The following is a 128,037-nucleotide window of genomic DNA, read 5'->3' as shown; positions in this document are numbered from 1 at the left end:
CTGTCTGTAATCCACAAAACATTGGTATGTTCTGGCATACAGTAAAACTAACGGTAAGGCCAGGACATGTTTACGTTTATGGTAATGCAGTTTGAAAAGTATACTTTGAGAACATGGTATGTTACAAAAATATTGCTGCCAACTTGGTGGAGGCCTTTGCCTTTTTTAAATGACACTTTATGAAGAGTATTGTGGTAAGTTTCATAGACAACATTCTGTTCTCTTTACAAAGTTTTCTTTATCTCATCAGAGAGATTTACTGAGGATCATAAACTGCAAAAAGACTAAAATGCAAGAAAATCTCTCACAGTTAATTGCAACAAAACTGTCTGAGTCCCATGAGACTAGAAGGCAATCTGTGTTTTAAGAAAAATAAGAAATTATGAGGAATCTGAAGCATGCTGTGCTATTTCAGTTGAGCACAGGACAGCTGGAAAGAACAAATACGTGAAGGAAGCGTCTGTCTGATACTTGCCCTCTATTCTAATGTGCTCCTTCTTTGCTTTCTTCAGCCCTTCTTCAGCTACACAAGAGAACAATTTCCAAAAACCATAAAAGAGAACAGAAACACGGGCATTTAATTGTCTTATAAATTGAATTATGATTTATGGCAGGTTTTACATTTCACAAGTAAGACATTATGCAAATTCTCAGCAGATCCTTTCATTTAAAAGCCTGCATGAAATATTTTTGGTAGCTTCCTACTTGATTTTATTTCTGAAATAGACAAACTGAACACGTGTACCTGTGTCTCAAAGAGCAGACAGTACATGCTTAATTATGTTCAAAAATCTAATCTCTGAATTATGGAATGCATCATAATTCATTTCTACATTAGCAGAAGTGTGCTTTAAAAGTGATGGAGCATCCCTTACCATATGCTTTATGGTTCTTGCATTTGCGTTAACAAAGAAGGAACAACCATCTTGAATATTTTAATAGCTGGATGTACAGCCACAGATAATTTCACATTCTTATCAATCCATCCAGATCACCTCCAATATAATCTTAATTATTTTACTGTATCTGATAACATATAAAAATTAAAATGTATTAGTATATTTATGTTAAAAACAGTTGCCAATATATAACAACTAATCAGACTGAAGATCCACTTGGCCAAGCACTTTGTTTCTGGAAGTGTCCACTAACTCTGCAATGCTTCAGAAAAGAGGGTAAAGACAAGGCAAACACTGAGTTATACTTCCCTCTGCTGTACTCTTGCAGCTTCCAGCAAATTGCAACTAAGGGAATTCATGCAGTAGGAGGTTTCATCTGCATAATTAAAACCTCTCTTAGCATTAGCCCAGTGTTCTGAATTAATTGTAAAATGTCACATCAATTAATTTCTGTCCAGCTGGACTAGATCATGTATTGATCCCCTCAAACAGGAGGCTGAGTGTCAGGATTTTAAACAGCACATTGATGGAGTTGGCACACAGATTCCTGTTTTGTAGCTGCATCTTTTGGGGTAGGAGATAATGGTACAGTGCAAATAGCGCCGCAAGGCACACTGGGATGAATGCTTGTAAGAAAAAGACTGTGGAATAGTAATGCCTAAAGTGTGGGGTTTGAATTGGACAAAATGGTAGGGAAATCTATCACAAAATATCCTAGGTCCAGAGACGGAAATGCATTTTACTGTGTTCATCTCATCTAAATTCACTATACCTGAGTGTTTCACATCCACAAAGTTCTGTTGAGGATAAGGCTCCTGGAAAATATTAAACAAAAGCATTTAGGTGGAAGCTGGAAAATAAGCATCTTCCTTTTCCCACTCATCTTCCTCCAAGTGAAAAAAAGAAGAAAAAGTAGTTACTGTTTCACAATTCAGTCAACATACTGCAAAATGCAGTATTATGAGGGCTAGGATGATACTTTGGGCTTTTCCTGTTTGGCTAGTGAACTAATCCACACTTCTGGAAAAGCCACTTACTACTGCTCCAGAGCAACATTTTTCCCCGAGTGGCATTCAGTCCAGGGCAGCGTGCTCACAACAAGCCTAGAAATAAAGGACCTGCAAAGCTTTGTTGGTGGGATGTAAGCAGGACATTGGTTTTTTTGTATCGCCTCTTTCATGATGTATTTTATCCTGTCCATTGGTGTGAGCAGAAGGACAGATAAAGAGAGACCGGAAGCGTGGATTCGTGACTGATTCTTCAGAGTCTGAGCTATCATTTCATAATGTGACGTTTACAGGTTTTGTCAGGGATTTCCCATTCTAAGCACGTTGTGCTTCACCTCAACTTAAAATCTATCAGAGTATTGAACAGTGATGGAAGGCAAAATCAGAGAACAGGGTTTTTGAGGAATGCCCTTAGTGCATTGGAGCTATAGAGGACCACAGGGATTATGCTAATTCCCAAACCCCAGCAGGGAGGATATTAAGCTATGCATCTGTATCTGTCTGGACAAGGCTACACATTTTCCTCCATGCTACAATTACATTGCCAGCATCTGTGGCGGTGACTGTGAATGATGGAGACAGACCAGAGCAGTGAGCAAGTGCAGGAGGGAGCTGTGTGAAATGTGGTTAGCCAGAGCCTAAGTAATAAAATGAGATCACAGGAAAGTACTGCCCCCAGCACTTCCTGGAATGGTGCTGGACACAGCTGATCTTTGTCTATATTTGACTTTAATCATATTTGACATCAGTCTAATGTTTCCTCTGTTGCTTCTGTTGCCTGAAACAGATGATTTCCGTAGAGAACAGTGGGACTTCCTAATTGTGATCAGTCTGCCCAAAAGCTGCTGAATGTTACACAGGCATGTAGGTAGATTCACCTTTTGAATGGTCAAGGCCCAGTAGTGAGAAGTGCATGCACAGTTTTGACATTGTCCAGTGCCAAAATGAGGATTGGATAAGCGCTACATCCCCCTATTTACCCTCAGCTACCTCACTGATTTTAGCATCTTCTAACGGCCTGAGGAAATCAAGCCTTTGAGAATCTCATCCTGAAGTGAAAGATAGTCATAAAAATAGGACTGAGTACTCTGCATTTTCCCAATGAAGATCATTCTCCTCTTGTCATTCCCAATGAACATATTCTTTGCTATGTGTTTGGGGGATTTGTGGTACCTCTCACTGCCTTACTCTAGGAGCACAGGTGACCAAATAGTATCAATGTGTCCAGAAGACTGGCAAAATACATCTTTTCTTGCAATATTTTTCATGGAAAACTATTGACACAGTATTTTCATACTATCATGACTAATATCAAATGCTGTTCTCAGACATTATTCGAATTGTTTAAAAAAAAGAATGAACTTCTATTAATACCATATGGGATCAGATTAGCCCTGCTGCTAAAATATTCATGAAGAAGGTAACTCCTTCCATCTTCTACTGCTCAAAGCAGTAGCAAAATAGACACAAGCTGTGTGATTACCAGTTTGTGGGTGATAGAATTCAAGGTCATGTTGAATTACTAATCATCTAACCATCACTTGGCAACACACAGCCACGAATGCAAAGCCCACTCCACTGGGTTGTGTTACAACAAAATACTGATAATGGGGAAGAAAAATCATTTCTTAAAATACCAGTTATTTTGCTGGAGTTCACACTATATTTATCCCATAATTTTAAGGGCAGATTAACACTAACTTTTCTGGGTTTCGGTATTGTGTGTTCAGAATCAAAACTGCCACAGCCAAATGAAGGTTTAAGTACCCACAATTAAATGGCATGATTCAATGTTTTCACATTCTTATGTGTGATCCTGTGGGGCACATCTGAGGATTAAAATAGAGAAGAACTCAGTGGTAACTGCTCATTTATTCCTGTCTTCACCACCAGGCAGAAGAAATAATACTCAGTAAATTCACGGCTTTTTGTCACCACCAGATCATGTGTGGTTTCACCAGTATCATCTTGTTTGTGCAAAGGAGCATGGGAGCATGTTCTCCAGCAGCCTGGGCTTTCTGCTGATACTTTGGGCTGTTAAAATCCGAAGTATGAGCTGCCTAAGATAAATGAACTCTAAGTTTCTATTCTACCAGGATTTGGAAGTTAGACATGCGCCTCTTGCTAGCAAGGGGCGACCATTTATAGGGATGGTTTGAATGAACTTCTGTACCATACAGTCCCACATAGAACTGCCCTGGTTTTATCACTTCTCAGGCACATATGCATGCAAAAGAGAGTAAGAATTTGAGTTCCAATTAACAGATAATATCAAGTACTTGACCTGATGCCACACACACCCTACAGTTCTAGTCTTTTCCAAAAGTGGTTTCCCTTTAAAAAACATATCTCTAGTCAGTCTTGATTATGAAGAGAGAGAAGTGTTAGCTTTTGTATTCATTAAATTGCCTGAATAAGCCCTAAAATAGAGGTCGCTGACATTACTTGAATGGAACATTTTTTCCCAGAATCTACAGTTTCATCAAAGTGTTCCTTTGGAACATGCATTTTTTTTGCCAGAAAAGATTTTAGAAGAAAGCTGGAAGCATTATTTACTTACTAATTTTATTTCAGTCATATCAAAACCGTTAATTTCAACCAGAGAAAAAAAGATGGTTTTATCTACCATCTTTATGTATCTGGCTTAGCCTTTTGTAATGTATTTTTACAATACTTCGGTATAAAAGTTGAAATAGGATAAATTGCAAAAGTCAATATAAAATACTTCTATTAAATGAAGCAAGTCGCCACAGCTTTCTGGATTTGAATGCATTGTTGCCATATCAGCTCCCCCCAGTAGATAGGGGCTTTAAAGTGGTAATGAAGAAAGTCTCTGAGATGCTAGAATTCCTTAAGAAATATCAATTTTATTTTATGATCAGCTTTTTTTAAGGTATATTGTGGCTATATTTCCAAATACCTGTGCTTAGCATCGATAATGTATTGTTGACAATACTGACGTTTTTAATTACTGCCATTAGGTTTCAGAGTAAACAATTACATTGCTGTTATATTCAACAAGTCTACCTGCCTGCTGTGCTTATCCTGTGGTCCCGAGTGCCTCCAACTCTGTCTAGTTGCAAAAAAACCCCTACAGACATACCTAAGACAACAGCCAAATAGTCTGCAGAAGTTCTCAATATAAAAACCTGCAAGATAATAAAATAGCATTAAAAAACCCGTAAAATTAAAATAAATGCAAGTGCAGTATACATACTACGTTATTCATCTGCATTCAGTAAGAGTCTCAGTTTTAAATATATATTATGCTCCTACATAATTTCCTTTTTACCAGACCAGATTGTGAAAGAACATCTAAATTCTTCTGCAAAATTTATGTTTCATTTTGCTGCGGAGCACAAAGAGCTTTAATGCACAACACACAAATTGTCGTGTTCTTGTCTGGGGAACAGTCTTGAAACTATTAGTCAGTTTGCCAGCATAAGGAACATAACACGGAATCTGTGAGATGCATATGGTAACAACTAAGTCTTATGACCAATCTGTTTTTTATAACAGTTTGTGAATACCTTTAAAGTAAATTAGGTCTATTAATCTATCTCTGATTTTGAATGGGGGTTTTATCTCATGTCAGTTGTTTCTTTGCAGTATTGATGTTTTGTGCTTTAAACGTATGTGCTGTGATTAGAATACCAGAGCGGATGGGGATCATTAAAATAACGTTTATCATCTTAAACTGTTATTGTTGGTTTTGGAACGTATCTAGTCTTTTTAATGTGTTCTCCTTAAAGAGAAACAAATGATTTCATTTTCCTGGGAAGTCAAATCTGCTATTGAGAAAGCCTTGCTTTAAAGCTGCCTGTACTGTCTGCTTAGTTCTCCTAATGTTTGGGGTTTTCTTAATTCTTATTTTATTTATTTTCTGTTATTCTTTACTCTAATTTTATTTTGCCAGTGTCCATCTCCGGGAAGTCAGACAAGACTGACACATGGCGTACTGCAGGGAAATTTGCACCTTGTCAGAAAGGCCTAGTCCCCGAAGAAAAATTGTTTGTCTAAAAGTGCACAGCACAGCTTTCATCTGCTCTAATTAATTAAAGCATAAATGTCATTGTTCTAAGGTTCTTTAAATTAGGTTTATTAAGCTATATGCCACATTTTGGAATGCAATTAATTTGTGCTTAAGCTTCCCATTCCCTTTAATGTCACAGGGGATGCAACTGATACAATGTTATTTAATATTTTAACAGAAGTTAAAGTAGCTGAGATTAGGCAAGTTTGTTTTAAGATAAAAAATAAATAGAACTCAGTGAATCAACTTTTTTCTGGCAAGGGTAATTTCTTCTGCTTGTTATATTCCTTCTGTGTATAACTTAAATTTCAAAATCCCACTCCCTAACATCAAGGATTTATACATAGTTCACCCAGCTTATGGACAAGATCATTTTTATCTGTAACTATATGAACAATAACGTTCACACAAGAGTCATGGGAGGTTATTTGAATTATAAATAGTTCACACAGCTGTAAATGAATGCCCAAATTCTCATTGTGCAGGTTGGACTGTACATTAATCTATCAGCTGAGTCACTAGAATCAAGGTTATTACTTTGAACACAAGATTTAACTGTCTAAGTAGAAGAACCAGGTCCCAGAACATCTCTTGAATTTGTCTTTTTAAGGGGCTGACTAAGAAGACTTCATAGGCGAGTTTTACAGCAGGTTAATGCAAGTGTTTGCAGGATTTCATGTGCCATGAAATGTTTTCATTAAAAATAAAAAGTAAGGACAAAAGCTCTAGCATTACAGGTTGGGGTATGGCTCCCCGTAGTTCACACTCACCTACAGACTGCAGCAGGATGGAAACGGAGTTAAGAGCCAGAAGTGTGACACTCCAAGTCCCTCACTCATGTGAATGAGTAGATCTGCAGGATGAGTTCCTTTGGACCTCCAGGAGTTCAGAGAAAACCAAATTATCCCACAAATAATGTGATATCAGTTTCTTACTGTCAACATGGTGCTCGATTACTTGCAAAGCTCTAAATCAAAAGAGGAAGCTACGAACAGGCAAGATAGATATGCAACCAATGCACTGTGTGTAAACCCTGCCCTTCAAGCTTGCTTTTATTGAAAAAGAGTTTATAATGATGAGGACTTCACATTTCATTTCCTGAAGTATCTTCTCTGTCTAATGTTAGTATTAAATGAAATTCTGCAGTTCTTGCATAATGAGCAAGTGCTAATTAATGTGAGTGATTTAAAGGAGTATGCAGATGCAAGACCTTCTCATTGCAAGGAATGAGTATTAATGAATGGTAAAATGAGACTGAGGAACTGAATATAATTTAAATCACCAAGAGAGCAACTCTCCATAGTGTACAAGCCTTGTGCTGTATGAGCCACAGGAAAAAGCACCACTTAAAAGCTTTTTAAGACTGAACAAAACGTTTTAAAAAGCACAGTGTTACTTAGCTATTAAGATCTCTTGCTTATTTCCTTCAATAATTTTGCATCTCTGTTCCCACACTGTTAACACACACAATATATTTGGCTGGTGACTGTGTGGCATTGTGATATTCTATTAGAGACATTTTGCTTGCTTTGTTTCCATTAAGGACATTGCTTGCAGCTAAGAAGACATTTGGGCTTGAAAGTCTGACTCATACAAATAACCCTTAGTTCCACAAAGAGTCCAAATCACAGAGGCAGAAGCAGCAGAGAGGGATGGAGTGAGTTGCCCATCTTACCATGAAGGAACAGCATGGCTGTTAATGTAGGTGCAGTGCTTAGAATAATTATTTTTTTTCTGAGTCTGCTCCAATGATGAGTAAAAGATAGATGTAAGGTCAAAAATAAGATAAAGATTAGTTTATTGGCAATAATAATTATTCAGTAGATTCGGTCCATGAATCCAGTTTCCCTAAGAAGGCATTATTTACTACCATCTAGATAAATAAGAAGTTTCACTTTGTATCTACAGAAGAGCTCAAAACCACTTCATACAAGGGAAACCGTCATTTAGATGGAAATAAAAGCAAATGCACCCTTGGTGTAAAGGATGAATACAAAGAAAATATGTAGATACAAGGAAAATAAAATCTAAAATGCGAAGGTAAATACAGTCGCAGTGCAAAGATTTCAGAATAATCACCAATTCGTATTTGTAATGAAAAAGAGCTTAGGATCCACAACACTAAATTCTCACATTGGTTCTGTCATCTACGGTGTGCTTCTTAGAGACAAATAACAGCATGTTAGTAAGGCCTTGCTAAACCACTGATCCCTAAGTATGAGGAATGCAGAGACAGTAGTATTGTTTTATCAGTGTCTTATCTGCCAAAAATAAGAAACAACATCTATCCAGACATGAATTTGGCTTTAACACAGAACAGCACAAAGTCAAAAAGTATTTCTTTCAGTCCAGTGGAATTACATCTGACCAGCCTTTCCAGAAACGCCTTTTAAAAATCCCCTAATAAACTCAGTGGGTTATGAAGTAATGTCAGATAGCAAACACAGAATAGCAAGAATAATAATAGATGTTTTAGAGGTTATTTACTTATGAAACAAGATCACTTTGGAATATGTGCTGGAAGAAGAAAATGCATGGATACATAGAGAGACACTGTGTTTCTATCCCATGGATCACAGTAGAACAATTTGGGAGAGAGACAGGGAACCAGATTGTCAAAATCGTGCAAATGGATGAAAATAATTTCTTACTGTGAAGTACCTTCTTTAAAAATGGAGTCAGAAGAGCAAACACATTTTTACCTTGATACTCAGTGAGTGTTATTAGTATTAGATAGCTGTACGTAAAAAGATATTTCACAGTTTTACTGATGTTAGGGCAGCCTTCCCTCTATCCAGCAGTAAAATTAAAATGAAGAAATTTTTGTTTCATACATATCAAGGTGCTATGTTTAGTGAGGTACTGTCAATAAAACATAAATGTAGACCCTCCTGGTCCTACTCATGTACCGTCTTCTGATAAGAGATGATATATTGTTCCTGTTGTCAAATAGAAAATGATATTTATAAATGGACTGAGAGTCTTAAATACCTCCAGCAAGCCGTTATGAAGTTCTTGATAACCCATCCTATCTATTTAAACATATCACCATTAATTTATCTATTCAAGTAATTATTTAGTCCTTCTCTCTGTCTCCCATGTTCTATATCACTTTTCAACAAGTCACAGATGTGAAAAAAAAAAAAGGTGATTTAACCCCTATGCATGTCTTCCTGCCCTTAGTCCAGCTATAAATGAAATCAGTGTCTGTGGGAAGGCTCCAAATTACATCAGTCAGAGATGCTGAGTGCTTTTGATCATTAAAAATGTTTCATTTTTTATTTCTAATGATTTTTTTCCCAAGGAATAAGGTTTTGTTGTTGGCGAGTTCGAACGATTCATTACATTCGAAAACCAAACACAATGCTTATTTCTGTTATGCTGAAGAAGAGTAGAAAAAAGCAAGAGAATTCATGGGAAAGGGTCAAGATGAAGCCAAAGCAAAAATGCATCAGAAATCCTGAAAATCACTATTGATGGAACACAATGAACATCTCTGAAACCAGATGTGCTGCTCCCAGTTTCCACACCCCTGAGCTGACATCCACTGGTTCTGCAGAAGACGTTGTTCCCATCTTTGTACCCCTACACAAACATCTCTGAATGCAGCACATTTCTTTTTTTTAACGGCCAGGCCCAGAAGTCGTCATGGGGAAAGGTCACTGGGGGCTATGGCTGGTTCAGGGCATTTGAGTATTAAAATACTGTTCTCACAACTGACTCTCCAGTCCTACCCTCGCATTGAACATACCTGGCAGGGTGTCAGAGAAGGCTCTCTTAGCACTGTGCAGAGCCAGATTAATGTCACCTTTTATTTTTTTCAATCACCCTCAAGACTCTCTTTTTCCAAGTCCACATCTTTCTTCCAGTGAGGATGCTGTCGAGTAATGAATCAGAGCTGTAGATCTGTGATAGCTGAAGACCTCGCCTTCCCATGGGTTTCATGAGGCTGTCAATGCCTCCTCTGTGATGGCAGTTTCTTGGGAGCAGTCCTGAGCCTTTCTTTTCCCTGCCTTGGGCTGAGAACATGGTCGGCCCTTAGCCAAGATGCAGAGTTGCTTAGGTGGATGTTAGTTTTGAAGAGGAACAAGGATAATACACCACTCTGGAAACTCTGATGCACAGTATCTCTGATAGACTTTATAATCCTCTGCTGTATGAGCTAGTGTAGTTTTGTCTTCAATGGAAACATGAAGCTGGTTCCCTGCAAAGATGAAACAAAAATGAGCTGTTGTATCACTGAATACTCCATGCTAACATTAATCTGTGGGTTGACCTGGACATCCAAGACACAGACTGGGGCAGATGCATGCCTGTAACACAACTGGCATACATTTGTGTTATTGAGGAGAGAGGGAATGGACTTAGCTAAACCGTAAGGGTCTGTTAGCAACTGCTCAGCCAACTGAATTATTGTTGAGGTCCACTGGGAGAATTTTAAGCTCCATAAAAATACAATATCTATTCCAATACCCACCAAACATTCTACCCAAAATGGTGATCATTCACCACAGCTTCAAAGCGTATTTAGGGCTTTGCGTTCCAACTGCACGTACTCCAACGTGGGAATCACAATCAAATGATCTCTGTTCTGCTGTGGGCTATGGTGTTTATACTGCAAAGAGATTTCCTCTCAGAACACGTAGTGTTTTCCTGAAGATTTGAACAAGATATTCCAAATTCAAAAGCAATAATTCAGTACTTAAGTGAATGCCACTTGGATGAGCTGTTATTATTTTGTAGCAAATATTTTGCAGCATGTGGCAGCCAACTCATTGAGACATGAAGATAATGACAATCCTTGCTCCATGGAGCCTGCAGCTCAACTGCTGAGCCATAGCAGATAGACAAGACAAATCTGTAGGATGGGGTGGGGGGCAGGAACAATGGGATTCCAAAAAATCCCAGCCAGGGAATCAGCTTCCAAAATAGTTATTAAGGTTTTCAAGGCTTCAAAGATAAAAGAGTCATTCCAAACATAAGCTCCCATCCCACACAGACAATGCTTGTACTTACATGCTGTTGTCTCAAGGAGCTTTTTTTTCAGTAGAAAACCTTGAATATAGTTGCTGGGAGTTGAATTAGCAGATGGGATGTTGAGAGTGCTGCATGTGGAAGATCACAATTAATTTACTGAAGGGCTGTGTATGGCTTGTCTGAGCCTGTATAGCTTAGGATCAGCATTAAAGGCAAAAGGGAAGAGAAAAGATGGAAAAAAGGAAGGGAAATGGAAATATGTCCACAATCATAGAATCATAGAATAGTTAGCATGTTCAAACACAAAGCTTTTCTTAGGAGTTCAACATAAAGGGATTTACTTTCCAGACAGTTTCAATGCCGTATATTATTTTACTTAGTGTTTAAGCAAACCTTTAAGATTTTAATTTTTCCACCAGCCAACAATGGACAGAAACACCAGCAATTACTGCAGCTCAGCCAACACACAGTAGCTTGATGAACATTACTTGATAAACATAGGCAGTAACACTTTACAGATCCTTATGAGTAAAGCTGACATGAAATTTCTCCACTGCATAGAAAGAACGGTCTGGCTAATTCAGGGAAATACGAGCACAAAAAGGGCTGAATTCCAAACTACGAGCAAATTTCAGCTCCAAAATCCAATTTTAGAGTCTGCTCTCTTCCTTGTCCACTGAATAACCAAACCCCATCAAAAGCCTGGATACCAGTGCAAATCCTGATGGCAATCAGATATTTCTAGTTATCATATGCCCAGGTGCACAAGGATTTACTTCCACCTGCTGCTGAAATAAGCACTGTGCAGGCATAAGTTGCAGCTCATGTTTTCCCAGTCTGTTCAGTTATCTCCACCTTCGGGCTCAGCTGCATTCCCCTTCTTTTTCAGACTCTTCCTTGTCATTCTCAGGCAGCTGCTCACAACCCACTTCTTAGCTTCTTGTTCCAACAAAGACCTTTTAAGATTCATATTCTTTTTGATCTCTGGGCTCTCAGACTTGCAGGCCAGCTGCGTAACTGCCTGAGGCCTGGAAAATAGCATTTTCCCAACTGATTATTGAGTTATTGTTATTTTAACTCCCTTGAAGTTGTTTACCCCAGGTATCATGTCTCAATCACTGTTTTGTTGCCCATTGGTTTCCATCTTTCCCCAGACTGAACAGTTTTCTTGAACTTAACTCTATAAATAATCTCCACATGCACAGGCTGAAGCATATAAACTTGTCATGAAAGCAGTATACTTAATTCCCCTGGTTCTCCAAACCACAATTGTTAAGATCAGCTATCTAGAATGTTATACTAACAATTCCCAGATTTACAGGTTAGATCATTGGTGGAAAAGGCTTCTGTGCTGCAGGGGCTCTGATTCTTGAGTTTGCTTTCCTCTGTAGGTCTTCCTAGCTTTCTGCTATTCACATGAGTGGAGGGGTGAGGGAGTAAGCAAGTCATCGCCTGAGGTATTGTATTAGTAGGTATCTTCCATCAAAAAATCCTAGCAACCAGAGCTTTCATGCTTTGTAAATTCAATAGCTAACATTTTCCCTTTGTCTAGCATTTTCTAGTTTTACAACACTTCTGTTTCCTTACCTTTCTTTCCCCTCCCTCCAACTTATAGTATTTTCATAATGCTGCTTTTTATAAACCATTTTATACCAAGAATTTTTTCCAATATAACCTGGCATTTCTTACTTTTGGGGATTTCATTTTAAAAGCTGGAGGGAGCAGAATACAAGAGAATACTTCTAGCAGAAAATGGAAGATATTTTTCAAGACTTCTTAGAATATCCTATTTGGGAGTAGAGCAATGCACTGAAGACAGGAAACACTACATCTTACTACTTTGCCTAATTCTCTACTTCTGCTACTTACAATTAAAATGAAATACACTTAAAACCTAAGGAGACAAGCATAAATACCCAGAAGAGAAAAAATAATTGCAAATCCATTTCCAGTTTTCTGGGGAAATGTGCCTTAAATCAGCAAGTATGTCAGATTTAGCAGCTGACGTACTAACAGCTAAATTATATGATGAACACCTCTGACATGGTGCTGCAAAAAGCTGCATGGGAACAAGAGAGGAGATAGGGTTGCAACAACTGCTGTCATTAACTCTGCCCTGTTCAGGGCCACATAACGCTATACCAAAATCTCTTACAATCTTGAATATGCCTGTATCCCCAGTCACAGCTAACAAGGTGACACACTACAACAGATAAAGTGAGAGAAAGCCTTCCTGAAGTAGCCTGGATCCATCCTGAGTTAACTTCTCCTACTAACACTTGGTGCTCTCCTCACATGTAGTGCAAGGCTGAACAGTTTTTCCTAATTCAGCATTGAGGTGGAATTTCAACAGCTGGAATTTTGTGGCGCTTTGTAGGAAACTGCTGGAGTCACTGCGAAATCCACCCAGACAAAACATCCAACCGCTGTATAAAATGGAGTATCTCATTGGAGAATTAGGAAATGTTCCTTTGCAATGCAGGAAAACTATTCAACATGCTGGTATTTATAAATAGCCACATGTTGCAGTCATGAGCTTCTGAAGAACACATTCTTTCCAGAAAGAATGTCAGTGTTAATCCACTGAAGAGCGAGTGGGTGAGTGTGAGAGACGGTGCGAACGTGCAAGCACACTGGTGTAGTGTGGCTGGCAGGAGCTGGGGTAGGAGGAATCAAGCACGGCTCTCAGCCAGCTGCCAGGGCTTGCTCCCCTCATGCCTCCTCTGAAGTCCAGCTGCTGGGCCCTCGAACTCCTGGCACTGGTAGAGTTGAAAGTCTTGTGCATTTGATGAACTGCACTATTACAAGAGAGCTAGATGAGAACTGTAGCACATAAGGAACAGCTTCAGGACCATACTTGTGCACTGACACTATGGCAAGGAAAAGTCCTTTTCCAGCCTTTGAAGGCTTTCTGTTGAGCCACTTTTGGGGTAGGATGTGGAAACAGATTTTGGGATGCCCTGGAGGAAAAGTCTGTCCTGTATCTTCAGATTCTCCTGGACAATGAGACTGATTAGGTGGGATTCATTCCCTTTTCTCTGGCATGTGATGAAAAAAATCCATCAGTGTGGTATGAGTAGCAGAAAAAAGAGAAAGAAGTTGTTATTATATATGTATAAGGTTTCTCAGAAAAGGTTAGAACAAGCTTTGAATTGTTTATTAGCTGAATAGTGATTAAGAAAGTCTGCAAAGGGATTCCCACAAAGGTTTCCATCAGTCACATTGGGATGGTTACTCTGGTGCAAACAGACTCACACACTACTGAGCTAGGACTCAGATTTATTTAATTTTCATTATACTAAAATATCTAGCAGCACTAAATAAATAGCAAACCTCACTTATATTTTCAAATGTGAAAGGAATTTGAGGTCACTAAAAAAATTAAAAGCTCAAACTCCTAAAAACCATTATATTACAGTAGCAAGGCTGAGGTCTAGATGGAATCTTTTTCTGGTCTTTCAATTTGTGGAAGAGACTTAAAAACTATTTTAGTAAGGGACAGATAATCCTAATATGAACAAAAATTAAAAGGAATCAGTTCAGTACTGGACCATTCACAAACACTTGGTCATAAAACAACAAACAACTCATCATTTTTATGTTCTTCTTCTCTAGGGAACTGAGCTTTTTGTTTGCTGTAATGAACTGTTATAATTGAGCTCAACTTTACTGGAGTAGAGCTCTTTTCTTAAACAGCTGAGAAATTGAGATTTATTTTGATTAAAAAAGTTGCTTGCAGCAGAATAAATGTTCATGTGATATAAGCAGGTCCTTCTATGTATGTAAAAAAATTATATTCTCTTACTTTTATATTTTATTTTTCTAGGAAAGGCATTTATTTTTCATTGCTAATATATGCTCAAGATCAGATGGCAGGTATTATAATGAAGTGTTCTTCGTTTACAGGAAAAAATTGTGTTCATGATTTTTTAATACTGTTTGACAGCTTCATCATAAAGAAATGGAGGTCTCAACTGGAATTGTTATTCGTCATATGCCTCAGGCCTGAGGTTCATTTATTTTGTCACCAAGCTGAGCTGGTTGTATTGGAACTAGTAACTGAAACTTTTCCTGCATCTTTTCTATGAGAGTGCAATGAATGAAATCCTAATGCACTGGTTGTATCTCTCAGAAAACTCATTACCTGAATGCAGGCTTCCCCTCCATTGCTAATTTTTAAGGCTGTAATGCTTATAAGGAGCAAAAAATAGTAGGTACATCAAGATATAAGGATATCCTTGATATCCTGCATCTGCAGCTCTGATTAGAGCTGATCATTTGTGCAAAATCAAACACTGACGTACAGAACAGACTAACATATAATAGGTAGAAGAGTGAAATAAAAATCCTATTCACGCAGCTTCATCTCAGGTCCTTATTGAGGTTTGTGTTGTGGCTAGATAACAAGCCCACAGATGCAATTTAAATAGCATCTTACCAAGCACATCAGCTAGAAAACCTCAGAGATAATAGTTCTTGTCTAATTTGGGCTTGGCATGCTGTTTTAAAGCACTCTCTGGAAATCACAGAACATAAGCCTAGGAAATTATTTTGTCTAACGAAAAAAGTTGGGAGCATGTAAATGCTGCCTTTCATATGGCCAAAAAATGCTCAACAGAGGAAAAGAACTGTGACAGAAAAAGAGAGACATGTCCTCCCCAAAGCCCATTGCCTATCACCTCAATAACTAAAGGCAGTTTCTTGCTTCTCTGCACTTCCAAAGGAGCATCAGCTCCACTGAAGTGAACTACAAAACAAGCAGTAATTTTGGGATTTGTGATTTCTCCACTTGGATCCTAGGTATGCTTTTTACATCAGCAAAAGATATCTGGGGACTTGAGAGCTTGTTATCATTTATACAGTGGTTTGATTCTAAGCACAAATCAAAACCTCAGGAGGGAATTGAGTGCAAGTGGGACTTTCTTCTGCCTTGTGCTAAAGGCCAGATGTACAAAGCCGTGACATTTTCCCACTGAACAATTCTTTTTTGAAGGTAAGTTTGAATGGAGGCAGAAGAACATTTTCCCACAGACGTCAATTTACAGGACTAATTTCATATTTTCACCACTATTTAAGCAATAGGAGGCTGTCTTTGTACAAAGGAGAATCATAACTTCTCAGACATTCCCAATCTTTTCTTAACTCATATTTTTCTCTCTTGCTTCATGCTAAGCTATAGAGAGCAGCAGTTAGACTCAGGGTTTTTTTGGAATTGCCTTTGGACCATTTTTCAACCCAACATGCCTATATATTTTCCCTTTGGCAATGGGGCATACTGGAAGGTTTATGTTCTTTTAAGGTAGTTTTCATGCAGCTCTCTGAACTACAGCAAGATGCTTTCTTCTTGCACAGAAACCTCAAAGCACCCATGGTAGGAAGACATGATTTCCTCTCTAGAAAAAAACAACCTTCCATTTGGCATGATGAACCATTTTTTGTTCCAAGTCCATATTTTCATTTTGGTTCTCCCAGTCATAAATGTCTTGTGATACTGAGTAACAACAACATCATCTGAAAATTATGCATGGATGAATGAGATCGTTCATAGCTGTTATTCCTCATCTATCACTTACACATTCCACATATGATGCATTTTTTACCTGCAAACTGTTCCAAGGGATACATGCCATGCATAGTGGTAAATATTTAAAGGGAACCTGGTGTAATGTATGACCCTATTACGCACAGGTCTTATGATCATCCTGTAATAACCTGGTTTTGGTTAGAGCTTGTTTCCATCTTTTAAGAGAGTTTAACTTACTATAATTATTTCTTGATTTGTTTCCTGGACGTCTTAATTTACAAGTTTTTAGTTGTTGCTTAATACAAAGCCTGAAAAGCAGACTCACACCCAACTATTAACAACTTGAATCATCCAGACGTTAGCTAATAAGCTAAAATTCATATGTTGAAACAAATTCTAATAGTGTAGGTCTGCCCATCTGAAACAAACAGAAGAATCTTTCCCATCAATGTTACTTCAAGGTCACCACCCTCCCAGAGTAGGAACCACAGTCATTTGACTCAGTTCCACTGAGAGACTGAGCACATCAACTTCTGTAACACAACAAGATCCATCTGCTTCCATGAAGGCTCATTAGCTCCCTGCTCAGTGTTCCCAACCCCATCATACAAGAACTTTGAAGACAGGAAGCAACCCAGTTCTCTCCTGGAGAAACACTGGGCTGCAAAGATCACTTGCAGGTGTTATTCTTTAGCATTTGATGGTAGATTCTTTAAAGAACTGCTTGCACAAGACTCCCATTATCCATGTCAGACAGCCTCAGGGAGAATTATGGACCCTCAGAACTGAATCCCTCTCTCATTCCAGCTCCTCTAGATTAAGTCAGATGAATATTAATAGGACAGCATGGGCACTGCACTTGCCTTTCTGTTTGTAGAAGCTGGCTGCGTAAAAGACCCATTTTACTAAATCCTTCATTTGCAGCCAGATTGCTTTCTCTGCTATTGCACTTCTTTTGACCCAGCCTTTTGAATGTTTGACTTCAGCTCTGAAGAGAATAACAATAAAGATGCACAGATAATGAGCTCATCAGATCATACGTTTTCCCAAAGACACGGGAGAAAGAGAAGAAAATATCCTCAGAGGAGCTCATTCAAATTTTGTTCTCTTTGAGGCTTTCGGGAACTGTCTACATAAAAATAATTTGTTTTATTCCTCTGAATTTTCAACACCAAAGGAATTTTGATAGGTGGAATCAACTCTGTTCAAATATGAGAGGAACTTCATTATCTCTGACTGTTGTGAAATAAATAACTGTCACAGAACAGCACTAACAGACCAGTCATTCACAACTCTGATACATGCCATGACCTGTATCAGAACTGTGAATTCCCAGCCTCTACCCTGGCACAGTATGTTATAGCTGGAGCTTGTTCACAGCTTCCAGGTCTCACTTTTCCTCTTTTCTTCAGTGTACCCAAGAGGCAGGTAAACCACTTTCTTCTGAAATGTCACAGCACTCTCCTCGGTTGCTGTTCAGGACTCTCAGTAGTCCTGTCTCTTGCCACAATCACCTCAAGTTCTCATCCCCATGTTAGCAAAATCAAAACTGCACCACTGCAACTATCCTTCAGCCTATGATTATCTCATCAAGTCAAAACCACCTCCAAAAGAAACACATAAGACTTCAGAATTTAGTATCAGTTCCCCCAAAAAATCCAGTGGCAAGATCCAAATGCAAAATGTGTTTGGAGAAAAGACATTCTCTGATCTCATGGACAATCAGGGCTGTCTGCATACTTTTCAGTTCACATCATCTCCTTTCCTCAGTAACACTCTGCTCTTCTTTCCCTCATGCCGAAATATAAAACCATAGCTTCCCACAGCTCCACAGCACATCCTCTCAGAGCACATCTTTGCCAAACTGGTGGATTTCTAGGGCTGTGCCTGCCTTTTCATCACCTGGGAAGAGCTTAGTGTGTTTTTGGGGCATAGGGACAAGTAGTTTTGTAAAATAATCTCGAATATTCTATTAGACCCAGTTCAAGTTCCATGATTCCACTTTCAGTTTTACTGGGGACATACCTAGATTTTCCTATGTGACATCTTTGACCTGAGAGAGAACAATCATATAGAAAAGGTAAGGGAAGTAAAGTTGAACTCATGGCTTCAACTGGAAAACATTAGGGATGAAAAGTTGTGGATTAAATAACTCATTTGTAGCGAGTCAGTAAGAGTAACAGCACTGACAGTAACAGAAGAAGAAAAGCTGTAACGGAGTATAGAAGAGTGTGCAACCTGCTAATTTAAAGGAAAAATATAAGGCAATTAAGATATTGATCCCAAAGCGAATTACCCCATGAAATTAGAAAACATATTTCTAATTTCATGTGAGATAATTTTCTGACTAAATACTCAGTTCCTTTTGCTCGTCATCTCCAAAAGCTGTAATATCTCAAATGGCATAGGACGAAGTCAGTTTAAGAAAGATTTAGGAATGTCCTCCCAGAGGGCACAGGCATGATTCCTGTGCATTCACTTTTACAGTCTGCCTATGTAGGCATATTCAGGAAAAAACACCTGAAAACAGTAAATATGTGTATTTAAAGCAGGTTTATGTTGTGTTCATCATTCAGTTTAGGTTTAATTATTCTGGAATAAGAGCATAAAGATTATCATCTCTGTAGGTATGAATGGGTGTCCAGCTCATACATTAAACACAGTTTAACTTTGGTAAGTTCCATTCAGCATGTACACAAATCTGATCTCACACATCAAACAAAGTATTACTGTCCTAACCCTTAATGTGCAAACAACTGATTTCTATAATCACTTTTCTTCTAGGACACAATATCAGGCAGATTTTCCACTAATTGTTATCATGAGATGACGTGTAGTGAGGAAGTCCTTTTTACAGTGCTCAATTTCTGTGGGTTGCAGTGAGCAGCTGACCACAAAGCCAGCTGAAAGATGAAGAAGCAGGAGAGTATTTCAAATTTGCACTATATAATTTATTTAAATAACTAAGGAAAAAGGATGTTCTTTTGCCCAACTCTTTGGAAGGAGGCGCAGAACATCCTTGGCTTTTTGTAACCTGAAGCTACACTCTGAATTCTCTGAAGGCTCCAGGTGACTTGAGCAGGCCTTGCTCAGTCTTTTCCTCCCAATTTTTCTATTCCCTACCTGAAATAGAAGCAGCAAGGTGATCTTCCTGCAAGCACTGGCCTCCAGCTCAGCTGTCCCTTGGGCAGGTTATGCTCTTTATCTAGCTGTACAATAGCTACCACAAGTTATCCCTGGCTATTGCTGGGGCTCTTAAATGCAGCCACAATAAACCTGTCCTGTATTGTAACACCACGTAACTCAATAAAAGCATATCCAGGCTGCTCCCAAATTCTTTTAAGCTTATGGAGTCTGTTCTTGACACAACTATATTGCTACTATATAAATCCTTATATATTTATGACAAACAAATAAATAAATTTACAATAAACAAATTCATACGTGAACTATTTTACTTTTCTCACAGACGAACACTCTGCGCTATATGTCTCTCTTCAAAATTACACATCCAGAGTCAATTATCAGCCCTTTATGTTTTCCTAACAGGAAGGTTAAAATTCAGTTCTCTTTTATTGCAGTTTGCAAATATAATATACTTTCCAGCTGGCTTGGAAAAGCTCTTTAGTTGAATCACCTTGTGCAACACTGCTGCTTAGTCACTGGTACCTCCCTACGCAACAACAAACTGTCAACTCCACACTTCCAGGGTATTTATTGGTCTGTTCCTTAAATGTGATAGTTATTTTACAACATATTTATTTTCCATTGAAATGACTGCATAGAGAGTTTGGGGTTCAAGGTTTTTTTGAGTGAGGAGTGCAAGTGTGCTTTTTAAATTTAAAATGCCTCCTAAAGGCTTGGAATCAATGCTACCATCCTTTGTGCCTATCCCCGGTAAATCAGTTGCTCAGTTCTTTTTGTTTTCAGGTTTAAAATACTCTTACTAGCAGAAAGTAAAGTGATGTGTTAGCATAGCAGAGTTTGCTGTGTTATTGAACTGAGGCAAGGAGCCCAGAAAACTAGAGGAAAATGATCCACTGAAATCTATAATCCTTCCCTCTGCCCTCACCACAACAGCTCCAGAACATGAGATTATTATGCTTGCTAGAATAACTACTTATCCGCCCATAGCCAGGGCTGGGGTCTACTTGAATTTTAAAAAGGTCCACACCTAATTACTGTGCTGACTCAATTATTTTTGTCCAACTCATACTTCAAAGAAATCCATTATAGCTTATCCCCCAACCAAGGAGAGTAAATGGACTTACTGGAAAGATCAATATACTCCAAATGGGTGAGAGAAGAATAAAAAGGAGAATTTGAGTGCCTTTCTATAGGGTCCTATAAAAGCTGAGATCCTTCAGCATGAGTTGTTTCTGCCACCAATGCTGCAGCTCCCAGATCCAGCCAGATTTTCCTGCTTTCCTTGCAATAGGACTGTCACCTGGCAATCCTGGTTACACATCTGCATCATTTTGCCTGATTTTCACTGGATACTCCTTGGGCCAGGGACTATGTCTGTTCTGCATTTTGAAAGTTGACGCACACCTCATACATAATTTCTATATACAACAAACTTAAAATTCAAGGCACCTTTGTTGGTTCTTATATTCTATGACTCAACAAATTTGTTACCTTGAGGTGCTAAACACAGCTGTGAGCGCAAGAGAGAGATAAAAAAAAAGGACAGCTTTTCTCTTACAGGAGTGTTTTCTCGTTTCATAGAAACCCACTGACGCTGACACCAAGATATCATAAACTGGTTTCCCCTCCCCTCTGAGATGTATTTCCATGCAAGTGCAAACCAGCACGTTTTCAGCAACATCTGTCAGCCAGTCTGAGTATCTTTGGCATTTTCACAGGCAAAAATCACAGCACTGAAAATGATAGGTACAGTACCAGTGGTGCTGAGGGGCATCATAGAAAGCTGCATTGATATGGAAATTCCAGAAAAAGCCAAAGCCCAGCTAATAAAACACTTTCCAAAGGAAGAATGTGACACTCTCTTTCTATATGCCTGTCCTTGACTGCCCTTTTTCTAAAGGATCTAATTAATATTCCTGCAATATTTATTAGGCACGTTGTTTCAGTGGCTGGGATTTCCCCGTGTTATCTGAAAGGATAATCAGCCTGTGGGAATTTCAAAGCCATTACTAAGGGGGTTAAAGCCTCCTCTTGCTGCTACCGCTGCTCTCTTGAGGTCTTAACACTCCCATCAGTGGCAGAGAAAATCTTCCTTGCCCGAGAGCTTTAGGGAGATGAGTGAACCAACACCTTACACAATGCCCAGTCTTAGGAAATCTTAATTAATGATTGCTGTGCTCTCTATTTGGGGCACCTGTGTGGAGAAAGCATCACATTTTTACCTGCAGGGCTGCAGTGTATTGGTTTTCACAAATTTACAGCACACAGTTAGGCATTATTAGCACTGGCAGGTCCCAGGAGGCCTGGGTGACAGGTAATCACAACACCAGAATGGGTCTTTCTTCCTGGAAGTTCCTTGAAGGTCAGGATTGGAATGGGCAGCAGCGCAGCTTCACGGATCTGCTCATCTGTACACCTCACTCCAGCTGGTTATAGGGAAAGCAAGTGAATTCCTCCACATCTTCCCACAGTGACAGAAAAACATGTCACCATAGTCAAAAGATTAGGATCCCTAATAAGGAATTATTTACTGTGGCTCTTGCTCTTTCTGCCTCTTTATTATTAGTGCTTGTTATTTCTAACCCTGTCAGCATGTTGTAGGACCAGTCCCCCCACCATACAGTGACAGACACTCTACAGACAATGGACAAGGGTGCCAGTCTGTCCTTCAGGATGCTCCTGCTTGGAGCACCTTAAATCTGGGTTGTTAATCCATGAAGTTTTAGGCTGCTGCTTTTTGACTGTACCCTCTGCATAAGCAGGGCTGCTACAGTATGTTTTAGAGCTGAGAAACCCCTCCCCTTCATTTGTACTTGTGAAAATTAGAAGATTAAGTTCAGTTGAAAGTGTTCCTCAACATTTAAAAATGCATTGGCTTGAATTTGTAAACTCAAGTTCTCTCTGAAACATAAAAAATAGCTTTTAGCTGCAAATTTGACTGCAAGTTACAGAATACAACAACTTGCACTACAAAAGACTGTGAGGCAGGATAAAGGCATTGCCTTTAAAATGCCATGGAAGCACAGAGGCTTTCGGCAGAACACCTTATCTGCTCTCAAAAGCTGCGACTCTTCATCCTTTCATTATGAAGACCCGAGGGATTGCTTACTTAGCATACACCAGAGGCAATGGATAGGGTGAGCAGTCACTGCAGCCAGAAAACCTCAGTACAGAGCACAGGCAATTACCCTCCACATGCAGAGACTTTGGAGCTGAACTGTGCTGAACAGAGAACCCTCCAGCTGAGAGAGCCATGTGTGCCCGGGAAGAGCAGCCACTTTTGCTCCGCTGAAAAGCAATGCAGTAAGTGACTTGGATATTGCAGCAGGCGCTGGCTCCCTGGGTTAATCCAGGAGCTGAAGCCTTGCAGCTTTTGCTGGGAGAGAGACAACCTCCAGTCTGGGAGCAGCATCAGAGCATGGGTTATTTCTGTTGTTGTTTCTAAATCAAGTGAAGGAATGGAGCCGATATGCAGTGACACTAACTGTCTCGTTTTGCATCGTGTGGCTGTGTGTGTATTGCAGGGGAGTGCTTGCTGTACGGTCCTGTGCTGAACTAGTACTGCTAGGTTTGTAGCTTTTTTCTATAGTCATATTTGACAGTGCTTAAACAGAGGTGGTGCTTAATAACTTAATGTCAGAGTACATTTGTGTGCTCGCTCTTAATTATACAACGTGCTTCCTGTGTTTGGGTGCAAACTATTTTCTGTACTATTACTCATACTGGATTTACAGGGTCTGTGCCTTTGGATAATGATAAACTGTACATTGCAACTATGTGAATGAGTGCCTTCATAATGAATAATACTTTCATGTGACTCCAGCAGATATGGCTAATTTCTAGTTTGAGGTAAATTCTTCAATGATGTGGTCTGAAATTGCAGACGCTTTTTTGTGGATAAATGTTTATAAGCTGTGCTTTACCATAGCATAGCTGTGGTTTTCTTCAGATTCAAATGTTCTCTTTCTGTACCCTGCAGTAACAGCTTTCTATTTGTACTGGGCAGGAGAGGGAAAGCATGGTTTAAAGTTTGGTTCATAAGAGGGATTTTTCCTCTTAGTCTGAAAGTGTTTGCAAAATTACAGTTTGGGCAATAATTGCAGGCCTTTGGAAGAAACTCTGTGCAGCATTTAAAGCAAATCTGACTATGCAGGTTTTGCTCTTTTAATTTAGGGACTAATATTAAGCTGTATTTCTCTGGTTTCTTGATACAGCTTTTTCAGTGACTTATGAGGCTCTGGCTTTAGAATAACTGCCTGTTTTGAGAATAACTGCCATTTTGGGCTTCAGGCATGTTTAACTCTTCAAGGCAATGCATGATAAATGTTTAAGAGAGCAGTGCATGCAAGTGCCAAAAGTTAGGGATTCTTTTCTTGCTGTTCAGTCAAATGTCAATATTAAATAGCTATCGATCTCTTGTAAAGGAGAACTAATGGGAGCAGTCTTTAATTTTCCAACTCAATGTTTTTTTAAAAGTTGGGGTTTATTTAATTACTTGCAACTATTGGGAAATGTATAGGAAGTCTTTACATAGCGAAGAAAAGATTTCCTTTTTTCCTCTATCCGTCATTTTAGTTTTGAGCAAAATTTGTGATGACACTTTATTAGAAGGGATAATTCTCAGAAATTAGACAAATGAAGTTCAGTTTCTGCTGAAAGAGTTTTTGCAGAGATGCTGCTAAAGATGTAATGTGCTAAAGATGTAATGTTTAGTCCTAGCACAGCTAATGACACTGAGAAACACCCTGGAAGTTATCGCATCTTTCCACTCATACGCAAGATGGGTGTCTTAGAGACTTTTCTCCTTCAGATTGATAGGTGCTGATAAGAGCTATTTCCTCTCACACCGCAGTCAAGAGAATTTTCTTTTTTTTGCCTTGTGACATATGGTGTTACTGAGTTGCAATCATTAAGATAATGAGAAATTAATAAGTTATAATTATTCTTCATTAACCCTACAACTTTGAAAATAGACAAATCTATGAGGAGGGTGAATCGCACCTGACTCTGAACTGCTCCCCTCTTGTCTTCTATTCCAACTTCTCCCTTTCTGTTAATGAACACTTGGTAGGTGTTCTAGTTGCTCTCATTTAAGGACCTGAACCTAAGCTCAGTGCAATTTTTCCATTAACAGGTTATGATCAGTGTGCGTGTCATCTGTCCCCAATAACTCCACCTAGATATCCAGCAAAGCCAATAATGAATTTGAAATATAGGAGGATTTATTATAAGATATCTCTGAATGAGCATTATAAACCTAGTATTGATTTACCTATCAGGAGGAAATAGCAGGGATTTCAGATATAGCTAGAATGTACTGAAAACACACAGTTTTGATGACATTATCAACAGACATTTTCAGGTAAAGTAATTCTGGTAATTTAACAAGGTACTGTTTTGAAATAATTTTCTCTGAGGAACAAAATGGGGGGAGGAAAAGAAATGCAAATAAGAGCTGATGTTGGAAAGATACTGCATTCATAACGAGACTCACAAGATGAAAAGAAAGATTAGAGCTGCGTTTATGCCTTCTTGCATTTCTGAGTCTCTAATCAAAATGTGTTTCCTGAACTGGAACCTCGGAATTATTTGCCATATATTATTGTTCATGTCAAGTTTAAAATTGAGCACATTAAGTATAAAATCCAATTTCTCAAAAGTCTAGAATAAGCATATATGTAAACAAATATTTTCACTTCTTCATCCTGCCTTTTAAGTAATCCTGGCAGGAGCCTTGCATCATAAGTCAAGTTCATTTTATTGCATTGCCATCTTAGATACAAGCAAAGGGAAGTTTACCAATTTTATCCTACATCACCAGTAATGAGTTGCAAGTCAATTTAATTAATAGTAGTTGCTCAACATTGCTAAACTACTTTAATTCACATCACTAGATCTCTACCACTTTTTCACTTGTAGAAGGACTGACATTTCCTTACAACGTGAAGTACGACTGCACCATCTTGTCATTTAAGTCCCAGAGACAAAACTTCCAGCACAAAACTGTGTGAAAGAATATAAAGCGTATGGATAAGCGTGCTCCATGATTTCAAAGCACAGTGAGAATGTGTGTCATAGTTACACCGGGAACCAGTGGTGCAGAAAATGTTATGTTAAAAGATACAACATTCAGCACATCCTCAAAGAGATAAGCTTAGCTGAATTCATATAAAAGTATTTTTGTACTGTGTTTAGTAAAGCTGTCATGTTTATAAAGAAAAATACCTTACAGCTAGTGACGTTCAAAACTTGCCACATATGTAGCCAATACTTCCTTTCTGAGTAGAAAAGAAAGGTCGTTTTCTTCCTTTCCTGTTATTCAAGGGTAGACTTTCTGATGGTGACATCTACTTAGATATGCTGCATAATAATTATTTTATTCATATGTATGAAAGCAGGTCTCTTGGAATGTTCATTATGCTTATCTGCTGTGAGCATCAAGATCGAAATTAATTGGGATTTTCAGTTATATATTAGACAATCAATTTTCAACAACAGAATGAATATGCTCTTATTTGCTATTATCACTTCTTACCAAGGGCAATTGCTTAATACTCTGTAATAGCTGCAGTTCAGAGTACATACTTTGCCACAATGACTCACTCTGCTTTCCACACTCACAAAAGCCCCAGAACCTATGTCTATAGAGCAGCAGTGCAGTAGTATTCAAGGAGGATTAAAGGACTAAGATTGAGTACTTCGAGAAGGATTAAAGGACTAAAGAATTGAGTACTACAGCCTGAGCTGTTGTTTTAAACAGGAGCAAAAATAATTCACTTGGCTTTTCCATGTGATGTTCAAAAGGTAGAGGTATGCACCAAAACCCACCCAGAATCAGAAAGATCATGCTCTCCATTTTGCAAAGCACCTTCGAAGTGCACCTGTGAGGCAGGCTGACTTTCAGAAGATGCAGAAGAACTGATGCATGATTCCTCCACCTTCTGTATCTGTTCCCTAAAACTTTAGGCAAGAATTCTGGCATCTGGCTTTTTGGAGATTAGTTGAATACATTGAACTTTAAAATAAGGCTATGAAAGTATGTATCCTAATAAACTTGATGACCAGTGACAGACTGCAAATCAAATATCTGTTTTTCACTGAAACATCTGGGGGAAACTCCAAATGCTGTATGCTCAGTTCTGAATCTTCATGAATTAGTTCATGGAATTTATAATGATCTTTTCATCTCTTTTGAACATAAATATGAAGGAAACAGCATGTGAACTGAACAAGGATTTTCTTCAACAGAGGCTGCAGAGACATATCTTTTCTCAGCATCATTTTAGTATTTAAGTTTCAAATCTATTTCGAATAGCCCTGGTGAGACTAAGGCTCTGTGGGTCCTGTCTACAGATACTCTGAATTCATAACAGCCAGCCAGAGAGATTCCTAGACAGGAAGAACATCATCTCCCCAGTGTCAGTCAGTACTTTGTTCAGAGAGAAAGATAAGGGAACGAGACAGAAGTTTGCTGAAAACACAGATGCTCACATTTCTTCTACTAGAAACAGAAAAAGGATTTATTTCTTTTTATCACAAATCACAGGTTCTCTCTTATTGCTTTGCTTATAATTTCAATCAGTGCCAGTGGCTGTAAAGAACCACATGCCTTAAGCAAACCTATATTATCCAGTAGAAAAGCCTCCCTTTTCTCTCCTTGCCCCATCTGATTGATTTCACGATTACTGGAGAATTTGCTGCATCACACACTAAGTTTGTGTTACAAACTGGTCAAAAGCAGCTGATGTCACCCATACAATTTTTGTTTCCATATTCAAATTCAAGCTCCCACTTGCTCTGTCAGCATCACCAATGTTTGTATAACTTCCTACCAAATAATATCAAATAACTGTATCACACAATCAGTTGTAGAATTGTTCTGGATTTTCACCAGCTGAGTTTAAAATTCAGCCCTCAGTCTGAGCACAATTCAGCTAGGAGGAGATAAAATAATAGATCATTTTTTTCTACCTCAATTGGCGGCATTATCTGTTGTCGCATTGAGCCTTAGCATATTGATTCCACTATAAAAATGGAGCTCCTGGTCAGTGGGGCTACTCAAGTAGTTTTGGGATCCTTGTGCTTTCTTTAGGGGGGAAATCGGGGGAAAGAACATCTCACTATCAATACATCAGAGTGTCTGAGCAGTGCTTGCTCACATTCAACGGTGATTTTTAAAAAGCCTGGTGGGAGCCATGAGCCTGAAGCTTCATCAGAGATAATGAAAAGCAGCGGGACTGAAGAGAAGAGGAAGCCTTAGCCCTCAACACAGAAGGAGCCAAGTTTTGTCAGCAAGACCTAGTCAGGAAAGCATCTCCCATTATTAGAAGTCCGAATAATGACAAATCATAACTACTCAAAGTCATAAAACTTGGATAAACCAAAGGAAAAAGAATTAACTCTAAAAATTGAATGCTTTTTGTCTTTCATTTTTGAGGATTCTTTAGGATTCATGTTTCAAAACTTGCATCTACAAGCACATGAGAGCACTTTAGAAAGAAGAATTTGAGATCCTTTCATGGTAATCTCACCAGAGTTTCAAAAGCCTCACTGCATATACTGCATATGCAAGTTTAAAAGTTAGATAATCCCTATATTTAGAAGCACAATTTTACAAAACATTGCTGCTTTTTTTTTGTTGCAGTTTTCCATGCCTGTCTTTGTGAATTACAGCCACTGGGATTGTTTCCTAGGAATAGAAACAGAAGGATTTTCTACTGTTCACATCTGCAAAACACCAGAAAACACTGTTTTCTGGATTGTATTCTGCTACTGAGCTCACTAAATCGCCACTGAAGTCTTGCAAGTTACAAAAGGCAGCCAGAAAGGAAATACTCAAGTAAAGCTGATCCAATCTTTGTTCAATTGCAAAAGTATCGAGACAGATCTGTCTCTTTTGACGTGCTGTATTTGGTCAGCACACTGAGAATGACTAGCATCATGCTCTCTTCCACCATTACAGCATTTACAGTTCTCATCTTCTTGTTCACTACAGGTATTTTCTGGAAAGAAGCAGATTCTCTGTTCAGAAAACACCTGCTGTCACTTCAGATAATTTTCCTTCTGCCAGATCTTAGCAATGAGCTCTTTTGAGAGTTGCCTGGAGAATGGGAACAGGTTGGTAATAGCAAGTAAAAAGAAAAAAACCTAATCCATAATTGCATCTGTAAAGGAGTTTTTCCCCAGCTGCCTTCTGCTTTGAGTCTTGTTCCCAAATCTGTTTAAGGCAATGAGGAAACTCCCACTGACTTTGGATCAGAACCTAAGAGACTTTTGTGAAAGGTACAGTGAGAGTATTTTTGGAATCTACAGCTACTTACATTTGCAAAAGTTACTCTGCCTGTGTGCAAAATAAGAAAAGAAGCGCAAGAGATCCTGACCTTGCAAACACTCACCTTTGTGAGCAACCCTCTCCTGTGCAAATAGGCAGCTTTTCATCTGAGGCTTTATTTGCCTAAGTCCTTGCACATACATTAAAGATTTATAATGGGACTGTTATAGACAACGAAATTATGTGCCATCCGGTTGTTCTCTAATAGCAGCTTGATTTAAATTATGTGTGGAACAAAGGAAATAATATTTTAAAAGAGGAATGAAAGCATGATGCAAGCAAAAATGAAATTTGGTTACAGATGGAATTTAAGTAGACAGAATAAATTTTCTTATGAAGAAATACTGCGCCTAGGGAGCATGTTTTGTATAGCACTCCATAGCCTGAGATTTGATTTCAAATGCCCTTTAGACATCCTTAAATCTCAAAATGTAGCCCACTGGAGAAAAACAGCAAGGGGATGGGTTTTTGGTTTTGTTTTGGGGTTTTCTTAAGCATTTTCATTCATATAATCCTCGTAACACCAAGATTTAGGTAAGGAATAATAAGTGCGTACAAGTGAAGTAGTATCTCTGAAAGAAACAAAACTAAACAATCCCAATAAATCAAGACTTGGGAAGGAAATGAAAGTAGCATCTATTCCACGGGAAAGATTCCTTAAACAGTATTTAGTACTAAAGCATATATTATCTTTAATGGAAGAGAGAAGGCAATGTGTCACCTGAATGGGTCCCAGCTGGATATACCTGTCTCTCTTTATGAAAGCAGCTGACCATTTCAGCAAGCACCTAAAGGAAGGGGCATGTTTATACACCACTTCATTTCAAGCTTACTGCACAAGACTCATACAGCAAGCAGTCACGGGAATGGCTGATATTAGTATTTGTTTCCAAAACCATCCTGTGACACCATGACTGATTACAGAAGATACTCTCTAGCTGTTAGGAAGCGTGATCCATGCAGAATACGTCACTGTGCATAAGAGCAATAGGCTGAGTAAAATACAGAGAGGGCATTTTATATGTAACTGTATACATGTACATACACAGATGCAAACCTTAGGGTTCATCTTTGGTGTTTCCACCAACTGTACATTAAAAGGGCTGCTAAGAAGGACTTGGGAACCAGCAGAGCACCACTAAATTTTTGTAGCATTTATCCACAGTGTGAAATAAATATACTGTACACTCAAAGCCTTTTTATTATTTTTTTTTTAATACTTCTTTATAGTTGTGCCACCTTCCTTCCTTGAGCTTGTAGACCTGAAGAAATAATACCTTACAAGCCCTGCCCATGGATGAGGGAAGCACAGATTAAATACAGCAGAAATTGAGCTAAAACATGCAATCTGAGTCAACAGAACAGCTTTTCTTTGGTCCCCTGCAGCTAGGATCTTGTTCTAAAAGTGACATTTTCAGGAGGTATTTAATCAAACAGTCACTTGTTCATAAGAACACACCTGAACTGGCTGCTAGGCTTCTTTTTCTTTTGACTAGTGCTGAAGTATAAATGTACTGAGCACAGAACAAACTCTTCTGTGGTGTTTCCATGGGTTTCAAATGTCTGGACTTGCTGAATGTATAGTACTTGAAACCTATCAGCCTACACATCACTTACAAATATGAAGAATCAGTCTCACCATTTATTTACAATAAAGCTACCATTGCTATCATAGCAATCTGGTGCCATCGATTCAAAATTAAAGTGTGTATGTAACACACTTCCCTCAAAAGCATTTACACATGCTCCAGTGGCTTCACTGGGCAGTTTGGTAACAGACCTCATTGAATTTTTCCTAGTTAAAACTCACAGAAGTTACAGTTTAAATGTGAAAGACTGGCTCTATAAGAGAACCACAGGAGCAATCATCCTATGCTGAGTTTTTTTTATGAAGTCTGTGATTTAGTAGTTTAATCTTATTTGGTTTTCTGAGATAGACTAAGAGCTCATAGGCAGTCTATTACTCTGTCTCAGCTGGCAAGAGGTAACTTCTATACATTGCCTCAGTTGCTTGCCTTGAAAACCTTACCATATTAGAAGTAATATTCTAATAAAAAATTTTCTACCATATCTGCAGTTTTTGCCATCTTATGTGTTATGTGATAGTGAGAACTGAAAGCCATCAACATGAACTTTGCTAGAAATAGCTCTAATGCACCTTTGAAAGCCACAGTTTCAGGTGAACGAAGTAAAGAGAAACATTTAATCTCCAGGAACCACGAGCCTTTCTAGAGCACTTCAGAGCCTTGGCCAGCTGGAAGCAAATGCTATGGGAAACTGCTGTAGAGTCCATTTGGAAGCTGACTCTAGCACAGGGGTTGAAAGAAATTAGCTTGGCATCTAAGAAGAGGTTTTGTGGAGTCAATGCTTTCTAAGCAGAGGACAGAGAGAGATTTGGCAGGGTTGGTGCATACGTTATTGACATTATATGTCACAGAGGGGTAGTCCCAGACCTAACTCTGACCAAGCTGAACGTGTAGCGCTCTTGAAGCCCACCCTTCTCAGGTGTATGACTTAAGTGATGCTGTGTGGCTTAGACCACAGGCTCTGTGTGGGTAAGTGAGTGTTAGAGACTGTCAGAAAACACACACATGCAAAAAACCCCCCATCATTTGTGCACTAACCTGTGATTTTCTTCATTCCCTACTACCCACATATCAAAGATTAAGCTTTTATGTGGATAGCTGTCAGAGAACTAGCATAGGAGTGTTGAGAAGGAAACGGTTATGCCTGCTTTAGGTTGTTCAAACTGAAACACTTGTTTAAAGGAATCATTCTGAGATAGACAGAAATCGATGACTGGTTGGCATCAAACTCAGAACATTGCCTTGGGAAACTGAAGCACACAAATGCTTTGCTGATATTTTGCACACAGTGCAGGAGAATTTTCCGGGTGATTTTCCATCTCACAGCAAAACCAATTTCGTTTTCTTACTTATATGTAGACGTTTATTTGCGTCTTAAGCAAGTATCTGAAAAACATTGTCTACGGCAGTTTTTAAAATTAATAGCAGAGAAGGAAGTAATACTGGCACTTTTAGTAGAATTTTATCTGTTGAAGTTGGTAAGAATGGGATACTCTGTATAAACAAAGCCTTGTTTCTTTATTTGCATAGGGATCAGAACCGTTGTCTTTAGCTTTCTTTTCTCCTGACAATTTGTTCCTGTAACCTCCTTATGCTCCTACATTAAAACCTTTGGATAAATTCAGAGCTGGCTTAACTGACAATGTAAGCTAGACATTAATAAACATAACAGGAGGCAATGGAGCAAATCACCCCACAAAAAAATTAAAATAATCAGCAATGGGAATCTGTACTACCTCACCTACTACTTTTTATTCCATTTTAAAAAGAACTGTCTTGCGATGCCTTCTTTCTTTCTCCATTTACATCTGCTTATACTCAGTTTGTGATATGTAGAATAGTTTACACCATGATTAGGTCTGTTCTAAGGAGATCTGTGATATTTAACAGTGGCAAGCATATGAACTGCATGACTGGAGGACAGAGAGTTGGTGCACATCAAGGGTAGTCAAATAACAAGGCAGAGATTTGAGATGAGCCAAGAGACTTTGTTTTGAAGCACGTAGGACTCCTCAAAATGGCTCAGCTGAAAGCATCTTTTCAAGTGCAAGGTGGATGGTGCTACACCACCTTAACTGAAAAATTACAGTACAGGTAATTCCAGGTAACTCCTCCTCAGGAATGGGGAGACCATTCACAACACTAGCAGATTGCTGGTTAGAGCTGGACAGAGATAACTGCAGGTAACAGCAGTGGCTTATCTGAAGCACTGATCAGGATGTTCTGGGCACTCTCAGATACTCAGGAAGGAGCAATTCCTGCCATGAGCTAACCTGTGGGCACAGGCAGCCAGCTAGCTGGTAGAGGAAGGTGTGACTACCTTAAACCACTTTCAGCTACAGGGAAAACAGAATATCAGTCACCAATTTTTCATGACAACTGGGGCAATGCAGTCCATAGAGTCCAGAGGACTATATGGGTGGGGTATTTTCACTCCAGGGAAGCCAAATATGGAATTATTTCCCAAAGACTATCAGGCAACATGAGTGCCTGATCATCTCAAAGAAGTGTTGCAGAATTGTCCTCTCTTTCTTCTTATAAGTGACATTCAGTAAAAATAATTCTCCTATTGCATTACCCACCACACCAACATAGAACCCCAAGGAAATATTCACCACCCCAAGTTCCTGTCTCAGTCAGAGTTGTGATCCTAGAGGCAGAGAAGCCCTGGGAACCTCTCAAAGGACTTTGCCATCACTGTTTCTCTAGGCAAAGACCATGAGCTATAATCAATACAGTTAGTATGGCATTTCAGATGTGTTTTTTTTCTATAAGAACCAGGCTTTGCCTCTAAACAAATAATCTTTGGGGAAAAAAAGTCTGCATTTTTCAAAAAAGATTAAAAACATTTATTATTTCATCATTTTCTGTGAACAAAATCTCTTTTTTTAGTAGATGCCAATCACTAGAGGTTCTATGTGTAAGTCTTTCAGTGTAGGACTTGTGTAAACTGAAAAATGAGCAATTTAAATTGAAAGTTTCAACACAGTTTTTGTCCCACTGATTCAGTGAGTCTCACTATAGCACAACAAAACCCTGGAGCTAGAGCAGTACCACCAAGGTGGCCTGTTCTTCAGAGAGGAAAGGGTTGTGTTAGAAGGGATTCTTCTAAAGCAGCAAATGAGAGCTGCAGCTCATCTGTTATCTCATATTCCTCACTATCCTCCCCTCTTCATTATACAGTCCAGCAAAGTGTCTCACCCATGGAATGTCTGGAAAATTCAATAAGTTTGATTGGAAAAAAGAAAGTTTCTCCACCAGCTCTAGTAAATTCACTGGGCTCCCTGAGAGAAGAGGATCTCTGCACAGCAGCAGGCGATATGATTTCCACCAGACACTAATTTTATTACACAACTGTCCAATAGCATGTTTCTGAAATACCTGAAAGTTCTACTGCATGGAGAAAGTCAGTGCTTTTTAGAGCAGTTTAAACCACAATACAGAGTAGTAACCATGAGGGGAATATAAGAATAGCTCTTCTTTCAACATTTTTTTGAGCGATTAGACTCATTTTCAACCTTTCATGTACATGATCTATTATTTAATCTCCCATCTTACTTCACAGCAGCACAATCTTTCTATTCTAAACTTTTGTTTTTCCTCCATTATTGATGCATTTCTCACTAAAATAATGGATTTTGCAAAATGCTTCTTTCTATAATAGAGAAAGCAGGAGCAGCTGCAAACAAGGCTTCAGATGGCTGTGCCAGTTCTCCCACACGCAGTGCCATATCGCTGCTGCTAGTAAGCACATTCCTCACCTTGAAAGCTAAATCAAAGGGAATTTTAAAACAAGGAATAAAATTAGAAGACCAAACATGTAGTGGAGAGAGGAAAGCTAGATGTGATGCAGAACTTACTAGGATAAGTAAAATCAGAATTAGGCTTTCTGAATCATGATCTTGATGTTCTTTCCCATATTTGTATTTTAATGAAATAAAAACCAGTAAATACTCTAACCACAGCCTTATGTCAGAGGGAAAAGGAGAGGGCGACATTCAAGTTTCTACAGTTTGGGGTCTTTTCCCATATAGCACATGGGCTAACTATTGCTTCATTTTTCCACTTGATCTCTTTGTAAGATTACCTTAATGAGTTTCCTCCCTCCATGATCTGAAGAACTGAGTACAAAGAACAAATTCTATTTATAAACTGATTTTCTGGGCATTAAAAAAAAAAAACAAAACCAAAACCAAGCCAAAACCAAAATCTATTCTTATAGTTTTTCCTGCTGTATTAGCACTTCCTTTTTTTCCCCCCAAACAGCTCTGGCTAATATAAACTCATATTTGATTACCATGTCATTCAATGAACCCATAAATAAATTGGCGTGCATAGTATAAATACGATGTAAAGTCCTTGCAAAAATACATTAGCAAGTGAGAACATGTTTGAATGAATAATAGCAACGTCTTCAAAATAGCAGAGATTATCCTTCAGATCTCTTTTTTAGATTTTCAGATCTCTGTAACTTCATGAGCAGCTACTGTTTAAAAAATCTGGGGTCATTTACTTTCAATCCTTGGCAAAAATAGGCTGCATTTGCTTGTATATACAGAACAACTACAGGGACTCTGAAAGGGTGCTGCGAAAATCACTGCTCCGTAAAGTCCTTGCTGGCTACTGTTTAGAAAGGAATGTGTGAAGGAATAAAAGCACTTTTTCACCAGATTATAAAAAAGGAGGAATAAGAAATAGTTTCCAGTTGCTAGAACTAAAAAAGGAGAGATAGTGCAAGTTCATGCAGAGGGAAAAAACCCCCAAATTCTCTGCAAAGAGGAAGGAAAGATGAGCAGAAGGTGCTCAATAAAATACTGCTACCCCAGCCACAGGAAAGATTTGTATGTAATCAACTTCTGTTTGCTGAATAGTGGTTGTCGATGGATTTCCATGCAAGCTGATGTGGTTTTCCCTGTTTGAGTAGCATGGCAATAATAAATACATTTATTATTCATTAAATGACATCAAAACACTTTAATATGCCTCAGCATTTCTGAACAATGTTTGAATCACAGCAATACAACACCCTTCTCATCTAATTTGCCATATTAACAGCTAAATGTTATAGTTTGCAGCTTAAACTTTCCGAGTGCTGGAAGCAGGGGGTAATTTTCTTCATTGTGTGTTATAGGGAAGGTATGATGGGAGAAGTGGCATTGGTGGGATGGGGGGAGCTCATCTTGCTGGGTACCAAAGCAGCAAAACACCCATGTTGTATGTGATTGATAACACTGCACACTGACCTTGTGAGCATAAGGCAAGGAATTTAGGCCACTGCTGAAAATTTTAGCCGATGGATTTTTATACAGAGCTTGAGCCCAGCCAGACCCCTGTTTTCCAGATGGTTCTCCAGCTAGTCATCTACGTTTGTGCAAAATAACCAAAAATACTTGCAAAGCCATAGAAAGTCAGAATACTACCTTTTTTAGACACTTTCTCCACCAATGAACATTTCCAGACAGAATGGAGCATCACTTAAGTATCCAGAGCCAAAATCTTAAATGGATATTCTCTTAATAAATAAAGCCTTCTATGCATTTCAGTTCTCCTATATTTTAAAATAGGATTCATAAAACTGACCAAGCTTAGAGGGCATGAAATGAGGAGAAGGATGTTTCTAAGGTAAAGGCAGATCCATAGATAGATGCTCTAGTATGCGCATGCATTGTTTTGTGTGGTTTTTTGGTTTTGGAGTTTCTTTTGTTGAGGTTTTTGTGGGTTTTTTTGCCTTTTATTAGTATACACAGGAAAAAAAATTGGAAAGGAAGGATCAAGAAGATTTACTTGTGGTTTGCTTGCTGTTTGGAAGCAAGTCTTCACATTGCTGACTGAATTGGACACCAGGTCCCAGCCTATGTTTGCATGATGGAGAGCCCTGCGTAACATTTTCCTGAGTGCCACTGCATGCCAAAGCAGATGCAAGATGATCTATGGACTTCACTGTTTATGGGGATAAATGAGGACAAACTTATGCCTAGCTCGCCATGCCGCAAATAATTCCTTGTTGTTATAAAGTTTGCACAGCACTGTTTTACCATAGGTTTATGCCAGCATAAAATCAAAATAACAGGAAGTGAGCTACTGAGGTGGAATGCATAGGGAATGGACTAAAGCACATAGTGCTATGGGAGATGACTTTGATCTACAACTGAACCATATCAGTCATGCAGAATCACCAAGTTTTATTCCCAGTTAATGTTCAGTGCTTCCAGTGAAAGGCTCAGTGATTGTATTACTGTCACCAGGTGCAGCATTTGGCAAATCATATTTACAGATAGAGTCCTGCAAAGTTTAAGGTATAAGCAAGTGAATCAGAAAGCTAAATAGTTTTTCTTAAAAGATTAGCACTTGAAGCATCTAACAGCAGTTACCAATATTGTGTCCTGTTAAATACAAAGAGAGAAATCATTCAATGATCAAAAAGCAGGCTATGATACAATAAAAGTGGAATATTCTGGCTAAGGGCTTATTGCAAGGAGTCCTCTTTTTGGTACATTAACTCTTGCTTTCACAGCAAGAAGGGCAGGCACCTAAAAACTAGCTGTTGTTTGGGGCAAATGCTACTGAAGTATTACTGAAGTAGTACTAAAGTAGTACTGAAGTAGTTACATGAGGCTGATGTTTCAGTAAGTGCTCGATAGGATTTACTATTCTGTTCTAAAATGGAAAAGTCCAATATTTGTAAATTAAATGCTCTTGAAAAGGTCTTGTGTTAGGAAGAAAAGCCTTCCAAAATAGATTTCTATTTGGTCCAACTCCACAGTTCTTTAATGTTTCTGTAAGCAGTAATTTTTTTGTCCTGAAAGACAAATACCCATTGATTTGAGTTTGTAATGACTGCTGTCTCAGGCTTGCTATATATTTGCTTAATTAATTTCTCTGACCTTCCTTCCATTTAATAGTCTGGATGACAATGTTCCATTTTACCAGCTGTGTGGACGGTAGTCTGAAGCACTTATGATGTCAAAGGCTTTGATTTTTACTAAGCAAGTAATTTACTAAGCAAGTTATTTTAAGCTTTTTTTCTTTTTTTTTTTTTAATATGTCTGGTCAGCACAGATTTATGATTTGTTTTTTCTGCTCAATCTGATAATGTTTGTCACATGGATTTCAATTAATCCGTACACATTGACCTACAGGAAGGAGATGGTCTCCGTTTCTTGAGATATGAGGAAATAATCTGAATTCCAGGGAGGATTTCAGATAAATCAATTGATTTTTAAAGTTGGGCAGTTTCTTCCTACTTTTAGTTAGCAGTGCTTCAATTTTCTGCCTTAAAATGCCCTAGTAGAGATGGAGATTGGAAAGAGAAGTACCACATCCGGTACAAAGTCTGCAGTGTACAGGGTATTCCAGGTACCATTCAGCAAATGAAGCAAATACTTAAAGCATGCATTTAAGTCTGACAGTATTAGTTGCACTTAAGTTATAAATCAAAAGTATAGGAAGAGATTGGCTCCTAAATCCTGCCTAAGAATCCTTGTTCTCATTTAAGTCTATGAGATTTAGGATCCTGAACGCAATTAGGTATCTTGTCCTTACTGCTTTACTTCTCAGGGCTGCCATAAGTACATATTTGAAGTTAGGCATTTGCTTAAACTCTTATGTCAAAATTGCATACACATAAGTGATCTAAAATTAAAATATCAGCCTGACTCTTGCATCCTTGCAAATCAAATTTGTATTGACAACACATTAACATAACACACAGCTGAGACAGGGAGCCTGGAGCTAGATGGATCGTGCGATTTAATGCTCTACAATTAAAAGACAAAGCCCAGAGATGCTGCCTTTCAAATGCGTGTGTTAAAGTTCTGCCAGGATTCTGTTGTCTGCATGTATGCCAGTAAACTGGAGCAGTTGCCATGCTACTTCATGGAAAATGATTTATTAAGTCAATGATTTATTTAGTCTGTTTAAAGAAGGTGGGATAAAACACTGGGCTGGCGTTGCCGTCATGATTATGCTATAATAATTTTCTTTTTTAATTAATATTCAGCAACCTGTACTGCAGCCAACTTCAAGACACTTCAGAAGTGCACTTCTCATTCTCTGGCTGGAGAAAAAAAACCTTTCCTTCTAAACAAGAGTAGGATGAATAATATTTTCGTTCTAGGACCCTAAAGAAAACTACTTTTCCTAGGATCTTACACACACAGGTACAGAAGAATGACTTTTGGTTTTACTGTCTCATCTTACAGGGGAGATATTAACTTATTTTTTCATTATTTCCCATCTCTAAGAAATTAAATATGAGCGTAGAAGAGATGGAGTCCCAGGCCTGAAGATCCCACAGAGCAGAAACTCAATTCCTCTCTCCATGCTTCTATAACTCAGTGCTATATTTACCAGGATACAGCCAGATATGACCACCCTCACCCTACTGACATGGGATAAAAGATTTTCCACCCATCCGTAAAAAGCTCTCCATCACTCTCCCCTTCCTTGCAGACCCCCCGCATTTTGCCAACAGCAGAACTGCCCCTGTGGTCACTCCAGACCTGCTCTGGGTTATTAATTGGAAGATTCTTAACACTTTTGACAGAGGTGAAACAACACAGACTTTTATACCAGAGATTTGGCATTGGGGCAGAGGGAAAGAAAGGAAAGAGCAGCTGGGCACAGTACCCTCCACTCAGCATGTCTGACCATTAACCTCTACCTCTTACTAGCAGTTGAACTTTATATAATCACTGGAAAAATTCTTTCAGCTCACATGGGAGACGGGAGGGTTTTGGAGCTAAAGCCCCTGGATATACTGCTATTGCCCCACTATTGAGGTCAGTGGGGCAGAGGCAGGTAACTATCAGTACCAAGTGACAGTATATAAATTGTGGAAAACCGCATTAATTCAAAGCTGACCTGGAGAAGAGAGCCATAAGTTAACTGCAAACCCATCCTGGTGCAATGGTATAACACTATGTTGTGTTAAATCCTTAACAGAAACAGTCTTCAGAAGCTATTTTAATCAATTAAGAACAGTTGGACCCTTTAGCACATGATTACCATCGTCTACTTATTATGTGCTTAAACCGCAATTATGGACAGGAAAATAACGTTCGTTTTCTATTGACCTTTTTGTACTCCAGTGAATTAAGTCTACTTCTCATCTGCGTTCAAAGTCCCAGCTGCTTCCTGACTGAAACAGGTCCTGTAGGCTTTTTATATCCAGTAGCAATGCAGCAATGCCATATGTAAGGCCAGGTTCTGTGAGGAGCTAGGATGTCTCCTGGCTCCTGAATTATCAGGCTGTTCCAAGTTCCAGTGCAGAATCATTCCCAGGATGGTGATTCATGAGGTAGCAAAGAACCTAGATCCAGTTCCCAGGCTGAGTTTCAGGGTTAGAAAAGCAATATTGCTTCTTAAGGGAAAGGAAGATTGTTTTTTAGAGTCACTTTCTACAACAACAGATCTCTGAGAGTACTGGTTATCCAACAGACTGGGGAGTAGAGTAAAATTAGTGAATGCATAGGGAAGAAATTTTCCTAAACATCTATAAATAGCAAACCATCACACTTTCACTGGAAGAAGCAAAATTTGCAGGAGGAACGAGTTACTACTGAAATGTACCCAACTTCAGTGGCAGAAATCTCTTCATACACAATTTCAACAACCAACAAACCACGTCCGATGGCAACGTACGAGAATTTCCAAAACCACAAATGCTCGTATTCCCTAAACGACATTGATGCAAGTTGCTTGCTGCCATAATTAGCTTTGTCAGAAGACCTTAAATAGACAGGAATTGAGGGGAGTCCCTGCAGCACAAACCAGAGGATACATGTACCAGAGCAGTGTGGAGTGAGGATGTCCCCAAAGTCTTAAAAGCGAATCTGCATTCCTTCCTAACCCCTGCACTTACATTGTCATTTGATGGGCAGATATGCATAGGCTAGCTACATTTCACCATTACACTGCTAATACAGTTTCAAGGTTATAAATATAAGAAACCTGGCAAATGTTTGAATTGGTATCCAATGCATCAGGTCACCAAGAAAAAAGAACAGACCCCAGTGTGGCATTCAGGAAACTATAGCATAAGCTTACGGAAGTTTTAAGTTGGGACAAAACAGCCTATTAGGACTTTAGACTTCCGTGAAAACTTGTTAATTTAAACTGTATCTTCAGTAGATGCCAAAGGAATAATTTTGACACCATTCTTGGTGCTCAAGCTTAGGTTTTTACTCTGCAACTATTATATGTACGCATTTCCTACTAAAACTGCAAATCAATAGAACTGGCCATATCAAGTACCGGATAATTGCTGGCACTTATTTTTCAAAGTCAAAACTCTGCTTGGACTTCCCTTTGAGAAAATGAAGGGTTTATTAGTTGGCAGAGAAGGGGAGGTGATACGAAGGGGAATTTGGCTTGTGAATGCAGTGTTCCAGTTAGAGCATCCTTTCTGGCAGAAAGGCTTTCTTCACAAAGTTCAGCTGGGTTTCCTGAGACTGCTTAGCTCCCAGACTTGTTTTATGGAACCCTCAGAAGATGTCAAGATGGTGCCTTCAGACATATGGACCCACACAACATTGCACGAAACGCACTGTCACCCTCATTGCATAGTCAGGAGTGAGTCAGTGTGTGGCACTTGCAAATAAAACCCAAAAAGTTGAGGAGGAGCAGGGCTAAAGCTTGTGCTTATCATATCACTGCATAATATGGGAAATGCCAAGTGTAGGCTGTCAGCCTATATGACCTGCTGATTCCATAGAGGTGTCTCAAAAGCACAAACTTTACTCAGTCTGAATATCTCTTTGGGTCTCCCCCTCCTCAAACCTGACCAACCAGATGTTCATGTGAATAAGATTGCCCTTTATTTTCCTGCTCTTGGGGGACATTTGCCAGAAAGATAATGACATTTGTCAGGCATTTGTATTTTGGTTATCACCAAAATACTGGGTTAAAGTGAAGCAATGAAAAGTTTCTAGCTGCCCGCAGTCTGCCTAGCTGAAGTCAACGCAGTTTTTATGAGGCATTTTATTATTAAAAGAATTTCTGTAGAAATCAACCTACTACCAGTCCATCATTTACAAAACTAATTTAGTTCAAGGGTGCTTGCAGTCAAGTAAATGTAAGCCCAACATTATTCTCTGCTACGGAAATGTCAAAGGGAAGTACCTAGCAATGTGCAGACCATATTTTAACAGGCACATAAAGTGCTGTTTTCTAGCTCAGTGCTGGATATCTCTCTGCTTTTGAATGGTTTGCAGTTGCAATGTTCATCCAACCCAGAAAAGATGCCCTAGGCACCTCTACCATATGAGCCCCATTATTTACTCACGATATCACTACAGGGTTGCTGACCCTGGTAACATCACATGCATCAAGCTGTTTGTGAGCCGGCTCTCCAGCCTCCTTCCTGCACTCTGTATTCTTGAGCAACCAGCTAATACATGGCTTTCCCTCTTTGAGGCTTGGTGTATTTACAAGAACTAATTTTTACAGCAATCTGAGGTTACTTTCCATCACTGCCCCCCACCCACCTCCTGAAAATTGTGGGTTCAGTTGGGGTAGTCACGTAAATGGGTAGAGATGCTTGATTAAATCTCAGTTTGCAAAGTTCAATTTCAAAAGCAGGCTTAAAGAGAAAGCACAGCACTGTCAGGCACTGACCCAGCTCACAGACTGTGGGCAGTGTTGGAGATTTCTGTTATTAAAGGAGCTTCCTCATATCTTTGCTTAATATATTACTCTTAGTTAACAATTACTTTAATCTTATTCCGAAAAATGGGAGAGGTCATATGATTTTATTTGCCTTCCTTTAGAAGTGTTAACTCAAATCTGGTAAAATTGAGATCTGTGCTTCCCCATTACAGGTGTTCGAACAATTCTGCTCTAATTGGCCAGCTTCAGGCAAAACAAGGCTCCTTGCCTTGTCCTTCCATAGAGAATCCCTGTGGCCAATGTTAGCTCCCAACGCACTAAACCTGAGCATCTCTCACACCTTTGCGTCCCAGGCTGTACACACATGGAGGTCTCATTTTCGTGTCAACACAGAATAAAAAAAAAAAACCCTCAAAAGAACATGACAGGGTTTTTTTGCAGTAAAGAGGAAGCCATTTTCCCCCAGCCACAGCAACCAGATAATTCTTTGTGTTAACCTGCAATGACAGGGGAGATGATCACAGGCTTTGTTATTCTGGTGAATCAGCTAACAGAAACTGTCAGAAGCACTGCAGAACTGATGAAAACCAGTTGCCCTTGTTCACCTTCTAAGAGAAGACCTATGCTGGACCACAATGGAGCTACCAAGGCTCTTTGTGCTACTTCACTCTCCCCCTCCTCACTCAAAACCCTGTTATAAGAAACCTGACTGTTGCTGGCACAAGAGCAGGAGTAGCTTCTGGACGCAGCACTGATGGAATAGCACCAGGCAGAACTGCAGCTGAGCAACAGAAAAGCAAGTGCTGTTTCTGAGCTGAATGTCCTGACCTTCCAGATGCTCACAGGCTCAGCTGTAGCACATTGAACCTGTGGGAGATCTGGAGTCATTCCTTACCATAACACGCAGCATCAGGAATATCTAGAAGACCTTGCAGGGAAAACAATCCAAGGGGAAGGAAAGAACACTTAGTCCAAAAAAGAAAACAAACAACAAAGCAGTTTCAGATCTGCATTTGCACATATATAAAAATTCACCTTAGAAAAGTCTAGTTCTGTAATGAGGTATGACTGCAGTCCAGTTAGTTCCTCACCTAACATAAATCTTAATACAGGAGTACACCCCACAATGCAGGAAAAATTAGTTAATCCTAATGGTATCATCATATCCTCCTCCCTGCATAGCTTTAAAGATCATTGCCTGCATGCTCCTGTACTGAGTTGTGTCTGGAGAGATTCTGCTCAAAGGCAATCTGATCTTTTCCAGGACACATGGATTTGGGGATGTAATTTCTATCTGTTAGATCTATGCTTGTCTCTGGCCCAAAGTCAAGTGTTCTGCAAGACAACTAGCCTCCCCTGCCTGCATTTGCAATTAATTAAACCTCCAAGAGCACAGACATGAAACAAACCTCTGATGGTAAACAAATACCAGGCAGGGGGCAGGCAGAGACCCACTGGGACACATCTCACCTTAGTATTCATAGGACTGAGCTGTTTGAGCTTAGTTTCCTTTCAAGCATGAAATGCTTTTGAGTAATCTCATTATTGTACTGAATTTGTAAATACAAAGAGACAGAGTTAAACTGGAAGCAAAGATCAGTGCCTGGGTTTAAAAGTATTAGAGCTATATTTTTTACAGATATAAAGAGAGATTGATGCTGGAATTGGACCAGACCTTTAATGTTTTCTTTTTTTTAATGGGGAGTTTCTAGGAGTCAGCCTGAAAGCATTAGCAGTCAAAGAAATAGGACCAAAAGAAATCAGATGCTTGGTCAGACCAGTGGTCCATTCAGCCCAGTGCTCTCTCTCTGTTAGTGTCAAGGGGAGATGCTCATTAGGGATATCGTGTAAGCCTGGCCACATTTTCCAGACCATCCTCAACATCCACAACTATTGTGTTAGGGAAGTTACAGGGAAGACCTCTGCTTAGTGCTTTCAGTGCCTATTTATACAGACCTGTTTTCCATAACTCATCCCACCCCTTTTGAGCCTGCTCGTCAGTGACTCCAGTCTTTTGTGGCAGTAAGTTTTAGTAAGTCAATACCTGCTGAATAAAGTACTTTTTTCTGTTTCAAGCTGATTTCCTACTAGTTCCATTGAAAGCCCCCACGTTTCTCTATTTTGGAACTGGATAATTTATTTTCAATTAGGAGAAAACCATTTTCCCACCCAGCTGATCTGCGATTCTGTATAGCTCAAACATACTCTTCCTCAGCCGCCTTTTTCCCCAAACTGAACAGTCCCATCTTCTTCAGACACTTGTAAAGCAACCAATCATCCATTTGATCATCTTAGTTGTTCTAAAGGCAGCTCCCTAATGGAAGTTATCTACTCCTCAGCACACTGACTTGCTTTCAAATTACAGTGAACCTAGTCCACCAGAAACCAAAATAATAAAGCTGACTAGAAGGGGAAAACCAGCATTTAGCCTTGGGACATTCAAGCACATTCAGAAGTTAGTGTGATCCCTGCAAGGGAAGAAAAGACCTTCCAAACTGCTGAGTCAGTTCAGGCAAACCCTCGTCACTCCCTGTACACTAGATTCACTTAAAAATGTTCTCTGTGGCTAATGGCGCATTAATAAGGTATTGGCTGCATAAGACTGTTGGATGCTGTGCCAGAAACAGAGTCTTTTATAAATTGAACATGTACAAAGGTTCTGGCAGTCTGATTCCCAATGACCCAATGACAAGCTACTGATCTAGCTGAAGATGTTGAGATGGAATGTAATTGCATACAATCTTTTTAATCAAGGACTACATTTCCAATACTCTGCTGCAGCCACAGAGAAAACAACATCAGGCTGTAATACATGGCTGGAATCAAAGTTCCTTTCAGTACAGCCTTAATTAAAGACTGACTCTGACTACAAGTTTTATAGAATAGTCGATGAGCTTCCAGCTGAGGAAAGGACCTTTCTTCATATGATGAAATGGCCGCATGTGTACTTGGAGCACGATTGGGAAAAAATAATGTAGAAACACAGGTAGAACTCAGGCCATGGGCTGTACTTGGCAATACCATCAATACAGACTGGGATAAGAGGGAAGGAGGGAATGAAAAAGCATTAATCACTCCCCAGAACCCACACATAAACAAAGCTATGGCCAAAGCCATCACTAGCACAGATCAGAGCTCTTTCAGGGGTGCTGCATTATAGCCCAGCTTGCAGCAGCATCCCAGGCCTTGGGTGCCTAAAGACTTCAGTCTTGGAGGTGACTCAGGGAACATGCCACAGAATGACAACCAAGGTGAGAACCATTGGGTGGCTTTTCACCACTTAGACAGTCTTCCATGTCAGGCTGTGCTGGTGGTCACTAAATTGGTATTCTGCCCACCTCATGGCACCAAAACCCATTCAGAAAATGGCCCATTGTTTTACCATCCTCAGAGAAAATTTTTGACAGCTCTTTGCCTTTGATTAAACATAACTGTATTTTACACCCACCCTACTGGCACTTCTCTGCAACTAAGATATACTCAAAGTTTACAAGTTTATATCGTCACCCCTCTATATAATCACATTATAGCCTAATGACCTGTCACAGAGGTCAAGCAAGTTTAACAGTATTTGCATTGGCTGCTCTTTGCCAACCAGCCTCCATGCCAAAAAATAGTCTTGGACGCATTTGATTTACTAGTACAGATGTAGCCTACATGTCCTGTGAAGGGCAAGAGACAGAGACCATGAACAGCTGGGGCTTAGAATCCTGACTGATCCTCACTTTTCTGAGCAATGGACCATTCATCCTTTCACTCAGCCTTGCTTGGTGACATACAGAATTTGGAGGCTGCTATATTTGTTATCTACCTGCAGAGCTGGAGACGAGAGCTCAATTATCCTTAAATTCCTATCAGGATTCTTCACTCCTGCCAGTGCTGTCATGGAAATATAATGCATGTCCTGCCTCAAGGTTTTGGTTCATTTGTAATAAAAATCATCTGGCCTCTCTCTGAAGGAAAATGCAATCCATCCCCACTGGGAGATAGTTGAAAATATAGTTTATCTGGATGCCAACTGGATCCTCATCAGAAAGAGGCTTTTGTGCAGAATTCATGTGCAGAGCTGTACAGAAGGGGGGGTTGGTCTGAAAATGGGAAGATTTTCTGTAATGTTGAATTGTTTGGCTAGTTGCACAGATTCCAGATGATGCTCCAGGCACTCAGCATCTCTGAAAATGGGCCAGTTTTCATTCTCCTGGTTCTTATAGTAGCAAGAGAAAAACTGTTCTCTTGAGAAAACAGGGAAAAACTAGTAATGATATTTCTACTTCTCCTGTTGACGAATTACAATCAAAATTAGCTAACATGTTGCAACATCTCTGCCTTTCCAGCTGGAGAGGGTGAGGAGCTGCGAGCTGCTTTGGATGTCTCACGTAGCACAAAGCACTGCTCCCTGAAACAACCCTAACCCAAGCTCATTTTGGATCACCTGGGGCCCCTAACTTTTAGTTTCAGATCTTCAATTAATTTTTTTGTCCAGTTTCTCATACTAGTGAAGAGGGATAAATCTATGTAAGTAGGGTTGGGTTTGCCAGTGTTTTTTAAGAGTCTTTCGTCCTTACCCAACAACATTTCTGGGTTTTGGGGCTGCTCCTTTTGCAGATCCATTTTTGCCCAGTGACCTGGCAATGGATGCTGAACAGTATATAACAGTATATATAACAACATGCCCTGCTTTGCAGTCAAATCCTATTCCCACACACAAGCATCTCTACATCCCATGGCCTATTCATTCACTCATCACACCTCTGATTAGGTCACCACAAAGAAACAGAGAAGTAGCACAGTAAATTACATGCATGAACACAAGCTACAAACTTTCATCCTTACTGTCCCAATAGACTAAAGCAGTTCTGAAAAGGAACAGACACGAGTAGTGCCTTTGATGGGAGCCCTACATAAAACTTGTGTTGCTTTGTTTTGAACCAAAACACACTCTGGACTTTATTTTTGCTAACATTTATTTGATCAAATCTCTCTCCCCACTAAGTTCTGAAGTGTCTGAGGAAAGTCGGATTTAAAAAGCTTATGAATTAGTTCTCAATATGGATTGATGAGTACTTGCATAGACAACACCTACATCTTTTACTATAGCAAAGATACCTGTAACTTTTTTTCTTCTCTATGCTGCTTTGCTTTTGAATTATGAAATTAATACTTTCTTGACTAGGATTTTCCTTCAATAGTGAAAAATCTAACTTTTCATCTCAAATAAGTGATTCAGAAATGAAGCAAGGCTATGTGATTTCTTCATGCCAATGTTTGTGGCAGTGCTACAGGTATAACCCAGCTATTTTGTTAAGCACTCATCCACAATACTTTTCCTCAAATGTCAAAACATTGATACAGCCTCAATCTGATCCAGGTGAGTGTAGCTTTTCAAGATGAAAAGGCAAAAGATGTGTCTCTGAGAGGTATCCTGCAAGTTAGAGGATACTGGACATCACCAACACAAAGCAGATATTGTAAAAGTAGATATGTAAAAAGGAGCTGCTGCTCCACCTCAAAGTTCATCTTTTGTTTCTGTAAAAAACACCAATAAAAAATTAAAATCTTCAGAGCAGAAGTGGAAAAAAAATATGTTTTTCAGTTTTCCTCCTTGTCAGCTTTGCTGCAGTGAAAAATTTCTACATAGCTTGGCTTATAGTTCTCCTGGCTAACAGCCAGTTTCATCTATAAAATAACTGACAGGACCAACAGTCATCTTTGTCTCCTTCCACAGGATTTAAGCAGCAGAGAGTTTAAACAGGAGATATTCCATTAGAATGAGTTCATATCATACCTATTCAGACCTTACAAGCCTTGGCTTAAAAGCCAAATCCATTTATGTTTGCCTCTCATCATGATGAAAGGGGATGCACATGCTGCCCATCATTAGCAGTGAGTGATAAGAAAAGCAGCTTCAGACCCCTTATCAAAATACCTATTGAATGAAGGATGTTCCTGCTGCAGACAGACTTTCCTTTTCAAGCCCATCTAAACTTTACACATCATGGATATTGTTCTGCATTTCCCTGACATCATCTATTAAAGAATTTCAGTACCTGATGAATCAATGTTCGCAACAGCCCCCCGGGGTGAAAGCGAGTACCGCAAGGAGGATGGGTCAAACCATGTCGCAAAATCACTTCAGCTCTCACACCCCCAGCAGAAACACATATTGGGATCCAACAAAATGTCCCTGCAGAGGAGACACGATCTCCTTTTCTCAGGGCTGAACTGGGCTATTGGCTTGCACATTGCTCAGAACCTGGACAGCTGAGAGCAGTACTAGGGAGATGCAGCAAACAAACATGAGCTTGTGTCTCAGGGAGCACTGAATGTCCGTTCTTTTTATCCCCTATAGATTGTAAAGCAGTTGATACAAAGACAACACTCCAACCTCAGTCCAGGCTTACCTGCCCTTGTTTAGCTAGTATATGTTGCTAGAGTAAGTCCTAGCACTTCCCACCCTTGTGCCCAGTAGCCAGTAACTCATAATGTCCATCTCTGATTTACCCCACCTTTTTTTACAACTGAACTACCATTTCTAGTCTCTGAAAGAGGGTACTAGATGTTCTCAGGCTCTCACTTCAGCGAAGTCTGACCCAGGATTATCCACACAAGTTAAACTTTGGGAGATTGGAGGTACTTTTCAGAATACATCTGTCTGTCAGTTTGCTCAACAGCTCCAAACAGTGACTTGCACAACCATGTAGTTTTTAATCTTTTATTAACAAGTAATACCACATGTTCCTCAAATGACTGGGAAGTGATTATTTGACTTAGGACTCTCTTAAATTATAAGCAGCCCACAGTCATTTTAAATAGTGTATGTTGCATCTTTTTCTCAATGAAGATTAATGTTATTCTTGCCATGGGGCTATGTAAGAAGGAAACATCTGTGCAACAGCAATTTTTAACACTTTCCCCAGATTGATTTATGAGTTTGTTTTCAACTTTTGGGGCACCCATAAATGATGTCTTTAGTCTTCTGAGAGAATACTGACATCCAGTAATTTGTGACTGGCTAAAAGCAAGCGTGTTGAGGGAAGATGATTTGTCTCTTGACCATAACTGAGTGGGCTAGATTGAATAAACGAATCTGCAGAAACTAAGCTGAGCAAAAAGATTTGAAGTCAATACGTAAAACAAAGAAAAAGCCATAAAACCAAAAAACAAAACAAAATACCCCCACCCCCCCCAAACCCCAAATAAACCAAAAAGCCGAAAAGTGGGTTAAAAACAAAGATTAAACCTGCCTGTGTGCTACAGGCACATAGGAGAAATCATGCCCATAGGAAGCCAGAGTTACTGAAATAAAATATTGATTTTCTGCTGAAAGAACTGTAAGTATAAAAGGACAATTAATTTTTAAATGAAGGTAACGGTCATATTATTGCTCTCTGGATATAGAAAGAAGCTCATCTATCTGTATCTGTCTGCAGCATTTGACTCGGTGTTCAGAGGCAGTGAGTTTTTAATAAAAACTAGATTGTTAAGAATATTAGAGTATGATTAGGTGTCCGGACTACTCTTTTATAGATTTGAACTTCAAAGTGAAGGTGAGTACATTTGACACACACAACACATACCCGAAGCAGCACTTCACATTCCTTCTCAGCCATTGACCTCTACTCCCTTGCCTGAGCAACACCCTGTCCTGTTGGGATTTGGGGTCATCTTTGGCTTGTTCCTCTCTCCAGCCTTCACATCCTACATCTTAAAACTCCTTTCCATACCAGCATCAGAGACTAACCAGCTCTTCAGGCATCCTGAAAGCAACTAGGCAGGTTCTTATCATCCTACAACATGAATTGCTACAAGCTCCTCTCCTCTGGCTTTGACAAACATCTTTCCCCAGAACCTGTCACTTGGTCAGCACCCAAATCCCCTTCAAAGATGGGAGAGGAGTCCTGCAGAGGCTGTCTGCAAAGTAAACCTCACTGTCCTGCTGGTAACTCAAGGTGCTGGGTCCCTGGCATTGGGTCCCCAGACATTACCTGCCTCACCATGTTCTTTGTAGGCCAAATACTGTCTTTTCATCACATTTAGACTATAAGTTCCCTTGAACGGTTGTGGTCATTTTGGTCCATTTCTCACAAAGACCTCAGCATGGTGAATATGGTCCATGGCAAAGTCTTAATGACCATATAGCAATGAATAAAAGGAAGGTTCTGAGCAATCGTTCTGTGAATCAATGAGTGATGCTGCTCAGCAGGAGTTCTGGACTTTGGGCCATAAGAAATTTCAGTGTTAACAAAATTGAGTGGGGAAATGGGTTTGTTATCCAGCAAGTTTTAAGACTTTGCCTGGTTGAAATTATTTTGTGTGCGTGTAAAAAAGAATGCTAAATCAGACTGAAAATATCCAAATAATTAAAAGTTTCTAAGTTCCAGTATATCAGTTCAGATTAATAGTTTTCAATTCTGACCACTTTCCTCAGAAAGGTTAAAAAAAAAAAGCCCTAAAATCTACCTACAGATGCAGACTCCTAAGCAGTATCAATTTAGACCTGGTTGATATTTCACTATGAATTAAAAATGGGGGTTTTGCTTGTTTAAGAAGAAATGAAGGTATGATAACTTTGACCTCAGACATCACTCTTTGTATCATAAATGTTCTTGTGGGGAATGTCTGACAAATCCGTCTTGTGTATGGCTGCATCCAATGATTGCCTCAGGCTGTCACTGGAGTGATTCCAACTGCTTAATGAATCCATAACGCCCACATCCTGCATGATGAGCGATTGTGACTTTTCTTTTTCCAGAACACACCGGTGAGAAGAACTGCTTCCAGGTCTGGGTGGACGTGAACCTGAGTGGAGCCTGGACGCCGTTAAAGCCACACTAACTAACCAAACTTCTAAATTATGACTACAGTAAGGATTTTAACTCCACAATGCTGCTATGCTGGGATGTGACAGGCTTCCTACCCAGGTCTGGAAGGTAGGGATCTGCTTGCATATATGAAATCACATAGTTTCCCTTCCCTCCTCTCCCTGCATATATGTTGTTTGGGAAAAAGACTACAGAAGAAAAGAAAATGTTTTGAAATATAACCTATGGGTTGGGATGAGTGGAAACATGATTAACCAGCACAGAAACTGATATGGTTTAGACCAGCTGTTTGCAATATGTGTGGTACATTATTACCTTATATTTAAAGTGACAGTGCCAAGATTGCCAGGTCTGGAAATAAACCCCATGTCTTTTAAAGTATTTTGAATAGGTAAGAATGATTGATTGCAAAATTCAGCCACACCGATGGGCGCAACCGTTACATAGATTCTGGTATACTGAAGAGGATGCCAACATCTCTCTGTTTGTGCATGCAGAGTCACAAAAAAAAAAAAAATAATATATCCTCTCATCTTTGGCAATCCCTCATGAGAAGAGGGCTGGGAAACACAAAATGAACAGCAAAGACCAAATGCTCAAGAGAGATTCTTCATTGAGGTACCAGAATTCTTTATCCCAAGGCCATGGTCCATGACTGTTCTTGCACATGACTGCCAGGCTGCAGTCTTCTGACTGCAAGAATGGTCAGACAAGAACAAGTTGGGGGGACCAGGGTGTCAAAACTAGGTGATGCTGACCCCTTTGAAGAGATACAGCTGCTGCCTGGTCCTGGCCCTCTGCAATCCACAAGAAGCCAAGGGCACAGAGTCACTTTTGGTGCTGAATTACACTGACTGCCACAAGCCAGCATGCCTCCATCCCTGGCATGGTGAGTGTGCCTGCAGCACCCATCTGTTGTCAGAGGAGTTAGAGGAGGAAAGACTGTACTGAAACACCCGGGATTTACAGATTTACTCAAGACTGCTAAACTCACTGATAGTTTAAACCAGGGATTACCCTTCTTCATCTGTTGGCTTTTTTCAAACCACATTATGTTTTCAACAAATCTGAAGAAATTAAAAAAAAAAAAATACAATTATACAGTTCAGTGCTGACAAGCTGGGGAAAGAAAGTAATTTTCTACAATACAGCTATTCAGATAAAACTTGATCATTCAAGTGTGAAACCTTATAAGTGTTCCTGCTAACCTTTTTTACCCCTCACATACATATGCTGTCAACATCGGCTGTGCTAGTAAATAAGAGCAAAACATCCAGCCAACCAGTCTGTATTCAAAGTGAGAGTTAGTTGCAATAGCACTGATGGATTTCACAAGCTAGATTGGGATCTGCAAATCCATTCTGCTAATGTACACAGCACATCCCCCCATGGCTGAGACAGATGGTAGGATGTGCAGGCAGAGCCTCCTCCAGCACAGTCCAACTCTGTTTCAACCTGTAAGACACTTCCACACCCTGCTCCAAGCCTGGCTGTACTGCCAGGCACCAAGGAAATGAAAAGGGAGGTTGAGACTGGCCAAGGAAATGGAAATTAAGCAGAACAAGCTGCTCAGTTGTTACAGAGAGGAAAGACCAAAAGTACCCTGCAGACAGTGGGGAGCAGCACATAGCTGCTGTACCCTCCCTCACTCTTGTATGAAGGCACATCATTGCCACGCAGCAGCCCCAGCTGTCTGTGCTGGGAGACGCAAGGCATATTCACATGGGAACAAGCTTGTTCCTTCCCTGTGCGCTGGGGTATCTGCAGGCAGATCCGTATCTGCAGTGGTGCTAATGGGTTTTTAGGAAATAATAATCAAACAACGTGTTCATGATAAAACCAGGGAGCTAGACTTTCTCAAGAGGACCCAGTCCTGGTGAATACATGCAAATAATTCCTTTCACATTTGGGGACCACCTCTTGCTGTTCCCCAGATGCCTGATCTAGAAAACAGCAGTGCATTCCAACAATAACAAATTAATTCAGAGACAACTGGCTCAGAAACAACCCCATTCCAGCACCTATATCTGTTCAGTGCCAGTAACTGTCTGTACACTGCCAAGCCCACTGAAATGCATCGGCAGCAACTAACCATGCAGAACACCACCAAACGCATTCTGACGCCTAATCCACTGTGCTGCTCTGGTGAGCACAAGCATTATGTTGATGCAGCTCTGACAGGCTGGACCTACAGAGGAGGTTTCCCCTTTGACAGTGCTGGTGCACAGACAGATTCAGATGAGCAGTCAAGCCATGAGCAAGGAGAGCAATGTGGAAAGCCAGACCCTTCTAGCCAGCCCCAAGTAATAGGTTCTCCATCAATAATGACTTAATGCAGAATGGTAGTCAGCATAGAAATGTTACTGAGTTTATTGGGAGACTAGGAAGAGGGAAGATGTGATTTGTACCACCTCACACATACAGCTTCTGGAAAAAAAAAAAAAAAAAAAAAATATTTATGTTCCCACTCAAAATGCTGACTTTTTAGTAAAACAGATCAACCTAAACATGACATCCTTAGATTCAAGCTGTCGCTGTAATTTCCTGTGCAAGCTACAGCTCATATGCCACACACTTTCACTCTGCTCTTTGGGTAAGGCTTTCTGCCTGGCATATCCTTGCCATAACATGCTTTTCCCTTCTTTTAGGAGAGGGGGCTGCATGACACCTCGGGTTTTTTACAGGAAACATCAGCCAGCCACAGACCTGGAGGCAGAAGCAAGCAGAAGGATGTGGCAATTGAACCACAACTCCCATGAGATTGTGTGATGACATTTTGAAGAGAAATATCTCCAAGGGATGGATCTCTACATGATACCTCAGATCATTTTCTCACTAAATGATTCATGTTCTAGAAGGAAGTACTTTGGGTTGAAAATGTAGGTTTTCATCAAAAATCAGTACTGAGGGAAATTACCAGGTAGTTCTGATATTCTGCAGGAGGTAACTTAGTGTGAAATAACACCACAAGGTATAACAGGCAGAATGTCAGGAGGGAAAAAAAAAATCAAATCCACCCTCGTTGGACCTTCACAAGAGTACTTCAGGAAAGACTGGGCTACAGTAGGAGTTTTTATAACTTTTTTCCTTTTGCTCCACAAAAAAGAAAAAGCATCCACACATAATACTCAGCCTTGCTGGCAGTCTTGACTTCAGTCTTAACATTAGAAACTGTAAGATCTCTTGGCTGGTGAAATAGAGTGATAATAGCATCTTCTGGAATAACAGACCTCTGCTCAGATGAGCATTACAAGCATTACTCCTCACTGAATTCTTCAGGAGCCCACGTTTGCTGGTCCTAAGGATGTGACTGGTAAATACATGCAATGTCTGCTTGGTTTTATTCGCTCTGTGTCATCAGCTTCCCTTTCACCTCCCCGCTGCAGGACCGGCTGTCGCAGTAATTTCTGCGCTTTCAGGAAATTAAGAAAAACTGCCATCCTTGTGATTAAAATAGACCAGAGACCAGCTGATTGGTACCTGCCCTGAAGCATCCAGGAGGTGCTGAGATTGGAAAACAACTTGAAAAGCAGTAAATTATGAGGCAGAGAAGCAATTGTGAGCTTTTAAAAATACAATTGACAGGGCACAAGAGTTCAAGAGCCACTGGGACACCTGCTCACAGCTGGCCCAGCGCGATGCTGCAAGAACACAATGCTTCAGCCAGATGTGAACCGCTACTGCAATAGCCCTGCCAGCAGCATCAGCTTACTGGAAATGTAATGAGGAAAACTTGGCTGTCTAGATAAAACCAGTACCTGGGATTTCCTCACTGCATTAATGGAGTTACAGACAACAACTGGACCTTCTGACACTTGAGTTTCACCCAGTTGTCCCTATGGTTCAATATTTTTTCTTTTCCATCTCTCCTCGCCAAATGAAGGAAGGTTCAGTTCTGAGACTGATTATTGCATTTGATGTGAACTACTTTTTTGTTGTTGTTTGTTTTAAAGAGGCATTCCATATTCCTGCTCTTTACAGTAACAACTCGCAAAACTTGTACCTCCCACCTTGACCAAAGGTGGATGTCAGGAAAAGTTTCCCCCATCCCTGGGCCTGGGCACACATTTCCAGGAGTCAGGTTAGTCCTGCTCCTTCAGCACCATCATATAAAGCAGTTTATGTTAGCAACTAATGAACTTGCCAGAGGCAGACTTGCAGAGGCAGAAGGGAGTCAATCTCTGCTGAAGCCCTTTTGGTTATGGATTCAGATGATGATGTCAGAAGAGACCATCAGCTCTGCAGACATCTGCATTGAGTAAGATAATGCTTGTATTAATCACATGATCACCTGTATCTCTCTGGGTGTTAAAAGATACACTTAAAAAAGGTATTGCTCCTGAAAACTTTCTATTGCCTGAAGAACCTACGAGTACCAGAGATTAAATGTTATGGAAAATAAGTACGCATAATTTGCACTTTGCTTTGTGCCAGTGAGAGACAGGGAATGTTTGGACAGAGAAGAAAATTGGGATAGAAACAGTCTGCTCTGCCATTTGTCTGCTCTTTCACACTAGCAGAGAAGGGAAAATATTTTTATGATTAGGAAATGCTGAGATAAGAAGTGTCTAGCTCTTTCAGGAGATGATATTTCAAGTGGTTAGAGTTCATTTACCACTGCTTTTCTTTTCTTTGTTAACATCTCTTTTTATTATCTAATATTTTAGCAAGAAGCATTCATGGGCTAAATTAAGGTGGAGATAAGATTTCTCCTGTTCACAGCTCTCTGTTTCCTGAGCTATGACATCTCCAGCAGGTCTATTTCCATACAAGAATAGATCACGGAGATTTTCCATTTCTATTTCTACCTCCAAGTTTCCCCACACTCAGGAGCAGCCATCACTTATGTCTGACACCGTGTTTGTTTTGCAGGTGGTTGATGATGTTAGGAGTAAATATAAACCCAGATGAAGAGCGGCATAAGAAATGGATGGACCAACCCCAGAGCCTGTGTACGTTGATGTGGACAAGGGACTGACGCTGGCATGTTTTGTCTTCCTCTGCCTCTTCCTGATTGTAATGATTATTCGCTGTGCAAAAGTCATCATGGACCCTTACAGTGCCATTCCTACATCTACATGGGAGGAGCAGCATCTAGATGACTGAAAGGACTTCACTAGACAGAGCCATGAAATGCTGCAATCCGGGAGGCCTTATCCCACCGGGAGGGCTAACACACAAACAGTCATTTTCAGATATGCAGGGCAACAGCAATATCTCTAAGAGCACATAGTGTAAATGATTCTTGCTCAACAGATCAGAATATCAGCAAGCCATTCTGGCAGCACAGTTTAATACTATGCAGCAATCCTTATTTTACTGAAAACAGTTATCATTGTAACTCCAGTAGCACAAGACTCTCCAGACTTTTCCTAACATATCTCTTGGTCTAGCACAGTTTGTCCTCCCCTCAATATCTCCACAAATCCAGGGTAACCATCAGAATCTAGATAACAACAAGAACATTGTGTCTTCCTTGGAAATAGGTTGCTTCAAATATCTTCCTCAGTCATTATATTTGTGTTTTGAAAAAGGTTCAGATTTCATAATTTTGTATCTCAGAGCATCACTAAGTTAGAAGCACTAAAGCATGTCTGGTTAAGGAGGGTTATACAAGCAAATTTATTCTCAACTCACCTGGTTCTGCACATACACTCCCTACCCAATGCTGCTGTATTTCCAGTGATCAGGATACAGAAGCACTTGGACTACGGATCCCAAGGGGGTCGTGGTCTACTGCTGACCTGTAGCATCACCTCACTCTATCCTACTCATGCAAAAACTAAGCACATCATCTGCCATGGGTCCATGGATTAGCCAGATGTGTCAGACCACTTACTACGAACTTGGTAGCTACCAGAAGTCCATGGAGCAGAGCTTGGACACTGCTGGTTTCAACTATATGGAAATTGCTGTGATTTTCAAAGAGTGATTCCAAAGGCAATGCCATCCATCTTTTGTTTTAGGTGCACTTCAGTGGATGAGACACAAATAGAATGACAAAGACAATAAACAAATGAACATTGGTCCTAGCTTTGTCACTCAGACTCCTCAGCATAAAAGTTACAGTAACATACAATAATATGCATTCTACCTCAGACAAATTCAGCGTCTTTCATAGAAGAATTTTCCCACAAATCTGTAAGGTGAATAGCTGTTTATTTTCTTCTCTATTCATTAAGAAATCTATTGTGCAAAAAGACATAAGTGAAAATGGGAGCTTTGGAAATTTATTATTTACCTTAGAACGAGTGGGGATTGAGGAATTCTCATGTCCTCTGTTCCCCAGATTCTAAGGTTTTCTCATAACTGTTTATTTTAGTGGCTACATGTTTGGCCTACAGCATCGTAAGGAGCTGCTGAAGCAACACAGAGTAGGTACTGCAACCACAACAGCATCATGAACAGACAAGACTTGAGAGCCCAAATCCGCCAGAAGGGCATTTCACTGTTTCACCTCCTCCTTACCATTCTACTTGACCTCTAGGTTCTTGCCATAAGGCAATGCACAGTGGATGAGAAAGGTGGAAAAAAAGGTTTGTGGCAAGGAATCAGGATGTAGACTTCATAGGTTCCTATTCTCAGCTCTGACAGATTTGTTTGATGATTACGAAAGTCTCTTCTTTATGTGCCTGAGTCTACTGATAGGTGAAATGGGTACACAATATTAGTTTGTCTCACATTGTTTTGTCTGTCTCACAATGCCAGAAAGCACTTGGAGACCATTAGATAGGGACACAGAAATAAGGTATTGATTTACAGCTCTTCCTGTTGAAACTAATGGTGAAGTCCTGATTTTTTGTATACAGCAAAAGAAGTTCTCCTCAAACAGACCTGTCCAGATCTCCATTTACTCTTCCATTAAGATTGCAATACTTGAGTCAAGCCACATGGCACCTGGTTTAATTACATATTCCACTGATTTCGGAGAAGAGTCTGGATGTAAGGTGCTCAGCACTGTGGTTACAGAGATCCCAAAACAGCAGGCTGTCAGGAATGTAGAGATTTTTGCATGGATCTCTTGCACAATTCTTGCTGATCTCTGTTGTAGGAGATCCCATTCAGGAGGCAGGAGCTTTGATCCTGGCTTTAATCTTCCTATTCTCTAGCAGGAGACCTCCACTGCCTCAATTACCCACTGCAGATTAGAGTAGTTATTTAGCCTCAGTTTCTGCTAGCCAGTTAATCACCAGTAACTGAGGATTTTTTTCAGACATCAATGTTAATGTTCACCATACTTTGAGAAAACACACTGGTCTCTATTAGTCATGAGTGTGTCTATATGTACTATAGGAAGGGATGCCCTAGCTCAAAGATTGCTTCTGTTCCTGTGCTAAAGTATAGAACCCAATTTTTGTCATTAAGCCTTGCATCCCACGATGATGCTGTGGGTTTACTTACAGAATAAACACAATAAATGTATTTCCAGGCTATAAACTCTTTCAGTTTGCAGCTCATCTGGCCGCATTCACTGCTGATGCAGAACAAAAACAGAGCTTGTTGTCACAACTCCCAATGCCAATCCTCCAGCCAGTGTTTATCTGCATGCAGAACTCTTTGGCTTTTTCTTGCATCACTGATAAGCCCCTGTTCAGCCAAGGACTTACACACATGCTGAAGTTTAAGCCCCTGAGCAGGCTGCCTGACTACCCAGAGACCAGGGTCAGCCACATTCAGTGTCCTTGGCAGGGCAGGGACAGCAACACACAGCCCTTGTGGGACCAAAGCCTGTGTGAGAACAAAGGGTTACAGGTGCTGCGGAAGCAAATTAGCAAGTTTGCCAGTTCCTTGTTCTCTGTCCAGCTGTAGAAACCACTTTATGGATTTTCCTGAAAATCCTAACTGAAAGACCCCTATGGATAACTCTATTTTCTAATAAAAAGGCACTTGTCTTCCTGGTACAGCCCATCATGTTCATCCTTCTGTGGACAAAAAAGTTCTCCATAAACATCTACATATTCGCATCCAATCTTTTCACATGACTGTGTAAATATCAATGCAACTGTTTTTATACAGGTAATGTAAATGCATTCTAATATCTGCCTTCTCCCATGGGTTACAATCGCACAACCTCACTACTCTTCAACCAAAAGCAATACTAATCGTAATGCTGAAAGCAGAAATTCTATCCACCCTCCTTGCATTCGGAGCCGGGACTTGCCCACCTGAGGTGCATCATAGCAGCTCCCGCCTGATGCCAACCCCACAAGCCCATCCAGCAAAGCTGCACCCACAGCCAGCGGAAGGCCTGCTTTACCAGGGGCTGCATCACTAGGCATGGTAGTAATTTCAGCTGCATGCAACAAGTGCCTCTGCTAGTTTTGGTTCTTTTTTAATCATTGCCATACTACCAGCAATTGCACCCAGAAGAAATAATTCAAACTTGTTGCAAATGTATTTATCTATCTAAGACAATAAACAGCTTTGAATGGAAAACCATCTTGTTGTCTCTGTTGTGGTTCACTTCTAGTTGCCAAGACCTCTTAAAAAACACACACAACACAACAACATGATTTTCAATGAAGATATACATTACTGACAGCCCTCCTTGGAGGGTGAGAGCAGAGAACTGCTCCCTGTGTAGCAACACCACTACAGGCTGTCAAGACCTCAGAACAGAGCTCCAGGCACTGAACATCACCCCCTCCACAGTGGCTATTTTAAGCTACTCCCTTGGTCAGGAAGAGCACTGAGCTGAGGTTCAGTTCAGTGGGGAACTGCAACATGCTGTGTTTCAGCAATTCATTATCAGTAACAAATTGCATACCGAAAGAAATAGGGCCACTGAGACCAAAATCCCTCCTGCTAACAACTGAAAATGAAGAGCGCAGAGCATCTGTGAGGTCCTTTTGAAGAAGCCACAGAGTATGGGATATGCTGAGTAAAAAGCACCCAGGGAACTCCTCCTCTTGAAAAAGATGAAGAGACAAATTGCTAATTCTTTCATCTTGTGAAAGGACTCTGTTGCCTGAAAGCTGGGGGCTTCATATAGCTGCTTGTCCCTGCAGCGAGTCCTCTGGCAGAAGGACCTTTGTGCCTGAAACCCAGTTTGCCACAAGGACAAAACCCCACTGATAAATCATTAACTCTGCCCTAGTCAGAAGCAGAGGCTGGAGTCTTTATGCTGTTTTCAGAGCAGCTACTACGGTTAATAAGGGCAGACCTGAACTGAAGCCAGCAGTGGCTGAATTTGGGCAGATGCCCTGGAGAACTGTGAACAGAAAGGTTTTTCTGAAAGAAACAGGGACTGATGCAGGCCAGGAAATTCCATGAGCAATGCTGCTGCAGCCTGTGCTTTCCAAAGGTGTCCCCCGCTTGCTGGGTCATTACAAGTCTCAACAGGTAACTTCAACTCACATTACTAGAGCTCAGAAGTCAAGTCAACACAGGACTGGATAAGGAAAATGCTGTTCTCCAGCAATTTCCACATAGGGAGGCACACACAGGGAGGGTGGTGAGGGCAGCAGACCTCAGGTATTGAACTGGTTCACTTTAGAAGCCAGTGCTCCAGAAAACAGAGTGACAGTATGAGAGATGAAGGCAGGAAATTCTAAGACAGCCCCAAATCAAACTTCCATGGAGCAAGACTGATGCTGGTCCCCTTTGCTACCTACAGCTTGCATGCAGTCCCCTGCTAACGCTCAGTGATAACTGAGCCTACAGAGCCTCAAGCTTCTCCACCCAAAGAGACCCAAGGACAGCAGTGACACCATGACCTGCATGTGGACTGTACATTACTGCTGGGGCAAGGAGTCATCCCAAAGGAGTAGCCATCCCTGCAGTTTTGAGGTCAATGTGGCGTTGAGCGACATATACATGGAGTGACACCCATGCACCAACTCCCCTGCTTCCCACCCAACCCAGCTCAGTGCTGGTCCATGGCTGTATCTGCACCAGGCATCATCAGCATAGCAACACCATTGCAATGGCTTCAGCTGAGCTGCCCATGGTGTGAAAAACCTGCTAAATGCAGACTGGAAAATATAAATTCATCCTCTTCCCTTCCTTACCCTCTGTCTCTGACCTTGTCAGCCCAGATCTGCCAGGCTTCAAACCACTTCTCTTAGCTGTCTTATAGTCTTACATCTTGGGTGATTTGAATTAAATAAAGGATATTAAAATCTCCAACTTCAAGCATGTCTTAATACTGCAATGGGAATTCTTGATTTCAGTCAAGAATTTTGCATTTGCACTTTCTTATTTTTGTAAAGTATTTGTTTTCATTAAAAATGACTGATACCTTTTAGCCACTACCCCTTCCTGCAAACCAGGAGGAAAACACTGCTCACACATACATTTCTAAAGCAATACACAGTCTCAGATTCCTGGCTGCATTTATTCTCAGGGTTCAATCCAATCCACAATGGGGTTAGAAAATGTTGAATGATACACTTCTTAGTTACAAAGCTCCATGTTTTGTACTGGGACTTGTCCAGGCAGCTCCCGGAGGGGAAATCAGAAATCAATCAAAAACGTATTAAGATTGCATCAAGTGTGCTGAAGCCATAAGGAAAAGGAAGTTTTTCAAGACACATTTTGTATTTAAGGCTAATTGGATTTCTCAAAAAGCAGATGCCTTGCCTCTGCAGAAAAAATGAAGTGCCTGATAGCAGCTAGCAGGCAGCAGAGCCGGGCACCCCACTGGCCCCAGAGGCAGAGCCCAGAGGCACCCCTAGAGCAGGGTCCTGGGACCCAGCAGCCTCAGGGCATCCATCGTTCTGCAAGGCAGTGGATCTGCTTCCAGCAGGTCCTGCACCCTGAAATGCATCTGCCCTGGATCCAGCACACAGCAAGGAGGGACACGGGAAACCTTCCCTGCGCTTGCAGCTCCCAACTGGTCACTTTATACTCACTGACAAAGGTGTGGATCCTACAAGCTGACCCAACTGGTGCTCAGCTGCCACCAGGGACTCCTGCTCCTACAGCATTTCCCTTATACATTGACTGTGTCTACCCCCAGCTCTGTCAAAGCTGCCAATTAGATAATATGGAGCAAATAGAGTAAAAGTCAGGAGGCAGAGGTCTGTAAAAGTTCGTGGAAAACCACACATGCAACAGAAAAAGCATTGAGGTGAAGACATTCTTGGGAATGAGGGGGCACAGCAGATCTGTACGGGGCAGCATGGTGTCAGTACCTCAACATGTCCCTCATGTACTTCCAAAGCCTTCAATCAATTTTAAAATCCCAGGAATTATCTCTTTCTTTCTTACTAAAGCTGCAACTGTGTGGGCATCCTCAACAGAAGCAGCAATCAAGCCTGAGAAATGGCCTCCTGCCTTACTGCTTAAAGGCAAAACCAAGGTGAATATCCCCTACCAGCTCTGTCCCTCTTAAAGTCACTACCTTGACCCTGAATAGCTACTGAAAGAGCATTTTACTTTGAGTTCTTACTGGCTGGTTAATGAAGGAATTATGAATATTGCTGACTCAAACATTTTCATCAAAACTGATTTTTTTTTTCCATGATACCGCATCCCTTTTCTAATTAGAATTTCTACAGAAAACTGCTTTTGGCGAAGAATACCAGCATTTCAGACAGAAAATCCATTGTTTCCTTTAAATTCTGAAATATGCTTTAGAGTTTTTTTCCCATGCTTTTCTTTTGACAATTAATTATACACTATTACAAATTATACCCAGCTTTTTCATTACACATTAACCACATAATGCTTTGATCTATAATAAAACACATCTCAAATAGTATCAGAGGCTGCCCTTAGTTTTCTTTCCAGCAAAATAACAAAACCAGATAGACTATCAGGCAGCATGATTCATTGCATCTACAGCCACCCTGCTACAGGGCAGTACAACACAGAAGCACCTCCTCCATCCCTCCCAGACCTTGCATCCAACATCTCAGTGTTACTCACACCCAGGATCACTGTGCTCCAGCACGGGTCACTGCTGACTTCTGTTGAGCATGAAACATAAGCATGAGCCAGCAAGAAGGGTGCTCCAGGCAAGCATAAGAGCTGTGGTTTCCATCTAGATGCACATTTACATTTCCTCTGGTCAGGAAAACAGGATTCTTCTTCTCACCCAATTTGCACGACTCTGAATGAGGCCTCCCAGGGAGATGACACAGCTGAGAGGTGTTATTTTTCCTCCAGGCAGGAAAAATTCCAAGGAGGAACTTCTTCTCCGATACCCAGGTGTAGAGGAAAAGAAGCTCTAGGTTTGATTTTATTTTTTTCCTCTTTCATTTTTGCTGGAAGCCAGGCTATGAGCAAACTAAAGAAAACAGATTTAAATAAAATTGAAACTAATAACCTCTAGAAGCAGAGAGCCATGCTCAAATCTATTGGAGCAAAAGCTTCCAGAAGTAGAGGGGAGCCTCTTTGTAGAGAGCATCAACCCAATTGAAATAGCACTTCAAAAGTAAACTTCCCTAAGCACGAGGTCTACATGCTGAGCTAAGAGATCCCAAATCAAAACACCCTTTTAGTCCAAGGGCCTCACTTTTACACCACTATTCAGCTTCACCTCTCCCCTATAGACACCTTCCCCAAAACCAGAAGAGAGCTCCGTGGCCTTCAATTCAAAGGCCAAGAGCACAAAGTGGATACAGCTGCCCCAGGCTAGGTGGAACAAGCAGGAGCGGCCCAGAGCACCTGAGCACTTCCCCAATCCCGGCTGGAGGCTGCGTTGCTGCTAGCCCTAGGCAAGAGCAATGCTATTTGAAGGGCAGCACTGCAAGTTGCAGTATAGCTAGACCCTTCATGTGCCCTTTGAAGCAGGGAACCCTGACAGGGGTGAGGATCATCAGTGCTGGTGGCTCCAGCCTTGCTGTGTTGGGCAAGGGCAGCCCAGCCATGGGCTCTTCTTCTCCCCAGCACCCATCCGAACAAATCCTATAACCTTCCCCTGGGAGTGAAAAGAATGTGGCCTTGGGCAAGAAAAACAAAAGTTTCTCTCTTTTTTTAGCATCTCCTGGCTTTTTGGCCCTCATCCATGCAGCAGATGTCTCTGAGCTCTGTCCTGAGCAAGGTTTTGGACTTTCTCCAGCTCACCTCAGAAATCTGCTCTCAGGGATGTATCTGAGCTCCTTTCCAGAAAACCTCCACCTTCTGGGAACCTGAGACTCTCCGGATGTCCCCAGGCTAGAGGATGTCCTCAGGCTCTCTCACCTTGGGGTCACAGGGGGGACCTTACCACCTCCCACCGTCCCCAGCACAGTGGGATGCACTTGGCCAGGCACTAGGGGCTGTGGTCCCAGGGTGGCAAGCGTGGCCACTGCAGATGCAGAGCCACCCTTCTCCCTCAAGGCTGCTGGGTCAGGAGCCAGAGCCAGTCTAGGGGGGATTTGTGGCTGGGTGCCTCCATCCTGCCAGGTTTGGTTGCAGCAGGGCTCACCACCACTGACATTCCTGCCTGTCTCAGCAAAAAGCCTGATTTCTGCTTGTTGGCAGCAATTGCAGCATCAGTTGGCTCTTTGGGAGAGGAACTCACTGTCTGGGTACAGGACTCACCTTTACCTTGCTTAAAGCTAGGAAAGAGCCCTACAGATTTAATAGTTTCTGTAAGTATTCCTACACCCAGAAGGCACTGACACCATGATTGTTCTTGGCTGCAAAGTATCTTGCATCAAGGTCGAAACCCAGGACTAATGACACACTGCCCTGACATCTGCTCTTGGCTCTCTTTTGGAGCACCTCTCTCCTCAGATACTGCATTTCCAACACATCAGATACAGCAAGGTGCAACATGGATGTTGCTTGTGCAGAGAAATTTCTCCACTAGATAAATGCTTTCAGCATCCTCCTGCTGCTGCCAGGAGTAAAGCCAGGCTGTGCTTAGAGCAACTGCATGAGTTATTCCTAAATCCAAGAGGGAAGGTGTCAACTTGTGGTCGTCCTTTGAGGAAAAAGATAGCACAAAGCATCCTATAAATTGACAGTAGAGTCAGAGTACATTAAGTAAATATCTGCCTGTTTGCTCAGCTCCAAGTTTCCACACGAGCCTGAAGGGGAAATAGCTTTTCCTTGATAAACGGCTATAAGCCACTGTTTTCCTGGCCAGGTCATCCCTCCTGGTGATAGTGGAATGTCTTAGCTTTAAAATTTAAATTGATTTAGGGACGATCCTCCAAGTATCATTCTTTAAAGAGACTACTATTATTGCAGACTGGAAGAGAGCCTGTTTCAGCAAACATGCCCCATTAGCAGTGATTTATCTGCACCGCCACGTTTTTTCATTAATCTTAATTTCAAATACATTTTTCTCTCCTGCACGGCCAAGAAGTTCACATTCCCGATCAGCACCGAGTGTTCCCCAGGATTACATCAAATACCCACGCGGCCCACAGCAGCAAAACTACCCGGCAGACCTTGGGAAGAACAACAGGAAAGCAGCAGCTGTGCTCATCCCGCTGTCGCTGCACGAAGCCAGCAGCCTCATCAGGCTCTTCACATTGAGGACCAAGCAAATATTTAACAAGTTCCCCTTGCACTGTACCAGAGTTCATTATCCAGTCTCCTGAGCTCCTTCAGTCAGTAATATCCACTAATTGATGTGATTTGGCACTTGGCCATAGTTAAATTGATTTGTAGACCAGCGGGAGATGGCAGATGCCCTTTATACTTGAGAAAAGTGGCATGTGGCTTTGTTTACCGCCTGCTGCAAGGGGATGCCATGGCAAGAGATGCCTTTTAGGAGTGCAGGAAGCAGGTCTGCCTCCTTGGTGTCCTCTGACCACAGCCCCTGTTAGGTGACAAGGTGTGATCACTCCAGCCATGAGCTTCACCCTCGCTCCTTGACCCCAGGGAAGCTGGTGCACAGGGTGAGAGAAGTGAGGAATTCCCTTCTCTAAAACTAGATGCATGAGGTATCTCCATGCCCGCTTTTGAGGGGTGCCCCAACACAGGCTCCCCTTTCAGGGCTGGCATTGATCTTTATTCTGGGGTATGGGAAGTTGCCTCTGCTTTAGTAAGGGCAGGAGGAGTAGGGACAACTCGCCTGCTCCTGAGGCAAAGGGAGCCTGAAACCTACTGGGGTTTATTTCCAGGAACCCATCCATGCTGCAGTGTAAGGGCTGAACTCCAAAGCCTGCATAGATTTTCTTTCTAAGATGCAGGAGTTTAGTGCTGAGCCTTCTTGGTCATTGTTAATTGTTTACAGGTGGTAGTTTGGGTGTCTTGGTACCGTACAATTTCTGGTTTCACTATTTTCAAAGGTTGTTGGTTTGTCCAGTACTTTCTTTGTTTTGCTTTCATGCTTTCAGTTATATTATCACGTTTGCAAATTGCTTTTTTACAAATCAGTATAGGGCATAGTCATGTAACTCTCCTTTACTCAAGATGCTCTACAAGTTTTTAGCATTCGTATGCAACTTGGCTTCAAGATTTTACCTCCATCATATTAATACTGTGACAAAAGGAAGTCAGCATGCAATCCCAGCTGTTATCATCAACCTAGGACTCTGAATATTTAAGTTTACTTGAAAGCCTCCTTTTACAATTATGCAAAAAACATTAATATAGTAGAATAATTAAGAATCTCACTTTCCATTTCAATCATTTTATTCCAAGAATTTTAAGCTGGCATTGAAATCCTTTTCTTATCACACCAGAGCCACATTTATCTTTCAGGTATTTGTTGATAATCAAAAATAACAAGATTCTAATCACTCACATAAAAATAATAACTCTGAATAAAACTGCATGACTGTCAGAGATGGAGGGAGAGATCCTCCTCCTCAGATGCCACATTACTCCAGTCATTATGGATCTGACAGGGCTGGAAGGATTTTTCCCGAGCACTGGCCAAATCCCACGCGGAAGCCGTTGCCCTGGCAGTAACCTAGGGCCAGAAAACAACAGACAGCTTGTTCAGTGAGAAGAGTAGGATTTTAGCAGGAATAAAAGTGAATAAAGGCATAGAGAGACCAAAACCAAGTGGAAACATTTCAGAAATGCAATGAGGGGTAAAACCAAGAGGAGTTCAGGTAGCCCAGGAATATATAAAATAAGAAAAAGGAGCACAAAATGTAAAACATGGCAATAGTGAGTTCAGTGAATTGATCAAAGAGCAAACAAGATGTGTAACATTCTTGTTTTCAAACCTAACTTGCAGCATCATCAATCTAACTGGCAAGCTGATTCGCTGCCTGGCCCAGCCTTGCAGTTAATCAAGTAAATCTAGATTCTCTTTCTGCAGCATTAGGACTGCTCCTGGGAGATCAAGATGCTTATGGCCAGAAAGATGAACATTAAACCCCCGCAAAGAGCAGGACCTGCCCTTACAGAATCTGTTTCGCTTGCTAAAACCAAGTAGTTTAGTTCCATGAGAAACTCAGCATCTGTCTCAAAATATGAATTTATCCTCTATTACATAAACAGGCACTGAAGATCTGCTGACTGCTGCTGAACTTACCAGACTGTGACAACATCTCTAACTACAGGATGATTCAATCTCTCCCTACTCCTGCGTGATGGGAGGGATGACATTAGGACAGAGATGCCGCAGCGCCTCTTGTTGCCATGGGCCAGCTGAGCAGCTCCAGAAACAGAATCCACTAGTAAAGCCACAGGTGAAGGAGGGGAGGGGACACAGCCAGGGGCTTCTAGCCCATCCTGGAAGACTATTCTGGGAAGAAACAGCTGAGGAGACCTGCTGTAGATCTCCACCACAACAGCTGATCAAAGGAAGGACACACGTGGAATATGCTGTATTTTAAGGACTGATTTTCACAGTGAGAGATGGATTTTCATGAAATAATGGAATACATCATTTTCTTTGCATGTGATAAAAAACAGCTGCCTTTGAGAAGCCAAGAGGAAGCTGAACAGAACAGACCTTAACCTTAATTCCCATCCTTAGCACAGATCAGTGGAAACCTCCTCCGAGGAAGAGGAGGGTGGGTGGCTCAGGCCACAGGGCAGCCAAAGTTATTGCAGCATGAGGACAGACCCTGCCAGCACTAACCAACCACGCAGCTCTCACAGCCAGGCTGAAATGAAGTGTTTCCAAGGACAGCAGTGTCTGTAAGTGCTTAAGTAACAGCCTGCCCACAGACACCACCTCAGTATCTGCCGGGTAATCCCCATTTTTAAGCAATACTGGAGCAAGATGCTTGCTTTAAGGCTCAGCTCAATTTCCATTTGTTTCATTAGGCTTCATTGCCAGCTTTCCTTTGAGCGCCAGCTTATTATTTCAGCCCAGTTTAGTTATCCTTGCTGTCAACTACGATTTAGAGCAATACCAAGGAGCAGCACATTTAATAAAGCAAGCTCTGTATTGCCAGCACAGCAGAGTGCCAAGGAGCTAGAGAGATGTTTGCAGCCGGCTGCAGCACATCATCAGCAACCCTTCCCTCCCAATGCTCCCTTCCTGAGATGCACTGCTTGGGAAAAATATATTTCTCTCATTTTACGTGTTAGGGCTCTGAAACAGCTCCCACAAGGGGAACGAGAACACAAAGTTGAAATAGGAGACTAGAAATTATGGGTTGGGCATTTGGCAGGAGATAATGGTGCTGCCTTGGGAGGGGATGCTATAGCACTAGCCCTGCCTCAAGGGTGCTTTCAGGCACTGGACCTGCTATACATCACCAAATAGGAGCAGATCCCAAACTGTCCCATCAGCCCCAGAAGCACCTGGCTCTCATGAATGGCCCGATGCCCTGATCACTACAATCACAAACTGCTGTTAGTGTAAAATAGCCCAGCAGACTGATGAACATGAGACTATTCCACTGGGGCAACAGTGCCTTCATTCACTTTATCAACAACGCCATCGTGCCGTCTTTAAAGATTAAAGACATTCAGGATTTAAAGTATTTATTTAAGTAGCATAGCTTGTTCTGGACAAGAAGAACAATATGCGTCACAGTCTAGTCCCATTTGGCCCTCAGTTGGCCACCTTGTGCCAGCAGCTCCCAAATTGCAAGGTGCTCATTGCCAATAAGGATGTCAGCATGTAACTCCAAAGGGACAATCATAGTCTCTAACTGTACCCTAATTTGGGGCTCCTGGCATAGTTACTGGAGGGAGATTTGCAGGTCTGGAAGGCGTATGGTACTCTGAATTGCTGGAGGAGTGTCTCTCTGCACCAAATGTGTAAGAAGCCTATGGAGAGCAGCATCAGATGCCTACTTGTTGCAGCACAAGTAGTCACTCAGTGGTAGGAAGGCTAAAGGATGTTAGAGATGTTGGGGACTCCTCAGTTTCATCATCTACAGCTCTCTCCAGCACATCTCAATCTCTGGTTGCCTCAGCATCTGCCTCTGCAAAACTGGCAGCACCATGGCAGAAACATGATTTTCAAAGCTATTGCATAGGCTGCCAGACATGCTCCGCATGCAAACTTGGGCTGTGATGGCAACAGCACATCACCTACTTCTAGTCCCAGGATATTCTTGCCCATAATGGCAAACGTACCTCCATCGTCCCCTTAGCACTCACACACCGGCATACCAAGATCCTTAAGTACTTAGCAAAGCAAATAATCTACTTCAGACAGCGTTTATGGCAGGGAAATTGCTATCCACCTGCTTTTGTCTCCTGACAGGTTGTTCCTGACAGGAAAGGAGTTAGAAACAACTGTGCTTGTGTGGCTGGTATGTACAGAACAGCCCATCACCCCACCAGGCGCTTACACTACTGGCATTAATCTACGGGAACGTGTCCTTGGTGCAGTGTGAGAGCAGTTGTTCAGCCATTACCTGTCAAAATAATTTCATCTCCATCCTGCAGGAATTTACGAGACTGTCCACTGCCAAGAGGGATTTCTTTTGTTCCATTCCAGGACAGCTCCAGCATGGAGCCAAAGCTCTCTGGCTCCTGCAGCAAGAGTTCAGAAACAAATAAACAACTTTTTAGTGTCTGTCCTGCTGTTAAGCTACTTGCTGCTGGAAGGAGACACACATTAGCTCTAAAGAACAGGGTTTTGCTGTTGGTTTAATTCATGGATACGTAGGCTTGTTTTCCTACTTTTGCATTTTAATTGCTTGCTCTCTATAAGTTGTCATGCTTACAGCTGTGTGTTTAACGTAGTGCTAAACCCTATACAAGTAGTTTGGGCCTGCTACAGAAACAAATGGAAACAAGATGAGGGCTCTTCTACAAATCCAGTGCTTTTATGTAGTCACGTTTTGGATTTTTAATTACATTTTGTTCTTCAGAAGAACAAAGCTGGAGAGTGTTTGCAAGCCTTTAATGTCAATCTGTAGTACAGTAGTTTAAAGGAAGCAAAAAGCACTTCAGAAATGCTCAAAATGGAAGTGCAGGTATCTCAGATTAGAAACAACTTACCTGAGGATGACGTTCAGACAGCATGAATAGGATTTATCACTGGTGTTTCAGAAAATACAAGTTACCCATACACTGCAACAGTTGTCCCCATGGCAGTTCAAGGGGAATAACAGCTTATGAAGTTAGCTCCATTAGAGAGACTAGAAGTTATATCCATGCACCTTTTACATTCTTTTCAGAAATCAAAAAGCTGCATTTCATAGAGAGTAAATGGGCCATGTGGATGCTTGTGCACAGAAACTGATTTGCATCTGTAGTAAAACAGTTCTTAGGGAAAGGAGTACAGGAAAGATTAAAACTCAAAACCAACGAAAGACCCACCACTTCTCAGTGCGATTTTGGGGCTACCAAAGCAGCAGCCTGGGAAAGAACTGCAGAGATTTTCATGGCTGCTCAAATCAAACAGACCCAAAGCCCCACTCGGTCTATTTTGGGCTGCTGACCAGTTCTCAGTGACTGTCACCATTTAAACACTCACAGGTCCACTGATTGTGCCGGAGGCCAGGAGATCTCCAGGTCTGAGGTTGCATCCATTGATTGAATGATGAACCAGCTGCTGCTTCATGGTCCAGTACATGTGCTGGAGGAAGGAGGAAGAGGAGGCTAAACAGGGAAGGACAAACCTCTCAGCTATGCCATTAAGCTATGCAGAATATATTGCATTCACAGGATGACGCTGGTAAGAGTGTCCCTACAGAGAAGTTTTCTTATTTAATCAGGAACCTTCTCAGTAGTTACTGTAGCCTGGCTGATTGCTTTCTAAATGATGATCAGGAGCTGCTACGTGCATAGAAAACACATATTTTAACATGCAATTTGGTCCCTTAAAAATTCTTTTCTTTCAGTTGGATGTCATTTCTCCTCCTCTTCTTCCTCTTTAACGCCAGCATTGTTGACCCAGGATCCATTATTAAGTCCAGTATTTTAATGGCTTTATAGAAAAATCTCCTTATTACCGATTTGCTGACTACTGATTTACTGATTAAGGTAATTGCTATGCAAAGAACCAAATGTGAATATAAAATTGACTGAGAAATCCTGCAGCTGGTACATATACCTCCTGGCTTCAATCAGTCTGTAAGGGCAGAGCACCCGTGTTCCTTTGCCTACCGGTCCTCCACTTTCAGCTCTCCCTGCCATAAAAGCATACAACTTGAGATGCTCCAAGCACCATAAAACAAGCAGCAGAAAGAGCTGCACGATTCATCAGAGCTCGAGCACTCAGGTGATTCCATCTCAATAGGGGTGAACTATCACCACCCTCCATTCTTTTCCCTCCGTCCCCTATGCACATATGCACCAGGTCTGATCTTCAGCTAATGCAAAAATCAGTGTTGGAAATTGCCTAAGGCTGGAGCTTATGGCATCAGCAAGATTTCAAACAAATAAAAGGTGCTGGAATCTTACCTTGAAATTGGATCTGCATATAGTAGCTGGCACGCTCATTCCTTCTCCTGCAAAAAATACAAAATAAGGAATAGAGAAGCAATTTGTTTGTGTTGGATGAGCAATGTTGGAGTCTTTTTATTTCACAGTTGGATGGAGAGGTCTTTTATCATTGTGATCCCTAGCAAGAAACAAGTAATGACATTTTCTAGCGATAGGAAGGTCAGCATTTCATAGAAAACAAGTGTGTGGATGGCACTGGGGTAGCACCAAGTTGCCCATTTCCTCCTCTGCTGTACCACAGGAGCAACACCTGGACCTACTGGTCAGCAGGGCCATGAGCTGGGTTAACATCTGAATACCACATACCTCTGCTCTTTCCATGCCCTGCGTAGCCCTGCCCATGCAGGCAAAGCCCACAGGGACACTCCTCATCATGAGCTGATCATCTGGGAGGCATTCTATGATTCCCTCCTCTGCACATTGCTGCATGGCCAATGGAGAGGAGAGCTTTGCCTCTTTCTCTGACAGAGGCAATCTGGGCACAGGTGGAAACAGAACACTACAGAGCCCAGAGCAAATTGTTTGAAATATGTGGTGGTTCAGCATCCCTTAAATGGCAGTTTCACCTTTATAACCCACTCGGCATTGCCATACCTTTAATAGCAACGAAGAGCTTGATGTCGAAAGTGTAGGGTTCTTTATCCTGAAGGTAGGGCAGTGGCTTGGGATCCTAAAAGAAATAAAAAGGCATCACAGTGTAGGCAAACAAAAAGGAAAAATTTCACAATGCATTCCAATGACTTTTTGTTTAACCAGCCTGTGCTGCACATTCCATTTACTTCACCGTTGTTACTGCTCAGATTATTGGTTTCATGCACACGTTTTTAAAGATTTTTCTGAACAGATGGATTCTATGGAATCCAATTCCTTTTTCTGTACTTTGGCTCCAAAAGCCCTCTCCATCACTACGGCGTGGATGCTAATCCAAAACAAACACAGTGCTAACATACCTTTGCTCTGTGCCTTCACAGAGAAGATGGTGAGTTCTTTGCAAGACTCTATTATCTTTTTCAATCTTAACTAAACATCTACATAATGCAGACATCTGGAAATCCTTGAACAAAATGTTTTGGCTTGAGTCCACTCTCTCCACTGCTTGCTGGATGATAAAGTGCTACCGAACGCTAACAAGAAGCTTTCCGATCAGTTGATTTCAGGTGTTTTAAAGGAGATGATTTTTCTGCCCTGCTCAAGCAGGCACGATGACAGCTCAGGGCACCCTGTGCCAGCAGCAGTGACATCAATGAGCATTTGAACTGAGGGGGCTCAGCATGCCTTTGTATGTGTGGAAGCAGGCTCACACTTGTAAACTCTATGGAGAAAGTGCTTGAAATTAATACGGCTCAGTGATTTCTCCTGATGGGATCTACCAGTTGCGCAGAGATTTTTTTAGCACTGCTTTCCCTCTATTTCAACCCTTTCTCTTGCTAACCTGGACAGGGTTTGGCAACACAAAGGGCATGAGAGCTTCCATGGTAACAACCCAAGGGGAGATGGTTGTGCCAAAGCTCTTGCCCAGGAACGGGCCCAGAGGAACATATTCCCATTTCTGGATGTCACGAGCTGGGAAGAGAAAATTCAAAGCAATGCTGTTAAACATATCCTAGGAGTTACACAGAAATCACCACCTGTGAAAGAGTAACACGGATTGCAAATGTTATCACCACCCTTTTCTAACCATTGGGCCCAAATCCTGGTTTAAATTCATCAATTCAGGCCCTCAAAACAATTTTCTTAGGCCAACTAGATTAGGAAGAAAAGTCAGCAATTATTAAAATGAGTCAGGCCACCCCCATATAACCAGTATTTTCATCCCCAGTTTAGTTAATGCTTTTACACCCAGCTAATGGTCTGTGCCAGTCACAGGGCAAATTTCAACTAGTTAAATATATGCAGAGACCAAGCGATTTGCGATTGCCACATCCTTTTCCTACTCCTGACACTGGAATCAATCTTCTGTTGGAATCACCATGCTTATGGCTGCTCCATCCCTGCCCAGAAGAAGCTAGACCGGTATTAGCTCTTTCATAAGTAAATAAATCTTCATTAGGCAGCAGTTTCTAGTTCTACTGATTGATCAAAGATGGATTGAGATAGAGCCTGAGACATGCAGACAGCATTTCATTTTCATCCCTTTCAGCTGTACCCAGTGTTTTCAATGATCACTATTCTACTGCTAAAATATATCATTTATCTCTATCTAAGGCTTCCCATGACGCTGTAACCCCCTCTCCAGGCAGACTCCTGCAGCACTGTTTACCACTCCAGTCATTCATAAGGACCATCCCAAAGATGTGCTCCTGGGCTCTGCTGATTGGAATCGGCTCCCCATACTTGTTTCCAGGACCTACAAAGAATGCCTGAAATTGAAAACCAAAATATTGATTAAGGAAGGTTTTGAAGCTAAAACTCTTTACTGCACAGAGGGTTACAGGTACAAGCAACAGAGGCAGGATGTGTAAATGCATCATTTACCAGACACAATTAGTTGTGGCTGCCCCATCCCTGGCAGTATTCAAGGCCAGGTTGGATGAGGCTTGGAGCAACCTGGTCTAGTGGAAGGTGTCCCTGCTTGTGGCAGGGGGTTGGAACTGGATGAGCTTTAAGGTCCTTTCCAACCCAAACCAGTCTGTGATTCTATCAAAGCCCATGTCCTACTTCCTCTTTCTTCCCCTCCATGAAGCTGGCAGGCTTGAAACACTTAAGAGCAGTGTGTTGCTAAGAGATAGTCATTATACAAGGGCACAACATTGTCAAAACACAGGAGCGAAATGGTCCCTCCTAATTACAATCTGGATGCAGAACAGGTTTGCCCACTGAAATTACTCTCTTGGCTGCAGACATTGAACAGGAAAGTTTAAAGTCATCTGAGGGCATGCTGAACATGCTGGAGCCTGTCACAACAGTGGGGAAGAGGAGGCAGGTAGAGAAATGTGCCCACTAAGTAAAACAGGTCATGAACTGGGTGCCTGCACTTGCTCCCTTGGAAAAGGTACAGCCTGAGCATGTGGCAGAGAATTCTGCAGGGAATCTTGGTTGTCTTTTTCTATCAATATGGAAGTTTTTGATTCCAAAGCTTCATCAGTCTAAATCCGCTCTCACAGCAGCCAGCGGTAAAACTCAGGCTGCAAAGCAGAGGTATGGCAGCACCTCATGTACCCCACTTGATGGGACTGCCTCCCTCTTTACAGCATTGATCTTCAAAGCATACAGCATTAAAGGCTTTCACTTCATTTTTAGTACTGTTTAATATTAGACTTCTTCCGCTTTTTTTTAAGGGGACACATGAGGAATAAATCATATAAAAATTATATAAATCATATAAATCACAACGAACAATCCTATAAAACTCCTTCTGGACCACACTAAGCCACAAGAAGATGCACCTTCCAAGGATGTTTTATTACAGCATCCACAGCACAGGTTTCATCTTTCCATCCAGAAGGATGAGGAATTTGAATCACACTTCCCAAGCACTCACAGCTTCCTCTGCCCTAGACCCATGGCGCAGACAGCATGCACTTCCAAAATTCCCAGTGTCTGTTAAAAGATCCTGGCTGCAGTGCTGAGGTAGCAGATAACCACATAACAGGCTGCGGTGTCTGATGAAAAGAATTGCTCCTGCCTGCTTCCATACTGCTGCAGTAGTGCTCAGATTTGGCCAGACAAGCTGTTTCCAGCCCAAAAGCTGTATTAGCAAACCACTCAGTGAGCTAACGCACTCTGCAACTTGTCAGAAGGGGAGGTTTCCCCCATAGAAATCTTTATTACCTGCTGCACAGGGTGCTCAGAGGGAAACACAGGAATGGACTTTATGAGACATTAATTTTAGAAGAAGATAAACTTAATTTTTCTTCCCTGTTTCTATCTTAATGTTTTTCAATGGTACAGAAAAAGGTCTTACCATTTCTAACTCGATATCCAGACGCTTACATGCACCAAATATTGGAGGTTTATCTGTGGGTAGAAGAAAAAGCATTTTAAGATAGGGAGGCAGGTAGGGAAATAAAAGCATGAGCCAGAAGAAACAGAGCAGCTGGGGCTGCCTGGCATGCAACAACAAGATGGACTTAACTCAAGGCCTTTCTCTTGCCCTGGCCCCAGGATGGGCTTTAGACAAAGCATCCCGGACCCTTCCTCTCCACCACTTTATGATGTGGAGGAAAAATAAAAGATAAAAAATAAGAAGCCTATAAAAAGCCTCCCATGGACTCACCATTGTCAGGTCTCATTTGCCCCAGAGGTCTCCGGATAGGCGTCCCAGACACCACAACAGACGATGCCCGGCCATGATAACCGACAGGTAAGTGCAGCCTTGTGAAAGAGCATCACAGAGCATGGGTCAGCTGTGTAACCATTGCCACCACCAGCAGCAATTTGGGCTGGAAGCACCATGGGGGTGCGAGGAGAGAGCTCTGCATAGATGTGCACGGACATTTGCACCTTACTTGCTCTGATATAAAGACGTGAGTGAACTATAATCCAAAGCCATGTAGCAGTCTTAATGCACTTCTGTGCCACTGCTCCACTTTATTCCTTGGAGCTTAAACCCAGCTTTCTTGTCACTCAGTAAAACCAATTTCTTAGGTAAATCTGCCTTTGAACCAGAGAGCTGCAATAGTAATTGGTGTGGCTGCTGCAACAAAATACAATGCAGACTCAGCTAAGGCTGGGGAAATGTGGTTTTCAGTTCTGATATCAAACTCTTGACAGCAGAGATTCTCATCAGCTATGAGCTGAAATCAGTACTGAAATCAGTATTTTCCTGAAAGACTACTCAGATCTTTAAGAAATTCTATACATGTACAGATAAGCATGCAAAATAATGCTACACCAGAGAAAAACCTGCAGGACCCACCAGTTAGGCATCAAAGCATCTTCCTTCCCCCTGAACATGATCCCAACGTTTGTGGCATGTTGGCGTGAAGAATAGAAGTCAGTGTAATCCCCTGCGTGGAAAGAAACCCATAAAATACGGATCAATGGTAGGAAAGTCCTTCACCTGATGGGGCTAAAGCACATTGTACACTGCTGGCAATGAGAGGAGAAAAGGGGACAGCGAGAGCACTATTTAATATTTAAATATTAAATTAATATTTTATGGAGCAATATTTAATATTACTAGCAAAGGGATGTAATTAATAGCATGAAGGTGGCCATTAACAGTTCACCAGCAAATTTGCATACAAAACTGGCCTTTTTCTTGACGTTTCCAGTAGAGACAAGGAGGGAAGCGCAAGGGCACCAGGAACCAGCCCCTTTCCGGAGGGAACCGGTCCCGGTGCTCGCTCTGCCCGCGGTACCCGGGAGAGAACCGGCTCGTTCTCAGGACATCTGCTGCCCTCTGCCGCCATCGCGGCAAACAGCGTCCCACCGCAGGCCACGGGAAACAGCGGTTTTAGGGAAAACTCCGCTGGGGAGGGGGCATTTACATTACGTTACGTTGTTTTACAAGCTCACTAAGTTAATCCTGCAGCCCTTGCAGAGGTTACAGCCGGTGCCTGCAGGACATGCACGAATCATGAACAGCAGAGAGCCGAATGTAAGTGTAGTGGAAACCTAAATCATAGACTGGTTTGGGTTGGAAAGGACCTTAAAGCTCATCCAGTTCCAACCCTCTGCCACAAGCAGGGACACCTTCCACTAGAACAGGTTGCTCCAAGCCCCTGTGTCCAACCTGGCCTTGAACACTGCCAGGGATGGGGCAGCCACAGCTTCTCTGGGCACCCTGTGCCAGCGCCTCAGCACCCTCATAGTAAGGAACTTCTTGCTTATATCTAATCTAAAACTCCCCTCTGTCAGGTTAAAGCCATTCCCCCTTGTCCTGTCACTACCTGCCCTTGTATAAAGTCCCTCCCCAGATTTCTTGTCGGCCTCTTTAGGTATTGGAAGACTGCTATAAATAACTTGTGGCTGCGTGACCCAGCCGATGCCATGCTGCCAGAGCAGTGCTCTCGTTCACAGCGCTCACGAGTGTGAGGAGCCAGCCATGTTTTGACAAGATATAGTCGACCTGACACTGTTTTCAGGAAGGCACCATGTCTATGGAAACCCATCACAGTTCCTTTGGGCCAGGCTGGACTTCGTCCCAAACCAAAGTTGTGCCCCAAAAAGCCCAGTGGGAACAGGGCTGTGCTGGGAAACGAGCAAGTTCACATCCCTGCTCCTGTGAAGGTCACAGCCCTCGAGTGATTTTGATCAAGTTGGACTGGGTCCAAATATAAATTTCTGTTAAAAACAGGGAAATGTTTATATAGCTATATGGATACACTAACTCCAAAACAGTCCATGGTCTCATGGGATTGGAGGTATGACATGAGATGCAGAGTAATAGTCTGAGAGTGGAGGCTCATGCTTGCCTATGAAGCTATAGAATCATAGAATCGTAAGGGTTGGAAAGGACCTTAAGATCATCTAGTTCCAACCCCCCTGCCACGGGCAGGGACACCTTGCCCTAAACCACGTGGCTCAAGGCTCTGTCTAACCTGGCCTTGAACACCGCCAGGGATGGAGCAACACCACCAGGGATGGAGCAATGCCAGAGCCTTGCAAAGCTTTGGAAATCTGAGTTATTTTCTGATGGCAAATGGGGAAAATATTGGAAACTGAACAAATGTTTCCTCCCTCCCTCTAGTCACAGAGGCCTTTGGTGATGCCAATCTGATGACAAGAGTTATGGAGCACCAGACAACCCTGATTTAGTGAAAATTGCATCCAGGAATTTTCTGGTTGCCATTGAGCTTCCCCAGGCTTTTATTCTTCTGCCACAGACAGCACCTACCTTTCATTACGCACAATAATCTACTTCTGGCTCCTGCAAAGCCCATTCCCTGTCACAGCAATGATCTGTCTGTCTGAGCAAGCTGGAAATGAAGCAGCTTCTCTAGGCGGGAGCAAAGGGCAGTGCTGAGCAGCCCCGAGCTGCAGACACTCACCGATGTGGGCTGGCAGATGCATCGTCGCAGAAGCTTGAGGTACAAATGCTCTGAAATGGAAAACAATGACTTTGGCTGTTGGAAAACCTGCAGCTCTCACCCGTAAGGTGTTTACAAGCATGTAAGAGGCTGGCTCTTTCTCCTCGCTCTTTCCTTGAGTTTGCAAAATCTTGCAGTAAAAAAGAACTTGCAGAAAAACTAAGACTGCACAAAGCTGCTGTTACTGGGATGGTTACAACCCAAGGAGCATCCATCAGGCTGCAAGTGGGGAGGGAATGCATGCCTGGGGCAAGCTGGCTGGCATTCCAAGGAGTACAGAGACACACACCATGAACACAGCTGAGCATGTCTCTACTGCATGGATGACTTTATGGTACATGGCTTTCAGGGTGCCTGATTCAAACTGCTGGGTCTGCTCGGGGAAGGTCCCTGCATCAAGCAGATGTTTTAGCCCTCTCCTGCACACGTGTGACCAAATCACTCCAGCAAGACAGGGAGGAACAACTCCTGCTTGCTGCCGGGCAGGCGCTTGCAGTGCTCAAAGCATCACTCCGGACAAACAAGGTGTGTGATCAATGGACACACACACATTTTCCATCAGCGCAGCACAGAGCAGGGTACAGCCGTCCCCACTCCTACACCGGTGCACCGACCCGTATCTGAAGCCAATTTGTGACAACAGATTTGGTTTCCGAGGAGCAATTGGGGTGTATCCCCATGTCAGATGATGTTCTAGGCAGACCAGTGCTGGGGGAGGTGGGAGAGGTAGAATGGAGACCCTTTGTAGCCATGTCTTCCTTGAAGGCCATGGTGGAAAGGGATGTGGTCAGGGAGCCAGCCTGTCCCCACCCCTGCCCAGGTGACACCCCAGATCCGTGGGCACTTAAAGGATTAATCACAGATGTAATTACAAAGGGGAAGCTCTCCAAGTGCTCAAACCTCAGTTAATCCCCATGTAGACGGCCGGTGGCCACATTCAGATCTTGCATTTTGGTGCCCTGGATCACTGTGTGCACCAGGCGATACAGGACAGAGCCGACCTGTCACTGTGCCCCGCAGCGACCCTCTGCTCCCTCACCTCCTCCTCAGCTCCGCGTTGTCCCTCAGGACAGGCTCTCCAGCCGACAGCAGCCTCTGGAGGAAAGCCCTTGCCTCCGTCCACGCCGCACGGCCCAGCCCCATGAAGGCATTCAGGGTTGGCTGACAGAGAGGTGGCACATAAAAGACCACGTTTTGGGTAACCTTCAGACGCATGGAAGAGGCCCTGTGCTTTCATCCCGGGGTTGGATGCCTGTGGGCTGGGTTATGTGGTGGTGGTTGTCCAGATTGCCCATCTTTCCTGTTCATAACCGCCTGTGTTCCCTCCTCCCACCACAAGTCCTCTGAAGCAGGACCTGCTGCATGTTTGCATCATACCCCTCCTTACACACTGCATCAGACCTCAGCAGCTTTGCTGTCTCACCTAGCCGCAACCAGAGGTCATCTGTATTTAACTTTACCCTTGACCAACCTCCCTGTCATTAAAATCCAATCTGATTCCTTGCCATGAAAGGTTGAAGGCACAAGCAGGACTGAAGTGATGGCTAGGCTTTGTGTCAGACCTCTGCATTGCCAAAGTCTGATGAGACTTTCAGAAGAAACATCCTTTGGACCCCCAATGCCTCTGCTGTCCCCGCTATCACAGTTAATACTTAGTGTTATGTATTAACTGTGTGTTAAGTTTTCCCTGTGTGATGAGTTTTCCCTGAAAGCAGAGCCCACTTGATGACACATTTCCAGTTCACGTTCATTATCTCAACACAAGCTGCTAACATCCCTTACGGAATATTTCTAAAATCTGTGTGGAAATGAGAACAACAGACTGATAAATACCTGGTCAAAGACATGCTGGTGTTTGGCAAGAGCTGGTCCATTGAACAGATGTTTGATGACACTGAGATCCAATATCTGGTCTCCAATCGCTACCCCGAGCCTGTGCCTAGGCTGCAAAGCAGTGAGAGGAGCGGGGGAAGAGAAGAAGAGTTTGTGCTTGTACCCACAAAGCCTCCAAAGAGGACATGGGGGAAGACAGTGACCACAGAGAGTTTAATTCATCAGGGACAAAGGTCTGACATCACAGCGAATGACCATTGAAAGCTAATTGATGAGAGTGGCTGCTGAAAAGCATTGACTTGGAAGCAGAACATCATTGCAGACTCCCTGCAGACGGGTGGGAAAAATCCTTCTCCTCATCCCCACTCTTTGGGGGAAGGAAAGGACAACCAGCAGAGGTTTCTTTCCCTGCTCCCTTTCTCCCAGAAGTATTTGCCCACCCCTCATTAATGAGCAGCACTAATAATAAGCCCATACACCTGAAATACACTGTGAAGTAGGAAGATGCTGGTCCTCCTTCTACACGCGGGGAAGTAAAGCACAGACACGCCGTGGGCAGAACTGATCTCATCCCTGTAACCAGGTAATTGGAAAGAGAAAGAGGCGCTTCTGCACCACAGCTCCTCCCCAGAAGATGAAGGGTGATCCAGACTCCACTGCAATACCAGGAACGCAGCACATCTTGCTCAGCCATACTACTTCTATACCACACCAAATGAGGCTGCCCAGCAGAACCCACCCTCTCACGCCACGCAAGGAGCCCATGACTCGCATGCAGACCTAGTCTAGATCCTTGCTGCAGGAACAGCATCCCACGTGCATCCTGCATTCACCACAGATGCAACCTAACACACAAAGACCCCGTTCATCCACTGCAGCTCTGGCACGGCCGGTGCCAAGCGCATGTGGAGCTGGTGGTGGAGCAACACAAACGGTCCCGATGCAGCTCTGCCCCAGCTGTACAGGGCTATAAAGATGCTGCTGCGTTCAGAGACCAGTTGCAATTATTGGTGGCTTTAGGTAAATAAAGACAAATTTACCACAAACGGAATAACCATCTACAAAAATCCATGCTATTAAACCCATTTTTTTAGCCTTTAATTTCTAAGCAAGATTCTAAATGTGATAGTAAGTATTTATTCAGCAAACATACCTGCAGAAAAACTTAAAGGTCATGTCAGGTTAATTTGTAACTGGGATAGTCAGGAATGACACGAACTGCTGTAGCCTGAAATCATTAAGATATTGGGCTACTTTTAGAACATTATTTTCCCACATCATTTCCATAAGTCCTTGCCTGTCTTTTCATCAAGTTTGAGTGAAGATGTTTTCTTCAGAGGACAGTTACGGGAGAAGGCAGAAAAATAATCCAAACTCACTAGATAACAACACATACCCCTAGGAGGAGATTAAACGAGCCATCTCGGGTTTATCTTTGGAAAATGCCACATCAGAAAACACAATCTTCCGGTTTAAATTCTTGTTTTTAAACCTGCACAGATAAGCCGAGACAGCAGAAACCAGGAGATAATCATGAAGTTTCCTTGAGCAATAATAAATAAATCCTCCACTTTTTCCTTCCGAGACATGGCTCTTGGCTCTTTCCCCTTTCTCCAGGACACATCACCAGGGCTCCATCCCAGCAGGCACTCAGAGGTGTGAGGTTCAGCTGGGCTCAGTTCTCGTGAAAATGGGAATTGGAAGAAAGGTTGAACTGTGTTTTCTTACATGATCATAAAATATAAAGCCTGAAGCTGGCTCAATCCATAGCCTTTGGGCACAGCTTCCAATGTAACACACTTTTACATGTTTGATGCATCACTGCATAAACGTATGCCAATAAAACACAATGGGTCAGCTGCAGAGACAGAAACGAAGCACCGATTTTGTGCCTTGGATTAATGCTTTTGCAGGAACCAAACTTGCCCAGAGCTGGTGACCAGACCAGAAGACAACATTCACTTGCAAATATGGTGTTTTCCATTCAGACTTGTGCCAGTTCATGTTGTGTAAGAGGGACTGGGTGCTACAGAAGTAACAGCAAATTAAAACATTTATATAATGTGGCTTTTTAAGGGTGATGGTGTGATTACATTCAGGCACGAAGAAAAAGAGGGGTTCAGTTACAAAAAAGTCCGTGCGAACTGTGCTGTGCATCTACTTAGTGAAAGGGTCCAGCAGAGATTTAAAGATTTCACAAGTCAAAACCACACAGAACTGCTGTACGTATTAGCCAAAGTACTTCTCCTAAGTATTAACGCTTTCGTGCAATTTTAAAGAAGCTTGATCGAAACAACCACAATAAGACAAAAGTTTCGCTGTCAAGCCAGGAAGCCCGTGCACGCATCTCAGATTGGGAAGTTGTTCTTTCTCCTTGGTTGCTCCTACTCACTCAGAACAATCACAACACCCCAAAGACAAAGTTTTGCTGCTACTCACCTCCTCCTTGGTGGAGAAAACGCCATAGGGGAGATTTTGGAGAGGGAAATCCGAGTCCTTGTCTACCTGGATGAAAGACATGTTGAATACCGAGTGGCGGCTGCTTGCGGAGGAGACCCCCACCTCCTGGCCTGCTACACACTTTCCTAGGAGGAAGATCCTCTCCAGATGTTGTAACATGAAGCACCAAACTCCACCCTCCATCCTCAGCACCAAACCAATCCCTGATCCGTCTTCATCCCACCCCTCTACCTGCACCCTCTGGCAGTGGTTAATCAGTGCCAGAGGCTTTCCTGAGTCAGCAGCCATTAACTGTTTGCAGCAAGGTAGGGACCAGGGGAGAAACAGCCTCTTCCTCCTTTAAAAACCCTCACATAGAGCTGAGACTTTCTTTTACCAGGCACGTCACTGCAGACAGCTCTAAGGCCAGAGGCAACTTGGCTCATCCACCCCGAGTGGTTGCTTACATGCCAGAACGATGGTGATTTTGCCCACGCAGAGCAGCTCTTCCACCAGGAGCTCAGCAACCCTTGGGAAGCTGCACAACTCGCACCTGAACCTGCACTTTGTGTGCTTTTTAGTTTTGAAATGCTGCACCCGAGTCCTTCCATTTTCTCCAGGTAGTTCCAGCAGCTCAAAAACAGAGGTATCCATGCAACTAACCCCAAAAAGCAGGGAGTGTGGTCTGTTCCCAGCCCCAGCTTTGTCCCACCTGCAGGAGAAAATTCACTCATGTTCAGGAAAAATAGAAACCAATGAAGGTATATCCTTGAAATTAGAACTGAATAGTGAAAACCACCCCTTTTCAATAAAAATAGATGCCTGTGACTGCCAAGCCAAAGAACTGGTTTCCTACTCAACTTGTTTTGGCAGAGAAGATTTGTTAGAAGAAATGCAGCAAGCTGTACAGGCAGATACTCAGTGTAAGATGACACAACAGCATTGATGACAGCCCATCTGTGACGGCTCTTGTGGAGACACAAGCGCATGTGGTGCTGTTTGAAAGGGGGTCTTATTTAAAAAACACAATGCCTAGCACAAACTTCTGTGTAATTCCTGTACCTACGGTACAACTCCATTCCACTGGCTGCTGGAAATGTTAACAGTGAAGACATGTTTATTCCAAAAATGAAACAAAACCATCTTGAAAACATGTTTCAAATACACACTGTGCATCTCTAGATGCTTTCTTCAAGCGCTCTGCAGTGCTGTAAATGTGCTGGTATTAATTAAAATGTTGATCTGCAAACCTCAGGCTGATGACACAAAATACAAAGCTTCACTAGTTACCTAAGTTGAGCAGCCGATCAACCACCATGATAACACAGAGCCAATGCCAAAGCAAATAAAGGTGACATGCAATTCTTAAGTCAGAGGAAGGTGTGTTTCCCCTTCTAAATGCAAGCTTAGATATGAGGGCCACATACTCTTTCAATATTCTGCACTCAGAAATCAGCACAAGCCAGGCCAAAGGAGGTTTATTAGATTGCTTTGGGAGTGACAGGTCTGGAAAGAGAACTGCCTGATGCTGATCTGCCTCACTGCTGGTACTGCCAAGGCACTGCAAGGCAAGTTTCCTCTTAACTCTGCACAGTTATGCTTCCTACTGTGTAACTGAGGCCCAGAAAGTTGTTGCTTCATAATGTGAAGGGAGCATGTGAAGTCCAAAGACAGTTGCTGTCCTTGTACCTTTTCTTCTTTCCATCCCTCAGACACCAGAAAATACAAACACGATGGGTTCCCCCCCCGTGAATTCTACAGTCTCCTATCAGCCCAGAAATACCACTGTCAGATGAAAGGCAGACTGGAAGGGAGGGCATGTGGGGGAGAGAAAAGTACACTTAGGAAGAAAGAGACCACAAACAGGGAAGAGGAAGGAGTCACACTGAGAAGGATTAGAAAAGAGGGAAGTAGCAGCAAAGAGGAAAGTGAACTGAGAAATACCCACAAAAGACAATGCTGCTGCTGGTCCATGCTCTGTGCTGTGTAAGAGGAAGTTTAGCAAATGGTGAGGAAATAGAGGATCTTTGACCCATGAAGAGGCAGACTATTACCGAAACTTGATGGAGAGAGTTATTTATTCCCTCCTTTACTATAAAACCAATGTGCTTCATAGATTGTGGTTAAGCCATTTTTGCAAGCACGAGATACTTCATTTGTTATTGGGTCTTGCAGATTACTTTCTATAGCTGGCTGATAGAGAAAGCTCCTTCTGCTGCAGTGTGTTTATATGCTAAATGTGGTGCTTTATCTACTAATTGCCAGCCATAGCTTTTAAAGAGCATTCCGAATTTTAAAGGATGGAGCCAGCTTTGATTAAAAATTTAATGTTTTAAATAAAGCCATGCAATCTCATTTATTTCACAAATGCTTCAAAGCAGCGGCAAGTCACCAAGTGAAATTTCAACTGCAGATCAGTACCATCTGGAGAAGAATTAGCTCTACTTTAGTGTACCGTTACGTGTGGTGATAAGCAGCACTGGCTGGCAATACAAAACCACTCAATCTTTAAGTTATACAGATGACCAGGGTGGTTGAAGAGTTGAGGCACAGACTCATCATGAAACAGGCAGTCTGGAAGAAATAAACTTACTGAGCACCCTCACAAGAGGGTGAAAGAACAATTTCTCCTACCCCCAGATGGGGATCACTTTGAAGCCTGTAGGATCCACCAAGAAGCAAGTAGAGGGCACGTGTGGTGGTATCAAAATGTTGAAGTTCACGGATTGCAAACCTCAAAAGTAGGGACACCTCACGGGAGAAGCCATCTCAAGAACCATTCCCTCACCTAACTTCAAGGAGGTGCAGCACTGTCAGACAGTGGATCACAAATCCCACAGCTGTATTTCCTAGAACCAGAATCACGTGCATGGATCCACAAGCCCAGTCAAAGGCTGCATCTGTTTTACCTGTAGATCTGCCCCCAGCTCCTGCATGCAAGTGACACGCTGCACAGGAAGCACAGAGAACTCCCTGGGCATAATGTATCAATGCACAAGGTAGAAAGCTTCTGGAAACTTTAGTCTCTCTGATATGTTATAGGTAAAAAAAAAAGTAATCAGAAGTTAGGTGGCAGTGGGATATACATGGTCTCTGTGACTAAATACACTGTAAGTAAAGGAACCACCAACAGAAGGTCCCCCTGAAAATAAAGCAAGAGACATCCAGTTACATATGCCAGTGACAGCCACGAGGGCTCCAATTTTCTTAAATTTTATTTAATCAAAGTTAAGACGTGGATAAACATAAATACAGCACAGGTACTTCAGATCATTCTTCATATTTGTGTACAGACAGACTGATGGATGTAATCCCAATGAAACCTGCAGTCAGTGAAGTGCATACAGCCTTCCCCCCCCACACACACAAACAAAACCCAATTTAAAAAACAAAAAACGAAACCAAAAAAAACAAAAAAACAAAACCAACCCCCCCCACACACAATCTCAGCACACACTCTCATTACAAATGATTCATACATAAATAGGTAGAGGGTGCAAACAAGCTAATATGCGAACATGTATAACCTCTCGTTAATGGGGAAAAAAAAAAACCAGAAGCAGCCATAATGATTAAAATACATTCAGTTACTGATAACTAGTTGTGCCATACAAGGCATTATCAAAAAAAGGAAATTGTGCTGCAGAGAAAAGCTATATACAACAAGAAAATAAACTGCAAAGTTAACGCATGCATGTTTTATCCTGGAAAAGCACAGCCCTCCAATGTTCTCTCCGTGTTTGTTATAAAAGCCCTCTGCACTCAACTAAAATTAAAATGATCTTAAAGGATAATACTTGTAAAGTTTACTTAAGTCTTCAGCCACAGAAAACTGCAATGAAAATAAATGTTCAGAGTCATTTGCAAAACAGGGGAAAAAAAAAAAAACCAAACCCAAAAAATCTATTCATCTGATGACATGCATGATTAAAAGGTCTAGGCAAGATACACTGCTCTACGTTCCTGATGACTAAGGAAAAAAGCTCAAGTCAATTTAATCTGCAGATGGTCAGAGGATTTTTGTATTCCAGCAGAAGCAGCAGTTCAGATCTTCTGAATCTTTTCCCCAACAACTACAGGATTCTCTTTTCTGATTTTCTCAGCAGCATCGGCTTTGTAATTGTAAGAGCAACTGTGTACGTCTGAATAACGATGCATACCACAGTAAACGTTTCCACACCGACACTCGAACCCTGCGGACAGAAACATTAGCTTAGACATTTCAACATTCTTAATTATACCAGTTTGTTTTAAATCCTGAATGTGTTCACTCACTAGCAATAAATCTCAGTCACCAGTGTCAATCAGCCAAAGAGCCTCTGCTGCAGAAAGCATAAGAATCACAAATAATACACTTTTAAGCGATCACATTAGAACTTTACTTGACCATTCCTTCCTATCACATGACACTAGCACAAAACATGTTCCTAGAGACCTCCTGCTCTGTTTCTTTATGAACCTTCACCCCACAGAACTCAAGTTTTCTTAGGCCCTTTCACTGAACCACTGCAAAGCTGATTAGTGGATGGCAGCAAACTATCATCCAATTCCTCAGCTAAGCAGCCTTATAAAGGGAAGTATTTGGAATTATGAACTTCACCTTCAAGACAGGAAGTTGCAAAACAAAATGATACATGACTAAATCTAGTAAGAGCCAGCTGAGAGCACCTTTGGCCAAGTTTTATTTCAAATCACCATCAAGACAACCATGCCCCATTTGCCCTTTAGGAAAACCTTTCAAAGGTCCAAAGCCTAAACAAGTGTAAGAAAAGTGGAATTCATATTTCTTACCAGTGAGTCCAACCTTCTTCCTGCACATGAAGCAACGATTCTTTCTCTGTTTTGGTTTGTCAAGCGACTTGTCTTGTTCTTCAGGTGTAGGCTCTGCATTCCCTGACACTGAGGCTAACATTAAAAAACAAGTCAGTAAGAGCAATGGAAAAACTGTCTGCCTCTCCCCTTCCTCTGTTTAAGTCACAGGATAATCTAAAGCCCCTCTTATAAGTTTAGGTTCTGGGTGATCCATTTTGCTGGAGCTTCCACATCTAAAGTGTAATGGACTCTCAGTAAGGGTACATGGACTCCCTCCTTCTAGATCTTCAATAAAATTTAAGGAGAGAATTCACTGACTGGTCATACAAAGTTCACAATACAAAAATACCATAAAGAAACAAAATAATAAACACCAGGCTTAAGAATAAGACTCAGTGCTGTCAGATTTGGGAAGAGAATCCAACTCCCAAGTGTTCCCCATCAGTGTTACTAGTCCAGTTCCTAAAATCTGCTTGTAAGCCACACTGCATTTATTAGGATCAGTTGAGTAAAACACTCCGTTTCGACTACTGAATCAACATTATTTTTGCTGGAGGCTGCACTCCTGAGGCCACACAAAATGCAGGGTTTTAGAACAATCTCTGCCACTGTGACACTGCTGCTCTTGCGCACTTGGAAGAAGCCTACACAGAGGCTACTCTCACTGCCTGGAAAGAGGTACCATCAGCTTAAGATACACAGACTTACATGGAGGAAGTACTACCCTGAAACCCAGAAGGAAGCAGATAGGAACCTTGTTTTAAAGACACTTTGGCTAAAGACAGCTTTCAACCTACTTTAGTATTCACTCATATCTGAAGGAGACAGGTTATAGGCTGTGTGGGAGAATATAAACAAGTCACGGTAGTATTTGCGTGACCCAGGTATAAATAGAAGTTGGCTGGTTTTCCTCAAGTATTTGCACATTCCTTACATTGCAAAACAGAAATAGCAACCAAAAAACCCAACTTCATTTCAAGAAGGGCAAAGAGCCAATCTCTGCCTACCAGCCATTGCTAGACCAGTCTCCAGCGAGTAAGAGACACAGAAGCCAGGAGTATTTGCAGCAAAGAGGCAAAGAATGAAAGCAAGCTCCAGCTGGGAGGAGCCTCAATGGAAGCAGAGCTAGAACCAATACTGTAAAGGAAATACAACAACAAGCCCAGACATTTGTCAGGAAAAAGGCTCCAGGCATCTCTGTGCAGCTGGACTTTTGTTAGGTGGAAGCTGTCAGAGGCAGTTCTGTGCTAGTTCTACACCAGTTGACTGCTATTCTGCAGGACAATTCTGCTGGGGTATTTTTTTCCTGTGCTGCTATTCTGATGATTTTATTTTTAAAAGGAAATGGCACTTTCTACTTTTGCAATGTAAAAAAACCCCACATTGTAGTCTGTACCAAACAACATCAAGGGGTAGCAAAATACCTGACCACCAGCAAAGACTTCACCAGAGTGGACAGTTTATTCCAAGGGTTAATCTAGCAAAGACATGGTTTATTAAATCCTTTAAAAAAAATAAAATCACCATCTATGTTACAAGCAGAGCTTTACTTCATCCTGAAATTTGTAAGAATTGATAGTTCACAAGAAAAAAGGTTCAGTGGCTTCAAATGGCTGTTAAAGGGCATATTTCTGAGTGGACAGATAATATCCAAGGTCTGCAAAGCAAGAATCAAGAGCAATAAGGATTAAAACATATGAGATATGTATCCGAAGTGGTAAGACTTACTCAAATGAACCCTTGTAGTGTTATATGGAACAGACATTGCAGTGTTCATTAATTTATTAAGAAAGTTCATGTCATAAACTAGCATTTAGCAGTTAACATTCTGAAGTTTGCGTTTCCTGTTGTAGCAAGATCCAGTTACCTCAGTGAAAGTTTTACTAAAAGCATCTGTAACTAGCCAAATTCAGGAAAAACTGGCACCCTTCCCTGCATAACAAGGCTCTAATACATACATACTTATATTTTCTTTGTGCATATGGCTCTCACATTAAAAAGGTTTAGAAGTATTTAAGAGCTGCTGCTTACTGTAGAACTGACTGCAGAGATTTTTCTACTGTTGCCACGAGTCACTTTGTATCTTACAGTAACCATAAATTTTGGATCTCAATTTGGTTTTGCCTAGAAGATTTTGACTCAAAATCCTCTATGATAAAATTATAAGTATCCCATCACTAAGGCATATTTAGATGACAAAGTACCAGTGTTTAGTGCTACAGCTGTGATGAATGCAATAGAAAAAAAGCCAGGTAAAATGCAATACCACACAGTTTGGATCTTGCAGGAAACATGTTGCAGCCACTCCCAGCTGCTGTACTTTGTCTGGATTCCAGGATACTGCTGCCTGCTTTACTTGAACCAATTCCCTCCCTTCCCCAGCCCCAGCTCTGCCTTTAGCTGGAGAACAGAAGCACTGGCAGCACCAGTACAAGCTGCCAACTAACCAAAAAGGAATAAAGCATGAGACACACTCATTTTTCTGGAGTTGACAAGTTGGGCTGGCCACTAGAAGTTCCCTTTACAGACTATGTTCATAGCTGATCAAAACAAGCAGAGCCTGGATTTCTTCCTAAAGGCAGAAGCTTTTGCTACTGCTTTGCTTGTGCCAACCCTGCTTGAACTTCAGTATACTCTGACTTGAAAATAGCATATGCAAGACAAAGCACACTCCAGTCCTTGCATCCTTGTGTGCATTTGCTGCAAGACTCTCTCCCTGCTCTGGATGTTTTACATTTGTCACTCCTGCATTAGTAAGCAGAGGTGCTGAAAGAAAAAAGGTTCTTCATTTGCACAGGAAAAGCATGAACAGCTACGTTCACCTCTTAAATGTATCTGGCAAGATCTATGAAGAAGAATACCCATCCCTCCAGAAGAATGAAATGTGAAGTTAATCTTAAGAAGATCACTAATTCCTAACATTACTTCAGCTTAGTGTTAAAATTAGCCTAAAATACACGGTCCCAGTGTTGAGAAGAGGCAAAATAAATAAGAGCACACGTACCTACAGCATTTAGTTTTAAATCCTCTTCATTAATGTTTCCTCTCTCCCTGGAGCATTCATCCAGTAAATTATTATTTTCTATGTTAGTATCATACTCTACCTCTGAGCCCCTGATACTATGACAAAAATCTGAAGTATCCATCAGTTCCTTTCTAGTACTGTCTACTGAGCTAGTTCTGGTAAGATCCACTGAAGTTGATGCCACGAGTTCAACAGCGCCTGCCTTGGTTCCAGGTTACCTCCATGTAAAATTCTGTAGCAACTTAATTATTCTAATATGAAGGTTTTTTTAAACTTAGTCAGCAATGACTGAATTGTTTTACCTCACTAAAAACCCAGATGAGCACAGGAACAGGTGACTTCATTCATAACAGCTATGTACCTTTTAGCTAGTTATTCTACTCTTAGTTTGTATTTTGATTTTTCAAAATAGTAAGCACACTATAATACAAGGCTGATTGCACTCTGCAATGCTCATATATTGACCTGATTCTCAACAAGTTCAAAAATCAGAGCAGCTGATTTGGCTCTCCGAAGTGTACAGACACAAAAGAGGCCAAGAACCCACCAATTTATACTTCTAGCTCTACATTATTTAATTGGAAGAGCTCCATAAAGTATGCGGTAGACTGCTCCTGCCTTCCATGACAAGTCTCATTTACCTTTAAAAACCTCCCTGAAATAAACCATGAATCCCAACCTGGATGGTTTTAAACTTGTTAATCCTAAAGAAGTGAAGACCTTTCTTCTCCTGCTTGCAGGTCTTGTTAATCCCCTGGCTAACAAATAATGAAACCTGCCTGGCTAATCCTAACAGGGCTATAGTGATGAGCAAAAGGTACAACAGCCCATGAGGCAATGTAAAAGTGAGTTGGAGAGATGCTCAGAATAGAAGAAAACTGAATTCTGAATGATGTGGGGTGGGAAAAAAAAAAAAAAAAAAGCAGCTTTAGGCTGCAAAATTGTGACAATTCAGTGAAATCCACTTAGCATCCATCATGAGCAGCTTTCCTTTCCAAACTTACACTTTCAAAGCAAAACACTGATTTTCAGTTAAGGAATAGCACAGAAGCAACTCTTCAGGAAACGAGGCTGACCCTGCCACAGTGAGTTATAAATAGGGATTGTAATTTAGAACTGCAATTACAGAGTGGTGGTGTTCTTAGTTTAGAAATCACTATGGTACAAAGAAAATGACACAGCTGAGTACTCTAAACACCTGATATAGATTGAGCCTTGAAATACATACTGTAAAATGTGAATATGCCCCTGAAATCAAAGCTTCTAGTTGAGAAAATCATCTTTTCTTCTCATAGGGAGAACTAGCTGTAGAGATGCGAATTAGAAGGAGCGCAGATTTATGCAAATGCATAGAAGACATGCCTCTGAAAACTTGCTGGGAAAAGTCTTTTCACAGGCCCAAAGCCACCTCACAGCATCAAAGATGATTTTAAAGTAAAGCACTCCCCCCACCTCCCAGTGCAAAGACAGTAGATCCTGTAAGCCTAGAGTTTCAACTTTCAGCTAAGCCAAGATACATACGTAAACAGAGAGACTAATTCAAGCACTGGAGGGAAGACTAAGAATCATGAGACTAACAAAGGGTAGTAGGAAGATCGGCTTACAGAAGCTGTCTTTATGTTCTCCAATATATGCCCATCCATACCAGTGTAAACTTGCAGTGCAATATTCACGTGCATGACTGAGGTGTTCTACTTCCCAGAGGTTGCCGGAAAGAGATGTACATGTATGGGAGCGGGGTTGCTGCATGAGGCATGCAGCACATCCCAAGTTCCCTGTACTGCAGAACAGGGATGACAGTAAAGCCTTATCTGAATTACTCAGAAGTGTATCAACTGAAAATCTAGCTTGCAAACCTACCTCTGCTGTACTATCTATAGAGCATCAGAAGCATAAGCCTTTCCAGCACTTGCTATTCTCTCAAGCTGGGCAAGGCCAGACATCACGGATCAATATTAAGAGCATGTGTTCCGTGCACTGTCAAAACTGAGGCAACAAGAGCTCTCAGCTTCACAAAGAAAACTTGCAGATATGAGAACTTACAGCTAGAATATACCTTTTAAGAGTAAACATCTTTCTAGTAATTGACATCTCAAAGGCTAGTACAAAATAGCAGTAGCATTAAAGCATTTTCTCCAGGTTTTAAAGCTGCTGTTTGTGTGACAGAGGTGGCCTTATTCAGCACAATAGCTGAATAACTACTCTTCCCTTCCACCTACAAGAAAGGTGAGCTCAGGTTTAGAAAAGTATCCGAAAACCAAACTTTGATACCAGAGGTACAATAAAAGAATGTATATTTAGCATCTTTTAAGTGGAATTACATGTTGTATCTGTGGAGAACCCAAACTACTATATTTAGACTAGTCTACAGAAACATAACTCTACCCACTAAAGCCTTAGCTGTGTCAGCAGAAGTAAAGGCGGAATACTTGCTGACTCGCTTTTAAATACCTTTTATAATGTCTATGGATTAGAAGTCTGAGCATTTTTGCCGTTTCTTAAGAAACACTTTTAAAAACTCTTTCATTTTAAGCTCTGCAAGCCTGCACATAAAAAGAAGAAAAGAGGCGAAAAAAAACCCCAGTGTACCAGCAATAAGGACGTTAGGCTAATATAGTTAAAATCACCCACTCAGCCATATTCCTTCATGGAACCAGAGTTTGTGGTTTAGCAATTTTATATTTCCTAATTTCAGTGGGTCTAAATATTACACCACTACAGTTCACAGGTGAAAGGTTCTTCTATAGGTATTTCATGCTTATACAAGATACTAACACTGTTCTTATAATAGGTATGTCCTAACACCCTCTATCACAAATAGAGTCATAAACTGTGATATTTGCTGCAATGACTAGTCTGAGAAGTAACAGATACTAAAAACCCTACTTACATGTAATAGCTGTGGCATAAAATCAGAACAGTAGACTGATTTATGATGCGCATTTCTAACCCCAATCAACACACTTCTTATGGAAGATACTGAAACCACCAGTTAAACATAGAAGTTTTCATTTTAAGACTTGCCTTTTAAGAAGGTTTATCCTTATTTGCCTTCTGATTTCACAAAATATTTGGGTTTGAGAATAAGCCATCTCTTGAACAGAAGTATATTAAGAACAGTCAAACTTTTAAAAACATTATTTGTAAGTTCTGTCTCTGAAAACTATGCACCAACCTTGCAAATCTTCTGTCTCAGGTACTGTTTTGTCCGCAGCCGTACTATCTGGTTGGGATGATGCTACAGATTCTGTTAAGAGTGACTGACTTGACACAGGGCTGGAGGGTAAAACAAAGAGGTTATGATTTTTGAGGTATGTCAAGCATTCCTGAAAGAAATGCATTATATTGTCTTTCTTAAGGAAAGAGCATGCCAAAGCTTTTCACACTAAAGTTGTTTCTGTCACCGTTTAAAAATGCCACAGTGTCTAAGATTACTGGAGAACCTGAATTGATGAAAAAGTTACATGTTTTTGTGTTCATACTGAATGCAATAAATCAGATGTAAAAAGGAAAAAAAATATTTTGGGGTAGTTTGGCATGCCATCCTTCCACACAGAAACAACAATGCAACATTCAGTATGCGAGGATTTTTATAACATAAGTCAGCAGGATAATTGTAGAGGAGCTACTTTTGGTGTTCTAGTGATATGAACAAGAAAATTGCAGCATGTCAATGTTTCCTGTAATAAAGCATCTGCAGCTGTACACAGAACTCCTTAGGTTTTCACAGTTTAAAGTGGTGCTGGCCAAACTTCCCAACCCTGTCAGCCCTACTGCTAAAATCACAGCATGGCTGGAAACTCACAGATGAATACCTCGGACAGTTATGGGAGAGAGGTTCAATATTAGCAGTCATACACAGCCACACTGTTCACCCAGCAGCTCTACTATGGCACAAGAGAGAACTGAAGTCCCAAGCGAGAGGTAGCACTACCCCATTTGCCCTATCTGTCTCTCCCTTTCCACTTAGAGATTTACTCCAAATCCAAGAAATTGGATTATCCAACAGCTCATGGAACCAAAGCCCTACCAGTAATCCACAACACAACCAAGGCATTGGAATTGAAATATTAATTGCCAAGAATTGCACGTAGATCTTGAACTGCAAGTTTGGTCACCTACAAAAAGGCATTGTCAATCTACTAGATATTTTCTCAGCGTATCATAACTCTGAGGTATTACCAGAGACTGAAGTTGAATCCCTGCTTTTATGTTGGAAAAAAGAACTCACACTTCAAAAGAACCAGTGTAAGAGCAACCATCCACTTATTTCTCCTGTAACCAGTAATCAAGCTAGTGATCAAAGAGATACTTTTTTTCCACTTTCATGCCCATGGCAGAGGGGTTGGAACTAGATGATCTTAAGGTCCTTTCCAACCCTTACTATTCTATGATTCTATTCTATGATTCTATGCTACTGAAGATTGTGTGAGAAGAACCCAAGGCACTGTAATTGGTTCACTTCTGTGCACTGAGCTGGATCATTTTGTTTTGTTTTTTTGCACATACCAGAAGAGTTGTATCAGGGTAAGATATCTACTTTCTACCCCAGTCAGAAATCCCAGAATAGCAAGACCAAATACAGCATCAAGCATCGCACCTAGCTCTCAGTTCATATGCAGGATCCAAGCATAAGATAACACCTCCTATAAAAAGCTAAGGAGCAGAAAACAGTCTGAAAAGAACTGGCCAACAATAATTGATGAAATCACCCTCAGCCTGTCCTTTACTACACTGTGACTTCTAAAGGAAAGTTAGAATGAGTATTACTGCAAGTTAGCTTCCATAATATAACACACTAACATTTTCCACTCAATTTCCAAAACTGAAATGCAGCCACTAAATATAAACAAATATTTAGCTTTTACAAGTGAAAAGCACTTAGTAAGTCTGAGTGATTTACAAGAGGACATTATGTCTCCTTGAATAATCCAGTTGGAAATCGCTTGTTTAATCAGAAATCAGTTCCGTTGCACAACCTGTAGTAAGATTCAGATATATCTTTTCCCTGTTCTAGTACACTCCACTTTCTGCAAAGCAACTAGTTTGTTAACACATTATCATACATTTAGTTATGAGAACTCTAGAAAACAGCTTTCTGCCATTTTACAAAATCCCCACGTTTCTAAGATGGAAAGAGCTCTCCTTTGGTAAAGGTACAGCCAACTGCACATTGTGGAGTCAGAAGACCAGCCAGACAAGTCCCTGTAGAACAGCACGAAGCTGGCATCGCTCCTATTTGAGGCTAAATTCTAAAGATGAATTTGCATTTGAATGTAAGATGTAGCTAACAGATCAGCTACTATTTACTGCGAGATCCCATACTTTAAAGTTAGCAGTTAAATCTTACACATTTTCCTAATTCAGGCCCTAGTATTTAATTATGCAGTATCGGTACACTTCATTTAAGCACCTTAATACAGATTTTTACTTCAAAGCCCAGAAGAGAGAAACAGCTTACCTTGGCTGCATGGATGTCGATGGAGTCGATGTAGATTCTAAAGTTGACTGAGTTTCCTGGGTGCTGCCTTCTGTACACTGAACTGGTAAGGACTCAGTTATACTACTGACAGAGGGTGCTGGAAGGAACATACTAATGTAAATGTGTTACACTACTTCCTGGGATTACAGAAGTTATACTATGCAATTATTCTTCAACCCCCATGACACAAAAGTAATTATGTCTGGCTATATTTTGATCATGATCAAGCCCCATGCCCCCAGAAGTTACACAATTTTGAAGGTGGAGCTTTCAAATACTTACTATTTTGTGCTAATCAAAGAATCGAGCAACAGCTTTCTCAGCATGAACTGCAGTATTCTGACATAAGCTTGGGTTTTGTTTAAAAAAATCAAAATAGATCTGTGAGAAACAGTAGTGTAGCACCCTAATACCACTTAGGATCCATTTTGAGGTTGTAGAACCTAGATTCCCAGGTTTCAATGGAAGCTATTACTTCGAATGCTCCATCCCTGGCAGTGTTCGAGGCCAGATCGGACAGAGCCTTGGGTGACATGGTCCAGTGTGAAGCACCCCTGCCCATGGCAGGGGGTTGGAACTAGGTGATCTTAAGGTCCTTTCCAACACAAACCATTCTATGCTTCTATGATATTCCAAAGTGCACCCTGAGACTCCTTGCTGTCAGTTTTCAGACAAGCCAGAAGAGACATTTTAGCAGCTCCAGGGAAGCGCTCCCTAACCCTCTTACCCCCAGAACAACATCAAGTTGAAAACATTGGGGCGAACAGAGCAGAGAAAGGTTTCCTCTTTGAGGGCACTACCATTAATTTAAAGGCGGAAGAGCAGTCTAGCTTTTTCTATAGAGTGAATGTATGAGGACAGCACTTACTTCAGTGGGAAATCTGCTTTGTAGGAAAGACCACAAGTACATGGAACACTGGGCCAAAAGGAACAAAAACAATCTCTCCCTTAAGTTAAGGGCAACTATTCTTAAAAAGCATCTACAGGTTAATCCTTCAGCATCAGACTGCAGAAATTAAATACCGGGATTTTAAATGTTTTCACAAACATTCCCCAAGCTAAATGTTATCTCTGTCAGTAATTTCAGGAAAAATATGTTGGTGTAGTAATTTTTACTGCATTTTTATACCTTCAAATTGCTAATACCTTCTGTATTAATCTAAGCATTTCCAAGAGTCTACTTCTGAGCAGATTAATCATAGCACAATTATATCATGAGCACTTCATCCAAGCTCATTCCATAATGTTGGAATAGAACGGTTTGCACTAATGCTCCTACATTTTTAGTATTTGGACACGATTAGGAAGCAAGTTGCCATCTACTGTGTCATTTGGAGTTGTTCAAACAGATGTATGCTAGCATTACTTACCAGGAGGGCTAATTCTACCATTACTGTTCTGCCTTTGAAGGTGTTCTTTGTAGCACACTGAACACATGCCATTTGTACGAGGATTCCCATAAAATCCGCAACCAGTGGAACAAAGCATAGGCACTTGGCTACGGTTAGTTTCTTGAGCCATTTTCCCTTCTTCTACAAACCTGAAATTGAAACATACAACCCAGTATTTAGCGACCTGAGAACACCCTTCTTTCAGAGTTGACATTTCAAAATCCAGAGTTTCCTGTAGTTCAGCAAGAAGATCTTTTAGAAAAGAAGCCTTGTGGATAACTCAATGCATTTTCCTAAAATAAAAATCTATAAGGTCTGCGCAATAAGACAGAAACAGTTATATGTATGATTTACATGACCCATAGATACAGACCCTTCCAGCCCCACCATTTTCTGGTCAACATAAAGCCCACAAAGAAAAGTTATTTTAGGAAATAATAATGGAAATATTGCTTCTAGCAGTAAGGTAAGGGAGGGTAGGGGAGGGGGACACTTATGCTGAACCCTTCTTGAAACATGAACACCTGATACTGTGAATGAGTACTACAGAATGAAAAGACAAGCATGGTACCACATGCTTACTTACTGTGTAATAGTTATTATTAACAATAATCACATGAATTCGCAAGTTACTGTTTAGTCACCACATCATTCGTGAAGGACAACACAACTACCTACCACAAAGCCTGAATTATGATTTTTCACATGAAAAAAGAAAAATCACCTTTTCAGTCAAATATTACACTGTGCACATATACCTCCTATATATCAGTTTTGTGTGAAAAGAGAAATAAGAGATAAATATCAAGGCAACTCCTAACATCTTTAGATTTAGTTTTCTTCGTAAAAGATCTGTAAACCTCCTTAATACAAAAGAAGACAAAAAATGACCATATGCAACAGTATTCTGAGCCCCCAAACTGTTCTCAAATGGTCTCACCTGTACATGAGTTATTGACAGGTCACTCAGCGAGATAAAAATTAATTTTCCATTATTTACCCCCCCTATTCTTGCCCTTTTTTGTATCAGTTTTGAAAGGAAAAAAACCCCTTCACATTAAGAAACCCAAGTATCTCAAGGTATCATTATTTCATTTAAGATCAACTTAGGCCTACCTAAGAGTTGGGGCTGTTCAGCCTGGAGAAGAGAAGCTGCGTGGAGACCTCAGAGCAGCTTCCAGTGTCTGAAGGGGGCCTACAAGGATGCTGGGGAGGGACTCTTCATGAGGGACTGTAATGATAGGACAAGGGGTGATGGGTTCAAACTTAAACAGGGGAAGTTCAGGTTAGATATAAGGAAGAAGTTCTTCCCTGTGAGGGTGGTGAGGCGCTGGAATGGGTTGCCCAAGGAAGTTGTAAATGCTCCATCCCTGGCGGTGTTCAAGGCCAGGTTGGAGTCTTGGGTGACAAGGTTTAGTGCGAGGTGTCCCTGCCCACGGCAGGGGAGTTAGAACTAGATGATCTTAAGGTCCTTTCCAACCCAAACCATTCTATGATTCTATGATTTTAATTCTTGCTAGTCAAACCAAAGATAACCAATATTACTAAAATAATAAAATCTTTCAAGTAACATCAGTATATTTCAAAAGCAAAGAAAACCCAGAGGTAAAGGGGTTTCAAGATATTTGAATACTTCACCAACTACCATATTATAGAATTAGACTAAACCACAGGAAGAAATACACCAGAGTAAAAAGATTTCCTTCTACATCAGATGTTTTTGAAGCCAAATACAAACAAGCTTCCCATTATTTTGGTTTTATACAAATATCCTCCTCTCTTCTCACACCCACATGCATTGCATTTTGTTTTTATTTTCCCAAAGTATATGAAATTCATACCTCAAAAGCAAACCTCTGAGTTGAAAAGCTTACAGCAAAACAATAATGACAGTCAAGTCCTCTGTTCACAGCAGTAAGGTACTCTAAGGATGAGAAAGTATTCAAGATACAAGATGTACAGGCAGGAAGACAAAATAAAAATCCCTGATAGTATCTTATTCAGCTTCAACCTGCAATTAAGCTTATTTCAGCTGTTTGACTGCACTCCCCCACCCCAATATAGAAGCATTTGCTTTCCACATACAAAGCCCTCATTGACCTCAAACGACAGCTAAATTTGATTTTGCTGAAGTACTGTACTTGTAGCTGAAAGAGCACTTTCATTCCTGCCTTTCTCCAGACAGCCCTTTAGAATTCAACTGCAAGTAGCGCAAGTGGGAATTCAGTTCTTATGCTGGGCCCAACATTCAGCAAGAGAGTGTAAATGAACATGAGTTTTCTGTGCTTTGGTAACTCAAACCCATTTAAAGATTAAACCTTACGCAAGTCACTCTTGGCATAGAATGTTTAAGATTGAAAGACTAATTTAAAAACATTGGGCAGAATATTTCATAAGAGCTAACAGATTTAGTGTCACAATACAAGTATTAATCCTTTTAATTTCAAGCAGCAGCACAATAAAAGAACCTTACCACACAAACTTTCAAAATTAAACCTGATGGCTTTTCTGGTCAATAGTTAGCTTCAAGCAGCACACAGGAACTCAGTAACAGCACCAGTTACTGCTAATATTGTTACCCCCCAACACAACCACTGCTGAAGGACCAGGTGCTAGTGCAATCACAGCATAGCAATTTCTAACATGGATGTAAAAAAGTCTGCTCTGATTCAATAAACAAATTGTGAAAGGTGCACAAAGATGCCCAGAAGAAAAACAAGAAAAGCTGGACTGAGTTCCAGCTAAGCCAGTTCCCGAGTTCATTAACCAGTGGATCCTGCCACCAGCCAAAGCACAAGCCACTGGCATGAGGCTCCAGAATACTTAAATCTCCAAGGGGAAGTGCCAGGGATTCTTCTGAAGAGTTTTAATAAAAGCCACAGGAAGCGGAAGATCCTTCATTGGTTGCTAATACTTGGGGAATAAAACGGAGAAGAGATAGGATCAAACTGACGCAATGTTATGAAGTCAAATGAGAAAGAAGTTGAACACAAATATAATGGTGCAATGCACTCTGAAGAGGGCAATCACATACAATCCCCCACACCATCTCCAGGGTGAGCTGGACCCTCACCCACGCAACTAGTCCCCTGAGCCACCAAAAAAACCCACCAGGAAGCGAAGGGTCATCACCACCATAAAGTTTTCCGACAGTTCACTGAGCTCAATCAGTTCACACACAGACAGAGAAGCAAAAAAGGAAAGCAAAAAAAGCACAAAACACAGGGGAAGAAACTGTGGAACTGCTCCAAGGGATGACAGATGACACGTGACAGAGGGGAGGGACAACACACATTTTGGCAGCTGCTCAGATGGTTCAACTGATCTATTTGAACCCTAAAGCCACAGAATGCCAAACCAGTATAAGCAGCTCTTGCTCCCCACCTTCTCACCCCCTCTCCCATGCTGTTCCCTCCCTCTCAGTGCTCACGTGCACTGAGATGAATGAAGGAAGTGATCAAACTTAGAAAACCAACCACTCCATCTTCTGCCAATTAGTTTTAACACAGACTGCTATCCAAGCTTGTGTTCGTCACACGTGCTGTTTGGGCATAAGAGAAGGTCTAGCCGAAGACACGTGTGGAACCACTTGTTTCAGCAGCAGAGCAGGCTTAAAGCATTAGCCTAGCTTAAAACAGGCATTGAAAATGTAAGGGAAGAGATCCAAGTGCTGGCGGTTCCTGCCACTGCACTTCAGACATACCTCTCCTGTACAGATCCATACTGCATGTGGGCAAAGGCCAAGATGACACAGCACTGTGCCTCAGGGACTTCCCTTCCGCGCTGCTCGGGCAGGAGTCAAAACAGCCACAAGCAGAGCAGACGGACTCTGTCCCTATCTCAGCAAACATGTACAGTAAGAGATCACTGAACAGATGTTTCGGGAGGAGGGAAGACCTCTCCTCACCCCAGTTCTTGGCTCAGCTTCAGATGATTTTTGTTTCAAAACCATCCGTAATTCCTCATGCGGGAAGATCTTTAGTACTGCCGAGCCCAACCATCACATAAGCCAGTAATGGTGGGCTGTCACTGAAATTGCAGCCTTAGCAGCACTGTGAAAGGGGTGAGCCTGCTCCTGCAGCCCCATCCCCTGCTGCACACCCCCACCTCATCCTTGAGTCAGATCAGTTCATCCATCTGATGGAAAAAACAGGAGTATTTATTCTGGTGAACTGGAGAGCTTGCTGAGCTGACATAGATCAACTCTAGACAACTGATATACAGCGCAAAAGGAACTGACAAGGCTAAAGATAGGACGACCCTTTTCAGGGGCAGTTAGCCCTTGCTGAGCATCACTGTAAAATATATTCCAAGTGCATACCCTATCTGTACTTTCAAAACTGGTCTCCTAACTTGGCTGCAGTACTAAACCTAAAGCAACTTCACATAGCTGAAGTGACAGCAAGGTCTTGGGATCATCATGGCTACATGTATGTCCCACTCGGTTTGAGGTGTCACAAGATAAACGTGGAGCTTGTAAAGCTACTGCAAACACCTCTGGGCTCTGCCTGCTCCCCCCAGGCTGAGCTTGCACAACGTTCATAGGGTCATCCTGAACACAGAATTGATTCATCTTAAAAAAAGAAAAGAAATATATAATAAAAAAATACACACAACCAAACTCTTAAATATTTTAAGCATGTTCCCTCCTTTGCTTTACAGTATAGTCATATAACCAGTTGTACAAGCACTAATAAGAAGGAAGCAAACCAGAGGGAGTGCAAGAGCCTTCAACAACATAAACTCGGAACATTCACTTCGTTGAAGATTATCCCATGAACAAACTTTTTGTATTAGCTAAAAATTGCTAAGCTTAAGCCAAAAGTACCTCTGAAATTTTCTTCTCAAAACCATTTATTGCCCCTAGAAGCATGGCAGCCTGCAGAGCTGCGTGCTAAGTCCTCTTTCCCTACAGATCTGGTGCTTCAAGTCTACCCATTCCTGTTACTCCTGTCATACCTACAACTTCATGCATCTACAAGGCCTGCTTACTGCTGTTGCTACAGATCCTGCCATTCCCCACTCACCAGTGCACACCCTCAGAGAGTAAGTTATTCTCTCTATCAAGCAAAACCCACAATCAACCATATAAAAGACATTCCCAATTATAAAGTGTATAGAGCTGAAGCTGTAGAAACATTAAAGCAGTCCAAGTCTTTTGGACATCAGGTTCTGTGGGAAAAGACACCCCTCTTCCAATACTCTGCAGAGCAAGTAACAAAATACTTGTGTACATCCCTTACCCGCAAAGCAGGCACCACAATACTAGTCTTTCTTCCACCTCCCTCTTTTCCTATTAATTAAAATGTTTATATGCTACTAGTTTCAAATCACTGATATCCTAGCCTTATAGGCTTCAAATGTTAATCAGTAAGATCAGAGCACACAGTATTTAGCAGGATTAAACATGAGGTACAGGAATAATCTCTTTCCCTTCCCCCTTCCCTCAACCAGAAAATAAAAACTCCTGCACAGAAGCCAGCCTTCTCCTCATCTTCCCCAAAGATCTCCTGAATTCCAGTTGTCCTCATACTTCAAGTTGTGGTAGGGAAAGCAAGCAGATCCTCACATCCGCTACCTCAGCTCAAGTACAGCCGTGTGTTCTGCAAACACTCCTAAAATTCGTGACTGGTATGGGAAGGATCCCTCCCTGCTGCTCACACTGAAGCAGAAGAGACCACCCAAACAGCATTCTGCTTCAGCACTGAAACTGAACCATACTGATGCCAGCTTTGAAAATGCTTCTCAAAGAGAAAGCAGAGCATTTAGTGTAACTGCTTTCTACAGTTTAGCTGCTCTCTTCACTGTCAAAGATCAACGCACTGACAGATTTCAGCTGACACTCACCTCAAAGGATGAATCCAATTTTAACAAGTGATTATAATATTCCCACCTCTATCATGATCACCTTTATAATGAAGCAATTCAGCACAATTTACATAGCACCAGTACTAATGGTCATTTTCTTTGTGCTAACAAAGGAAGAAACTGCAAAAATTGTAATTTGTGCTACTTAAATATTTAAAGCTTTATCCCAAGGACAAGTAAAAGCAAGAGATGAAGTTGTGTAGACAAAAATACATGTCACTTTAGAGCATGCACTGGTACAGATATCCAATACCACCTGTATCACCAGATGAAAAGGCATGTTGGTACAAAAAACAGTAAATAGGAAATACATTCCTCAACAGGCTTATCAAAACAAATGGCAAATAAAGGCCGAGGAGCAGAGCTCTGTTGAATCTTGCTGAAGTTACCAAAGCACTGGCTGTGTTTGAGGATGCTGCTTCGCAGCAGAATTTGCAGATATACAGCTCCTCAGGTGTCCTGCTTCCAGGACACTACTCAGGGTATAAAGCACTGGACGCACAGTTACAAAATGATCCTGTTTTCTTTTTACTCCGTTTCTCTCTCCCAAAAGGCCCCAATTTACATTCACTGAGCAGCCATTTGTAGCTGCTTTAAAGCATTACCATGTCCCAGGAACTTGCTATGGAGCCAAGAAGAACTGGCAGATTTGAACAGGGGCCTCAGTCATCACAGTTCAGCCCAGCTTGCTCGCTGCAGTCAGACATGTCATTTCATCTACAGCTCACCCTGGCTAAAACGCTCCAGCTGGTTCAGATTTGCCAGCGTAGCTACATGTGTAGTTACACTCTGACCCAGTTTCATCAGAATGCTTTGAGTTAAAAAAAAGCGAATATGGTTAAGGACCAACTATGCAAGCAGATCTGTAAGGGCAGTGACCTCTTTGTTCCTGCAGCAGCAGAACACACAGCTGCTGCATTTTTCAAAACACAGGAGTTATCCAACTTCCTCAGCACCAAGAGAATCCTTGCATTTTAAAGCTTCCAATTCACTCCAATAGGCCTTGAGTTTTCTCCCTGCTCACAACTAAACACAGTTTTAAGTCGCAATCTGAATTACTGAAGTAGAATTTATATAATGACATAATATCAAAACCAAAATATTCACACTAGTGACCGAAGACTTACATAAGATGTTTTCTAAATTCACTTAAGTCATCCAATATCTACTTATGTTCCAGTCTATTCCTGCTGAGCAGCTTTTTATTTTTGTTTCATGCATAGACTTATTTTAGGCTTCAATCAAGCACTTACATTAGACACTCCCAGCAGAAACTTTATAGAAAGATGGAAAGAGTTACAGAAGCCTTTTCTTCGCTTCTAAGTAGTCAGCAAGTTTAAATCCTTCAGTATAAGAATTTAAATATAACTAAACTTTGGACCCTCAAGAAAGCTACATTCTCTGTACAGTGTAAATCCCTGATTTAGGATGGCAAAAAGACTGAAAGAACCACACTGGTGGAAAACAGCCACAAGTATGAGAGAAAGTGCAATCTCAGAAGCGGCAGATGGACAGAAAAGAACGTTCAGGTCTTATGAAAGTTGCTAATGTTCGTTCCCTTCCTAACTAATCTGAGCCAGAGTATCATACTACCAATGTTACATCATTACACAACCCAGGAACACTTGGTACAGACAAAGCCTCTAGTGTTAAAGCACGTATATTGCTAACTACAGCTGTCTGCTCTTGCACTCAAGGTCACATGAGGAACAAGAGAACATTTCAATACAACCTCTTCACTCTTACTAAGCAAGAACAAAGAGACAGATACTATACTGGTATCAAGAAGATCACTGATAATAAGGATTCAGCTTTCTATGCTTGTCTGCATACACTATTAATAGATGCGACTTTGAAACTGTAATTACTACATGTGGCCACGCTCTGCCTTTGCAAAGTACGGATTACTAGGACCAAAGATCAACTGCTGTAAAACAGGGTACCTCAGAAACTCATTCACCTCATGCAAATGCATCAAATTACTTGCAGTGACCACTTAAAGTGTACAAACAAACCCCAGAAGTATAAGCAAATTTCTCATTTAATTTCCAAACCTTTTAGTGTAGTCACCATACCAAATAAAGCGGCAATTCCATGAAGTTTACTACTCTACTGAAGATTAACCCTAAAAAAACCCCTAGCAATGCAACAGGTACACTTTACCAACTAGTAGGAGGAATCATATTTTGTTTATGTGGGATTTCAAAGAGGCATAGTACAGACAAACATAGCTTTGTCAAAGTGGTGTTATTCCAGAAAGCTGCCACGCAGAGCTACTGGCTTTCACTATCTGATGGTGGGGTTACTGCAGGAATCACCATTACTTCATGCTGGAGCACGTGGTAACTGCTGCAGCCCCCAAAAGACTAAATGCAGACTCTGTATACAGCCTTCAAGAATTTTCCTCCTATTTTTAATGTAGGAGGATTAACACTGAGCCTAAAGCAGCAAAACACAACTCAAGATGCCAAGGACTATCACTGTTAGTACATTTAAGCACGTACATTCGGACTTCTTAATTGTTCAAGACTAACACTGCTGCACCACTAGAATTTAGCCCTTGCATATGCCAGTACTCAAACTTTGTGGTATTCAAAGAAACATTTTTTCCTCTTAGAAAACGTAACAGCATCTTATTTACTTCTTATTCCTCAGCAGCACAAGACATCTGCAGGCAACCCCAGTTAATCCAACAAACTCCAGCGCAGAGAAGAACAGAGATGCTTTCAGAAAGAGCAGCACTCTCATGTTCTAAGTTTCTGTCTCTTCAGCAATGGCTATCAGAAAAACTAAGCTGACAAAACTGCCTTTTTGGAGAGGTCAACCTCAATGCGAGTGAACAAAAAACAAAACCAAACCCACACAAGTCACTTCCTGGGTTCAAGACAAAGAGCAGCAAATAAGCCTTGGAGGTAGACATGCTTGTTTACAGAAAGACACACCAGGGACCTTCAATAAAGATAACTAGGTAAACACAAAAAGCACTGAGAACAACACAGTAACTATAGTTGTTCTGTATGAAGACAATTTCTGAGTGAATTACAGACCAGGAAAAGTGAACGTGAGAAAAGAGCATGTCATGTGTTTTGGGAAGCTGTTTTTGTACTGGTATCTCTGAGATGGTCATAGGGAGAAAAGTTTAAGCAGCATATCCAAGGAATGCAGAGAGGACACTGGCCAGCTGCCTCACTGGTCATGCCATCCTACCCAAAGCACTGTATGTCCCATAAACAAGCCAGAGGAGAGAACAAAGTTTTTTTTCTCCCAAAATATGAAGTTGCACTTACTCAGTTTAGCCCACCCAGATCGTCCCAGATTCAAAGCTAAAGGCAGACAGGCTCAGCAGGTCCATTTTTGGAAGATGCCTGTCTCTATGACAAGACTGCCACAGAAACCTTACATGAAGTTACACTTGTGATGGAACATTCAACTACTAATAAAGTAGCATACTTTTAGGTAGCACTTGCTCTGGCATCTCTGCTCAAGAGGAATAAAAACTCAGGAGATGCACCCATTGCAACAAACTACCTCAGCAATTTCTTGTCAGCAGCCTGTTACATCAACTCACACAAACCAGTCTCCACCACATGTGGCTGGACCGCTGTCATGCTGCACTAGTTGCAGATACTGCTCGAGAAGCCCTTTCCTCTCCTCTAGAGTTTGTGCTATCTCTTAGCTGTACTTTGGCATTAAGGTGCCTAAGCCAAAGAATACAGGAACCATCAATTTGCTCTCCAGATTTCTACACAGTGCTATAAATTTAGAGCTTATTTGAAATCTGTCAGATTACAGAAATGCCTTCTTTTAAAGTGCTCTATAAAAGATAAGAAAGCTCCTCTGAAACAGACAAGAAAAGGCTACATTCCACTTTCTTTGGCATCACATATTAAAGTTGGACATTCCAAAAATCAGAGGTTGAGTAAAATTAGAATCAGGAGATTCTAAAATTCTCTACATTCCCTTAAGATACCAGACCAAATTTTCAGGATGCAGAAGGGCAACTCCATAAATTACCTTTGATGCAGTATTTTAAAACAGGTTTGACTTTACAAACTGGTGAAAAGTAACCTGTAAGAAGGATTCAAACACAAGATTACCCATACAGTTACTGAAAAAATAGCTACAGATTCAGTAATCGCTTCTTTTGAGCATCAGTGAATAAGTAATCTTCTCTCAATACAGCATAAGTTTCACTTATTTTAAGCATATCAAACTCAGAAGAGATAAAATCCGCTTTAACACAAGTCCCCAAAATAGACAGTTTCTTGTTAACAAAACACCTGTTGCTGAGAACTGACAGTAAGCACAAAACACATTATAATTTGTTTTTACAAACAGCACTATGTAGAATTTTAATTAGCTTATGATGCTACAGCTCTACATGGGCCTATTGCTAAGGGAGGTCCTGCTCTAATATCAGGGTTCCTGGCTGTTAATAAATAAAACGATCGTCGTCATCATCATGCATGGCTGGGGCATGTTGAATTCAACTTAACTTCCAAGAACATTGTGATTATCATGCATGATGTGTTGCTCTGTTTAGAATTATGCACTCTGTCTAATTTAAGTGTTCAAAATTATACAATACCCATACTGTGGTTTGATGGGGAACTCAACCTAAAGCTAAAGCCTGACCAAACAAAGACTGTATTTAAGGACAAGTTTTCAGCTGAAGAGGTATAAGTATGAAGTTCCCTGTGGTGAAGCTGCATTCCTCATATTTTGTAATGCATTCAAATTTAGCCAAGGGACTCAAAGGTGCTAGTTTGCTTTAACCCTAATGCTATTCTAGGGTTTTTCATTGTTGGGTTGGTTGGGCTTTTTTTCCTTAATTATTATTTCAATCACTGGGAAGCCAGGTTATATGATGCCGAACAATTTACTGGATGTCTAAATACTAAAACCTATGACACTGCACAAAGTGTAGGAAAATAGTATGCAGTTGATCAGCAACCACCATGCTGGGCAACTGATATTTATCCATCACTTTAATATACTGTCAAGTCTCACTGAAGGTATAAATATACCAGCTGGTCACACTACAAAGTTTTGCATCTTTCCTTTGTTTCCTCTCAGCTGTCACATTACACTGCCTGAAACACTGCAATGGGTGCATGTGCAAGTGCAACCAATACACATGCATCCCATATATATTTATTAACTTATGCAATGGTTTCATGATACAGGTAATTCATGGCTTTAGATACTTCTGCCACAGTGTTGCTGGGCCAGGAACTCATCCACCTTGAAGGCTTCATTCTTCAAAAGCTTGGACTGGTTCTTGTATCTGGTTTACGGTGCAGCTCTGCTGCAGGAGGAAGGTGAAACTACCTAGTTAGTATCAGAACTGAGCTCTAAGGCTTACATCACCAAGAGGTCAGAGTGAAAATTAAGAGTTGCCTTGTGCAGCATTAACTAGCCAAGACAGTGTCTGATTAATATAGAAGGGGCTAAGGAACAAGCAGAAATTTGCACTGTGAGACGCTCTTCTTTCTGAAGGTTTCCAAAACCACACCACTTGCTCAGATGGAGAGGTCATTATGCTGCTTAATGGAAGGAAAAGCTTAAAAACTATTGGAAGAAACTTGATTAAGGACAACTGGCAGTGGGGGAAAAAAATGCCATCATGGAACAGAAATTTTTTTTTACCCTTCTTTCCTAAGCCCATACAGAACAGACTGCATGGTATTTCAATTTCTCAACTGACAAGACAGAGCTGACAGCTTTCGAGTAAAAGTCTGCATTGCAAACACTGTGCCTTAATCACCAGAGCATCCTTTTTACCTACTAATACTCCAGGTACAACTCTGTAAACTGCCTTTCTGATAACCAAGTTTGCTATTCATTCTGTTTTCAGACAATTTTCAGCTATGTGAGCATGCATTTCTAGCAGAATGTCTCCCCCACTTACTGTCCAGAACACTTAAATCAGCAAGTTAAGAGCACAATAGCCTAAAAATAGCATGGCTGGATGCCACTGTCTCCCTATTTATTACAATGGTACCTTTGTACAGAGTTTTCTACAATTCTGCATAGAAAAATACAGCCATAAACGGCTTCAAGGGAGGGACTTGTATCTAAAAAGGCCAAGCTGTTAAGTAGTGCCATGGGACTTCCCCCTTGTTCCTCAAGCCACATAAACAGAAATTTGCATTTTTAGAAGCCTTTTGAATAATAAGTCTTTAAGTAGATCTGACTTCTCTTTTTATCCTCTTGCCATAGTGACTGTATTCTGCCTGAGAACAGATTGACACATGACAGAGTAACAGCACTTTCTAGATAAAGGAAAATTCATGACATAAAGGAGAAGTAGACGAATACAGAAAATTCAAGCCAGATCTCTCTTCAATTATTGTGCTTGGCATATAAAAGCCTGTATCACTTTAGAATGGATGAAGAGGGAACAAAACCTGTTCACAAGATATTGAGCCTCAACTGTCAGCAAGGTGTGGCTTTCTATCACAATGCTCATTCCACTCACAAACATTGGCCAATGGGACTTATTATCAGGAAACAACAGGAAAAGAGCACAATATATTCCCTTTTATTACGGAATAAGGTCAGAAACAAGGGGGAGATCTGCAAGACCAGTGCCCTTTAGCTTGACCTACAAATGCATTCACAGGCACCTCAGCTTCAGCTGCTGCACTACACTGGGGTAATTCTACAAGTACCACATCCTTGGTATGGCTTGAAAAACAAAAGCCCAATGCCTTAACACTGTCTCCCAGAAACCTCTCCTGTCTCATAAACCTTTTGTCAGGACAGAAAGCCCCACACTACTGTTGAAGAGTATCTGTATTCCCTATGTTAAAAATCGCTAATTTTAATGCATAACCTCAGCTTTCAAGAGAGGACTTTCCCATTTTAAACAACTAACTTGATGCTGCTTAAGTAAACCCAGCAACAGTGTAAAATACATATATATGCCACCCTGTGTAAGTTCACCAGAAAAAGCTATCAGGCCATACAAAGAAGTTTCAATAAATTCTTCATCTCAGGCCTAGACAGTCTGAGAAATTCAGGTGTCAGAGCTGCAGCAAGGACAGAGGTACTCCTCAGAGCAGACTGATATTTCAAGCATTCCTATTGTGCAGTGGGGGATCTAAGATAGAAGGATAAGTAGATTGCAACTAATCAGGATTTATTTATATAAAGAATGACTAGGTATAAACTTAAGACCGCAGGTCACAGTCACATGATGATTCTGCAGAATAACAATCTAATTCTTGCAGTAAGCGAGACCATAGGTAACAGTCAGAAGTTTCATAGACACCAAGTTAGAGAAAAAGCAAATGCAGTAAGACAACACTATCAGCTAAGTGACCAGAGTGTGAATCAAATGTTTTTGTTGTTTTTAACAACAGATTTTTTAAAGCTAGACAATTACTCCACTGCTAAGCTTAAGAATATCATATCTCACCCAAAACACTAAGTCCAGTATGACTAGACTTATTAGGAAGGCAAAAAAACCCCCCATGCATGGCTGCCAGGCCAGTCCACAGCAAACCAAGCACTCCTTGAGCTCAGCACTAGTCTCAGCCCTGCACAGTTTGTCACACTCCACTGACAATTTGTTATGTAAGTAATAATACACCTACCTTGACCTGTTGTTACTAATGCTGACTTCCTCCTCCCCCAGGATACTTTAAACAAACCTCATGAAAATATACTGATATTCAAAACAAGCCTATGGAGCAATTCTATAGTCTCATCCCTAAAAAATGTTCCAGGTAAGTCCTTCCATATTGCCACATTATTATTTTTCTTTTTAGTAAGTTCATAATCAAGTGGTTTTGACATCAGTAAACACTAAAATGATTACTTTTCTAGTTACTTTTCACCATAACAATAGCATTTGTTTGATAACTAATTCTAATTAACACCTACAAAATCACTTCCTTCAAGGACTTCACACCAACATCCACCAGTACATCATTATAGCATGGTATCTGGACAGCACAATCCCAACGTAAGTCTGGTGAAGTTCACTTAGAAAATATTTCTGTATCAGCAACAAAAGCTATCTCAAGCTTCTTACCCGATTCTGAGGGAACTAGGCAGGAAGAACAGTCTCCAAAGGTTTCAGTTTAACACTCAAACACAGCCACTTCTTTTGCCCCTACCTTAATAATGGTGCAGATTCCAAAACAAGGTCATTCTGCTGGCACAGAAAACATTCCACTATGTGGTAACATTACCTTGCATTGAGGCCTTGATTCTAGATATGGTTTTAGAAAAAACATGTTAAATTCATCCAGGGGATAGCAGAGAAACCATTTCATTCTTCTCAGCAAGTCTCTTACCTCCCCTGCCTCCCCATCGTCAAAACAGCACCATCAACAACTCATTAAATGTTTTCTTCTGAAATCTAACTCAAAGACAGCCTTTTGTATATAAGGAGGCATGAATATGTCCAAATTAGGTACTGAAATTCTACATTTTTGCCTGCAGAATCAGTGGTTCTCTCTTGCCTCTTACCTCCAGATATAATTCAAAACCTTAAGTGGAACATAACTGCATTCCCCATGCAATACTCTGCTTTCATCAGCCCAATTATGTTCGATGGCACACACGTAAACTGCCTGCCTTGCTCAAGCTAATGGTGAAATCTTCAGTTCTTGTTTAAAAAAAAACCCCACAACACATCCAATACAAAATGTTTAAACAAGCTGAAAGCACTTCACTTCTATCCTCAAAAACCCTGCTATTAAGCTCCCCCTCCAATTTGATTATTAAGTTTATATTTGTTTTCCTAATCCTTCACATAGCTAGAAATGCATTAGCATCATGAATCACAGAACACACCGGTGCACTGCTGTCTTAAACCCTGGGCTAGTTACACTGTTCAGGTGGTAGCCAGGGCCTGCCGAGTCAGCCACACTGTTTATAGTTTAGTTCTTCAGATACAGCATTATTATATTTCAGACTGACAAATACCATATCCTGAAGGTTAGAGTCCTGTGATATAAATACACCCTGACAGGGCAGAATGGTTGATCAGGGGTGGTCTTTAGCACGGAGGCAGTTTTGGCTTCTACAAGATTGCTGAACCATTATGTTAAAGGAAGAGCTGTGAGTTTAGTAAAACTGCTGCTTAAGAAGGAGCTATTTTTAGGAAATACTCAAAAACGAGCATTCATTTGTCTAAGTAATACTCAAAAGATTGAGTTAAGTTGATCTAAATGGAGCAGAAGATGGATCAAGTTAGGATTTAATTCAGTTTATGCCTTCATGCATGACTTAAGCAAAAAAAAAGTTATTTTCAAATGAAACAGTCCATTTCTGTCAACAACTGGAGAATGAGCAAGAAAACATAACTTGATTAAGAATATTTTTGCACTGTCAAAGCTTTGTTTTTGCTAATCTGTTTAGCTCAAAAGTCCTATAAACACAGTTGGAAGAAGGGATCTGTTAAAAATATATCACCCCACCCCTTCAATTAAGAGCTGAGAAGCTTATGACACATGTGAGACATCTACCTAGAACAGGGAAGGAGGACTTAATGTTCCTGATATTTCTAAAGGTAAAAAAAAAAAAAAAATAAGCAGGTTTAAAAATCCCAAGTGTTTCATGCCTCTGTTAAAGGGATTTTAAAGCAAGAAGAGATCCAAGCTATTTTTATTCCTTTGTAGGTCATGTGTAATTAACCGCTTATTTTCACAAAACCTTATTACAGTGTAAACATCACTGGCCAGATCATCTGCCCCACCCAGGCTGAGCTTCACACCACAGGAGGCCAACTATCTCTGTGAGGAGCCCTTGTATCTTCAGAAGAGGGCTGTCCCTGCAGTACCAACCTTCCCTGCAACAAGCCGGGATGATCAGCAGCTCCCGAGCTCACGCCTTCTCTACAGCTTTCCTAGAAACCATAAGCAAAACAGTTAATGGGCCTAACCCCACATCTACAACTATGGGCAGATGTTCCTTTTTGGATATAGCTGAAACTCTCCAAGATGACATTATTCCTCTCCCCCACTCCCTTCTGCCTTGGGCACACAGCAATTAGCAGAAATGATCACTAAACCACTTGGGGAATAGGGGGAGGAAGAGGAGAGGAAAAGAGCCAGTTGGGTTGGCTCGAGCCACTAATTAAAATGATTTAAGCCAGCCTATTGGCTTCGCCTCCAGAGCTCACGCGACCCACTCTGCGGGAAGAGTGGCAGGAGGCCCCTGTGAGTAGCTGAGGGCTCTCAGCAAGCAGGGATCTGCAGCCCATGTCACAGCTCGCAGGATGGATGCCTGCCCTCCCTAAGGCTCCAGGCATGTTTCACAGAGACCATCCCATGGGAGGCATGCAGCCTTCTCCAAGTAGTATTAAACAGGACCAAAGTGCAGGGTTACCAACCCAGCACATGGTGGGCCACTCACTTCAGAACTCTAGGCAGTGCCACCAGCAGTCAGTGGATCACAAATTCCCTTTGCCTCATACGTAGGGGAGATCAAATTTGGTTCTGCATTTTGTACACAGATTTACAAGGACTTCTAAGAATCTCTTATTCACAGAGATGTATACTCCATCCTGGCACAAAAAGCAGACACATAAATCCCACAGCACACAACACATTCACAGCATTTAAGATCTGCAGATGGAGCATGTGCAGGAGAAGGTTTTATGAACAAGAAGTGCTGGAACAACCAATCGTCATGCGGGGACAACACGGGTCCTGCCAGCAACAGCTCTGAATGCAGGCAAGAAACATTTGCTGTAGCCTGAATACAGAAGTTGTACAGCTGTGCCAGCAAAGTGGTGTGTTTATCCTTTAGGGCAGATTTGCTTTCTACAAACAGCCTGCATTAGAATTGTATACATGTGCTGAGAGAGTTAAGCACTGCACTCCTACATTGAATAAATCAGGAAAATTGGTCCCAGATAATACATCTTTCCTAACTAAGTTGGGGGGCAGAGGGAACCCAAGAAGAATGGCTGCTCAGTCATCAAGCAATATGAACCAACTTGCCTCATGTATTCAGTTGTTTTCCTGCCTAAAAAAAAAACCCAGCTTTTGGCTAAATGTAGTATTTAATTGCACACAAACACTTAAGTGTGCTTCCTTTTGTTTAAGCAAGTCTAACACACATGTTCATAACGTTTACAGAAATTATAGCAAACTATGCTATTCTTCTTGCCTTCACCTCAGACATCTGCCCTAGCCACTCAGTCTAGGCCTAGCAGCAATTGTGAGCTAAGAAATGAATCAAAATCCAGGGATTTCAACACGCACATACCCCAGTCTTAAATCTCTCCCCTGATACATGAGATCTGGACTACCTCTCAGCTAAAACACCATATACAGTCACTGCTCGTTCTGAAGTGGTATTTCCAGGGTTTAAATACAATCTAGAACATTAAAAAAATGCCATAAACAGATAAAACCAGCAAGAGTGAATTAGTAATTCAGACCTATAAGCCGCTGGAGCATGGCAAAATGCCAGCATGTCAAGACACTGACATAGAGAAAAGTAATCCATACCCAGCATGTTGGGAGAAAGCAAAATGGCTCAATGTGAAACCGAAAGAAAGAGGTCTACGTTAACAATCACACTTGTTTACACCCAGTGAAGGTCTAAGCGATTGCTTTCCACTGTCATTTGGAAGATTGTTGCTCAATTTTCACATCCATTCTTCTATCCTCTTCACTAATGATACAAAACCCATCAAACACCTCAGACTCAACAAGTATCAAGCCCGTGAGTATTTCTTTCCAATTCCCAGAAGCAGCTGTATATAGACACAAGTGGTTTCTATAAAAAACAGAAAGTATTTAGGGAATACATTCCCCATTCTAAAAGCATTGTTCTGTATGTGGCCTCATCTAACATACTTGTCAAGCATACAGAAAACATAACAATTAAAAGAAAGTCCCCATTCTCGTCAGACCCCCCTGCTTCCTGACTCGCCACTTCCTGCTCTCCTCCCTTTCACCCTATCCCATGCCACCCGTAGCAAATCGTACTTTTCCTGTTCCTGGAGACCTTTCGGATGCAGAAAGTGTCACTGAAAAAATATCATTTATGATAAACCAGGTACAGAAACTGAAAATAATCTCCCCTCGAAGAAAACACCTGCAAGCAACGGGCAATACAGGATTCAAAAGAGAATCTGACCAATTCCAAAGGAAAATAATCTCCTCCCCCTCTTTTTTTCCCTTGCTGGAAGGGTTGTAGCTGCAACACAGAGCAGTAACATTTAATTCTCCTGCCTGTGGTTGTAATCAGAGCTCTGAGAGCGCCAGACACTCTACAAAACTGATTAAAAAGAGAAAAATTGCAGTGTTCTACATAGTTTTTACATATCTTTGTTCTAAATGCTAAGGACCTGCGAGACATTCATCTCATCAAGAACAAACATACAGACAACAGCACAGCCGTCCTCAGTGATACAACAAAAGACAATTTAAGACAAATGACTTGGAGCAAATGCTATCACTGAATAATCCCGTGGCAGCTGTCATCATTAGTTAGCCGAAATCTCATCAGAATCAGAGAAGTTAGAGTTAAAACCGAGCTCTCTTCCTGTAACATTGTGTAACTCCAAACCAGCAGCATTATCCTCCCTATTTTAGAATTCACATTTCTCCGTAAGATAAGGTGGAAGGACTCGGATCCCTCCACGCGTAAACACCCGGTGCAAGCCAACACATGACAAAAGAAACTCGGTCAAGTTTGAGCCTCTCAACACCTTATTTCCTGTCTAAAGAGCCCTTTTGTTCTGCTTCCCTGCATAAATGTTAATATTCTGCCATCATTCGAAAGCGAAACAATGGAGAGAAAGCCCCACGCACATGAACTCCGCTGCCCCGGAGGGCGAAATAACGCCACACGACGCGATTAGAACCCGAAAATTCCTACCCACGAAATCGCCTCAATTTGCTGTTTGCTTCACCCCAGATTAACTTCACTTGGAGCTGCACTTCGGCGCAACCTAGCCTGGACGCTCAGCCCCGCCTCCCCCGTCCTGATTGGTCGAGGAGACAAAGCCCCGCCCCACCAGCCAGGCTCCGCTCCCGGATTGGCGGAGCGGCGTATCCATTATTTAAAGAACTTTTCCTTGCTAGCAGGTTAGGCTGGGCGGGTTAGAACACCCTGGGCGAGCGGGTTCTTAAAGGGACAGGACCCCGCTCCCGGCTGTGACAAACTACAACCTCCGGCGACGCGTCGCCCCGAGCCAGTTCCGGAGAGCGCCCCTGCGAGCGGCAGCACCGGTCCCTGCGGGCACCCACCCCTATCCTGCACGCTGCTCTCGGGCCGCATGGGCTGGGGTGAGGAGAGCAAGCGAGCGGGCTGGAAGCCCTTCACCCGCTGCAGTTACACAACTGCCGCTTGCTCTACTTACAGGTTAAAATTAGGTGTGGGGTTTGAGCCCATCCACTCTTAGAGAGTGGTTGGAGTTACCCTGCGAAGCCGGGCACACTATATCAATTAGTAACCTTGGCTAAAAATACGTGGGGTTGCCCGTTCCCAAGACTTGTTCCAACTGAAAGCGTGAGTCAGCACAAGAGGAGCTCCGCAGGAAGCGACTGTCTCCATCTCACAGGGTACCATGGCTCTGCCAGAAACTTTCTGTGCTTCGTCAGGCTTCACTTGACTGAACACATTTGCAAGACCCTGTTCAGATTCTCACAAGCCAGAGCGTTTCTCACAGCATAACTTCCTCTCACCACTACACAAGAACCTGTTGTTTAGATGAAAAGTGTTTCTGTTTCCACAACATAAACACTGATGCAGTCCCCCACCCATCTATCAAGTGAAAAGTCTGGAACATGCAAGAAGAGTAAAACCAAAACAAGGCTTAATAAATATTTCACAAGTGCAGATGTAACAGCTTGTCCCATTCCGAACAATCAAGCCAAGGAAGAGCCAGAACACAGCCAGTGTTCCCCCTGCACCCACAAGTATAATCATCCCAGTTACACACCTCTTATCTGCTCAGCAAGGCTGCCTTGTATAAAACATTGTCACATGTTTAGTGTAAAAAAGATACTAAGCTAGGGGAAGATACAGCACTCAGTGTAAGCACATTTGGGTTCAATTTGTACTGTGCAGGGGCAGAGGGGGAAAACTTCCCCGCTTTAGTTCTTCCCACCTTCCTCTTCCAGTGCTGGAGCAGCCCGCCTTCCCTCACTTCTCCTTCTGCCTGTACCACAAAATGAGTATCTGTTTTAACTTTCCTAATGCTGACTGATCAAGCCTAAGACAGTTTAGCAAATCTGCTTTACTGCAAATACCACCCAGCATCAGGGAAAATATTTACAGCCGAGTGCTCCCCTGAGCTGCCATACATACACCAACAGAGCATAAAACACACCTTCTGGAAGGACATTTAATTCCTCTAAAACAGTCAAACAGCATATTTTATGTTACGTTCTATTTTAGAGCAATTTATCACACCACAAATCCAAATATGACTGAAATGCAGCAGCTCATACAGTTATAAGTAGTAAACACTACAAGAACTGAAATAACAAGATTTGCATAACCTCCCCTACAGGAACCTAAGCTGAGAACCAGACCTTAACCCTTACACCTGAATTTAGTGCCCTGCAGAAGCCAGTAGCCCACAGTTTAGAAGTTAATCGCGTCCCCTGAGGATAACTCTGAGGCCATACCCACATGACACGGTTTTTGACCAAACGTTATCTAAGCAATCAAACCTAAGAAAACAGTTCATGCAAATAAAACATACCAGTAAAACATCCTCTAAGCATTTCAGTAACCAATCTTGGAAAGCTTCAGTTTAGAACGCACTAAATGTAGACCCCTAAAAACAACAGCAGAAATCACAAGTCTCATCAACCAAACCACCTAGGGCTAGAACAAGCCCTGACAACCCTAAAGACCGTGTTATTGTTTAGGTACTTTCAAAATGGGAAGAAAAATAGAAACCCAAACCAGACACATTACCCCAAAACGCTCCAGCTCTGTATGCTACCACACAGACATCCAGCCACCTCGCAACTGCAGCAGTGATGAAAAGTAATGTTTATCATCTAACACGCCACACTTCAGCTCATGCTTCTGTTACACAGGCAACTAGCAGCTCCTTATCACTACAAGGGAGAAGTTTCATCCCCTTTTCTCCCTGACTTTCCCCTCCCAGTCACACAGTCTGGCCAACTCCAGTGCTCATCAGACCCTTCCATCTGCCTCTGAGCCACTGATCTGACAGAAGTTTGGCCAACTTCTGGTAAGCAAGAGCAGGGCTTACCCAGAGGGTAAGGGGAATGGCAAGGCAAATTCTCCTCTGTTCAGCACTGACCTCCTAGATTTGCTTACCTCATCTCATTTAAAGCAAAACAAAAACCCAAACCAAAACAAACCACACACAACACAAAACTATCACACTAAGAATGCTCCAAGAGTAATTTGCTATCCTCATAGCAGCAAAGATCAATAAAAACCCGTGAAGCGGGGTATGCAAACTAGGTTCACAGCTGAACCTGCCTCACTGCACTAGAAATCATGGGTAAACACATCCGTATCTAGATGTTGGAAATCCAGACAAAAAATTGCTATTCAAGGTATTATCCCATGCTAAAGGGGGCCTAGCGAAACTAGACATCTAGAAGCCTAATTTATAAGCTTAGTTTCTGTACATAAGCAACCTGTTTTCCCTGTGAATACACATACATTTTGAAGGAAATGCAGAGGCACCACTTTAAGGTCCAGTTATGATTTTGCTGCTCTTACAACATCTGTAACAATGCAGAAAAAAACCCTCCAAAATAGCAGATTGCAGCTACAAGTGCATTAAGCAGGGAAGTTTTGACAGCAGAATTGGAAAGCTTTAGTTTGCTGACACCAAACTTTGCACTGAGGACAGTAACAAGAGAAAGCACCTGACTCTCATTTGACTACTGCAATCATAGAACAGCTAAAAAGCCATTTGTTCTGCAATCTTACACACAGAGAAGACAAGTTTGGAGGACTCCAGAGCTCAAGAGATCAAGAACAGAGCCTTTTATCTTTAAGTCACCAGTTCAGAGACCAGAATAGTAGCGATCAAAAGGTACATGTGATGGCTGTTCAGGGATTAGATGAAGAAACGGTTACTCGCTGCCTGGTTCCCAACAGATCAGTGTGAAGCACAACAGCTTTCCTCATATTTTGCACCTGTTTTTCAGAGTCTTGAAATACACTGCACCTCCTGGATTCTGTACACGTTAATAAGTAGCAAAGCAACTGAACTGCTGCACACACATACTGAACTTGCATTGCAGAAAAGGACTTTATCCTCTGGTTGTCAGTTATGTCAGCAATACAGCATGTGATGAAGTTTTTCTTTATTATTTTCAAACAGCTAGCTTTTTTATTATTAGAGACAGCTTTTAAAGTAATATTTAGCTTTCCATTCCTTTCATACCCTCAGATGCTGCAATCCTGTTTATAAACAATAGTTCTCAAACTTGCTGTATAATATATGTAGGAATTTCAGAACTTGGGCATTTCAGAAATGACTGAGACATTAGTAATCATTTTTTAATCAAAGCTAAACAACACAGACTTCATGAGGGCCATGTTTACTTAAAGACAAGAGGGGAAAATTCCATGTGTGATGGAAGAAACATACATTTTCATGTATCTTCAACATACCAGTGTGCAGTCTCTAGAAAGTCAATTAGCATTTGACTTTCCAACCTGATTTTAGTTTTTAAAGTCTGCAAAAGTACCCGGGATTTCCAGGCTGGAGCAGCAAGATGAAAACAAGTTCAGAGTGTACGTTCACTGAAGGTTCTAGAGCACAGGTTCATTGTGTGGCTACAAACACTATCACCAAAAACAACCTTATACACAACCCCAGCAATACACAGCACATTCATTACCAAGAATGAAGCTGCTGATGAAAAGCCAAGATCCTAGACACTTCAGACTTCTTAGAAGTAACTAAGGAGGCCCTTGCATACAAAGAATTCAGCTTGCTATTCCAGGAGTCTAGAGAGAACAACATACCAGACAGATGAGATTTCAGTAGTCTTGAAGAACTCGGAGATTTCCTCTTACTGCTTTCAATCCAAGATATGCTACTGTACTGCAACAATCAAATCTGGAAACAACAAAAGACGTGCATGTGGTAAATATTTCATCAGAGGGGACTGCTTAGTTGTCTGGACAGCAGTACAGATGCATCAGACAAAAACATTTCCCTGGAAGCCTTACCAGCTCTTTCAAACCACCCAAAGCTTAGCTACTCTTGAGAACTTGAAAGTTCATCCGCATGTTAAATTCCAACTGCTTCCTTTAATATAGGGAATAAGCCACTAAGAGAATCACTTCCCTCCCCCTCTTCCCTGTAACCTCCTGGCTTATAAAGCTGCACATCCATAAGAGGTCTCAATCACCCTCAACAGTTGCCATGTCGGTTTGGTTTTGGGAGTGTTTTTTTGGTGGTGGGTTTTTTGTCTGGGGTGGGTGTTTTGGGTTTGGGGGGTGTGTGTGTGTGTCTTCAATTTTTTCTTTATCTGTTATTACGTTTGAGGTTTTTTTAAACCAGGACATGGAATTATATCTTGTACAGCTGCATCACCAAGGCCTCCAGTGATAGATGGCCACATTACTTGCTTCAGTCAGAGTCCTTGAGAAAGTATCTAGGCATTTTAAAAGACTTTGCCTTGACATCAGATACCTTGAGTGGAAGAAAAAAAAAACCATACTAAAGTTTTCATTGAATTTAGCATGGTCCAACTACATTTATGTGTAATCTATACTCTTTGTAGCTTAAATCAAGTATCTTGAATGCAAGTCATAACCCATTCAGTATTTAGAAAACATAAGGATAGCTGCATAGCTATTAGCTGCCAAGAAAATGGAGCCAGAAGTTTGCATACTTACAACTCTCTCAGAAATCAGACCGATTAATATAGCTGCTACAAAAGGACACACTTTCACAGAAACAGGGATTACCTTTATCTGTAACCATAGCAACTTTTCAGTAGTTTGCGTTAATGCTACTCTCCCTCTGATAACTTGCCACTATCTCTTTCGAGCTATTTGTGTAAGGTTTTGAATGTGCCATCTGAGGCCATAAAGTAAGGAGTTGAAATGCAAACTTGCATTCTCAGATCACACTCTCATAAGCGTATTATGCAACATGCAACGTTGTTCATTTCTGCCATAAATTCATGATTAGTCAAGGAGTAAATTTATTTTAATGTTATTATTTTAACATGATTCATAGTTTTGTAAGACAAAAAAGTATTTTAAGAGGTATCCTATGAAATACACAGGAGATAGTTTCTTCAGAAGTGAAGAATTTGTTCTCCTCTATCTGCAAAGTAGTAAACCCAAGGAATTATGCCACTGATGCATCATAGACTTTTATATTCAGTATCATAAGCAACAAAAATCATCCTAAAACACACTTGCTTTGGCCTGAATATATGGCAGATCAGAAAAGAGCCAGTGCCCTTGTTCTGGGTGAGGTGACAACTAATATAAAGAACAGGTGTAAACACCTCAGCACTACATAAACAAATCAGGCAGAATTCAAAGAGCAAGGCTATAAAAATAAAAAGAGAGATAGGAAAGAGACTAAGGAAGGAATTGACGTATTTGCTTCCTCAATTGTTGAGTTACCATCATCCAGAGTTCAGAACAGGATTAGCACTCTACGAAAGAAATTATTTAAGGTGACATCAGACAAACAAAATCACTTGCTTGGAAGCAGGAGGAGGAGGAAGAGAACAGTTTCTTCTTGATTTCTTTTCCCCTGAAGTTCAGAGGGCAGTTTACCAAGCTGCACCCTTGTCTCTTCAGCACAGCCTGGCACAGTTAAGATACACACCTCAGATCCATACAAGAATGAAGGAAACCCTGCATGCTCTTTACTCCCCATAACTCTTATGCAATGACACCTATTACAGGACAAGCCTGGACAAACATGTAGGGAATGGACTTCAGAACACAACGGTGCACTTTAAGTCAGCCCACACGGGGGGAGAAGTAACTACTATCAGTTTTGCCAAATGCCTCCACATTACATCAGCACATTTGGTGGAAGCTTCTGTATATCACTGTTGCTACTAGAAGGAAAATAATTAGTTTTTTGGTTTTTAAGATTCCCCATGCTAACATCCTGTGGAAACACAAGTGGACATTCGCACCCCTTATCTATCACTCCAGGCTTTTCTGTAGAGCCTAGAAGTTTGGCTAAATTTCCACAGGGGTGAACACAGGAACAACAACAGAAAGAACTTTTCGTACAACTCAAAAGGATGACAGACCGTGTAGGCTTAAACCCTTGGTTTAAGTGGAAAGGTGCCACAACACAAACTGCATGTTGCTGCCTGAATACTCCTGACCCCAACCCAGCCAAAACCGCTGCACTGAACCTATCCGAGGAGCAGATACACACACACCGACTGCAGCCTCCAACAGCCCCAACCCGGGGTGAAGGCCCCGGCCCGGAGCCGGGGGGAAGCCCCCGTCACTTGAAGGGCACCGCCGCCAGTTCAAGTGCGATCTCCCGCAGCAGCTGAGGGACCCTCCGACCGGGGAGGCGTCGCCGCCGGCTCCCCCCCCCCCGCCCTAACTAAAATGACCGCGGTGCCGGGGCGGGCGGGAAGCGCGGCGGGGCCGGGCGCAGGGCTGGCGGCGCGCCGCGGGCCGGCCGGCCGCCTCTCCCCTTCCACCCAAGGACACGAGTACAAACACCTCTGCCCTGGGATGGCTCCTGCGCACGCAGCGAGGAGCTGCGCGGAGACGGGGGGGCGGGGGGGGGGGGGGGGGGGGTGCGGGGAGGAGGAAGGAACGACCAAAAAAGGCAGAAAAGGAGCCCCAGGGCCCTACGCCCGGCCCGGCCTCGCCACCGCCCCGCAGCCCCGAGCCCGCCGGGTGCGGGGGGCAGCGGAGCGAGAAGGGGGTGCGGGGAGAGCCCTTCCCTCAGCCCTCACCCCCCGCCGCTCGCCAGGGACGACCGGGCCGCCGCCGCCGCCCCACCTGCCCCGGCGCACAGCGGGGCCACCGGCCCGCAGCCGCTCCACCCGCCGGCCCCCGGCCCGGCCGCGCTCCCCTCACCTGCCGCCGGGCCCGCCGCGTCCCGCCGCCGCCCGCTCCGCCGGGCCCCGCTCGCTCCTCACCAAACTTTTTTTTCCTTTTCTCCGTGTTTCGCTGCCCTCAGAGTGACGCGGGCGGGCGCTGATTGGCGGAGCCCAGGAAGGGAGGCCGCGGAGAGGCGGGGCTACGGACCGCGACTAATTATTACAAGGAGACGGCGGCGACGTAAACCACTGAATGCTATTTAAAGGGACAGCGGCCCGTCCCCCGTTCTCCCCCCCCGCCTCCACCACCACCGCGGGTGACCTGAGGCGAACGCAGGGCCGGGAGCGGGCGGGCGGCTGCCGCCGGCACCGGGCGGGTTAAGCGGGCGAGCCCTGAGGCGCTCGGAGGACCCGGCTGATGCCCTGGGGAGGGGAGACCTCCCACGGGCCTAGGGCAGCCCGTGAGGAGATCACCCCCTCACACCGCGCCCTGTCATACCTCCTATCCCTCGTCAACCCTCTTCCCCGCACAAATAAATTCATCTTGCTATAAAAATCCTATGTAGCTGCCTGCTGCCACCCCCTCTGCCATGGGGGAGTGGAGGAAGAGGTTTGCTGTCAGCGGGTTTCTCTTGTGTGGGCTCAGGGCGGCTCTGCGGGGTCTGTACATCACCCTCACTGGTCACCGCTTCTCCTGCCCTGCACAAAGTCAGCTGTGGGGTTTGTTATCTACAATACCTCGTATAATTTGTTTCTCTTTTTTCCCCGCTGCAGGGCTCTGAGGCAATACACAGCTTATTTTTACACACAACGTTTTCACGTCACACCCGCTATACCCAGTCTAATGTCACAGGCGGCTGTAAAGCTAAACCATAAAGGAAGGTTTTGAAGGTGAGATTTAAGGATGTTGAGGGACTTGGAGGCTCAAAGCAAATAGGAAGGGAGGACGAGATTCCAGAGAGATGAAACAAGCGAAATAAAAGAGGAATTTTATCTGTGGAGAGCACACTGGAGCAGGCCAAGGCTGTGGGAGCTGCCAGGAGGTGACCTGAGTTTGCAACGAGTTTTGGAGGAGGAAAGAAAAGTGAGCAATTGTGAAGCTCAAAGGATGCCAGAGAAACTGAAGATGCGTAAAACATGTTTCCATTCCCATGGGGAACAGTGAACAGATTTTAAAAGTTTTGGTCTTTTTTGAGCAAAGAAACTTGAGACTATCCTAAGGTAGGTGTTGCAACAGGACACATAAAGATTTCAGCAAAGATAAAGCCCAAGCAGAGATCTTCCATGGGTAAGATCACTATTACCAGTGGTGTGAGCCAAGTAGCCAGAGCCATAAACCTGGCAAAGGAACTTAAACGGAAGAAGGCCCTTAATTCTTTTTTTTGAATATCTGAGCTTGGATCAACACCAGAAAATGCTGGTGCAACCAGCATGGAAGTGCTAACATAGCTTTACAGCTATTTTGGTAGAGATTATTCACTCTTGGCTGTCTTTGCTGATGCAATAAGTCTTTCAAATGCCAGGTTGTATGAACAGAAGATGACCTGCATTGCATGTGGGTATCACAGCATTCCCCACAACATTATTTGGAGCGCTTTCATGGTCTTGGCAGTAATCATAAGGAGCTGTGGGGAGGGATGATCACATTCCTCCAAGCCTCTCCATGATCTCTTTTTTATACGATTTTTTTAAAAACCTCAAATTCCCTTTGGTTCATCTCAGGCTGCTTTCTTTGTGCCAGGTTTCCTCTCACGATTAGAAATAGAGATGCAGAAGAATAGGGTGGAATATCCACAGTGTCTCTTTACAAAAAGGCCAACAGATTCTTTTGCAGTTGTGAGCAACCAGCACAACAGCTGGCAGCGCAGCAGCGGGAATAAAAAGGGAAATGCAAACAGCGAACAAGACAGAGACCTCCTGCCAGGAGTTATTGACCAGCAACACATGGTGGAACAAATGTTAAGTTATGGCAGCAAATGTCAAGGGGGAGCAGCCGAATGTTCAGATGTGATCTTTCTCAAGTTGTGAATGAAGCTTGTCAGTTTTCTGATGTGCCCAAATGAGGAAACTCAGTTATAATAATTATGGAGTAAGTGGTTTTCTTGAAGCATTCAGAATCAGTATGTTTGGCATGGTCAGAAGCTGACGCAATTCAAAAGGAGCAAACAACTGGGAAATAGGGAAAGCAAAGGTTTGTGTCTGAAAAAAAAAGTAGTCAAACTGTTCCTGAGGGAGAAAATTCATATACAAGATGGCCAGGCTCCTTTCTGGGGTAGAATAAAGGATGCAGTTAAAAATTAAATGTACATCTTGATCCACTGTGAATGGAAGACATAATATTAAAGAAATAGTGTTTAATTTTCTCGTTTGAGGGCCTCAAAAGAAATAAGCATAAGGCTAAAAAACCTTGCTGGGCTCAAGGAGGATAAGGAAAGAGAGAAGTTTACAATCAGAGAAATGACTAAGCTGTTAACCACCCAGAGAAGGGCATCCTGGACTCCGAGAGAAGGTCAGAAATCAGCTAAAGAAGATGGGAAGTCAAAAGCAACCCTGAGCCAGCAGATGAAAACAGAAGCCTGTTTTCTGTAAACCACTGCAGAGCAGGAGTTAATTGATAGGAATAGTTTTGAATACTACGAGTAGACAAATGTTCATCAGGACCTAGAAGCATGTGGAGGCTGATATGCAATGTTATGTTCATCTTCGTGGAGCAATTTCATTCTACCAGGCAGGATATTGCTTCAACAGAGCAGTCCAGGAGAAGCTCCAGAGAATTAAGTAGTGATCTCAGTACAAGCTGAAACACCCAGGAGGGAGGTGAAAGGTTTCCCAGCTATGCTGGCGATTTGATGCTGCATGGCTAAATGGAACAACCAGGGAACATTATGTCCTCGTTTATAATGTTACAACTGAAACAGTGTTTATTCTCCTTGACCTGCATTGTTTAGATCTGCCTGTCATAATATAAGGCTCCCAACACCTTGGTATCTCAGCACAACTTATTCTCATGTTCTTAAGTGCCATCTATTCATACACCCTTTAGAAGCTGTTGGCAAAAATTTTCTGAAATGAGTTTCTTCTAATTTTTATTCCCTTCTCCCAAATCCATTTAAGCTATCTCCTAACACACACAGATGCAGAGGACCTTTTTCTCTAGTTCCTTTTATGTTTGCTTCTGCTATAGCAGCTTGTTATTTTCCTTTGCTAAAGCTTTAGAAATCACTTGAGGAATCTTAGTAATGTATGCATTTTGAGGTAGATTTATCTTCAGAGCTCATAAATAGAAAGTCTCTTCTTCACTTCAGTGGGCTTTGGATCAGGTGTTTAGTGCTAACATCATTTCAGTTCTCCTCATCTAGTTGTTTGGGGCCCAGCATGCAGCCCCTGAGACTGCTGAGATTTTCACCAGAGGCTCTAATGAGAGCAGAATCAGCCCCTACTTCCTGAGAGACAGCCTATAAAAATCCAAAAGAAATAAGCATAAGACTTTCTTGAACAACTGAGTCTAAAGCTTGATCTGATTTTATCCTCAATCTCACCAGATTTTTTTCCACAGCCACTCTGACCTCTGTTCTATGTGTTATCCTAAGAGGATGAGCTGGAGTTTCAGTTACCCAGGCCTAGTGGAAATTGGGCCCAGAAGTCATTTGGCATTGGCCTTTCAAGAGCAGCAATGCCAGCTCTCTATTGCAATGCCCACATTCAGAGGTCTGTAGAATTAGAGTCCAAATTCTGCTTGTATTTGCAAGCCCAGAACACCACTGACTTCAACGGGATTGTAGGATTTTAGCCAAGAGCAGAAATTGGCCCAGGAAATTTCGAGATTCCTTCATGTTTCTGTTTATATGGTGTTATCATTGAGAACTAAGAGCTTGCTTCATGATGCATTTTACTTTTAAATTACATAAAGGATATTTACTGTGCCGATGCCACATAGTTTGCAAGAAAGATGCACATATGGAAATGAAAAAACACTGATTACCATTAGGATTTCCAGCTTCCAGCATTCATTTTCCAAACAACCCAGGGACTATTTCTCATCAAAAAACGCAGAAATGAAAATCAAATTTTTTGCCATTTATGTATGCCATTCTGCAGTCTTACTCATCAAGTCTGTTGTGAAAACGGTCAGAATAAAAAAGCTTTGTAACAGACAGAAAGTTCAGTCCTCTGCTTTTGTTTTCTCTATACTTTCTCTATATTTTCCCAGCCAGAGACATGCCTAAAAATAATCAATGTTCTTCTGCCTCTCACGGGGTGGGAGGAGATCTGGGGAAAGCTGAGTGATCACCAGGGACAACAGGTAAAAACACAGATAAAGGCTGAGAATGAATGGATCATTCTGTAAAAACAGGTAAGTGGGTGCCAGGCAGAGCATGGCTGCCCAAAAGCATCTGAGCGGCCACCGGAGCCAGGTCAGCACTGCCCTGTCCAGAGTGACAGCACCCGCTTCAGAGCCAGCAGCTCACTGATACTCTTGGAGCTGCAAAAGGGACCTGAGAGCAAAGTACCTGCTCATAGTATCTCTTGAGCAGAGAGCAGCATAGGCTGGAGGTCCATCACAGAGCAGAGCTCCAGTCTGGTTCTAGTTGGAGCTACTGGGC

The 128,037-nt window shown here is 41.8% G+C and overlaps 3 protein-coding genes and 1 long non-coding RNA gene across 12 annotated transcripts; 1 reads left to right on the top strand and 3 right to left on the bottom strand.

Moving 5' to 3' along the window:
* Positions 1-7,720: 7,720 nt before the first annotated feature.
* Positions 7,721-11,137, bottom strand: LOC115612872. The gene is made up of 2 exons (XR_003993189.1): positions 10,956-11,137; positions 7,721-10,143 (listed from the first exon to the last, which is right to left on the bottom strand). It is a non-coding gene; the product is annotated as an uncharacterized LOC115612872 (long non-coding RNA).
* Positions 11,138-55,859: 44,722 nt separating this feature from the next.
* Positions 55,860-56,108, top strand: CTXND1 (cortexin domain containing 1). The gene has a single exon (XM_030497794.1). It carries the CDS (start codon positions 55,860-55,862, stop codon positions 56,037-56,039), a length of 180 nt encoding a protein of 59 aa, XP_030353654.1. The 3' UTR covers positions 56,040-56,108.
* Positions 56,109-66,434: 10,326 nt separating this feature from the next.
* FAH (fumarylacetoacetate hydrolase) lies at positions 66,435-83,042 on the bottom strand. The gene is made up of 14 exons (XM_030496846.1): positions 82,880-83,042; positions 80,441-80,551; positions 79,647-79,768; positions 78,569-78,618; positions 76,492-76,582; positions 75,850-75,947; positions 75,538-75,590; positions 73,894-73,993; positions 73,066-73,196; positions 72,228-72,303; positions 71,592-71,638; positions 70,663-70,764; positions 69,596-69,713; positions 66,435-66,732 (listed from the first exon to the last, which is right to left on the bottom strand). The coding sequence occupies exons 1-14, from the start codon at positions 82,958-82,960 to the stop codon at positions 66,653-66,655; spliced, it is 1,260 nt and encodes a 419-aa protein (XP_030352706.1). The 5' UTR covers positions 82,961-83,042; the 3' UTR covers positions 66,435-66,652.
* Positions 83,043-86,047: 3,005 nt separating this feature from the next.
* ZFAND6 (zinc finger AN1-type containing 6) lies at positions 86,048-123,613 on the bottom strand. Of its 9 annotated transcripts, XM_030496853.1 has the most exons (9): positions 123,471-123,571; positions 120,408-120,501; positions 99,431-99,513; positions 98,706-98,820; positions 97,569-97,738; positions 96,178-96,295; positions 93,892-93,992; positions 87,671-87,784; positions 86,048-87,072 (listed from the first exon to the last, which is right to left on the bottom strand). In XM_030496853.1, exons 5-9 carry the CDS (start codon positions 97,717-97,719, stop codon positions 86,924-86,926), a joined length of 633 nt encoding a protein of 210 aa, XP_030352713.1. In that variant the 5' UTR covers positions 97,720-97,738; positions 98,706-98,820; positions 99,431-99,513; positions 120,408-120,501; positions 123,471-123,571; the 3' UTR covers positions 86,048-86,923. The 9 variants fall into 9 exon arrangements, with proteins under 9 accessions (XP_030352713.1, XP_030352711.1, XP_030352709.1 ...); XM_030496851.1 differs by lacking the exons at positions 98,706-98,820; positions 99,431-99,513 and having other exon boundaries at positions 123,471-123,613; XM_030496849.1 differs by lacking the exons at positions 98,706-98,820; positions 99,431-99,513 and having other exon boundaries at positions 97,569-97,744; positions 123,533-123,552.
* Positions 123,614-128,037: the final 4,424 nt, after the last annotated feature.

Source organism: Strigops habroptila, chromosome 9 (assembly GCF_004027225.2).
Source record: "Strigops habroptila isolate Jane chromosome 9, bStrHab1.2.pri, whole genome shotgun sequence".
Classification (NCBI taxonomy): Eukaryota; Metazoa; Chordata; class Aves; order Psittaciformes; family Psittacidae; genus Strigops; species Strigops habroptila.
Note: the sequence above shows the minus strand (reverse complement) of the source record. Positions and strands in the feature narration are given on the sequence as shown.

Bases quoted from the DNA above. Each gene is read 5' to 3' on its own strand.
- CTXND1 (XM_030497794.1), top strand. From the start codon at position 55,860: ATGGATGGACCAACCCCAGAGCCTGTGTACGTTGATGTGGACAAGGGA.
- ZFAND6 (XM_030496851.1), bottom strand. From the start codon at position 97,719: ATGGCTCAAGAAACTAACCGTAGCCAAGTGCCTATGCTTTGTTCCACT. The intron at 96,296-97,568 runs GTAAGTAATGCT...TGTTCCTTCCAG, and splicing joins TGGTAGAATTAGCCCTCCTG to CACCCTCTGTCAGTAGTATA. The intron at 87,073-87,670 runs GTAAGAAATATG...TTCTGTCCGCAG, and splicing joins GAAGAAGGTTGGACTCACTG to GGTTCGAGTGTCGGTGTGGA.
- FAH (XM_030496846.1), bottom strand. From the start codon at position 82,960: ATGTCTTTCATCCAGGTAGACAAGGACTCGGATTTCCCTCTCCAAAAT. The intron at 80,552-82,879 runs GTGAGTAGCAGC...ACTGCTTTGCAG, and splicing joins TTTTCTCCACCAAGGAGGAG to CCTAGGCACAGGCTCGGGGT. The intron at 73,197-73,893 runs GTAAACAGTGCT...TTCTCTTCCCAG, and splicing joins CCTTATGAATGACTGGAGTG to CTCGTGACATCCAGAAATGG.